A 144,179-nucleotide genomic window follows, 5' to 3' on the forward strand; every position below is an offset into this window, starting at 1 on the left:
AAGGACAAACTCACCAGATCCTGACAGTACAGCCAAAACGGGTGCTGAGATAAGAGCTTGCTTCAAAGTATCGAAGCTCTTCTGACACTCCTCGCTCCACACAAATTTCATATTTTTCTTGGTCAGTGCTGTGAGTGGAACGGCAATGGATGAGAATCCCTGAATGAACTTCCTATAATATCCTGCCAACCCAAGAAAATTGCGGATCTCGGATGCATTCTGAGGCACAACCAAATCTCTGACTGCTGCAACTTTTGCTGGGTCTACCACAATACCACTGCTGGATACAATGTGGCCTAAGAACGCCACCTTCTCTAACCAGAATTCGCATTTACTGAACTTCGCGAATAATTTGTGCTTCTGCAATGTCTTCAACACTGTGGTCAGATGTCTGCTGTGCTCCTCCCGACTCTTGGAGTAGACGAGAATGTCATCTATGAACACTATCACAAGCTGGTCGAGGTATGGCTGAAAAACGCGATTCATGAGATCCATGAAGATCGCTGGCGCATTCGTCAGTCCGAACGGCATCACAAGGAACTCGTAGTGGTCATAACGAGTCCTAAAAGCAGTCTTCGAGACATCAGCATCTCTCACCCTCAACTGGTGATAACCGGAACGCAGATCTATCTTGGAGAAAATCGAAGCTCCCTGCAACTGGTCAAACAGATCCTCAATCCTCGGAAGTGGGTATTTATTCTTCACTGTAACCATGTTCAACTCCCGGTAGTCAATGCAAAGCCTCATCGTGCCATCCTTCTTTTTCACAAATAAGACTGGCGCGCCCCATGGAGAAAAGCTCGGGCGAATGAACTCCTTGTCGAGAAGTTCCTGAATCTGCTTCTTAAGCTCTGCCATCTCTGTCGGTGCTAATCGGTACGGCGCTTTGGATATCGGAGCCGTACCTGGCATAAGCTCAATGGAAAACTCCACCTCTCTCTCGGGTGGCATACCAGAGACGTCTTCGGGAAAAACGTCTAAGAAATCTCTGACAATCGGAACATCTGAGGCTAACTGACTGGGTTCCTCGGGGACAGATAAAAAGGTCGCTAGAAATGCCCGACACCCTCTATGCATGAGTTTCCTAGCCCGAACATAAGGAATAATGCGCGGTAAAGGAAAGTACATGTCCGGCTCAAATAAGAACTGCTCCATTCCAGGCGGTCGGACAAGAACGGTTCTCCGCTGGAAGTCTATCAACACTCTGTTCCTCAATAGCCAGTCCATCCCTAGGATGATGTCAAATTCCGGCATCGGTAGCACAATCAGATCCGCATAAACAAGATTACCGTGCAGCTCAAGGTCTATATCTCGGATAACATTGGTGGCTGCCATCTCCTCTCCTTACGGCAACACTACTGAAAAGGCTGTATCTAGCCCAATGGTTTGGATCTTGAGAAAGTTTGCAAAGACCTCCGAAATAAACGAGTGAGTGGCCCCTGAATCTATCAAGGCCTTGGTAGCGGAACCAGATATAAAAATTCTCCCTGAAAGAGCGGAGCTCTAAGTTGAATCCAGTAGTTACAAGAACTAAACTTATAGACATGCAAAGGTCAAGGTTCTTCTAGCTTAATTTCCCCCAAAATAAATCTGAGTAGAGCATGCAATCCTATAACAGTTCTAAGTTCAAATCTAAATCCCGATTCCCAAAACACGGAAATTCAAATAATAACTTAAAGTTTAAAGGTACCTGTCAACAACATAGTCTCCGGGTTGGTTTCCGCGGCATGGAGAGCAAAAACTCTGCCTTGGTTAGGCAGATTCCTCTGAGGACATTGCAGCAACATGTGGTCTGGACTGCCACACTTAAAACACTTTCCTGAGCCAGCCATGCATGCTCCAGGATGGCGACGTGAGCACCTAGGACAGACGGGGTGCTCCTGAGTCCTCAGGGCTGGGCGTCCCCGCTGCTGCTGCTGGCCTCGGTTCCTGGGCGGTCCATGAAAAGGCCTCTTATTCTGCTGCTGATGCTGATGAGGAGGAGGGCGGTGCGGTGCCTGGACTGGGCGCTTGCCCTGGCGATCCCTCTCGATATCCCGTAGATCCTGCTCTGCGGCTAAGGCCTTGGAGACGGCAATCTCATAAGTAGCAGGGTCAGATACCCTAACATCCCGGCGCAAGATCGGCCGTAAACCCACCAGGAAGTGCATCAGCTTGGCTCTGGCATCATTCGCGATCAGGGGCACAAAGTGACAGCCCCCCTCGAACTTACGGATGAACTCCGTAACCGTCATATCCCCCTGCCTCAGACTCATGAACTCGGTGGTCAGCCTGGTGCGAACCTCCTCAGCAAAATACTTGGAGTAGAAAACTTCCGTAAAGCGGGTCAATGAAAGTGTAGCCAAAGTCAAGGCTACCGAAGCTCCTTCCCACCATAAGCGGGCGTCTCCAGTGAACAGGTAGGTGGCACATCGGACTCGGTCTGCGTCTCCCAGCTCCATAAACTCGAAGATAACCTCGAGGGATTTGATCCATCCCTCGGCAACCATGGGGTCAGATGTCCCAGAGAATTCCTTCGGGCGCATCTTCATGAATCGCTCATAAACAGCCTCGGGCCCTGTCGACCTGGCTGCGGCTGCGGCTGCGGCTGCGGCATTGTTCCCCGCAAACTGTGCGAAGAACTGTGCCATCCTTGCTAACATCTGGGCACTTATGTCCGGTGGGGGCGGTGGAGGAGGTGGTAAGTCTCCCTCCGGTCTACGCTCCTCCCTGTCTTCTCGGCGAGGCTCCTCCTCTCTGTTGCGCTCTAAAATGCGTCTAGGGGCCATACTGTTACAACATAACCCATACGTAACTAACATGCATAATTCCATAATTTATTTTAAATGAACACTGAAATACTGAAAATCTGGAAGCATGCTGACAAAATAATTCATGCTTTAACTAAAATGCTGAACAAAATGCTGAACTGAAAAACTTACAGACCGAAGACGTGGCTTCGTGAGCTTCTCGCGGTCAGTAGTAGTGAAATCCTATACAGAACCACCGCTCTGATACCAATTGCAAAAGGCCCTAGAACTTCTTGCTTGAAAATTTGCGGAAAATTAAAAATTTTCTTTTTAAAAGAATTTAAATGGCCTCATTCATAAAATCACTGGTGAATCAAGTTCAATATTTCAAATATTGCAGCGGAAGAAAATAAAGTTTGCCAAAAATCACAATTTAAAAATATCCAACGACTGATAAAATGTTTGCGGAATAAAATAACAACTGCTGCTCTGAGGTCCTCGGGTGCCACTACTGCCGACCCAAGCTGGCTCACTGGTCCCCGCCCTCGGCCCTGGCCTCATCAGTACCTACAACAATCAAGTCTAGTGAGCCTAAAGACTCAGCATGCATATATCGCAGGTAACGAGTAAAAATCTGAATTAAAATATGCATGAGTTAACATATCCTGTCCTGAGGCATGCTGAAAATAATCTGTACTGAGCAATTATAATACGTGCATAACTGAACTGATAATCATAGTAAAAAAAAATGTTTGCTCCTCGGAGCCTGTACTGAAATAACTGGTAAAATTTTCTGTTGAGATTATGTTTTACGTCTGTGGCCCCTGCACTAAGCTGAACTGATCGGTAACTGGCTACCGGGGAGGCTGAAACTGAACTGAGCTGGCCGGTCACTGGCGACCGGGTGGTACCATACTGAACTGATCGGTCACTGACGACCGTATAAAATAACACTCCCACATAGTGAATGAACCACAAGCCATATCGCATAAATCTCAAAAATAATCATTTTCTATTTAATGCACGTAAAATAATTAACTGGCATAATGAAAATGTCCCGTAATTTTACCAACTGGATTAGATTGAATCGTTCCCAGGCTCGCTGCAACCTAACTGTGCCATGAAAAATATGCAATAGCTTAAACTTGACCAACTATGCAATTTAGTTCAAAAGATGAGACTATGACGCCTAATGACTTCGCATTTAATCATGACTCCGAGCCAACCTGAACCGACACCAAACCGACGTATAGTCATGATTAAAATACGCTGAAAAATCATAAAATAATGCTCCTAAAATGATAGGGTCGAAATCTAGGTGGAATGGAGGCCAAAACACGAAACGCTCTTTCGAGAGTCAATTTGGCACATCGCAACGTAAATTCTCGTGCGACCTCAAAAATGATCCGAATCACGAACGGTCAAAAACATGACCTTCCCAACTCAAAGGGGCACTGTCCAGTCCAAGGCCATAGGCTAAAAGCCAACCGAGAACTCGAACGAGCCACCGAATCAACACAGAAACTTGCTGTAAAATTCCAGCAACTGTACAATCGTGTAACTTGTGATGTTTTCGAGACTACCGGCCATTGGGGCGTGAACCACCAACCAGAGACTCTTACCAACATCCCAAGGAGTGATTTGAACCATGGCTAAGGGCCCTAGGCCAGCCACAATCCGCATCACACCATAACTTAACCGAAACTCCAACCGAGAACCAACGTGCATGCGTGTGTAGTGTTTTGCTTAGATCGATGTCTTGCGTCGTTCCAGTGGCCATTTGATTGACCATGACACGATCTAGACATATAGGGGCATGGTATGAACTGTGGCTAAGGGCCATAGGCCAACCAAGATCCACACTAACCCAACCAACTCGAAATACATGTGCTGAAAAATGGAAGGGGCCGAAGGGTATAGGGGGCTGTTTTGATGTTTTGATTAAAAACCGATGAGCCATGGACCAGGCCACCAAAAGGGCGACTTAGTCACGTCTTAGACATGCTAGGGGAGTGATCCAACCATGGCTAAGAGCCCTTAGGGCAGCCAAGATCAGATCCAACCCTTTGACATAAAAACTGAAATTTCGAACATCAATCTGCGCCTATGGGAAACTTGCTGTCATTTCGGTTTTCCAGCAAGCATGGGGGCTGAATGAATGGGCCAACATGGTCCTAATGCCTCCTATTACGTGTCTAGGAGTAGCCTTGGGAGCCTGGGGTCGAATCACAACCTGAAACCATCAAAACTAAAAGAAAACGTGAAGCTGCCATGAAGGGCCGAAATTTCTGCATGCATTTTCTTTTGAAAAATCTGATATGTGTTCGGTTTTTGCACCAAAAAAATAATCATGTAATGTTAAATAAATGATAATAGGACTTGATTGAGGTTTTTGAAAGGATCTAGACATGCCTGGTTATCGTTTGAAATGAAAACGAAAAGAAGAGACGAGACGGCGCGGAGGAGACGGAGTTGCTTGCTTTTCTTCCTTCCTAAGCTCTCGATTTTTCTCTCTATTATTTCTAGCTATGCCTCACGTATTTTACACTGAAAAGAGGTCTGATTTTCGGTGGTGATGGAGAGGGAGTGATGGTTATGAAGGTGAGGAGAAGGGTGCACAATAATAGGATCATATCAAGACTAAGTCTTCTCATTTTGAATTTTGAATTATGGTTTGATATCAAATGAGTTGGTGGATGCTTCTAGGAGGTAGTGGCCGATTTTCTCCCTTGATATCTAGACTAGGATGTGCCCATTAATTAATTAAATTGTGCTCCCAAAAATCCTAGAATTATCCTACTAATTACATGCAAAGAATTGGTCAAAGTTGATGAGTTGGAAATGTGTGGTCTAGGCAAGGGGTGGCCGAAACATGCATGATAAATGGTAGGGAAAAATTGATTATCTAGTAATTTAATAACCCTTAAAAGCCTTACTAATCCTTTAATTAATTTAGTGAGCTAACCCCTTAATTAAGTAACTTAAATGAGCTCATTTCTTAATCACCTCAAATAATTAAATTAAATCCTCAAACCTCCCTTTCTAACTTAAATGAACTTACTTGCTAGCTAAATTAACTTCTGGAAATATTTTCTGGATCTTAAATTCTATCTCAAAACTCTAACTCCAGTCCGGCCTCACTGAAATAATTGAAATGCTAAAAATCAAACTACTGAACTGAAATAATAAATAATTAACTTCAAATAAATGCATTTAAAATAATCATGCAATGAAGTCAATTAAATTTAAAAATCTAGAATTATGCATGGCTTAAACGTAGACTGATTTACGGGTTCTACATGAGATTTGGGATTTGATGGCTCTTTGCCGATGCTATCATACGAGTATCTCATATTGGTCGGTGTGCCAGCTCGAGCATTGATTTGATAGCGATTCGATTGATTCTGACATGTGCTCAGTGGATGGGCATTTGACCTGATACCTCCACGACATACATGCATTGCATACCATATATCATTGTTTACATATCTGTTGTATATATGATTGGTTGTTCCATACGGAGCTTTGCTCACCCCCAAGGGGGGCTGTTGTTGTCTTTGTGTGTGGACAATGGCAGGTACTCCAGGATATCAGGAGACCGGAGAGGGTACTTCTGGAGGGATCCACAGTTTGGGCTGAGGTTTTATGTTTATGTCTTGTTCCCAGTATATATGTATATGTATTTATATACCGGGGCATGTCCCGAGGATATGAGTTGTTTGTATATGATTGGTTATGATTTCGTGTGGGCATGTTTATGATGTGAGATTAAATACTATTTTTAGTATTCAAATAAAATGATTTGGACTCATTGTAAAGAAATTTTAAACTCGTTTTCCGCTGTAATTAGTTAACCCTAATCAGATTGCATTGTAATAACGATTAGAAGCTAAGAGCCCCACACAGTGTGGTATCAGAGCATAGCTGGGAATGCTCGATTGAGTTTTGTGTACACTTGAATAGGCACAAATGAATTGTGCGCTTGTGTTTGATTTATTTGTATTACTTGCTCCTACTTGATTTGATTCGAGTAAGTATTTGATGAGATTGATGATATGAGATGATGAGATTATGAAATTGATATTGATTTGTGATATTCATCCTTTGATTTGTAGATGGATCCCACAAATGAAACTGGGAGTAGCAGTACTGAGAGGATTGTTGGAAAATTTGAAGGATTGTCCATGGATGTAGTGATGGCTCGATTCCAGGATCTAAAACCACCGAGGTTCTTTGGCACTGAGAGTGCTGAAAGAGCTGAGGCCTGGCTGAAGGATATCGAGCACTTGTTTAACATTGTTGAATATTCCAAGGCTCGGAGACTGAAACTTGCTTTGTATCAGCTGAAAGACCGAGCTAAATCTTGGTGGGAAGCCGCTGAGATTGGACTGAAAGAGGCCGGGATTGAACTCACTTGGGATGTCTTCAAGGCCCAGTTTTTGGAGCAGTACTCTCCTCCTTCTTATTATACTGCTCAGGAGAATGAATTCAATAATCTGCAGCAGGGAACGATGTCTGTTGCAGAGTATGCTTCGAAGTTTTCTACTTTACTGAAGTATGCACCTCACGTAGCTGGGAATGCGAGGGCAAAATATAACAGGTTTGTAAATGGTTTACATCCTACTTTGTATACATATGTTGTTTTTGGATTGCCTACCAGCTACGCAGAGGCAGTGGAACGAGCCAAGGCAGCCGAGGCTGGACTTAGGAGAGGAGGTCCACAGTATACCCCTCCACCTCCGGTGTCAGCTCAGCAGCCTACTTTGAGGCCGAGAGGTAAGAAGTTCAAGAAGACTGGATCTGTTTCTTCGTCTTCTTCGAGTTCGAGTGGATCACAGAGAGGGAGTCCTGTGATTGCTCCCTACTGTAGTCATTGTGGAGGTAAACATACTATCGAGCAGTGTCGAGGTATGTTTGGTACTTGTTATCAATGTGGGCAGGAAGGCCATTTCTCTCGAGTTTGTCCAAACAGAGGTACAACTTCTGCTCAACCCCAGCCAGGATTTAGAGGTGGCCCTGGTATGACGAGACCTGCTGTTCCTGTTCCATCTTTTCAGCAGTCGAGTGTCCCACGATATCGAGGACCGGGTGGTCAGAGTGCCCAAGTTCCTCCTCAAGTGAGAGTGTATGCCATGACTGAGGATCAGGCGAGAGAAGCTCCTGGAGGCGTGATTGCAGGTATTTGCACGCTTTGCGATTATCCTGCACGTGTTTTATTTGATACAGGAGCATCTCATTCATTCATATCTCATGCATTTGTTGCATCTCACGATATTGAGTGTACCCCGTTGTATGATATTTTGTCGATAGCCACGCCAGCAGGGAAGATTATTTTGTCAGAGAAAGTTGTGCATAATTGTGTATTGATATATGAGGATAATTTGGTATTTCTGAATTTGATTGTCCTCCGAATGCACGACTTTGATTGTATCGTTGGCATGGATATCTTGACAACAAATCGAGCTACTGTTGATTGTTGTCATGGAGTGGTTCGATTTCGACCGATTGATGGACCCAAGTGGAATTTTTATGGCAAGGGTTCCCAAGCCAAAATTCCATTGGTATCTTCCTTGGAAATGTCCCGATTGTTGACTAGCAGAGATGAGGGTTATCTTATCTACGCTATTGATATTTCGAAGAAAGAGTCTTCTTTATCTGAGATTCCAGTTGCGAAAGAATTCCCGGATGTATTTCCCGATGAGATTCCCGATTTTCCTCCTCATCGAGAAGTTGAGTTTAGTATTGATCTTGTGCCGGGGACTGCGTCTATTTCTAAAGCTCCCTATCGCATGGCACCTCTGGAATTGAAAGAATTGAAAGAACAATTATAGGATCTTCTCGATAAGGGATATATTCGACCGAGTGTATCGCCTTGGGGAGCTCCAGTTTTATTTGTTCGGAAGAAAGATGGTACTGTGCGAATGTGTATCGATTATAGACAATTGAATCGGGCTACTATGAAGAACAAGTACCCACTTCCTCGTATTGATGATTTATTTGATCAGCTTCAGGGTACTTTTGTATACTCGAAGATTGATCTTCGTTCTGGGTATCATCAAGTACGATTTCGAGACGAAGATATGCCCAAAACTGTTTTTCGTACGAGGTATGGCCACTATGAATTCTTGGTTATGCCTTTCGGTCTCACGAATGCTCCTGCTATCTTTATGGATTTAATGAATCGGGTCTTCCGAGATTATCTTGACCGATTCGTTATCGTCTTTATTGATGATATTCTGGTATATTCGAAATCGAAAAAGGAGCATGCCGAACATTTGAGATTGGTACTTCAAACTCTTCGTACTAGTCATTTATATGCTAAGTGGTATTTCTGGGCCACGTTATTTCGAGACATGGCATATCTGTTGATCCTGCGAAGGTCGAAGCTGTATTGAATTGGCCAAGACCTATGAATGTTCCTGAGATCCGTAGCTTCATGGGTTTAGCGGGATATTATCGACGTTTTATCGAAGGATTTTCGAAAATAGCTAAACCTATTACTCAACTGACACAGAAGAATCAGCGATTCATTTGGTCAGATGAATGTGAAGCTAGTTTTCTTGAATTGAAGACGAGATTGACCACAGCACCTGTGCTAACTATTCCCTCGGGTACCGGAGGATTTGTGGTGTGTACAGATGCGTCTGGTAAAGGTTTGGGCTGTATTCTGATGCAACATGGCAAAGTGGTTGCTTACGCGTCTCGTCAATTGAAATCTCATGAAACACGTTATCATGTTCATGATCTTGAATTGGCTGTCATTGTGTTTGCTTTGAAGATTTGGCTCCATTATTTGTACGGAGAAAATTTTGTTATATATTCGGACCATAAGAGTCTGAAATATCTCTTTTCTCAATCTGATTTGAATATGAGACAACGCAGGTGGATGGATCTCTTGAAGGAATTTGATTGTGAGATTCAATATCACCCTGGATCGGTGAATGTTACTGCGGATGCCCTTAGTCGGAAAGTTCATGATTCTGTTTTAACATCTGTTTGTGTCGCCAAGGTACATGAAGATAAATGTACTTCTGGTTGGACTTTTCACTCGAATTGGAATTCTGTCACTGTCTCAGCATTGCAAATTGAGCTGAACTTGATATCGAAAATACGAAAGGCCCAACGAAGCGATGCTCAGATCCAAAAGTCGAAAGAACTTGTATCTGCCGGACATCAGTCTAGATTTCAAATTTCTTCTGATGGTTCTTTACGACTTAATGGTCGGCTGGTAGTTCCTGATGATTCTGATTTGAAATCTGCCCTTCTTCGAGAAGCACATTGTAGCAAATACAGTATTCACCCTGGAGGCCGAAATATGTATTTGACACTGAGACCTCAATTTTGGTGGAAACGTATGAAGAAGGACATTGCTGGTTTATTTCGAAATGTCTTGTCTGCCAGCAAGTAAAAGCCGAGAGAATGAAACCTGGAGGATTACTCCATAGTCTTGAAATCCCGAAATGGAATTGGGAACATATTGCTATGGATTTTGTAACTCATTTACCTCGCTCGCCCAAAGGCTGTGATGCTATTTGGGTGATTATTGATCGGCTTTCCAAATCTGCGCATTTTATTCCGTATGAACGGACTTATCCTTATAAGAGAATGGCCAGTTTATACATTGAGAATGTTGTGAGACTGCATGGTGTGCCAGTCTCGATTGTATCTGATCGTGATCCCATATTTGCTTCTAAATTCTGGGGTAGTTTTCAGGAGGCGATGGGTACGCGTTTGGCTATGAGTACTGCTTATCATCCTCAAACTGATGGCCAAACTGAGCGTACGATCCAGACTCTAGAGGATATGCTGCTTGCGATTGTGATGGACTTCAGAATGGGATGGCAGGATGCCTTACCATTGGTTAAATTTTCTTATAATAATATCTTTCAGACGAGTATCGGTATGGCACCGTTTGAAGCTCTATATGGGAGACGATGTAGATCACCGTTATTCTGGGATGAGATTGGTGAGAGACAATTGACTGGACCTGAAATGATACAGGAAATGAACGATAAGGTTCAGTTGATTCGGCAGCGGATGAAAGCTGCTCAGGATCGTCAAACAAGTTATGCGAGTAAACGAAGACGACCCTTGGAATTCCAGAAAGGTGACAGAGTATTTTTGAAAATATCTCCCTTTAGAGGCACTGTTCGATTTGACATGCGAGGGAAATTATCTCCTCGTTATGTTGGTCCATACGAGATTCTGGATCGAGTTGGTGATCTTGCGTATCGATTGGCATTACCACCAGCTTTATCTGCCATTCATGATGTATTTCATGTTTCTATGTTGAGGAAATATGAATCAGATCCATCACATGTGCTTGCACCTGGCGAGGTTGAACTTGATCCTTCTCTTTCCTATGTCGAACAACCTGTTCGAATTATGGATCGAAAGGAAAAGATATTGAGAAATAAGTCGATTCCTCTAGTACGAGTGCAATGGACACGACATGGTGTTGAAGAATCAACGTGGGAATTGGAGAGCAAGATGCGAGATTCGTATCTGCATTTGTTTGATTATATGACATATGTTCCATTGTATTCGATGTATTCTGATCCTTTTACTGATTTTAGTTTTGATATGTACTATAATTGGTGACATATGTATGTTTGCCAATGTTATGTATATAGATATGTTTGAGATTTCGAGGACGAAATCTTTTAAGAGGGGAAGAAATATAAGGACCGTGTATCGTATTATCGTAAATCCTATATGATTATCGATAATTCATGAATTTGATGTGTGATTATACATTTGATGTATATCCTGACAATGGAATTGAGAAATGAATATTGAATATGAATTGACGTTGTAAGAGCTCGATTGGAGAAGCCGGACGCCAATAAGTACAAAAATCAAATAATTGTACAGAACGTGTGGCGCCCGGGCGGTAGAAAATGACCGCCCGAGCGCCAGGGTTGAAATTTGCGTATAGTTGGACAGAACACTCCGCGCCCGAGCGGTAATGTTTGACCGCCCGAGCGCGGCATAAAGATTTCTCGGGGACAGAATGTCTCGCGCTCGAGCTTGAGAATTCTACCGCCCGAGCACGAGAACGGTGGTGATAAGAACGAGACTTCTGCTTTACACTTTCTTCATTTCCTTACCGTGGCTTCGAGAGAAAAGAAGGGAAACTCGAGTTCTTTCGTCTGAATCGACTTCGAAACGCTGTCCAAACGCGAAACAAATTATATATTTGTAATCGTCGCATCGAGAGCTTCTGACTGAGGTAAATTTCTTCTAGTTCCAGCAGCTCGAAATATCAAAGTGCTGGAATAGCATGTATTTGAAGTTGAATTTCTGATATGTAGTAGAATAACCGACAAGAAACTTGTATTCGAAGTCGGAATTGAATTATGATATGAATTTGATTTGATATGAATTTTTGAAGTTTCAAATGATATTTGAAACTCATATTAATGATTTTGGAGTATGTTATTGATTGGAATGAGTATGTTATTGATGTAGATAAAGTGTAATATCAATATCTTCAGGCTACATCAACTGAAAACGAAGAATTGAGGTATGTTGCGACCGAGTAACATACGACAGGTATCTGTATTATATGATATATGTCGGATTGATTTGATTGATTGGAATGAGATTATGTGTCTATATGCCTTATTTGTTGATTGATATGGCATACATGACATTGAGATTGAGATATCGATGTATAAAATAAATGTTTTGTTAACACACATTATTTTATGCATACATCGATACATGACATGCACGTTGAGCTATGATCCTTGGATACCTTGATATGATTGGATTGGATTCCGGGGTTTGTGAACACAATCGTTATGCCGGTATTATATGACCCGTAAAGCATAGACAATTGTGGCCCCATATGATTGGATATGAGATTTGGGATTTGATGGCTCTTTGCCGACGCTATCATACGAGTATCCCATATTGGCCGGTGTGCCAGCTCGAGCATTGATTTGATAGCGATTCGTTTGATTCTGACATGTGCTCAGTGGATGGGCATTTGACCTGATACCTCCACGACATACATGCATTGCATACCATATATCATTGTTTACATATCTGTTGTATATATGATTGGTTGTTCCATACGGAGCTTTGCTCACCCCCAAGGGGGCTGTTGTTGTCTTTGTGTATGGACAATGGCAGGTACTCCAGGATATCAGGAGACCGGAGAGGGTACTTCTGGAGGGATTCACAGTTTGGGATGAGGTTTTATGTTTATGTCTTGTTCCCAGTATATATGTATATGTATTTATATACCGGGGCATGTCCCGAGGATATGAGTTATTTGTATATGATTGGTTATGATTTCGTGTGGGCATGTTTATGATGTGAGATTAAATACTATTTTTAGTATTCAAATAAAATGATTTGGGCTCATTGTAAAGAAATTTTAAACTCGTTTTCCGCTGTAATTAGTTAACCCTAATCAGATTGCATTGTAATAACGATTAGGAGCTAAGGGCCCCACAGAAAGACTATTTTTTGGCCAAATTTCAAACACGATAAATGATTTTAAAGTGCATCTAGAACTATACGGAAAATAATCGACCCAAAAGAAGATTATTTTCTGACCAGATTTTGTGTACAATATATCTTACACCATTGCATTTATATCTATGCAAAAAATAGTCGGCTCAAAGGAAGGCTATTTTTTGTCAGATTGCAGAATTATAAAAAAATGTGTTTATATATCTGCAAAAAATAATCAGCCCAAAGGAAGATTATATTTTGGCCAGATTATAAGCACATAATTATGTGGTCTTAAAGGGTGTCAAAACAATGTAGAAATTAATCTTTCTAAAAGAATATTATTTTCTTGCCAGATTGTAGACACATTATACGATATTAAATCGTGTTAAATTTATGCGGAAAATGATCGGCCCAAAGGAAGATCATTTTCTGGCCAAATTTTAGCACAATATGTGGTACTAAATATGAGATAATTTTTGGATTTATTCATGCATGCAATTATCGGTCAAAAAAAAGGCATATTGTTGGCTTTTTATTATCAATATTTAATAACCATGATATTTGAGTGTACCACTTACAAATTGTTATTTTTGTTCAAAGACTAAATATCAATGTTGTGTTAGGTTTTTTTACGTGCCCACCACCTGCATGCATATATTTTTGTGATTTATTTAATTTAAATATATGCATGGACTATAATTTATTGCGAGTCCTTGTTCTATTTTGCTATAGCATCTTATATATCTGCCAATCTGAACAACATTTTTGTACTTAATGGCTCAAACTTCAAGAAATGAAAAGAGCATGTTATGATAATGCTCGGCTGCATGGATTTGAACTATGCGTTAAGAGAATATCGCTCCGTACCTTTGACCAGTTCAAGAACTGCTGATTAAAAGAGTTCTTTGGAAAAGTGTGAGCGATCAAATCACATGAGTCTGATGATTATAAAACATTTCAATCCAGATATTATAAGAGTTGCAATTCCTGAAAAAAAAAATGATTTCAAAAAGTTTCTTACTCAAATAGCATATCGTTTCGCTACAAACAAAAAGGTCGAGACAATTATTGTTCTGACTAAACTTGTCTCAATGCGGTACAAAGAAAAAGGGAATATAAGAGAGTATATAGTGGAAATGTCAAATCTTGTGACTCGACTGAAAGCATTCAAGTTGGAATTGTCGGAAGACATACTCGTGCATTTAGTCTTGATCTCTCTACATGTGCAATTTAATCAATTCAAAATAAATTATAATACCCAGAAGAAAAAGTGGACTTTGAATGAGCTTATTTCGCAGTGCGTTCAGGAAGAGGAGAGATTGAAACAAGATGTGATTGAAAATGCTCACTTGGCATTTAACTATCAAGGTAATTGCATCAATCAGAAAAGGAAATGGATCAATAAGGAAGGAAACTCTGAGACTTCACAGCATATGGAGCAACAGAAACAAGATAAAGTGATCACTTGTTTCTTTTGCAAAAAGAACTGATGGGCATGTGAAGAAAGATTGTCCAAAATATGCAAATTGACGTACAAATAAAGGGTTGCCTAAGGAGCCGATTACCAACTGATGGTAAAAGATACATCTTATGGAAAATGACAATTTGATTGTTGGCGTTTTTTAAAAACATCATTAAGGAACTTGTTTTTTTATTTTCTGGTATTTGAATTTGGAAAGCACTTTTGTTGCAGTGTTTTTTAAGACAAAATTTTAGTTTCATATTTGGACAAATTAAGTTTTTCTTTATCCATGTGGTAATGAAACTTTTCAATTTTTCGAAATTCAAATATGTTTGGTATGAGTTCCTTGATTGATAAGGTTGATAAATTGAACATCAATAATTTAAATGACATTGATATTATGCATGCATGAAATTAAATGCAAATTAATTATGTATGTTGACTTTAGTGGGAGTGAGTAGATTGAAAAATCAACATTGAGAAGAATATATTGATGTCTACGTCCACATATGTGGTAATATAAATTTTATCATGTGATAACCTCATTCGGATTTATAGAGAACACTGTTTGGATATTGTGTATATCATTGGAATGTTTGGCAGATATTTAAGAAACTCGACATTGGATCATTAGTCGGCTTATGTGGTACATAAAGTGAACTAAAGTTTTTATGCTCACATATCGGATATATGACAATTGGAAATACTTGGATATTTGGACTCCGAATAAAGTTGCGGAGTTTTATCATTGGTAATGATAATTGGTCAAAAAACCATTGAGGAGCAATTGTGTTAATAAAACCACTATATTATCTTTAGAGAACAACTGAAACTTGTGAAAGTCAAAATATATTGACATGAAGTTTCTATGATAGGTCGAATACTGAAAAAGTTATTTAAGGTTATGGTCCCCGAGGCACAGAGAATAATATAGAATATATACGACACACATATTCTAGATATCTCTCCTTCTCTCATCTAAGGCAAGAATAAGGTGGTCGATTCTCTGTTGCTTTGGAAGATCCGTAACACCGACGCTATCAATCAATGGATTCTGGTACGTGTTTACTGATATTTATATTTTATGATAATTTGACATGAATTTCTAGCGTGTTGTGATATATGGATTTAATCACATGATTTATATATTTATTTTATTAAATCTCCAATATTTTCTACTAAATCGTTTTTCATAAAACGAATACAAATATAGAGCGAATGTTAATTGAGCATGTCACATACAACCACATTTTTTCCAACTTAGTGTTGGAGTACGATGATTGTTTATAAAAATATTAAGGCTCCGTTTGGTACGTGTGATAGGATAAGTAAATGATTAATAATTAGAGTGATTAAAAAATGAGATATATAGATTAATAGTATGGTGAGATAAATAACATGGTGTTTGGTATGATTTTAAAATGATGCATTAATTTTGTAAATTTTATTGTAATGACCAAAATGCCCCAAATACTAATTAAGTATATATTCTTAAAATAATTGAATAGATAATTAAATATTTATAATTTACATTTATTAAAATTAATTTAAATATATTTATTAGAAATAAATTTGTAAATATGCATTTACTTTAATAATTAAAATAGCAATAATATTTTGAATGTTAATGTTAAATAAAGTTTTATTAATAATTACAATATTATTGTTTTTTCTTAAAATATTATAAATATTTTAAAAATAATTTGATAGATAATTAAATATTTATAATTAATAATTAAAATAATAATAATATTTTGAATATTAATTTTAATGTTAAATAAAGTTTAATGATCTTATAATATTATTGTTTTTTTAAATAATTATAAATATTCTTAAAATAATTAAATAGATAATTAAATATTTATAATTATAATTTATGTTTATTAAAATTAATTTAAATATATTTATTAGAAATATATTTGAAAGTATTACAGTAATCATTAAACACAATAAATTAGAATTTAATAAATATTTATTTTCATAAGAAATAAGAGGATAAAAATGTAATTTGTGGTGTATTGATAACGCATCCCACTTAATTTGTTAGATTAATAATCAAATAATTAATCATAAAATTAGTTCTTAAACCAGGTCAAAATGATTATTAATATATCTTAAAATTTTAACCAAACATCATATAAATATGTGATTATTCATCTATCTTTATTTAATCACATCAACCAAACATACCCCAAGAGTTACGTGTTACGTTCAAAAATGCAATGTGCAACCGATAATTATGTACGAGAGCGACCTCTTGAATCGTCAAAGTTGTCGTTAAAGTTTAGTACTGGTGAATCGATGACTTAGATCACGATTAGAACGTCGTGTTCTGAAAAAGAAGTACACGTCGCTCAGCCTCTTTGACAAATCACGTGTAGAAACTAAATAATGATACACAAATATTTCGAGAAGGAAGAGGAAAAATCATTAAATATGAACCGAACATGCCGGCTGACCCCACATGTGACCAATAATATTTAGGCACATTTAACTAAATAAAAGTTTATATCATATTTAAATCTTCTGCAAGATTCTTAGATTCATCTATATTATTTAATTAATCATTTATTTGTAACATCAACTTTTCAACCAACACCTACCCAACCGATCTTCTATGATAAATATTATTTTATTGGTCGGAAATGGTATATTTACTATTTTACCATATTTATTAGAATCTTGCAAAAAAATGAAAAAAATGTGATGATTCCACAAAAATATAATTTTATTATACTTCCACACTCTCTTGGCTACGCCATTATAGACAAGTTTTTATTAAATTTTAAGAAACTTTTCATAATGATTTGAAACTCAATTAAATATGATGGTTGAAATATTTTGTTTTCAATCAATTTATGATTTTATTCAATTAATTTATATTTTTTTCGATTTTTTTCATCACCCAGTGGAGATTTATACATTGGGGTTAAAAAAAAAAAGAATATGTCTTTTGTGATACGGTCTCACGGATCTTTATTTGTGTCAATATTCACAATAAAAAGTGATACTCTTGGCATAAAAAGTAATACTTTTTCATAGATGATCCAAATAGATATCTGTCTCACAAAATACGATCCGTGAGATCGTCTCACACAAATTTTTTTCAAAAAACAAACCACTGTGATGGGGACAAAAATGAACCTGTCTTTTGGGTTCAATATCGGATATGTTTTTAGAGTAAAACGTGGCATGAGAAATTAACGATGTGTCATTAAAAATTGTTGATATGGAGACAGACGAACCACTCCCGATGAGAAAAAAATCAAATTTAGAGGAAAATAAAGAAACTAATGGATTAGAATAATCAAACAAAAAAAACATGTAAACTACATATAATCAAAAATATAATAGTTCTTCCTCTTTTCATTAATTAAGTATGAAGGTTTTTGGAATAAAAAAACACAAGAAAAATAAAGGAAATGAACTATTGGACTAAGATATACATGAAAAATCTGGTAAAAGGACACGCGTCGGAAGGCCAGATGGCTGTTAGTCGTCTCCATGGAAAGAGCGTCACTCACCGGGAAGCACGGCCAAACTTGCCAACTATTCTGCACACCTCACCCCCCAACATTCAATTCACACGTATCACACCCACAAACGCAATCCCCATCCTTCCACCTATAAATAACAGCAAAGCCAGTTTAGTCTTCCACGTTCTCCATGAATTATTACAGCATCGATCAGAAGAGCTGCAGGTTGTTCTCTTGCCCGGAGTATTCCGGTTTCGATTCCAGGACAGCGGCGTTGGATATGGATCAGGAGAGTTGTGGTTCTTCTGCGGAGGAGGTCGAGTCGCCGAGATCGGTGGTGGGAGCGGCGGCGGAGGGAAGAAATCGGAAAAGCGCCGTGCGATCCCATATCCAGATTCTGCGGATCAGAGCCGAGGATTTTCATCTGGGAGACGATATTGGGGAGGGGAAATTGAATCTGAGAGATAAACCAGGGTTTCGGGATTTTGTGATATACTCAAGGCCTATATTGCCAGCTTCCCCTCTCGGCGGCAAGACTGAAGGCCACTGAATCTCTTGGCCTGGTTTGTAAATTATAATTGAAATAATATAAAATATATTTAGTTTTGTATTTTCTTTAATGTAATTCTGTGTCTATATTATTAATATGAATGTTAATTAATTAATTAACATTCATATTAAAAGTATGATTTCTTCGGCGGAAACACTTTGATCTTTAACTAGAAACACTTGATAAAACTTAAAAATGGTAGGGATGAGACGAGAAAAGAGGAAAGATGTAACGTTACTAATAACTTTTATAAAAAAAAATTGATTGGAGTAGAAATACAAAGATCATACGTATATTTTTATGAAGTCGGGATAGATAGATATATTTGGAAGAGGTCAATTGGCCTCGTGTTCTTAGATCGACGGTTTTGTTAGGTCGAATTTATGAAGTTCAAGGACTACTTTTGTAGTTTAAGGACGTGTTTGGATAATTATCTTTTAATTTAATAACCCAAACGGAATATCAAAGTAAAAATATCATTAGTCTAATGTTCCATTTTAAAGCCAAAAAGAAATATAATTTCGATGAAAAGGTGAGAAGGTGAAAAAAAAAACTGATTATATTAATTGGAGTACATTGATAATAAAAAAAAAGATTAAATAATATTAAATATCAATTTATTAATATCTATGAACATAAATAGATACTCACAAATTTGGGTTATGTTAACAAACCAGGCAATTTAAATAGCATACATGATCGATCATAAAGCTTACATTTGTGAATTTAAATTACAAAATCTAATGAATCACCATATTAAAAATAATTATAAATGTTTTAGCATAAAATTCATTATATATATATATATATATTAAAAATTGTGAACCCCGACGCAAATCTGTTCGACAACGATGAACAAATTATAGCAGCACAATTTTTGCTGGCTACAAAGACACGAGCGCACACACAAGGATTACAAACACACAGAACAGAGAAAACAGAGACACAAACCCAAGATGTCCTTACAAACTTCATCTACCTTCGCCCCGAACGAAACTAATCTATTCATACTCATCTTCATCATCTCCTTCAGGGCCTTCGGCTCCAACTTCCTCGTAGTCCTTCTCGAGAGCAGCCAGGTCTTCCCTTGCTTCGGAGAACTCTCCTTCTTCCATACCCTCACCGACATACCAATGCACGAACGCACGTTTGCAGTACATCAGATCGAACTTGTGATCAATTCTTGAGAAGACCTCAGCGACACTGGTTGAGTTGGAAATCATGCAAACAGCCCTCTGCACCTTGGCCAAATCTCCACCAGGAACTACAGTAGGGGGCTGATAGTTGATACCGCACTTGAACCCAGTTGGGCACCAGTCCACGAATTGAATTGTCCTCTTGGTTTTGATGGTGGCAACAGCAGCATTCACATCCTTGGGGACAACATCACCCCTATACATCAAACAGCAGGCCATGTATTTCCCATGGCGAGGGTCGCACTTCACCATCATAGACGACGGCTCGAAAGCAGTGTTGGTGATTTCAGCAACAGAGAGTTGCTCGTGGTAAGCCTTCTCAGCCGATATAACAGGTGCATATGATGATAGCATGAAGTGGATTCTTGGGTATGGGACCAAGTTAGTTTGGAACTCGTTCACATCCACGTTCAATGCCCCATCAAATCGTAAAGATGCAGTCAGAGAAGATATCACCTGGAAAAATTTCCAAACGAATCAATTCCACATCAGGACCATAGAAAAACCATTGATACAGTACTGGATGCTTTATTTTATACCCTTGACAGATAAATTACCTGAGAAATGAGCCTGTTGAGGTTGGTATATGTAGGTCTCTCAATATCAAGTGATTTACGGCAGATGTCATATATAGCCTCGTTATCAAGAAGCACAGCAACATCGGTGTGCTCCAGAAGAGAATGGGTCGAAAGCACAGAATTGTATGGCTCAACCACGGCAGTTGAAACCTGAGGGGAAGGGTAAATAGTGAATCCAAGCTTAGACTTTTTACCGTAGTCAACAGAGAGTCTCTCGAGCAACAAAGACCCAAGCCCAGATCCGGTGCCTCCACCAACAGCATGGAACACCAGAAAACCTTGCAAACCGGTACAGTTGTCTGCAAGCTTCCGGATCCTATCAAGGCAGAGATCGACGATCTCTTTGCCAATAGTGTAATGACCTCTAGCAAAGTTGTTGGCAGCATCCTCTTTGCCGCTGATCAGCTGCTCCGGATGGAAGAGCTGGCGGTAACCACCTGTGCGCACCTCGTCGATCACTGTGGGCTCAAGATCAACGAAAACAGCACGTGGGACGTGTTTCCCAGCACCTGTTTCACTGAAAAACGTGTTGAAGGCATCATCTCCTCCGCCAACAGTGGTATCTCCGGGCATTTGCCCATCAGCCTACACAAGGTAGAACATGAAAATTTTTGGATCTGAGATCATCATTATTCAATTTCCCGATAATAATCATACGATACCACACCAACGATAAGAACAATGAATCAGACAGAAGTCCGTTACAATCTATACAACACATTTAGATCTACGGTTTCTAATGCATTTTCTTCGTATATCACAAAAAAATGAATTAAATATATATGATTGCAAAGATCTATGAAATCATATAACCCCACAAACTATAATAAATACGATCCAAACAAAAAAAAAAAACTTCCCTCCGGACCTACAACTACACACACAAAATCGACGACAAAAATGACAAAACAAAGAAATCCAAATCGGACCAACGACTTATGATACATTTTCTTCCGGCCACAATCTACTCCAATCATTTTCAAAAATTTCAAATGTCGATGCAATCATGAAAACCAAAAGAACCATGCAATGTCCGCCCACCCAGATCTGAGAAATTCACATCAGCATGGGGAAAAAAACGAAATTTAGGATCCCTAAAACCACAGATCTAACGCAGATTCATCAAAAACGAAAAAAGGAAACATTAATATCCAAACCTGGATGCCATGTTCGAGGCAGTAAAGCTCCCAGCAGGCATTTCCGACCTGAATACCAGCCTGACCAATGTGGATCGAAATGCACTCTCTCATTTTGGATTAGATCTGACGGAAGAAGGAATTGAATTGGCCCGAGGCGTATACAAAGACGTCTCCGGACAAAGTGCGACGCAGAGTCGGAATAGGAATGCCCTAGGGTTGAGTGTATAGGCAATTTATAAGAGTGGTGCGCAGAAAAAATCAGGGGCAGTTTTCTCTTCTTTTTTTTCTCCTGTTAATTTTTGTGTGTGTCTCAATTATATATATATTTATAATAAAAAATTATAATATTAGTATAAAAAATAATGATTTTTCACAAATAATCAAAATAAAATATTTATCTTATAAAATTGACCGATCAGATTGTTCATCTAAATTTTTTTAAATATAAATATAAGATAACTTTTTGAGTTGGATAGTTCTAAATTATCGTTGGATACTTAGATAATTAATTAGATTTGGTTTTTGAAAATTTAGGAACCGAGAAGCTACCCGGTTTCTATATGAGTTAGGCGAGCAGGTCTTTCTATTTTTGAGTTTTTTTAAAAAATTTTGGTTATGATTTGCCCCCTTTTCATAAAATCACAATCGACATTAGTAAAATAACGTAGAGAATGATCATGGTCCACGAGCTTCCAATTCCGACCTGGTTCCTAGGTCGTATTCGGCCATTTGACCTCGAGTTCTCCCGACACTTAACCATAACAAACCTAGATAATCATAAGTCGATTATGATTCAACTGACTATCGATCTGTTCTTGTTCTAGTTTGACTATTAATATTTATATTTTTGGTTGAAGATAACCATATAGGTTTTAAAAATGGAAAAACAAGTTCAGTAATTATTTAAAAAATTAATTTAACTATAAAAGATATAAAAATATTGATTTTAAAAAATAAATGATTGTCAATTACATTTTAACGGGAAAAGTTCACTTTAGTCCTCATATTTTCATACAAAAGCATTTTTGGTCGCTAAACATTTCAACGCAGCACTTTTAGTCCTTAAACTTTGAAAATTGTAACATAATTAGTGATTGCCATTTATTTTTTTGGATAAATATATTAATATTGAAACTTTCATTTTGTATTTTAGTTTTAATTTTTTTTTCCAATTTTAATATTGAAATAAAACATACAAATATCTTTAATATTTTATTATAAAAATAATTTTGATTACTTAATTTAAAAATAATCAAATGTTAACACAGTAAATTTTTTTAAAACATTGAAAGTTCCAATAATCTTATCTTCAAAAAAAAATTTCTTACATTAATATTTAAGCAAAATAAAAAATATATTTATAAAAAAATCTAAAATTTAGTATGTTAACTAACAAAGTTTATAATCATGAAATTTTTTCGCTAAAAAATAATCCATCGTTTATAATTTTTTATTTGAAAATGATTTATCGTGTCATTGTTAACGACAAATTTTAATTAATTTTGATATGTTTATCTAATTTTTATTTGTGCTGCTAATTTATGTACACAATTAATATAAATTTTTTTTCATATATATAATAAATATATTTTTATATTGTAGATGTTCTATTATTTAGTAGCTTCTTTGTCTTTGCCAAAATTTTATTTTCTAAATTTTTTTGTTAAATTTTGGGCCATAAATTATTATAAATATGGTAATTTAGTTCTTATGAGTATATTGAAATATAAATCTAAAAGTGATGAGTGATTTTGTTATATTTTTTAAAATTCAGGGACTAAATATGTCGAATTGAAATGTTTATGGACCAAAAAAATTTAATAAGAAAATACGATGACTACAAATGCAATTCTATCGCATAAATTTAACCTACCATCCCTACATGGGCCTGTACTCGGCCCATATTACATATATAATATTAATCAATTACATACTTAAAAAAAACTTATAAGTAATTATATTTAAATCAAGTAGATAATTTTTTTAAATGAGTCAAAATTTATATATAATTAATTAATTGATAATGATTTGAAAAAATTTATGATTATAATATAAATAACTGAAATATTTTCATTTTTAAACAAATAGATAATACGCGATTTATACTTTATTATCCCATGGTATTTAATTTTAACTATTAGACTTTGATATTATTCGTCTTAAGAATTATATTCAGTAAATTCGAAAACTAATTTTAAAAACCATAAAAAAATAGTCAGCTATAATAATAATTATTATTTTATTAATATTATTATGATGTAGGAATTATTAAAAAACAATTACAATGGTTTAAACATAATTTTTTAAAAAAGAAGGGGCCCAAATGGGCTTTTTGTTTAATTTACAATTATTTGAATCGAATTTTCAATAAAATTAGGCGCTTATGTTGCCCAGCCCATTTAATAAAAGCAGTTGTTCTGCAACAAAAGCCATCTTAAGTCAAGTCATGAAGAGAAACAAAGTTTCACCTTTGATACTTACTGAAAATTTATTGTCCAATTCCAGCAAGTGACACTAGTCCAAACGCAGACTTCAAATTTGTCACGAGCCTGCAATCACGAAGAAAACCGCTAGAATGGGGCCGGGAGGGTGTCCCGTCGTAGCCCCTCCGATGCTCAAGTCAGAGACTGATGATATAAGTCGAGAGCAGCTAAAGGTGCTGCTGAAAAATAAGATAACGAATTCATGAATTGGACGCTCAAACATGGTATTTATAGAAAAATACTTGGGCCTTCTATCTGGGCTAGGAATGGGCCGGGGTTTGATCCTGATATAGAGAGGCTCATTTATGAGGTATCAATCTTTTTTTATGGGGAAATATAATTTCTTAGATAAATATATGCTAGCTAAATACAAAAAATAGAACTGTCAAAAAATGTTAGGCTCGTCAAACCAGCATGTCCCACCAAAACACTGTTCTCCTTTGAGATGCTTTTATTCTAAAATCACTAATTGCAAATACTATGCCACATTTTATCTTTTAATTTGGCAAAAAACAAATTAGATAACAAATCGATTTCAGGTGGTTTCTGTTGAAAATAATATATTTGAATGTTGAAAAAATAATAATTGAATATTTGAATGTTGAAAATAAGAGTTGTAAAAATTAGAAATTTGTGTGTGATGATGTAGGTAATGATGTATTTTATTTTTGGATTATTTGTAAATAAATTTTATAAATAGGCTCACCATTTGTGAAGAAATTCACAATTGAGTAGAGAGAAAAATATTATAAAGTGTGTAGTTTGGTAAATTTTGAAAGTTTGAGATTTTTACTTTTTACCATAAATTTTTACTTTTTCACAACATGTTATCAGCACGAAGTTCTAAAAGTCCTCAATACTTTTCCAAGCTCCAAACAGAAGAAAAAGGTAACAAAAGTAATAATATTTATTTTAATGTTATTTATTTATTGTGTATATATTTAATATGTAATATAATGTTATTATTAGAAATAATAAAAATAAATTTTTCAAAAACTTGTTATAAATCCAGGGAGGATGTTAAGACGACATCCCACACTCCCGGTAAGGGATACGACAAGTATAAAAGTCTATAAGATTTTTAAACAAAATAACTTATGACACCCCATTATAATCATATGATATGATATACATAATTATTTAAACATGACTAATATTATATACACCATATTATTACCATAAAATTATACAAATACATACATTTATTTTTTTGTACACCAACGGTCGTAAACGGTAACAAAACGGCTAGTTTTTGCCCTATAAATATGATCTCACAAACATATTCAATCACTCCAACTTTCTCTTCTTCTCTAAAAATTATTCTTCATCAAATTTTTCGAAGAAAAAAGAAGATGGCTTTCTCAAGGTTATTTTTAATTATTTTGGTTATCATACTCACGAGTCTTTTATTTATCGGAGAATATACTCCTCGTGTGTTTTCTTTATTTTTACAAATGCTTGTACTTGTTGTTTATCCATTACTTTGTATTGCAATATTCATTAACTAATAAAATGCATCGTAATTTTTTTTAGTACCACCATGTCAAATTTGACAAAACTCGAATTTGTTGCGCTCGACATCACGGGCAAAAATTATATGCCATGAACTCTCGATGTAGAAATACATCTTGAGTCATTGGGTCTAAGCGAGACCATTAAAGAAAATGGGATATCTTCATCACAAGAAAAAGCAAAAGCTATAATATTTTTGCGTCGACATCTCGATGAAGGTTTAAAATGTGAATATCTCATCGAAAAAGATCTCATGGCTCTGTGGAAATGATTGAAAGAAAGATTTGAACATATAAGGGAAGTTATACTTCCGACCGCCCGTGATGAATGTAATATGTTAAGATTCCAAGATTTTAAGAAAGTCAGTGATTATAATTCAGCGATGTATCGAATAATCTCGCAGCTAAAATTTTGTGGACATGAGGTTACAGAATCGGAAATGCTTGAAAAAACATTTTCCACGTTTCACGCATCAAATATAACTTTACAGCAACAATATAGAGTGCGTGGATTTACGAGATATTCTGAACTCATCTCCTATCTTCTTGTGGCGGAAAAGAACAACGAGCTGCTAATGAGAAATCATCAGTCCCGACCCACTGGATCAACAACATTTCCAGAAGTAAATGCTGTAAGTAAAAATGAATTTAAACCTAGAAACCAAAATCAAATTCAAAGACAAGGTTTTGGTCGAGGTCGAGGTCGTGGTCGTGGACGTGGACGTGGAATTGGTCGTGGTCGTGGTCGAGGCCGTGGTTTTGAAAACAATAGAGATAGTTATTTTTATAACTCATCTCAAAAGGGCGTCACGAACCACCCACAGAAAAGGCATCATGAGAACATGAGTGTTAATGAAAATCACTCGAAAAGATTTGAAAGTTCTTGTTTCAGATGCGGCACTCCAGGACATTGGTCTCGTATTTGTCGAGCCCCTGAGCACCTTTGCAAGCTCTATAAAGAATCAATAAAGGAGAAAGAAAAAGAGACCAACTTCACTGAACGCAGTGACCGTTTGAGTGATTCAACTCATTTTGATGCTGCTGATTTTATGAATGATTTCTCTGGAAATGATCAATATATTGGTGGGATAGAAATGAACAATATTGATTCTACAGATTTTCTCAATGATTTCTCTGAAAATGAACAATATAATAGTAGAATATAAATGTACAATAATTTATTTTTCATGTATTCATATAATAATATTTTATTGTACAATTATGATATGTGTTATATTTACATATGTATTGTCAGTAATTTTATTTCATTGCATATTTTTTTTTAAGTTCAAATATGGAAAATGCTATGAGCAAAGCCGAAGTTTGCATACCCGATAGTGGTACAACGCACACTATCCTCCGAGATAAAAGATATTTCTTGGAACTAAAACCAACAAAACAACGCTGAATACAATATCAGGTCCTGTAGACTTGATTAAAGGATGTGGTAAAGCACAATTTTTGTTACCTAATGGTACAAAATTTTTGATCAATGATGCTTTATTCACCACAATCGAAAAGAAATCTGTTGAATTTTAATTATATATATTCCCATGGGTATGATACTCAAACAATGAATGAAGGGAATGAGAAATATATGTGTCTTATCACATATAAATCAGGAAAGAAATATGTGATTGAAAAACTATCAATGCTCCCTACTGGATTGCATTATACACATATATGTCCCATTGAATCAAACATGGTAGTTGATAATTCTTCAATATTAACCAATTGGCATGATCGATTAGGACATCCTGGTTCAACAATGATGCGAAGAATTATAGAAAATACACATGGTCATCCGCTGAAAGACCAGAAGATCTTTCAGAATAATAAGTTTCAATGTAAAGCATGTTCTCTTGGAAAACTTATTATAAGACCATCACCAGTTAAAGTCCAAACTGAATCATGAATGTTTCTTGAACGTATTCAGTGTGATATTTGTGGACCAATCCATCCACCATGTGGACCATGCAGATACTTTATGGTATTGATTGATGCCTCCAGCAGATGGTCACATGTATGTTTATTGTCAACTCGAAATGTTGCATTTGCAAGATTACTTGCTCAAATAATAAAATTGAGGAATCAATTTCCCGATTATACAATCAAGAAAATTAGACTTGATAATGCTGGTGAATTTACTTCCCAGACTTTCAATGATTATTGTATGTCTATGGGAATCATTGTTGAGCATCCTGTTGCTCATGTACATACACAGAATGGATTGGCTGAACCATTGATTAAACGTCCAATGATTATGAAAACAAAGCTCCCTATTTCTATATGAGGACATGCAATTTTACACGCTGCTTCATTAATTCGCATCAGACCAAGTGCATATCATAAATACTCCCCATTGCAGCTTGCATTTGGTAAAGAACCATACATTTCTCATCTGAGAATTTTTGGATGTATGGTGTATGTGCCTATTGCACCACCGCAACGAAAGAAAATGGGACCTCAAAGAAAGGTTGGAATTTATATCGGTTATGATAGTCCATCAATCATTCGATATCTTGAACCTCAGACAGGCGACGTGTTCACAACACGTTTTGCTGATTGTCATTTTAATGAGGAAATCTTCCCAATGTTAGGGGGAGAACAGAAACATACCGAAAAGAAAATTACATGGTATGTGTCATCATTGTTACATCTGGATCCAAGAACAAAACAATGTGAAAAAAAGAATAGCAAATCAAATACCAGATGCATTTGCAGACACAAAAGGGGTAACTAAATCATATATACATGCTGCAAATGCCCCTGCTCGAATTGAAATTCCGAAGAAACAAATTGAAGATACTCATGATGTCATTAAACGCCTGAAGCGTGGAAGGCCAGTTGGTTCCAAGGATAAAAATCCTCGAAAAAAAAAATTCATAGAGAAACACGATGATCACAAAAGAGAAAATGATGTTCCTGAAGAAACACATGATAATCACAAAATAGAGAATAATGTTTCTGAAGAAACACATGATAATCACAAAATAGAGAATGATGTTTCTGAAGAAACACATGATAATGAAAATGTTCTGTCGGAAACACAAACTGAAGAGAATCGTGAAATATCTATCAATTACATTAATACTGGAAAAATATGGAACCGAAAAGATATAGAAGAAATTGATGATATATTTTCTTATAATGTGACAATCGACATCATAAATGATAATGAAGATTATGAACCAAAATCTTTTGGTGAATGTAAAAATCGGCAGAATTGGATAAAATGGAAAGAAGCCATATATGTTGAATTGGATTCGCTAAATAAACGTAATGTTTTTGGACCTATAGTCCTTACACATGAAGGTGTAAAACCTGTTGGATACAAATGAGTTTATATTCGAAAGCGAAATGAGAAAAATGAAATAGTAAGATATAAAGCTCGACTTGTTGCACAAGGTTTTTCTCAAAGGCCTGGAATTGATTATGAAGAAACGTATTCTCCCGTGATGGATGCAATTACGTTTCGGTATTTGATTAGCTTGGCGGTATCTGAAAATTTAGAAATGCGTCTTATGGATGTTGTTACAGCTTACTTATATGGATCACTTGATAGTAATATATATATATATGAAAATCCCTGAAGGATTTAAGATGCCTGAAGCACAAAGTTCAAAACCCAGAGAATGTTATTCTGTGAAATTACAAAGATCATTATATGGGTTAAAGCAATCCGGTCGAATGTGGTATAATCGACTAAGTGATCACTTGATGAAAAATAGATATGTAAATAATTCAATATGTCATTGTGTTTTCATTAAGAAAACAACATCCGGATGCGTAATTATTGCTGTATATGTTGATGATTTAAACATCATTGGAACGAATAAGGAAATTCAAGAAGTTGTATCATACTTGAAGGAAGAATTTGAAATGAAGGATCTTGGAAAAACCAAGTATTGTCTGGGTTTACAAATTGAACAAAAAGAATGTGGAATGTTTGTTCACCAGACAAATTATACAGAAAAGATCCTTAAACGTTTTAATATGGATAAATCAAATCCTTTAAGTACTCCAATGGTTGTTAGATCAATAAACATAGAAAAGGATCCATTCCGTCCATGTGAAGATGATGAAGATATTCTTGGTCCAGAAGTACCATATCTAAGTGCTATCGGTGCCCTTATGTATCTTACAAATTGTACAAGGCCTGATATATCTTTTGCCGTAAATTTGTTGGCAAGATTTAGCATATATCCAACAAAGAGACACTGGAACGGAATTAAACATATATCCCGTTATCTACGAGGAACGACAGACTTGGGACTTTTGTATTCAAAAGATGCTAATCCAATTATAATTGGTTATGCCGATGCTGGATACTTATCTGATCCACACAAGGCTCGTTCCCAAACTGGATATGTATTTACTCGTGGAGGCACTGCAATTTCTTGGCGTTCACAGAAACAAACGCTCGTAACAACTTCATCAAATCATGCCGAGATTATTGCACTACATGAAGCAATTCGTGAATGTGTGTGGTTAAAATCAATGATCCAACATATCTAAATCTCATGCGGATTATCATTCGACGAGAAGCCTGTGATACTATATGAAGATAATGTTGCATGTGTTGCTCAAATGAAAGAGGGATACATAAAAAGCGACAGAACTAAACATATTCTTCCTAAGTTCTTCGCATTCACTAAGGAGCTAGAGAAGAATAAATGTATTGATGTTCGTCACATTCAATCAAGTGAAAACTCATCAGATCTCTTCACAAAGGCACTTCCTACGTCAATATTCAGAAAGCACATATATAATATTGGGATGCGCAATCTACGAAATTTGTGAAGAATTGTTCGTGTCAACATGAGGGGGAGTTTACGTGACTGCACTCTTTTTATCTTACTATGGTTTTTATCCCAATGGGTTTTTCCTAGTAAGGTTTTTAACGAGGCAGTACAAAAACACGTAATGAAGACATCATCGTATCATGATCATCATCACAAGGGGGAGTATTGAAAATAATATATTTGAATGTTGAAAAAATAATAGTTGAATATTTGAATGTTGAAAATAAGAGTTGTAAAAATTAGAAATTTGTGTGTGATGATGTAGGTAATGATGTATTTTATTTTTGGATTATTTGTAAAGAAATTCTATAAATAGGCTCACCATTTGTGAAGAAATTCACAATTGAGTAGAGAGAAAAATATTATAAAGTGTGTAGTTTGGTAAATTTTGAGAGTTTGAGATTTTTACTTTTTACTATAAATTTTTACTTTTTCACAACAGTTTCAAATTTTATTCATTATCCAAGATTGCTCATTTGGTTAAATTTCAAATTAATTTTTTTTTTTGAGAAGTTGTATTCAAACTGTGTTAAAGCACGTTTACCAACAATTTATGGAATTGATTTTTAAAATGTTGTATTACAATCAGTGTTTTCATAACTGGACCGACAATAGAACTGATTTATCTTAAAAAAATTGCTCAACCACATATATTTATCTAAGTTCAAAATATAAACAATATACTCATAATAAAAAATAACAATATTTTTTTATAAAAATAAATAAATCAAACTAAGGTAGATTATTACTAAAATAATATTTTTAATAAAATTCAAAATCAAAATAACACACACACACATACACATAGATGTGCACGGTAGGTGTGCAGCATATCAAAACTGATATATATATATATATATAGAAATGAAAATAATGTGATTCAATCGATGCAACTTTCAAATTTTCCCCGTATTATCCAACAAATACTTCCTCTCTCGATATAGAATTGACAAAGTAGGCTAAAGATTCTTAACCAATATTTTAAGGAGCAAAGCTAAAAATCCCATAAAAATTTATTTATTTTTTAATCTAAGAAATACATTGTTTTGTGTAATAAAATACACTTGATTTACCATTATGGACGCAATTTTAGTCTACAAGCACCATAATTTTACCTCCGTGGGGCAATTTAATGTGTACTTTTTCCGCTTTTTTTCTTTTTTTTTTTATTATGGTCACATGGGCCATGGTATATGTAAACATTCCAAATGTGGCCCATAATACCGACCACGTAAAATTGGGTTTCGAACAACAGGCCCGGATCTTTGGACGGGCCTAAATGGGTTACTTTTAACACCTTATCCAATGCAACTAAAATGGAATTAAAATAGGAAACATGGCCCAATCTAATTAGGCCATGGCGCCTAAATTTTATTTGCATATAATATAATATAATATATTATTAACATTAATGTTCTAAAAATATAATACCCATTTGTGTAATTAAGAGATTTGCTCCTTTCTTAAGGAAAAATGAGTTGCAATTCTCGTAAAGGTAAAAACTTGTGTGAGATGGTTTCACGGGTCGTATTTTATGAGACGGATCTCTTATTTGGGTCATCCATAAAAAAATATTGTTTTTTATGCTAAGGCATAGTTTGGTACACATGATAGGATAAACATGTGATATATAATATAATGATAAGTTAATGATAAATAAGATGTATGATATTATATTTAATGTTTGGTATGATTTTAATAAGCATGATTAAATTTATATATTAGATTGTACGACAAAATTAACCTTATCATAATAAATTTTATAATTTCAAAGTTATTGCTTGAGTTCATATTTCTTATATGTTCATGCGCCGACAGTGCTTGTATGATTTATTTTTTTACTTAATTTTATATATTATATAATATGATAATTGAGCACTTAATTTTGTGAGTCAAGTCAAATATAAAATTTTAAGGTTAATCGCGTGATACTAATAATTTTATTGAGATTTATACAAATCATTTATATAATTATCTCGAGTTCATTTATATAATTATCATATTATATAATATATAAAAATAAATAAAAATATTTATTTGATTTTAATTTCTACCTACAAGTGAAATGAGAGAACAATAGGGTTTATGATTTTTATATATTGAGGGCAATTAAGTCATTCGTGGTGTTTTTATCATAAGATTAAAATTATCGCATCTCATAAAAGAGATATTTTATCCCTATATAAAATTATTTATCACGGGCCCATTATATTTTCATGAACTTTCTAAAAAGGTACCAAACGTGAGATAAGGAGGATTATTTATCAATCTCTCTCTTATCTCATATACCAAACTATACCTAAAAGTATTATTTTTTATTGTGAATATCGGTAGGGTTGACCCATCTTACAGATAAAGATTCGTGAAACCGTCTCACAAGAGACTTATTCTCTCGTAAAATATTAGAAATATTGAATATGGGCATTCTAAATTTCTAACATTTATATTTTGAAAACTATTGATTGAATAAGATATGAGTGTCTCTGCCTGATTTCGATTATTTGTATTTAATTACATTGCAATCAAAAATAGACTTTTAGGATAGAAATTGAAACGTGGCAGTTATGAAAAATTAGCATCAATTATACTTTAAGGTAAAACAACAAGTTCTTAATCTTAAGATTGGTATCAAAAATTTGACGTGACTGGTTCTAAAAAGTGGAAATTTAGTAAAATTATAGCCATGTAGGAGACATGATAAGAGAGAAATAAAAAATATGATGTGTGAGTTGATGTACGATTCAGAAGATTTAAGCTGCACATCTAGCATCCATTATAACTCTCGATAAAGCAGTAGACAACACATGATCCAACAATTTATGTATAATGAATTTGCAAATTAAATTAAAAGTCACTGGAAATTGGGAGAAATTTAATGTGAGTAGGAAGTAGGAAATTATGTTGGTTGGGGTCATAAAATTTATAAATGACATGTGAGTAGGGGTCGACATGGGATCAAACAACCTCGTGGTCATGTCTCCACTATTCGTTCCTAATATATATATATATCGCAAACCCGAGTGAAAATATTTATATTATTTTTATACTTGAATTTTTGTACAAGTGAATTTGATGTATAATTACGCTCATAAAATTACAGAACAGATGCTAACTTTCTGTTATACTAGTCTAAAAGTTAGCTAGTAGTAATCATATCACTTCATTCTTTTAAACTGTGCATCAGTCTATGCGTCACGTACAGATCGCTCTCACATCATAAACAATTAATACAAATTACATCCCACATAAATAAAGAGAAAATATTATAAGATATTCTTTTTTAGATAGGTGAATCGAGACATCATCTCAAATTTAAATCAATCATTGACAGAATGCTCATTTTAGAGCACAAAGTTTGAATTAGTTAAATCGGACCTGAATATTATATTTGGTACAAAAACAAATTCTTATTGATGAATGACTGATTTATACAGAGAACTTCCCCTATTTATCAGCAATTCTGTAAATATTTAATGGACGAGGACTTCTGTCGTCTTTATTACCTCTCTTTACCTTAACGTTAAGTTATTTGTTAATTCATTTATTGTTTACATGACTTCCGGCAGATAAAGTAGCTATCAAAGCTATGGTTGTCAATCGAGCAGGTGATTTTTTAGACTCTTGCCTAGGTGAGAAGGTGAAGCTGCTCCTACGGTCCGCTTAACGAGGAATAAAAAAAGGACTAGAGCAAGTTGGGTTGGGGTAAAGAGCCATAAGCGCAGTGGGAGGGGATGACAGAGAACGTGCTCATACGATTCATAGAAGGATATGCTAAACTACTTGATTGTTGGGAACTTTGACTCCTTTCTATTCGAAATATACTTTTATAGGAGCATTACAATCTGCTGCTCAAAGGATCTCTTATGAAGTCTCTATTGGTTTTATTCTTATTGTGCGCCTTGTTAGTGCGTTTGGATCCGCAAAGACAATTGCTAGCCTGTTCTCCTAACCCAACCTGGGAATGATAAATTAAAATACGCAAAATCTCGTCGAAAGGCTCATTTTGAGTTGTGAGTCATATGGCAGGCATCTTTTTCTGCTCAAGGGCTGGGGCCCAAGGGTCCTGGTACTATCCAGGTGCGAAGAAACCCAGAGGAACTGCAATGAGCATAAATCTCTTTTACAGGCCTAAACGATATCTAGAATTCTTGTAGATAAAATGAAACAATAAATGTAATATTAGGTCTATTGTGGAACAGTTATCCGTGAGACGAGTCAACATTGTTCATATTTACGATGATAAATACTATTTTGGCTACATCGGTTGATCTTCACCCGACGCAACTGTTTCCACAAGATGGATGAGCCCTCGTTTGAAATCTAGGGGCCTACCTCGTTCTTCTTTCGAGAAGAGTAGTTGATTATCTATCGGGTGATCTATATTCGATGAAGTATAGAATGAGTCATGGTTTGTATAGAATGAGTCATGGTTTATATATGGTCGAAGAAAAATCTCAATCATACAAAAAAATTGTTCCAATATGATTACATCTTATACCAAAAAAAAATACATAAGTTATTATTTATATCAGTTTTAATATACACGTACGTATCGAGTATCATGACATTCTGAAATACGTAACGAACTTTATACGTGCGTACAACACATGGATAGGTAGATATTTTCTAAAATAAACACACACAGTATTGTTGTTAATTTGATAAAATAACTAGTTGAGCATATGTTTTTTTTTATGTATTTTATTTACTGTAAAATTGAGTTATTTATTTCTCTAGTTTTCCATTTTTCACTGTTTAATTAATTAATTAACATGCTCGTGATATTAGTTGCCGGGCATAGACATATATATCGTGCTTGCTATGGTACTTACATTGTGGGCCTTCGTGTGCCTCTCTCGATATACATCACCATGTGATAATCCATTCCACACTTATTTCACAAAGTATCACTGAAATTTCCGTGACAATTATTATTAGACAAAATTGATTCTGTAAGTCGGATTTTATACGTTTTTTGTCGTTCAATACGTCAAAATTTGGTTTTAGTACAATAAATCATTATTATTATTATTTGTATATTCAATACAATTTTCGCTGACATGATATAAGAAATGTCTGACATAATGTTACATATTACGGACATGCTAATAAGATTAAGTTTTGATAACTTAAAATACGCAAAGTTTATGTTTTTCTCTCTATTTATCAAATTAAGGCACTTAGAGGTTTTACCATTTTTTGTTTACAAAAGTACCTTAATCAAATTTCAAGAGTCTATGGCGTCTGAAACAACAAAAAACAAATACTAAAAACGTAAAACAAAACAAACTTTATTAAAAATATTTTTAAAAATAAAATTATTCGATAAAATAACATAAAATTATATATATATATATATATATATATATATTTATTTGGTATCTCATGAGACGGTCTCACGGATTTTTATCTGTGAGACGAATCAATCCTACCGATATTCACAATAAAAAGTAATACTTTTATCATAAAAAGTAATATTTTTTTATAGATGACCCAAAGATCCATCTCACAGATACGACCCGTGAGACCGTCTCACATAAGTTTTTGTCATATATATAAAATGTGGTCAAGATACATGAATATGTTAATGATAATAAAATCCCATTAGATCATGCATGCTTTCCGCGGACCTTTGATTTCCCCGAATTTCACTCACCTGGTTACAAGACAGTAAGCATTAACATATTATCTTAACTTTGACTTTCCCATCAGAATCACCATGCAGGATTCCATCTTCCGAAACCTCTGCAGAAGTAAAATATTTGTCCGACGATTAAGAGTTTTGTTAGATTATCGTCGATTTTATGAGACATATATTTTATTTGAGTCATTCATAAATATTTTCTTCAACAACTATCATTTAATAATCTCTTAATCCTCCAACGACTTTAATTACATCACTAACAAGCAATTTCTACCCACACGCACGCACCTATGTAACTCATTAATTATTCTATGAAATTTATGCCGAACTCCTAGAGCTTAGAGTCGATTAATTAATCAATTTTTGGAGTTATTTTTCTCTTAATCTTGAAAATTAGAAAATAAAAAATGTTTTATTTTAAAAAAAATAAGTTATTCCTCCCGATGCACTTGTCTTGTTCACACCCAACATCACCATCTTATTTTATTGCACTAATTAATCCCCCTTTTTCTTGTTATCTCTTTCATTTGTGGTCCTTCCTACTTCACAAACTCTTCCAATTTATACTTTTCTAACCTCAAAATTTTTAATTATAAATACACTTGTCTTCTTCTTCCCATGCTACACTAAAATCCCCTTCTCCTAGATATTTCTTCTTTCTTGCATATATTGTACCAACTTTTATTTAAATATTCATTCAATTTCCGGCATAATTAAAGATTTAACTTTGTAAAATTATTACAGTACTTTAAGGATGTCTAGTAGGAGGTCAAGAGCACAGTCAGCAGCAGGGAGTTCAAGAATATCAGATAATCAGATCATTGAACTTGTCTCCAAATTGCATCAACTCCTTCCTGAGATTAATCGAAGCAACGGTCGTCGATCCAACAAGGTACGTACATAGAACATTAATATATATATATATATATATATATATATATGAATGTATGTATACATTTATATTTCATGTTATTATACATTTATTTAGTCTGAAACTTAGGTTATACGCACAAAAATAATGAGAGCTCGATGAAAATTTTACAGGAGTGGCGTATAAATTTTGGGTTTTTTCCCCTTCTTTTTAATAAAAGAGGGGCAAAACCATTTTAATTTTGGATACACGTAATGCAAAGTCCATGCAACAGTGTTAAATTTTTTTAAAAAAAGTTGCATTTATAAATGTATTCCACTTATTTTGACGTCAATGAGATTTGTTTATATATATATATATATATATGTAAAATCATAAAATTTGAGGAAACTTTTAGGGAAATCTTTATAAATTATGCCTGTGGAAGTATTTACCCAAGTAAGGTTTGGTCTGTGGAAGTCAAAGTTCATTAAATTATCTTCCTTGTAGGGAAAATATGTTAGCATCAATTCTTTAGGGTTAGAGACATATATATCAGCATATCACATGTCTGGATTAAGACTATCCCACTAGATCAAATTTTACATTGTCTCAATTCTTGACTCATTAATGTCATAGTCGACATTTCGACTACGATAGTCGAATTTGCCACACCCGAGGAAAATCAAAAGAACACGAAACTTCAACTTTCCTATTTAAAATCAGTACTGTTTCAAAAATCTATTTTCCTAAAATTATAAACACAAATAATCAGAAAGTGAGATATGAATAGAGTACGTGTGCTCACGATTTGAAAACATATTGTCGCTTTAAAAAAATATTATTGATTTTTATAGTAGATTTAATACAATTTTCGGTTATCCGATCACGAATTATGTAACGAATAAAGGGATTTAAATTATATTTATTTATTTATTTATGAAACAGGCATCGGCAAACAAAGTTCTTCAAGAAACTTGCAACTACATTAAGAACTTGCACAAAGAGGTGGATAATTTGAGTGATAGGCTATCCCAGTTGCTGTCCACCGTAGATGCCGATAGCCCCGAGGCCGCGATTATTAGGACTTTGATTTAATCATGAAATATTATAGGTGATTAATTAATTAATCTTAGATGAAAATTTGATTGATTAATTAATTAATTATTAATATGAATAGCTACCTAGATCTTATATATTGTACGAGGGGCCTCTTAATAAATATGCCAATCACTAATCAGATCTGAGATTTTTATTTATCAGGGGTGATTTTCATAATCACATATATATGGTGTAATTATAAATTATTAAGTTATTTATAATAATGGGATCGTACTTTGCTAAGATAGTTTAAGATCACATTAGTTTCAATCAACTATGAATTATATTAATATATTTGTGTATGTATGTAATTAACAATTTAGATTAAAAGATAAGAGTACAAATATTTATAATTATTTCACTAAAAACAAATTTACTCGAGAAACTTAAATCTATAATGATATATACAATAATTACGATCTATACAAATATTTACAATTCTTTTTGTAATTCATTAAAACTAATTAACTATTATAAATAAAAATAAAAATAATTATTTGAAAGGAAAAAATCATATTAAATTTCACTACAATATATTTTTGAATAAAAAAAAATACTAACATTAATAATAATGTCACTATACTTAAAAAATGTTAGAAAGTATTATACTTAAACTATTTGTCAACATATTCATGAAAAATTACTCAAGATATAGTAAATAAATACATTTATCTAAATTAGTTTGAATAAGTCTCATGTGAGATAATCTCACAAATATATATGAATAAGATGGGTCGACTTGGTCCATATATTGAGTGAAAAATAATGATGTTTACATAAGATAATATTTTTCATGATTCGGGTCAGGTATAAGATCCGTATCACAAATTGGCTAATGAGACAATTTTATAAGAGTTTTAATATTTCTTATATTTAATAAAGATATTGTATGTTTTTGTCAATATTTTAAAAATATATTTGTGGACATATTAGACAATTTAGAGTAAAAAAAAGAAATATGGATTGTATTTCGGTAACAGTTTAGAGTTTTGTGTTATTTTATATATTTAGTTACCAATACTCTCTAAAATATTAAATAAAATATAATTTTTATATAATATTACACTTTTCAACTTTTTAGTGAAGAACGTCATTGTGAATTCTTGGTATATTGGTTGTTCATACATCGATATTATTATTATTATTATTATTATTGGTTGGCCATACCAAAAATCTCTAAAATGTGTTGGATGTGCAATTTTGATATGTTTCATTATATCAAAGATGTGAGTTTTACATCATCGGTTCTCACATAAGTGTGCACTGTGGGCGTACAACATATCAAATTATATATATATATAATATATATATATATATATATATATATATATATTACATTCCCGCCAATTAATTAATTAATTAATTTTTTCATAAATAATAATGTTCAATATCATTAATTAATTTATTTTTTCATAAATAATAATATTCCTAATTATTTCTCATATATTTATATAAATGTATTGATTTTGAAATAGTATTAAACAAAAAAATATTAATATATTATATATGCAATTAAATAATAATTTAAATTAAAAGATAAGAGTGCAATCTTATTTCACTAAAAACAAATTTGTTCGAGAAACTTAAATATACAATGGCACACAAAATAATTAGGAACTTATAAATATTTACAATTCTTTTTGTAAGTCATTAAAATTATTAAATAAACATAATAAATAAAAATAAAAATAATTATTTGAAAAGAAAACAATTATCTTAAAATTCGTTACAATATAATTTTGTAGAAAAAATAACTAACAACATTAGTAATAACATGTCGCGATACTCAAAATATGTTAGAAAATAACGTAATTAAACTATTTGTCAACATATTTATGGAAAAATTACTAAAGATAAAAAATAAATAAATTTACTTAAATTAGTTTGAATAAGTCTCATTCGAGACATTATCATCAATCTATATCCATAAGATGAGTTGATTTGGTCCATTTCTTGGGTGAAAATAATAATTTTTATATAAGATAATATTTTTTAATGAGTCGGGTCAGATGTAAGATCCGTTTCACAAATTTAATAATAAATCTTATCAGAGTTTTTGCTAATTGTTTTAATATTTTCTTATATTTAATAAAGACATTGTATGTTTATATCAACATTTTAAAAATCCATTAGTGGACATATTAGACAATTTAGAGTAAAGAAAGAAATATGAAGTGTATCGTTTTTAAAAGATGGAGTGTAAATAATGCCCTTTTAAATGTTTGCACTGGTCATATCATTTTATTTAATTTCGGTAATGATTTTGGGTTTTATGTTACTTTTATATATTCAGTTATCAATACTCTATAAAATATTAAATAAAATATAATTTTTTTATATATAATATTACACTTTCGATTTTTCAGTGAATAACGTCATCGTGAATTTTTTGTATATTGGTTGTTCATATATCGAAATTATTGTTATGTAAATAGAACTTTAGTATAAATATTTTTTGAAATATTTTAAAAATTTAATCAAAATTCTAATCAAATAAAAGAATTTTATTTTATTTTTTTGAAAAATATATTTATTATTTAAAATTTTGATAGACAAATAATATATGATTTTTATTATATATTTTTATTTTTTTAGTAGAAAAAATAACTCAATAAATATGTCGAATGCAATGATAAATAATTCAATTTGATGACATGATTGTTATTTATTTGATTATGATCTCAAATGACTTTAAAAAATTATATAATAATTAAATATATTCATTATCAATGATTTTAAGTAATTATTTAAACGCTCATAGCTTACTAATTTTAATATTATGTGTATCGCACCAGTGAGATACTGGTAAAAAAAACTAGTTGCATTATAGATTTGTGAAATGAAAGGCAAATTATTTTAATAATTAAATAATTAAAACCAATTAATGGTAAAACAAATGTGCTGAACAATAAAACATATGGATTGATCTCTACTCTGGCACTACGCATTTCTAATGAATGATATTATGGTTAATAATTGGTACTAATATGTTTGGTTGACAAAATGATTGCACACAGTTGGACAATAAATTGGGCTCTGTAATTTGAGTGCAATGGACAAGATAATTTTGGTATATAAAAAAAGTGAGTTCAATGAATAAAAACTAGCCGATAATTATATATTTTTTTATATGATTTATTATTGATTAGCTAACCATATTCACTTTTACAATCATTATTGTACGTCTTCTAAAGTTTTTACCACCATCTGAAACTATTGCAACAGATAGTATCATACCAACTCGCTTGGTTGTACCGATTGGTTAATCATATCTTAGATATTTATGTTGTGTTTAGCTGAGGGATAAGGCGGGTTTATGAATTTTTAACCCATCTTATCTCATGTTTGATACGATTTTTATTTAATCGAGTTAATCGTTTCTATGAATGATTAAGTTATATTAACTGAGATACCTTCCTCACTCCTTAGGATTATTTATCATATTCTTAATACATCCTATTTTTTCAATTTTAACCTTCTCCTAAATCCAAACTCACAACTACTTCCTTCCACCGACCGCCGACCGACCACCGCTAGCCGTCCTCCGCCGCCGCTGTCCGCTCTCGGCCACCCCCTCCGACCGCCGGCCGTCGGCCGACAGCCGCTGCCGACCACCCACCCCTCCGGCCGACCACCCACCCCTCTGGCCGACCGCCGACCGCCGCTGCGGCATCCGACCGCCCCTCCTCCGGCCGGCAATCACACAGCCGGCCGACGACCACTGCCGCAAAAGTGGAAGGACAATTTTGTCAATTCATTAAAATATTATTATTTATCTCATTCTTAACAATCATACCAAACATAATATTATTTTATCATTATCTAATTCAATCATTCTTTTTATCATTTATCTCTTAATTATTTCATAATTTTATCCTCCAACCAAACCTAGCCTAATAAAATTGAATAACCGATGTCGATATATTGATATTTTTTGTCAATGACTTGTAGCTCATATGATTTTAAAATCTCATTGTTGAAATGAGGTATCAGGTTCGAGATTCAATTATAATATTCATATTTTCTTGATGTTTTTTTTATCTATTATAATTATAATTTTCGAGGACATACAACTTAAATAAAAGTAATTTTCATTTGAAATTAAAAATACTAATTGAAATAAAAGGGGGTAAAATTCATGAAGTGATTAATTAACAAGTTTAATGCAAAAAGAAAATGTGTTTAATTACCAAATTAATAAGATTATTAAAAGTGATAATTACATATACAAATGGAAGAAAGGAACATTGCCTTTATTGGTTTTAATTCGCATTATTCATAATTAATAATGGAAGGATTCAACTATTTTCAACTGTTCCAAGCAAAATGGGTTTGTCAGAACCTGCTGGTTAAATATATTCTTTAGTTATTTTTTATATTAATTTCGTACAATAATTTTTTTATGTTACTTTATATTTTAAATTCAAGTTATATTTATATTTATTTATTTTATTTGTGGTAAGGTTTTGGATTTTGGGGGAGTTGATTCGAAAAAAAACAGTGTTCTAAAAAGCCTACTTAAGTTCTATTTAAGCGCGTTTAAGCTTGAAGCTCGACAAAAACGCCTTGCTTTGGAGAAAAGCGGAAAAAAAAAAAGGTCAAACTGTAGTTTGATCGAATTAAACGTAATTAAGGCGTTTAATTAAGTGTGCTTAAGCACAATTAATCGCATATATTTATTTTTAAATTTTTTATTTTGAACGTATGTCTTTTAATTTTATTTTAAAATAATAAGTTAAGTTTATAATTTATATGTTTATTTTTAAATTTTAATTATGATTAAGCATGTCTGATAATGATTTGACAAATATTTAGCATTTTTTAATGTGGTCTAGTTGTAAAAACAAATAAAGATTGTAATTTTGAGATTTTTATGCTTTTATAAATATGATTATTAATGCATAAGACTTCAATTATCATATTTGTTAAGAAAATATTATTCCCAAAGATTTTGGTGTACAACAAAAACAAGTATTCAGCTGCGGTTCGTATATCAGATATGCAGTAGTTCAACCGCTCAGCTAACTGATCAAAGCTCAAATCAGTTTCAACCGCTCACTTCAGACCGTTATCAGAACCGGTCATTAAAGAGAACTAGTTATTACTCAAAGACATTCTCTGACCGGCTTAAATACATTCAAGTATTTAAACCGCTTTACAGACAACAAATTCTTACATCAGTTCCAAGATTGATCTACATTTAATTATCTTTACCAGAAAAAGAAAGACCAAGCATAGACCTAAAGTTCTGTTGCCCAAAACAGTTTCCTTAAAAGGAACGCCTCAAGAAAAGCGATTCAGAACAATGATGTGCAAAAGGAACATTAAATGCGTCTATCAAAGATCAATGCTCAACATATCGATAGCAACACGTCTGTAACGGAGGATCAGGTTAACTTTGTTATGTCCTTTCCGACCGTTAAAGAAATCATGTATATTAACGGAAGAATATGCAAGCAGAAGGGCAAGAGATTCTCGGCTGCAATATTACAACTAGCTTGCTATTCAAAAAGATCTCAGAGCGCTCTTAAAAGTTCAGATATTCTATCGCTCAATCAGCACGCACTCAAGATAAATTTATCTGATCATCTAAAGGATCATTTTCGTGCTACCAAATCAAAACCATTTATTCATATAATTAACCCTTTGGTTATTTGATTCAGCTTTGTTATCTGGTGAACTAAGTGTTCTTAAATATCCAGAAGTGTAAAGTGATCACTAAGAGTTCCAATACAGGCAGTGTGATAAGTCCTGATTGGATCGGGCTGTTGCAAGAAGTTTGTAAAGCCAAAGTCTTTTAGTGGAATCCTTCCTAAGGAGGAAGAAGGGGTGACGTAGGAGTATTCATTCTCCGAACATCCATAACAAACCTGTGTCACTTTACTTTCAGCAATCATTTATCTGTCTAGTCTCTACTCATTGTTTTTAGCCTGATATTGTGTTTTAAGTTGCATCAAAGATTGTGAACCGTTTTCCGCACTTAACAGTGGTTCACATTCTCAACCATTTGAGAAGACGTTTTCAACCGCCTAAAAACGGTTGAAATCACTGTTACACGAGAAAATTTTGAAAGAGTTCATTCACCCCTCCCTCTAAACTCTTTTCCGATCCTAACAATTGGTATCAAAGCAGGGTTTCTCTCAAACACTAATATCTTTTGAACATTTATGGCATCTTTTAATAAAATTCCTATGTTCTCTAAAGAAGATTATGATGATTGGAAGATTCGTATGCAGGCACATCTAGCAGCCCAAGATGATGATATGTGGTACATTATCACTGATGGGCCGATGAAAATCCTGAAAGTAAACACAGCTGCTGCTACAATCGAAGGTGCTCCTCAGATGGTAGAAAAGCACAGGTCCGAATGGACTGCTGAGGATAAGAAGAAAGCAAATCTGGATAACGTTGCAAAAGATATCCTCTACAAAACCTTGGACAAAAATATGTTTGCCAAAATCAAGACGCGCACTACTGCCAAGGAAATATGGGAGAAGCTTACTCAACTATGTGAAGGCAATGATCAAACGAAAGAAAACAAGTTGACGGTAGCTATTCAAAAGTTTGATAATGCAAAAATGAAGCCACGAGAAACTCTAGCAGAATTCGACGAACGGTTCAGTGGCATCATTATCGAACTCATCTCATTAGGTAAAGACTATTCTAACCGAGAAATTGCTCTAAAGGTTATGCGAGCTCTTCCCAGAGAATAGGACGTGAAGACTATTGCAATGCGAGAATCCAAAGATTTGAACAAACTGGAACTTCACGATCTCTTTGCTGACCTTAAGGCATATGAGTTCGAGCTTGGTATACAAACTGAAGAAGATCCACTCACCTCTCAGCAGACGAAGGCACTGCCAGCTACTACAGTGACTCTTCCGGTCGAAGAGTCCTCAAGTATGAAATCGGCCGAGCAATTAAGCAAGTGAAGCCATGTCTTTATTCGTTAAAAAATTCAGTAAATTCATGCGTAAAAATCAATCACAGATGAATAAACCTCACTTCAACAAGGACCATACTGATGATGGTCAAGCTTGTTTTAACTGTGGAAAAAAAGAACACTTTATTGCAGAATGCAATATGCCAAAGAGAGATGAAAAGAAGTCAAGTGATAGAAGACGGTTTAAAGACAACAAAAGATTCATCAAAAAGAAGAATCAGCGAGTCCTAGTTGCAGAAGAAGATAAAGGCAAATGGGCTGATTCAGAATCAGAAAAATCTATTTCTGAAGAATCTTCAAGTGAAAGCGAAGATGAGAAAGTAGAGTGTCTCATGGCCAAAGAAGATCAAGAATCTACTGATGAAGTGATATTTGATTTTAACTCTGATGAATTCACAAGAGAAGATCTTGTCACAACACTTCACGACATGGTAACTGAGTTTAAGAGGCTATCACAGCAGTTCAATGAAGCCACAACAGAAAAACAAAACTTGGAAAATAAGTTAACTTTCTCTAGCTGTTCGCAGCAAAAAGAGGTTAACGGTTTGAAAGTGAAGTTAAGTCTGTTAACAGCTGAGAACGATGATCTGCGAAGATTGTTCCATGCTACTTTGAAAGAAAACAAACGGTTGATTAATACAATCAACACTTGGAACAAGTCCTCTATTTCTCTTAACAAGATGCATGAAATGCAGAAACCAGCCGGAGACAAAACCGGAATAGGTTATAGCATTAATGAATGCAGTACTTCCGGAGTATCAACTCAACCGTTACTAGAGAAAGACAGTTTAAAACCAATTAAATTTGTCAGATCTAGCACGATATATGAACATGATAAGACTGAAGATCAAGGCTCTCAAAATGCAAATCTTGAAAATAACAGAAGGCGATGTGGCTTAGGATACGTCAAAATTGAGAATGCTAAAACCAACAGATCATGGCTCAGACGCGGGCCTATTACAACCGCTCACAACGATTCAAATTGGGCCAGCAGAAAGCCAGGGTCAACTGGAAATCATTCAAAAACTAGACCTAACCATTACCACAACAGCCGACCTGTTCAAAAGAGGTATCGATTGAGTGACAATGACAAACGGTTGAAACAGCATACTGCACAAGCACTGCATACATCACTTGATTACGCACACAACAGCAACTGTTTTAGGACACATTATGAAAAATTCTTCAGGATAATTCAAGTGTGGATCCCTAAAGGATTGATAAATTCAGGACCCAAATAGAAAAGGGTACCAATTTCTATCTTCAATAATGTCAGGTGTCAAAGAAAAGGAACCTGGAAGAATCCATCTGGTTCTTGGATAGTGGATGCTCTAGACACATGGCTGGAAACAAAGATCTCTTATCAGAAGTAGTTAACTACAAATGTCCAACAATCACCTTCGGTGACAATTCTAAAGGTAAAGATGTGGGTAAGGGTAAGATTATCCACGACAAAATTACCATTAGAGATGTATTTCTAGTAGAAAATCTTTGTTATAACCTGATAAGTATAAGCCAACTATGTGACAGTGGTTACAACGTAGAATTTCAAAAACTCTTATGCACTGTGAGAACCACAGCTGGTAATATCATGATAACTGGACATAGAGAGCAAAATACATACAAAGTCAAATAGAATGATGATTGTCTTAGCGTACCTACTTGTTTTGTTGCTTTAAATGGAAATAAAAACTGACTTTGGCATAAGCGTCTTAATCATCTCAATTTTAAATCCATTGCTACTATCAGTAAACTTAATCTTGTATCTGGCTTGCCTAACATTGATTTTGCCAAAGATAGAGTTTGCAATGCATGTCAATTAGGTAAACTAGGTCCGTTCAACATTCAAAAATAGAGGAAGAAACTCATCAACTAGATGCCTGGAACTCCTTCATATGGACTTATTCGGACCAATACCGGTGATAAGCTTAGGGGGAAAGAAATATACTCTTGTTGTAATTGATGACTTCTCCAGATTTACATGGGTGATATTCTTGAGCTCCAAAGATCAAACCGCTGATCAACTAATCAAGCTGCTCAAAAGGCTTCAGAATGAGAAAAGCAAGACAATTGACAGAATCAGGAGTGACAGAGGAACTGAATTTCTAAACCAATTCCTATCATCCTATCTTGAAGATCATGGTATAAAACATGAACTGTCAGCAGCAAGATCTCCACAACAGAATGGAGTAGCTGAAAGGAGAAACCACACTTTGAAGGAGGCAGCTAGAACCATGCTGGCTGAATCTCGTATCTCACAAAGGTTCTGGGCCGAAGCCATCAACACAGCCTGTTACACTCAAAACCGGTCCATGATTAATAAAAATCATGAGAAGAATCCATATGAAATATGGACCGGTAAACATCCTGATGTTAGGTATTTTCGCATATTCGGTTGTAAGTGTTTCATTCATATTAATGATAAACACATCTTACTGCCTTTGATATAAAAGCTGATAATGGTATATTCTTAGGCTATTCAGCAGTAAGCAAAGCATATAGAGCTTACAACCAAAGAACTCTCACTGTTGAAGAATCCATACATATTGTATTTGATGAATCATCTATATGTCATGACAATAGCAATAGCAGCATACATGATTTGATAAATAATTTTGATGCTACTAACCTTGAAGCAAGCAGTGAGGATGAGGTAGATCTGAGAAAAACAGGTGGAAGCATATCAAAAGAAAATTCCAACCGCTCAAGAACAAACTCAACAAGTGAACGAACCGGAAGACAACCAGCAACCGAAAAATGTACAAAATGAAGAAGGAGCTTTGGAACAAGAAGAAGAAATCATTCAACCAACCGAGCTAAATCCATATGGACCATGTCTCTAGTGGAGAAAGGATCATTCACTTGAGCTGGTCATCGGTAACCCTACTGCTCCTCTTAGAACAAGAAATCAAATGATAAATGAATTTATGCATGCTGCATTTGTCTCTCAGATAGAACCTAAGAAAATCGATGATGTACTGCTTGACACATATTGGATAGAAGCCATGCAAGAGGAACTTAATCAGTTTGAAAGGAGTAAGGTCTGGCATCTAGTTCCTCGGCCAAATAACACTCGTGTAATTGGAACTAGATGGGTATTCAGAAACAAGATGGATGAAAGTGGTTTAATTATTAGAAACAAGGCTAGACTAGTAGCTCAGGGTTATAGACAAGAATAAGGTATAGACTTTGACAAATCTTTTGCCCCTGTGGCCAGGTTAGAGGCCATTAGAATATTTTTAGCATTTGCAGCATTTAAAGATTTCAAAGTATATCAAATGGATGTTAAATCTGCTTTCTTGAATGGTTTGTTGAAAGAGGAAGTTCATGTAGAACAACCACCTGGCTTTATCAATCACACCTTCCCGGAGTATGTTTATAAACTTGACAAAGCTCTATATGGACTAAAACAGGCCCCGAGAGCATGGTATGACACATTAACTAATTTCTTGCTTAATCATGATTTCACAATCGGAACGGTTGATAAAACGTTGTTTAAATTCTCAAAAAATGATCATTCACTGTTTGTACAAATATATGTGGATGACATTATTTTTGGATCAACTAACCCTAAGCTGTGTGAAAGATTCTCCAAGATAATGCAGGAGCAATTTGAGATGAGCATGATGGGCGAACTAAATTACTTTTTAGGACTGCAAGTCAAGCAGTCCAAAGATGGTATATTTATCAATCAAGCCAAATATACTCGAGATATGCTAAAGAAATTTGGTATGGAAAATTGCTCTCCAGCTTCAACCCCAATGAGTTCATCAATTAAGCTGGATAAAGACGAAGGGGGAATCTATGTTGACACAAAAATGTACAGAGGATTGATTGGTTCATTGCTATACCTAACTGCCAGTCGACCGGACATTATGTTTGCGGTTTGTTTATGTGCACGATTTCAAGCTAACCTTATGCAATCTCATTTTATAGCCGCTAAACGCATTCTTAAATATCTTAAAGGAACTGCTAATGTGGGTCTTTGGTATCCCAAAGATTCAAGTCTTAATCTTGTAGGGTACTCGGATGCAGATTATGCGGGGTGCAAAGTTGACAGAAAAAGTACAAGCGGTTCATGTCAATTTTTAGGTGAACGGTTGATATCATGGGCCAGCAAGAAACAAACGTCGATTGCTACATCAACTGCTGAAGCTGAATACTTAGCGGCTGGAAATTGTGTGCTCAGATGCTATGGATACACCAGCAATTAAAAGATTATGGAATTCAAGCTACTGAATCTCCTATATTCTGCGACAACACTAGCGCAATAGCTATCACATACAACCCTGTCATGCACTCTCGGACCAAACACATTGATATCAGACATCATTTCATCCGAGAACATGTCTTGAAAAAGGAAATACGGCTGGAATATGTTCATACGGATCAACAGACGGCCAATATTTTCACAAAACCACTACCCGAGGCTAAGTTCTCTCATTTTCGTAATACGCTTGGTTTGATTGACTTATCGTGATAAGGATATTTCTTGTGTATGTTCAGTTTTACTTTGCAGGAAATAAAAGAAAAGAGTAAGAGACGGTTGGTAATACAAAATAAGTAACTTCATTAATATTTTTAAACAAGGCGGGGGAGTACATTCTTAATTTCCTTTTCAACGTACCCACTCCAGAGTGCCAACCAGCTGGTCAGCCCTCTGGTGGAGGTACGTAAAAACTCCTCTGAGATAGCAATCCTCCTCAGAGTGCTCTGCTCTTTATAGAGCATGAGGAGATAAATGCCGTCATCAGAAAAGATATCAGCATTATCGGCCACGTGAAGACGTCGCCGATATCTCCTCATAGCTGCCATCTCGCGGGAGGTAGCCCCTAGTCCGCCCTCAAGTACGGACTGGAGTTTTTGGACCTTCGTCCACACGGCCAGCGTCTTCTTCAACACTGTGTCCTCCATCTCAGATTTGCGGGAAGCCACCGCTGCCTTCATGAATTCCTCCGCTAAGTCTGGACTGTTATCTCTCTTCATTCTTCTTATCTGATTTGATTATGTGTTTCAAAGTGACTATATCACTAACCTCTCTGCCTGTATTTATAGATAAAGAACCAAGTGTCGAAGTACATGTAATCATGACTGCAGCGGGGAATGTGAAGCGTTCTGTGTTAAGCAACCGATGTTTCATTTTCCAAAATTGTTAATTATGCACTTATTTAGGGGGAACAGTGGTTAAGAATGATTAATATATTCTTTAACCGGCTCCTTCCTAATCATATTACTTATCCGGTTAAAAAATCTGTGGACACAATACCTCCACGTCATTTTCGTAAACATTACTTCAATTTTTCGACTACTTCAATCTGACGTGATGGATATCTTTTTGAAATTCAAAAATACTCATTTTACCGCCGTCCATATTTTTTTCAAAAATTTTAGAAAAACCCTCCACTAACAGTCCTCCACGTGGACTGACTTGTGAGAAATTGAACCGCACATACATACTCTGCATTTGCAACCACGCTAAGCTTACTTCGTTGTTGCAACTCAATCACACTCTCATCTAACTTGCAGGTGCTGAATTCAAACTCTCTCAGTAAAATCAATACAATGGCTGCCTCTATCACTCAGAACACTGTCGCGGTTAACTTTGCATCCATCTTTGCAATGCCCAACAAATCAATGAAAGCTATGTTTCGAGATATAGAACACTTTGGGCTTCGCTCATTTCTGAGATGCAACTATCGATATTCCGACACATTGCTGAAGGAGTTCTTCGAGTCAGCACACATGTAGAACGGCGAAATTATCTGTGTCGTCCAAAACAAAAAACTTTTGTTCACACAGAAGATGTTTGCTGAATTGTTCAGCCTACCTACTGAAGGAGTGACTGATTTCTCCACACTGCCAAGTGGGAATATTGACATCTGTCGCAGTACTTTCTCAGATACAGACTCTCCCATCTCTCATCCAACTTGCCAAAAACGGGACTTAAAGATTGAATTCAGACTTCTGGCAGATATCGTTGCCAAAGGATTGCTCGCCAAAGCAAGAGCTTTTGATAAAATCACTCTGGAAAAATTTCTTGTTATGGCTACTATCTCCTCCAAATTACGAGTAAACTGGTCTGACATTCTTTTTAAGATATTAGTGGCCATGATCAACAAGGAAAATCAATCGCAAGGTTTTGCGGTTCAAATATGTCATATGCTGACTGATGCCGGGGTCCAACCGGTTGACATGATAGATGTTAGCAAAATTAAACTCTTCACTTGGGTGTCGGTTGAAAAGTTTATTAAAAAGAATCGGCCGACAGATGAAGTGTAACGTCCCAAAAATCTGAAATTCCACGTGAACCACGTGCATGCAAATTATTAAATTTCTTTGGTATTTTATTAAATTTTTTAAAAACATAAAATGCATGTTTATTTTATTAATTTTTGTTTAATTATTTTCATGCATTTTATGCATAATTATTGCATGATAGGGATTTATTTCACGAATTTTATCAGTTCATGTATTAGGATTTCTAGGTGCATTTCACGCTCGAACGAGGAACGGAAACCGGAGAATTTTCAGGAAAATTATTTTTTATCACACGATTTATTTTATAAATTAATGCAAGGTGTTTTTAAGTCGATTTTTCAAAAATAAGATTTTATTGGGTATTTTTACCCACATGGTTTTATTTTTTTTACGGTACGCAAATTTAATCGAATCGGTGGGCGTTTTGAGGTTTCGGCTTATAATTTCAAAATCCTTCCAACACGAAATATTTTTCGGGAGTGCGTTTGCATTTATTGAGCCTACTTTTAAACTTGTTGGGCTTAAAACCCTTTTCAAATCTTTAATTATCATATTAAAGCCCATAATTATTTGATTAACTAGGTAATTATTATATAGGAAACCTTTACCCTCCCTTAACCTCCCCCACAACCGATCAATATACATCCCTTTCCCCTTCAGAGCTTCCCTCGGTTTCAACACTCCAGCAGCTTAAAGCATCTGAGGTTCACTTGTTCTTGCATCAAACAATTCTCCGGCGCGTTCGATCTTCGTTATTCTTGCGTGAAACATCATCAGGCATGCTTTGTATCACCTTTGCTGCATCATTCACGTAATATATATATCTGATGTGTGTATGATACATGAAATGATTCGATCGGTCCATGAACAAGAAGGATTTCTTCGGTTTTCATCCATGTCATGCATTTCTTTTAAATGTTATTCACGTTCTTCTTTGATTTGGTGCAAGGAGCTGCTGGGTTGTGTTGTCCAAGGGCTGTAGGCGTCGAGCTGTGTGAGGGAAGTAAGCTACTGAACCAATCGGAGAGCAGGTGAGCGTAGGAGGGACTGACCTCGTCGTGTGTGTGCGTGGGTGAGCAGATCGAGAGCAACTGGTTCAGTAATAGATCGAAGGGAGTAAGACAATGAGAGGCTCGGTTAGTTGTTGAGCGGTTTCGGTGGTTCAACGCTGGGGTTGATTGGTTGGGCAGTAGGATTAGTTAAGATGGATCCAGGAGAGTCTTTTGGGTTCGAGGAGGGTGCTAGCTTAGCCGGTTAGGTGCTAGTCTTCCTGGTCGTGTGCTAGGATCGAAACTTGCAAGCCAAGGGAATAGGGTCTTCGGTTGCCATGGTGTAAGCGATCATTTCTACGTTTGGTTTGCAAGGCAGCTTTATGCTTCGGCTAAGCTTGGTTTAGGAGGTTCATGAAGGTCATTAATGAGTCATAAAGACTGACATATGGTGGTAGGGGAATGGACCGAATGAATGAAGGGGTGGAGCCATGTGTTGAAATGTGATTTTGGAAAGGGGTTGACCGAGTGTTTTGTTCCTTTTGGGTCTTTGAGCCGAAGGTTTTGGGGCTGTTATTATAATATTAGGGGCCTTTTAGTGTTTTTAAGATATAGTAATAGTAAAAAGTAGGGAATAATTTGATTAAGTTTCGAGTCGATTCGGGTTAAAATCGGGACCCGGTTTAAGTTTTAAAACGAATCAGTTAAGTATGAGTTTGGACTCGAGTTTACGTCTTGGAGTGTTTATAAAATATTTTGGGACATTTTAAGCAGTTTGGTAAGCTTCAGGTCAGTTTTAGAGATCCAGGGTTGAAACGATAATTCTTGGGTTTCCCGGACCATTTTGCACCCGGGGTGAGATTTTGGTCTTGGCAGCACCCTGAGCACAAATTTATGACATTTTAAATGTTTATGCATCACGTTCATGAATTTTACGTAATTATGATAAATACGTTGCATGCTTGGTTTAAAGGAAAAATTACGGATATGCATATTTTTATTAAGTGATGAAAGTGATGATATTTTTGAAGGATGAGAATTGGTTGTGACTGACGATGTATATGTATACGATGACATGAGATATGTTGAGCTGAGGCCCGGGCTCAGTGGGCGGGTAATGCTGTCACTGATGTCCCCTGCCGCCGGGTACTACGGTTTTATAGATGGATCCATCGATAGAGCTGATACGATAGAGCTGATACGAAAGTCACAACTAATGAACTGAATTCAATTAAAAGAAAATATTTAAGTTTATGATGACACGATGAGTTGTCTTGACACGTATATGATGATATGAGATGACATGATTTGACACGACATGATTTTACACGACACGTTTACGAATATGATGATATGAGATGACATGCTTTGACACGATATGATTTTACACAACACGTTTACGTTATGATTTTTTGTTAATGAAATATATGTTGAGTATGATATTTTTCACTGCTATGTGCTATGTATATGTACTTGTTATTCCTGGTACAGGTGTGTTGAGTCTTTAAACTCACTAGGCGTGTGTGATGCAGGTGAGCTTCAAGATGAGGAGACTGGAGGTACCGAACTCTGAGTAGGCAGGCCTGTTGCGGCGACACGACCCGAGGACCGCATGTTTTCCGCATTATAATTTATGAAATTGAAAGGAGATGAATGTTTTTATACGTGATGATTTTAAGATTTTTATTCGTTTATGTTTACTTATGATTTTGGATGAGTTTAAGTTTTTTTTTTTCAAAAAAAAACTTTATTCCGCACTTGTTAAAACGAGTAGACGTTTCAGTTGGTATCAGAGCAAGGGTCCTGTATAGGGTTGTGCCACCTCCAGCTTCTGCCGCTCGGTCTTCAATCCTCAAGTCTGTAAGTTTAAAGGTTTTAAATGTTTTTAATACTATCACCTGCATGTTTATACGATATACGTTTTATGGGACATGTTTATATGTCATTATGTTTTGAGATTAGATGCTTTAAAATTTTTTATGCATGTTACGACATGAAATGAGAAATTATATGATTTTCATGCATGCTGGTTTTGTGGTGGAATTGGACAAGATTAAGATTATGGCTAATTGGGCGTAGGGAAAGGTTGGGAATGAATTGACTATATTAATTTTTGGGTTAGTAGTACTGATGTTCTATTTATGGGTCATAAGTTAATCTTGAAATTATGAATGCTTTTGGCACTTGTAGAATTTCTAAGAAATTACTGATGGTTCGTGGTTGCTAGTTGAATCAATTTTTTGAGGATTCCATATAAGGATTAATGATTTGAAGACTACGACGATCTTTGGAAGTATAAAAACGTAGAATTTGTTTAGGATGCATGCTTTAACTAGTTGGATTTAAGGATTGAATTGCATTAATTTCGAATTTTAAGGATCTAATTGTAATAACCAATAAATTGAGGACCTAAGCGCAAAATAAAATCCTAAGAGAATATTCGAATTTACCGAATTTTGGATTATATTCTGAGTTTCAAGAATTTTAAGGTTTAATGATGCTAAGTTGAAAATTTTATGGAGACAAAAATGCAAATTTCAAAGAGTTGTAGAGCCAGAATTGTAATTTTTGAGAACTGTAAAGACCAAATTGAAAGTTTCAAAATTTTTGAGGATTAAATTATAAATTTTGAGGGACACTTGGGTTAAATTAGTAATTTTTCGAAGTTATGAAAATTGATTTTTGGGTTTAATAAATTTAAAATTATTGAACTTTATGTTACGGTAAACCTATAAAATAGAATTAGGAACGCCGAGAACTTTTGGGTAATTGTGGAATTTTAGGAATTTAGCATAAATTGGATAATTTTTGAGAAATTAAGAATTAATGATGCAATTTTAAGAAATTTGGGAACCTATTTGGTAGTAAGTGAGAAGCGAATGGTTTAAATTACTGGAATTTTTGATGATTTAGATTTGAAAGGATATTTGGAACCTTGAGATATCTGGGTTATAATGTTATAAGAAATAGTAATCAAGGACATTGTAGGATAAATCAATCTTGGGATTGAAAAAATGTAAGCGTTAGTGAAATAATGTTGTGTCAAATTAAGAATTTAAAGTGATGGCTATCTAAGGTAAAGTTGATCGGTTAGTTAAGTTATAAGAATAGACATTGAGTTAGCAAATTTTTGGGAACTTAAGTTTGATGTATCATAAGTTTTAATCATGATCTTAACAGTTAAGATTATATCTTTGTTGGAATTAAATTTTTCTAGAAAGTTGGGTATGATTGATGGTTAGATCATTTGATAGACGCATGTAAGAGGTGAGGTAGACACCTTGTCTTGAGGGATTTTGAAAGTCATTAAAAAACTTGGGGCTAAGCGGATATGTGTTGGAATTATTTTATCCAAAGCTATTTGGATTGGGTAAGTTTGAATTTCAAATTTATGGGATATTTGTTCATACGGAAATTTTGGGTGAAATAAAAACAGAAGGGAATTAGTGGTGTTCAACATAGATTATCAATGAACGAATGTTAAGATTTTTATCGAGTAAAAAATCTAAAATCGTGATATGGGGATTCTAGAACTCTATGGGTTATAAGTGAAGTTGATTTATTAAAATTATTCTAAGGCTACTATGGGATGACTTAATAAGTTTTATACGCTAGTTAACATTGAGGATATGTAAGAATGCAATATTCGTTTCAATGAGGAAAGTCCAAGGGCCTTAGGCCTCAACTATATTGTAATTTGGAAGGAAATAGTTTAAGCATGTAATTGAGTCTAGAAGGGATTTATTATTTAGGTAAGAGATCGATATGGTATATTTTGGGTTTATGGATTATCATTACTCGAGGTTTAAGATTTGTAAAGATTTAATATTTGGGATGTACTTGTAAATAGTAAAGTTACATAAGATTGGTGTCGTAAGATAAAGATTCGATTCAAGGATCTTAAGCTAATATTATTATGGGGTGAGAAAAAATTTAAATTTTGAGTGTATTATCGGGGATAGGAATCGATCATTAGATTTTGGTGCTAAGGTTTCTTAGGATGAACTGCATAAATACAAATGTAATAGATCAATGAACATTACAGGTACATTGTAAGAAAATTTTAAGACGCAATAAAAATTCGGACCGCCATTTCTAATATTCAGAAGTTTGAGAAAAGTCAGAATTCGAGGCCTGAGTAGAATAGAACTAAGTCACCATAAGTCGTTCTAAATTACGATTCACAAATTAGGATTTTGGTAGGCAATTTTATTATGATTGAAGAGACGTAAGGACAACCTACATTTATTTTATCAGAGTAGTGCAGCGGAAGCGTGGATTATTGGGATACTAGAATTAAGAATCTAACTTTTTATTATCGAGGATAAGCGAATTTCGGGGACGAAATTCAATTTAAGAGGGGTAGATTGTAACGTCCCAAAAATCTGAAAGTCCACGTGAACCACGTGCATGTAAATTATTAAATTTCTTTGGTATTTTATTAAATTTTTTTAAAGCATAAAATGCATGTTTATTTTATTAATTTATGTTTAATTATTTTCATGTATTTTATGCATAATTATTGCATGATAGGGATTTATTTCACGAATTTTATCAGTTCATGTATTAGGATTTCTAGGTGCATTTCACGCTCGAACGAGGAACGGAGACCGGAGAATTTTCAGGAAAATTATTTTTTATAACACAATTTATTTTATAAATTAATGCAAGGTGTTTTTAAGTCGATTTTTCAAAAATAAGATTTTATTGGGTATTTTTACCCGCATGGTTTTATTTTTTTTACCGTACGCAAAATTTAATCGAATCGGTGGACGTTTTGAGGTTTCGGTTTATAGTTTCAAAATCCTTCCGACACGAAATATTTTTCGGGAGTGCGTTTGCATTTATTGAGCATACTATTAAACTTGTTGGGCTTAAAACCCTTTTCAAATCTTTAATTATCATATTAAAGCCCATAATTATTTGATTAACTAGGTAATTATTATATAGGAAACCTTTACCCTCCCTTAACCTCCCCCACAACCGATCAATATACATCTCTTTCCCCTTCAGAGCTTCCCTCGGTTTCAACACTCCAGCAGCTTAAAGCATCTGAGGTTCACTTGTTCTTGCATCAAACAATTCTCCGGCGCGTTCGATCTTCGTTATTCTTGCGTGAAACATCATCAGGCATGCTTTGTATCACCTTTGCTGCATCATTCACGTAATATATATATCTGATGTGTGTATGATACATGAAATGATTCGATCGGTCCATGAACAGGAAGGATTTCTTCGGTTTTCATCCATGTCATGCATTTCTTTTAAATGTTATTCACGTTCTTCTCTGATTTGGTGCAAAGGGCTGCTGGGTTGTGTTGTCCAAGGGCTGTAGGCGTCGAGCTGTGTGAGGGAAGTAAGCTACTGAACCAATCGGAGAGCAGGTGAGCGTAGGAGGGACTGACCTCGTCGTGTGTGTGCGTGGGTGAGCAGATCGAGAGATTGGTAGCAGCAGCGATGCATGGTTCGATCTTGGCCAAGGAGCTGACCCACATGGGTCCGTGACAGGTCCTGGAGAGAGCTGTGAGCAACTGGTTCAGTAATAGATCGAAGGGAGTAAGACAAGGAGAGGCTCGGTTAGTTGTTGAGCGGTTTCGGTGGTTCAACGCGGGGGTTGATTGGTTAGGCAGTAGGATTAGTTAGGATGGATCCAGGAGAGTCTTTTAGGTTCGAGGAGGGTGCCAGCTTAGCCGGTTAGGTGCTAGTCTTCCTGGTCGTGTGCTAGGATTGAAACTTGCAAGCCAAGGGAATAGGGTCTTCGGTTGCCATGGTGTAAGCGATCATTTCTACGTTTGATTTGCAAGGCAGCTTTATGCTTCGGCTAAGCTTGGTTTAGGAGGTTCATGAAGGTCATTAATGAGTCATAAAGACTGACATATGGTGGTAGGAGAATGGACCGAATGAATGAAGGGGTGGAGCCATGTGTTGAAATGTGATTTTGGAAAGGGGTTGGCCGACAGTTTTGTTCCTTTTGGGTCTTTCAGCCGAAGGTTTTGGGGCTGTTATTATAGTATTAGGGGCCTTTCAGTGTTTTTAAGATATAGTAAAAAGCAGGGAATAATTTGATTAAGTTTCGAGTCGATTCGGGTTAAAATCGGGACCTCGGTTCAAGTTTTAAAACGAATCAGTTAAGTTTGAGTTTGGACTCTAGTTTACGTCTAGGAGAGTTTATAAAATGTTTTGGGACATTTTAAGGAGTTTGGTAAGCTTCGGGTCAGTTTTAGAGGTCCAGGGTTGAAACGATAATTCTTGGGTTTCCAGGGGCAAAATGGTCATTTTGCACCCGGGGTGAGATTTTGGTCTTGGCAGCACCCTGAGCACAAATTTATGACATTTTAAATGTTTATGCATCACGTTCATGAATTTTACGTAATTATGATAAATACGTTGCATGCTTGGTTTAAAGGAAAAGTTACGCATATGCATATTTTTATTAAGTGATGAAAATGATGATATTTTTGAAGGATGAGAATTGGTTGTGACTGACGATGTATATGTATACGATGACATGAGATATGATGAGCTGAGGATCGGGCTCAGTGGGCGGGTAATGCTGTCGCTGATGTCCCCTGCCGCTGGGTACCACGGTTTTATAGATGGATCCATCGATAGAGCTGATACGATAGAGCTGATACGAAAGTCACAACTAATGAACTGAATTCAATTAAAAGAAAATATTTAAGTTTATGATGACACGATGAGTTGTCTTGACACGTATATGATGATATGAGATGACATGATTTGACACGACATGATTTTACACAACACGTTTACGTTATGATTTTTTGTTCATGAAATATATGTTGAGTATGATATTTTTCACTGCTGTGTGCTATGTATATGTACTTGTTATTCCTGGTACAGGTGTGTTGAGTCTTTAGACTCACTAGGCGTGTGTGATGCAGGTGAGTTTCATGATGAGGAGACTGGAGGTACCGAACTCTGAGTAGGCAGGCCTGGTGCGGCGACACGACCCGAGGACCGCATGTTTTCTGCATTATAATTTATGAAATTGAAAGGAGATGAATGTTTTTATACGTGATGATTTTAAGATTTTTATTCGTTAATGTTTACGTATGATTTTGGATGAGTTTAAGTCTTTTTTTTTAAAAAAAAAAAAAATTATTCCGCACTTGTTAAAACGAGTAGACGTTTCATGAAGTGTTGGTCTCAATCAAGACAGAAGACGGAGAAGAATTTGTGGAACAAAAGAAATCATCAAAACTCGGTTCGACCGCTAAGGCAACTAAAAGAGAGCTGGTTCTAAAGACCAGCTCTGATGAAGAGTCGACAGATAACGTCCCAGTTGCTCAGCTCTTTAAGAAAAAGAGAACTAAACAGCCAGCTAAGATCAAGCTGGTCAAGCATCTTTCGGCACCATTGGTTCCTGCCCCAATTCCTGCAATTGTAATCACTAAGCTGAAGGGAATTCAAATTGCAGAACCTCAAATTCAGTCATCTTATTCTGGAATTCCAATCATTCTATCCTCAGATAAGAGCAAGCAGGTCTTGATTGAAAATCCTCCCCAAAACAATACAGTTCATACAGACATTGTACTCGCAAGCGAGCTTGTAAATGAGGCTGTTCAGAAAAAGTTCAAGATGTTTGATACATGGGTTCAGTACCGGACGGCTGTAACTTTTGATTCGCTACTCAAATCTGGAAAAATAAAAGCAGCCGCTAAACTTGAGCGGTCCATCTTGGAATGGGCAGAAACGGCTGATATTCAAACCGCCCTTCATCGACGAGACTTTCTGGAACTTCAAATGAAGGAAAGCACTCTCCGAATCATTATTCAGCTGAAAAGACAAAATTTTGATCCTGTTAGCCCCACTGCCATGGATGATTATGCAGTAATATCTCAACTTGAGATGGCGCCAGGACCTCAAACTTCCAACTACTGCAGAACAGGGCAAGTTTGATTCTATAATGCAAATTAATGAAGAATTGAGTTCAGAACAGTTTCAAACCATCCCTTTCAAAAAGGGTTCTTCATCTAAGTCTTCTGGTTCAAAACCCTCTTCACCAGTACTTACAAAGTCAGCTCAACCGGGTGATGAAGAAACCATTGTACCTCCTTCTGAAAAACCCATGTCTGCAGACTTATTAAGCACTGAATTTCAGAGCCATCTGAGTGACACTGATATTCCATCTAAGTCTCCAATTGTCTCTGTCATGGAGATGTCTACGCAACTGTCTTAGCCTGATTTTTCAGCCGCTCAAATTGTCTCTACTGATGAGGCAGAAAGTTTTTATTCGATTTTGATCAAGTTGTCAATTTTCAGGATCAAACAGTTTTTCCACCAAGCTCTCCCACCAAAGATGATTCAACAATTCTTCAAGAACAATTGTTGACTTCTCCAAAAGAAGTACAGAACACCGAGCTGATCACATCTCCACTACCTGCTCAATCTCCTCCATATAGTCCCTCATCAACAAAACCTGATCAACCAATTGTAACCAGCACTAAAACCTCGAATTTCACTACTGATCTTGATAAAATCATTGAGGATATCACTGCTGAACTTCATGAGCCTGAACAATCCACCATTGAAGAGAAGCGCTCTTCTTCTGAACTGATTCTTCTCAAAGACAGATCACTATCAGAAGAAGAACAACTTGAAAAAGCAGAAGATCTAGAAACAAGTCGTCAACAACAAATTTTGACTAAGTTGAGTACTATGGATCAATCAATTGTGGCCCTCACTCAAAAACAACTTGATCTCCAAGAAGACCTTCGATCAGTCAAGTTGGCTCTCCGCAATGATATCTCCACCATGGAAACCGGTTTCTCGATCAAGCAAGCTCAACACAACGCTAAACATATTAACATGTGCCTTGGCCTCTCGGAGCAAATGACCAGTCTTCAGACAAATTTAGAACAACGCCTCGATGCCCAAGGTGCTCAGCTTGCAGAAATCATGACTTTCCTCGTACATGGTGATGTCAAAAAGGGGGAAAGAGAGCGACAAACATCTATTCAAGCTGCTGAATTATCGGTCATGAAGGAATTGCACAAGTTAAAAGAAAAGGGAGATGAGGCGAAAAGCAGTGGAACGAAGTAAAAGGTCCATAGTAACTTTTCTTGCATATTTACGAATTACAGTCGGTTACTCTGTTAATTGTAATTTCATTCACTTAATGAAATACAATTTTTCTCGCTCTTATATATCGTGGTCTATATCTTAATGTTTCCTGAGCCATACAGCTAAGTTTTTTCATCACCAAAAAGGGGGAAATTGTTAAGAAAATATTATTCCCAAGGATTTTGGTGTATGACAAAAACAGGTATTCAGCTGCGGTTCGTATATCAGATATGCAGTAGTTCAACCGCTCAGCTAACTGATCAAAGCTCAAAGCAGTTTCAACCGCTCACTTCAGACCGTTATCAGAACCGGTCATTAAAGAGAACTAGTTATTACTCAAAGACATTCTCTGACCGGCTTAAATACATTCAAGTATTTACACCGCTTTACAGACAACAAATTCTTACATCAGTTCCAAGATTGATCTACATTTAATTATCTTTACCAGAAAAAGGAAGACCAAGCATAGACCTAAAGTTCTGTTGCCCAAAACAGTTTCCTAAAAAGAACGCCTCAAGAAAAGCGATTCAGAACAATGCTGTGCAAAAGGAACATTAAATGCGTCTATCAAAGATCATTTAATGCTCAACATATCGATAGCAACACGTCTGTACAGAGGATCATGTTAACGTTGTTATGTCCTTTCCGACCGTTAAATAAATCGCGTATATTAACGGAAGAATATGCAAGCAGAAGGGCAAGAGATTCTCTGCTGCAATATTACAACTAGCTTGCTATTTAAAAAGATCTCAGAGCGCTCTTAAAAGTTCAGATATTCCATCGATCAATCAGCACGCACTCAAGATAAATTTATCTGATCATCTAAAAGATCATTTTCGTGCTACCAAATCAAAACCATTTATTCATATCATTAACCCTTTGGTTATTTGATTCAGCTTTGTTATCTGGTGAACTAAGTGTTCTTAAATATCCAGAAGTGTAAAGTGATCACTAAGAGTTCCAATACAGGCAGTGTGATAAGTCCTGATTGGACCGGGCTGTTGCAAGAAGTTTGTAAAGCCAAAGACTTTTAGTGGAATCTTTCCTAAGGAGGAAGAAGGGTTGACTGTAGGAGTATCCATTCTCCGAACATCCATAACAAACCTGTGTCACTTTACTTTCAGCAATCATTTATCTGTCTAGTTTCTACTCATTGTCTTTAGCCTGATATTGTGTTTTAAGTTGCATCAAAGATTGTGAACCGTTTTCCGTACTTAATAGTGGTTCACATTCTCAACCGTTTGAGAAGACGTTTTCAACCGCCTAAAAACGGTTGAAATCACTGTTACACGAGAAAATTTTGAAAGAGTTCATTCACCCCCCTCTAAACTCTTTCCCGATCCTAACAATATTTATGTATTATTTTATCTATTTATTGGTTTGAGATAATTACAATTATACTAAAAATAAAAAACGCTTTTTTACGCTTAAGCATGTGCTAATCTCACTTAAGCTTGAAAAACTTGGAGCTCGACATCCGCGCTTCGGGGCGCTTCACACTTTTTAGAACCGTGAAAAAAAGTGAGGCTGCGGGAGATAAAACGTGGGTTTCCTTTACATATTTCCTATTATAATATAGTAAAAATAATTAGTGTATATATCAAAATATTTTAATAAATTAAATTATTTGTTTAAAAATAATTTATAAATGAAAATTTTCATCTATGTTGTATTTGTATCGATGGATTTGATTATTTTTTTTTTTAGCCAGAAAGATGTGTGTTATAATCGATGGATTCAATCTGGACAAAGATATCTGATAAATAAATTTCAAATATCACACGTCTAGGGTTATTTGAAATACACGACCGTTACTATTGAAATTTTTAAATCTATATATAGAAAATTTTAAATTAATTTGAATTTTGTTTATCCGAATAAGTTAAATAATTTGAAATCATAAACTTTGATTATTGAAAGACATTAATCTAAGCACAACCGTAAAAGATGATATATTTTGCATATAATATACATTGTCTAAATTATTAATATAAAGTGAAAATTTTATATATTTAATTTAACTGTGGAATTTCGTATAACAATTGAATTGTAGTGTGTGTGTTTAAATGAGTTTCAAATTTAGAGATGCAACAACGTAATTGGGCCGAACTTGGGCTCCTGACATCAAGTGATATTTGGACCCATTAGTCCTTTGTACGAGCCCACTTATTTGTTCTCGCAACGTTTTAGTCGAGCAGATCTCTCAGCTGAAATCGGAAGTCTTGCTGCGAAGGCGAAGCGGAAAATTGTCTGGTAATTATCTTTTTTTTTTCCAATGATCCGTTGTTAAATTTTTGCAATTTTATCTAGATTTTTCGTTCTGGGTTATCTGTTTTTCTTTAATCTAGAGAGAATTTTTTTTTGGGATTTAATTATAGGTTATTCTGTTATGGATCGATGAATCTGCTCGTTTTATGATGCTTAAATTAGGGATTGTGGATGTAAATGTACGTAATATAAAAAAGTGGGTCGTTCTCTGCCCAGTTTACATTAATTCAAAGAAAACCTTAGCCGAGGGGCGTAGAATCAACGCTAACAAAGCATGTGAAAATCCAACCTGTTCGGAGATTTACGATTCCTGCGCCCACCTCAAAATCCCTTGTGCAATCGAGGTGATTTTATTGTGGTGTCTCTCTTTATTTTCTGTTGATTTGAATTGATTTTATATTTTAATTAATTTAAGCCGACAAGGCCTATCCACGAAATTTTATGCAAAGAGGGAGAGTGAGGGTTTTGTTGAAAATGGAAGATGGGAGTGTCTGCAATCCTGCCATTTCTTCGAGTGATTGTTTGATAATTTTTTTTTTCTCAGTTTGCATAAATTGTTTTCCAGATTATGTGTTTCTCAGTTCGAATAATGATTAAGTGATGTTTAGGTTTTTGTGATCTCGAGTTAGTATGGTAAGATAAATGTTGGTTTTATGCAGTCGATTGTTGACTACACATGTTGTTTAGGAAACTGTACACTATGTTTTTTGTGTTGCAGTTCATCTTTTACAAGTTCTTTGAATGAAGTTATGTTGCATTTTAAGTAGGTTAACTTTTTGCTTAATGAAGAACCAAACTAAATCTGTAGTTTCTATAGAAACTTATGTTTGTATTTTTTTATCCAAACATGTTCATGTCAATTGAAAATTTTCACTTTTTCATGTCTCACTTACCATGCTTAACATATAGTGTCACGCCCTTACTCTATACTTGACATGATTAATGATACTTATACTTGTAATCAAAATAGGGTTTGAATGATATACCTATATTATGAAGTAATTTCAAATGAGGGGCGTCAATTTGACGGTTTATAAAATTTTTGGCATGATGTCCCTATATTTTGTAAAAGCCAAAAACTCAACTCAAGCAACAACATCAAGCATATTTTCATACACAACCATACACTATATTGTTATACATATACATATTCTCATATACAAGCATACTTTGTGTCATCATAAACATCGTAAAACTTGTTCAAACCCTGACATATTTTAGAATTTTAGTACAATACATATGCGGAAGCTATACAATAATAAGTCCCGGTTCATGTCGAGGTGAGGCACGTCACAAGCATCCATTGACGAACCGGCATCCTACGTCTCTTCACTACCTGATCCTGTAATACACGAGCTACGTGAGTTTATAAAACTCAATAAGTTGGCACTTGTACGTATCAATATGCGTCGAAGGAACATACATATCAAGTCGTGACAACAATGAATCTTTAAACCATGTCATATCATAGCATATATTCATGTTCATTTTTGTACTTGAGCCTCATTAGTTGACCTGTATTGTCGTGCTTGCTTTATTATACAGCTAGTACTGTGTTGGACGTCAGGGAGCAACCTTTGGCAACCCCACACCCCATGAACATATATTGACCAATAGCTTTGGTGGACTTAAAACCACCCATGATGTCCAACAAGCTCTATATCATGTAAAATCAGTCCTTTTCTTTTCATGTTCATGTTCGTGTTCATGACATAGCACTCCTCTTCAATATTCACGAGTTCCTTTCATATTTAATACATAACAATGGAATATGGTGCTATGTTTCATCAATAAACATACTAACAATGTACATATAACAATAATCAATGGGAAGCATTTGAAATCATAATATTACTCATGTATTACTTCAAGAACATGCCAACTTACCGTTCAAGCGTACGAATACTGGTTTGAGACCGTGTTTCTCGCTCCTATACTGTCCAATATATCAAAAATACAATCACTATATCTATATGGTCTTCTACATGTATAACAACCATTAAAAAGATAAAAACTTACAACTCTAGGATGCTCTTGTGATGGAGAACTAATTCCTAACTTCAAATTGATGAAGAAATGAAGAAGGAAGCTTTGGAGGAAGATTTCTATGAGTTTCTTTCGAGTTCTTGCTGAAAAAGTGCTGTAGAAATGGTTGGAATGGACTTGAAAAATCGATACTTATCTTTTTATACATGAGGCGGAGCCCGGGCGGACGTCTTTTACCGCCCGGGCGAGGAACTCTCGGCCCTAAACATTTTAATTTTTGTGCAGGTCCGCCGGCCCGCGCGAAACTTTCGGCTCTGCACACTGTTTCATCAAAAATCGCTCCAAAAACGTTTCTTCCTTTCATAATATGAAAACGTGGTAAACATGAAAGTTGTAGCCCTATGTCTTGGCTTGAATCTCCAACTAGTTTCATGTCATTTGGAGGTCTGAGTAAAAAGTTATGCTTATTGTCCCAACATGTGTCAGTGAAGGAATGACGATATACACGACACACTTCGGGGCGCTTTTGGCTTGTCTTCCACAATGATTTTGGACAAAACCCAAAACATGAAAGTTGTAGCATTACATCTTAGCTTTCTAATGGTTATGGCCTCACATAATTTGGATGCATATTCTAATCATTATGCTAAAACCCTTAAAAACTGCCATATTTTCATCTCATTTCCTACCAATTTCATTACACTACTTCTACCTACACATCTTACTATCATTATTTAGACACATATTCATTTTCAATACACCATGGAAAATCTAAAAATCATATTCAATCTCAATATCGATACCTTAATCAACATGTAAAACATAATGAACTAAATAACTACATATTAGATGACATAAACACATTATTATCATTTGTACGAGTGACCGGGCATTACATATAGATTTGAAGAACCAATGTTGTAAACACATGTCGATTCTGGTAAATTTTGTTTGATAAACAGAAATTGGGCACTCAGACATTCTTAAAAATATTATTTTATCTTGAAAGATGATTTGTCTGTTACGAACTAAACTAGGCTGAATTCAATTGAGTCCATTACAATACCACATTCTAAACTAATTCAGGCCCTGTGTACTTAGGTTTCTAACAGTGGCTTTTAAGGAATTCCGACAGGAATATGTTCTTTAAAGGGTTATTCTACTCTCATTTTCTGTTTTTTGGCTGTACCTGGTTTTTGTACATGAGATGCGTTGTGCTGCTCCTTGTTGTGAATGCAAGAGAATAAATTTTTGAGATGAGAAACTGTTGTTAGTCTCCAACTGTACCACATGATGCATTTAGAGAACGTAGTTACCCCTTTGACCTTGTACATAGGAATCATACCACTGTAGGTGACCAATAGCCACCCATCTGTGCATGTCATGAGATACTTCATTTGTAAATTTCTTTTAGCCGCAAACTCAACCCATGCCTGGCTTTATGATTATTCATCTACATCTCATTAATTTTGAGATATTGCAGGGAAAAAGAGCTTATGCTTCACGTCGCAGAACTAGTACCTAGACATCCTGGTCGAACTAAAAAACTAGAGCCTGCCTCTGCCTCTACAGGCGGTACTTCCAAATCTGGGAAGGGTGGAAAGAAGAAACGGTAGTTTCAAGTATGTGAAATGACCATCTGTTGTCTCCTATAATACACAATTCTCAATTTTGTGTATGAACTTTAGAAGAGCACAAAATTGTGTTCAAATTTGCGAAATGACCATAAGTTGTCTCCTAGAGTATGCACTTTCTCAGTTTTTATATGAAGTAGAGAAAGCATAAAATTGTGTTCAAGAACTTCCTCACAGTTACTGTTTGGGCTTAACATAACTAGGCTGATTCGTATGGATACAAAAAAAGTTTATATGTTTTGCTAAGCTTCTAGGAACAGACATCTTCTCTTCCATTTTTATGTCCTATCTTCTATGTTTTGAGGTAAAATTGTATCGAAAATAGACAACTTTGAAATCAAATTTGCTGAATGGACAAGGGTGAGGGCTTGAACAGATTTTTAATTAGTTTAGGTAAAATGTAAGTAATGGTGTTAGTAACTCTGTACATACCAAGCTTCAATGAGACAAGATTTATCTGTTGCCGATGAGAAATTTTTTTAATTAGTTTAGATAACTTTAAATTAATATGAAGGAATATTTTTTTAGCATTTGTCGAATGTATAAATATTATTAGAACTATTACTTTGTGAGAAAGTGTAAGAGCACTATATTCATATTTTATTTTTTTTTAATGGTTAATTTTTTTAAGAACAATTATTGTATACGACATTTGACTCTGATGCCAATGAAAAAAACCCGTATGGACGAACATGTTATTAGTGTGAATCTATCATTCATTACAATTAAATTAAGTTACATTAAATTGTCTAAATAGTAATAATATAATTATGCTACAGCATCAACCCAAAATTCCATAACAATCCCAAGGTAAAAACTTGTGTAAGACGGTTTCACGGGTCGTATTTTAAGAGATTGATCTTCTATTTAGTCATCCAAGAAAAAATATTACTTTTTATGTTAAGGTTACGTTTGGTTGGAGGATAAAATTATGAAATGATTAAGAGATAAATGATAAAAAGAATGATTAAAATAGAAATATAATATATAATGATAAAATAATATTATGTTTGGTATGATGGTTAAGAATGAGATAATTAAGAATCTTTTGATGAATTGACAAAATTGCCCTTCCACTTCGACGACGGCGGCGGTGGTCGTTCTGCTAGCGTTCTGCCGGCGTTCGGCTGAAAGTCAGCGGCGGCGGTAGCGGCGGCGATCGGCGACGGTCGGCCGGCAGTCGGCGGCGGTCGGTGGAGGGAAGTGGTGGTGAGTTTGGATATAGGAGAAAGATAAAATTGAAAAAATATGATGAATTAAGAGTTGGATAAATAATCCTAGAGGTGAATAATGATTATTTTATCACAATTAATATAATCTAATCATTTATACGAGAGATTAACTTAGTTAAATAAAAATCCTACCAAACATGGGATTAGGTGGGTTAAAAAATCATAAACTCACCTAATCTCTCATACCAAACGACCCCTAATAGTATTACTTTTTATTGTCAATATCGGTAGGATTGACCCGTCTCACAGATAAAGATTCGTGAGATCGTCTCACAAGACACCTAGTTTAATATATCTCCAGCCATTTGTCATTGTAATAATGTCGGCCAAATGCCAAAAATAAATAAATAAATCCTATGCGCAAAACACGAATTTTATTATTGGAGATATTTTCAGAAGTTATGGCTAATGCAGCATTTGATGAGGTGGTGGAACCCAAAACGGGACAGTGTACATTTCCATTCGATGTCTGGTGGTTGGCCAGCCATGCCCATGCCAGGTTACTAGAACAATCTTTGTGTAAAATATTAAGCATAATAAATTTTCTGAGTGAAAAAGATATATACATGTTATTCTAAATAAAAAATTTCTATTGTGGAAGTAAAAAAATAAAATATAAATTAGTAAATTGAGTAATGAAGGGTGGTATGCCAGCCCTAACTGGTCGGTGGATTTCAAATCTATCTCGGACGACAACATTGATCGATCGGTAATCGTATTTTTCGTATTTAGTCAAATTTGGATAGAACATTGACATAGTAAAGTATATAGATATTATGTTCGATTTAAATTGAGGAGAAAACGAACAAAATGTAGAAAAATAATCGATCTATTAATCAATATATGAGTCAACTTACATAAATTTTCTGGAATAAGTTTATGTTTTCTCAATATATAATTATTTTTTCCTAAAACGACATAATTTATTTATTTGTTTTAATGTCAATAATCGAGTGATGATGAATGAAATACGAAGATCCCATAAATTTGGCACACGAAGTTTCTCTTGATTTCATATATTCATTCAAAAATCGGAGGCCCCTCTAATACATAGTTTCCTTATCGTGAAAGTTTGCATCATAAAGATCGTCAATCAATTCCTGGAACCTACCATTTGTCACATCCCTTTCGATTATTTCGCCTGAATACGACGATAAAGGTAGTAAATGAAAACGTAGATAAAAATGAATATGATTTTGTTACGTTGAAAACTCCTAAAAAATTTATAATTATAAGTTATTAATCTTTCTTGAAAATAATTATACGGCTCTCTTGATAAGTGAAGAAAATCCCTTCCAAGATATAAAACTATTTTAGTAGGTCTTTGTGAGATGGCGAGTCAACCCTGTTTATATTTACAATAATAAGCAATATGTTTGATAAAAAAAATAATATTTTTTCATGGACGATCTAAATAAAGATCTGTCTCACAAATGTTTTTGTGAAACTATTATGGGATGATCAAAATGAGTGAAGGGGCTTTAATTGTTCATTTATTGGAATCCCTTGAATTACTTGGGTGCATCGTTGGACTTTAATATATCTTACGAGGAAAATGTACCAGATTTTGAGTTAGAGTTGCATATGAACAAGTTCAATTGCGTGTAAAATGACTCAGTGCTGCGGATTCCAATTAATGATGTTTAATAAGACTACAAACAAACTTTTGGGTGGCTATATTGAAATAAAAATTTAAGTATTGTTAGAGAAATATCACGCAATTATTGCAATAATCATATCACAATTTAAAATGAAGTAGAAAGAGATTTATTTCTAAACACCCCTATGTGATTAAACTAATACCTAAATCGTTCTTAACCTTACACTTGTATATTTTGCCTACATAATTTGTAACGTCTCAATTTGAAGAGTGTCCTTGTTTTACCAACATGAGTCTTTTACATCTTCTGTCACGTGCACCTTGAAAAACTTCTCACGAGTGATCTTTCTCTGAATTATCCAAGTAAAACATGCACCTTGTTGGTATATGTAGTACATATCAAGATTTTAAAATGACCTTAACTGTACAGTTTCGATCGGTTCTCTTTCGCCTAAAAGCTTGTCAGTAGTGTTGGTCTCAGACGTGACATCTTGAGATAATAATATGAAAATAAAGTATAAAACTGATATCGAGATTTACGTGAAAAACCCCTAAAAATTATTAGGATAAAAAAAACCATTAACCATATGAAAAAAATTCAACAATAATACTTTATAATATACAACTACTCACTATGTTTACAAAGAGAACGCGCGCTTTCTTAAAACATGATAACAAACACCTCACAGATATCATAGAAATAAGCACTCAAATATATGAAATAAGATAAATGAGTTTAGAATGAGGTGCTCCGGATGCTTTGAATAATGAGAGGAAACACCTATTTATAGGCGATTCATGTCCGAATACAAAAATTTCTCATGTCTTTCGGTCAAATTTAACAAATATCTTACTAATCCAAACATCACATAAATGTCAATGATATATAGTCTCTAACTTGAGCATCACAGATGTTTCATCAGAAACCTCCCACCCTTTCGACGACCATCTTGTTCGTGTTTTTCAGGTAACTGGTTATAAGAAGAGGTGGTCGGAACACTCGGAAATCTGCATCATTTACAGGCTGCCTCCGACTGTCCACAAACACATGCACTAATGATTAAAGCCGACATATAACCCTTTAATGCCCCCCTCTATCTGTCTTCAACTTTGACGTGCTACCCAGTACGGGTTTCTTGGGTATATTCTTAAACTGTAATGATCAACCGAATAGGATTAATTCAGAAATTTGATTCGATTAATTAAAAAAAATACGGTTTTCACTTTTAAAAGACAGGTTATTACGATTAATTCGATTCAATTCGATTTGAATTATTATTTTTAAATAAAATTAATCAAAATAACCATTTTTTAAAAGTGGACTTCAATTGTTATTTTCGTAGGTTTATCATGTAGAATTGGTTTCGAGAAAATATTGGTAAAAAAATTTATCAATGGAGTGACGAGTTGCAAAATATTTTTTTTATATCCTAAATAGAGGGTGGGGAAAACTCAAACTTGAGTCAATATATGGAGAATTCCGTTGAGACCGTTGGGCCAATCCCTCGGTCTCTGCTAAATGCTTTTAAATCTCTCTAAGTTTTAAGTAATTTTGTTTATTTAAATTGATTCAGTTGTCAACCAAAATAACCGGAATTTAGTCCGTTTTCTTTCGTTCGGTTTTGATGTAAAATTCGATTATTTCGATTTGCTCATAAGAAAATTGTTATATAAAAAAAACAAAAAACAAAACTTGAGCATCAAATTCAAGTGTCTTGGCACAAACATGTCAAACAGTATAGCAGATCTTTTAACAATGTTTCGCTAAGAAGAAAACAAAAGTGTACAAGACAACAACTTTTTCTTACACGCATTCCTCAGCAAACGACCAATTTCTGTACAAGAAATCACGGCAAAAAGGGACACCGTGCAGCTTTCAAACCATTTGAAATTCAATCACAACAGATCGGACATCGTATAAGCCCATTTTCATTGCAATCAGGACATTTATGAAAACCACATTCGTGCTCGACTCCGTCTTCGTCGTAATCGGCCTCGTAGTATATTTTACAGCTCCCCGAACATGTCTCACATGGCACGAATCTTACATCTCCACAAGCTGCACAAATGTTACCACTCCCATTACCTACTCCCCCACTATCATCTACAATTTCACAACTTTCGAGTATTTTTTCGAGCTTCCCCTCCTCGTGCAACTGCCGTATTTCCTCAGCCCCACCGATATAATTCGTGCCGATGAAAATTCTCGGCAAGCCACAGCCACCATATCTGTCCCCTAACAATTCTTTCAACTCCTCCTTGAACCCTGAATCCATGGATACGTCTCTCTCATCAATCTTGATGCCTAATCCCTTCAAAATCATTCGAACATGACAGCAATCCTCGTATGTCTTTCTCACGCCTCTTAGGCTCGTAAAATACACAATCACCTTGTCTGTACCACGTTGCACGAACTTGTTACCCGAGCCAACGCTATTCGCATCCTTCTCATCTGATGCTTCCAATGCACAACCTAATGGGTGGAGGTAAAATGGATTGTCTGGTGGGAGCTGCTCTTCTAGTGCCTTTCTAAATGAAGCAATCACTTCAGGATCAAATTCAGATACTATTGAAGTATCGTTCGAGTTGGAGTTCGAGTTGGAGTTGGAATCACTATCGGCCAAATCTAACCACATTGGCTCAGGCGAAGCATCACCTTTCTCCTTCACTTTTTCGTGAGTTGGTTGATCATTAAACGGAAGGTGAAACGAAAAGCTACGAAACTTATTACCCGACCTAAGAGGACTGTTGTCCTCAAGGCCCTCCATCATTTCCCAAGCATTGATCGTCTCCGGCTCACCAGGAGGGGTTCTAATGGGAGTTCTAGGGACGATCTTCGGGATTTTCCCGTCGATCATTTTAGACCAAGTCTTGGCCTCAATCATCCCCATTTCAAATTGCTCTCTGGTTGCCTTTTCTTGATCAATTCCCCTACTTTCAGACACTGCCTTAACATCATCAACACTGTGATCTTGATCCAAATAAACATTGTCGTCGCCATTGTCATCGATAATATGATCCCGAATCAACGGATCAAGCCTCAAAGAACCCAATGTGGATGAAGTAAGAGCCACCACATGGTAGCTATCCCCCGTCCCTCGAGAATGGCGGCGCGAGTGAATCGAGTAGCTCCGCCTTTCGGGCGAATACGGCGCCTTGCAATTATGGCATACTTTTTCTTTGGACGAAGCACAACCCATTTTCCAGATTGAACAATCAATACCAAAGCCAGGTAAAAAACACAAACTTTTACGAAATATACACACACAAACACACACGATAGTACATGTAAAGCACCTCGAGCGTCGGGGCAGAGAAGGAATTGGAGTGGACTAGCGGAACACTCTCAAATGACAGAGTTGTAATCAAAATGGATTTGCTTGGGGATTCCAAGATTTAAAAAAATCCAGAAATCTAGCAATAAATAAATGGGAACAATTGTTGCCTGCTTCTCTAAGATATTACAATAGCTAATAACGTAGTTCGACAAAAACTGAAAATTGGGTGTAAAACTCTCTGCAAAACAGGGCACTGGATGACGGATTCTTCAAAGAACACCAACTCGAAGCCCGTAAAATCATCTGCCAAATAAAGACACCAAAATCCAAACGGTTGGTGGAAGATTAACAAAACGACAACCTTTGGATAACAACGATCCCTGATTTCAAGAACAGAAAGCTGACACCCGCAACTCTTTCACAGAAAATTTGAATATGTGGAGAAAGAATAAAACAAGAGCACGATTACAGAGGGAAAAAATGACCCTTTTCACTAGCTTTTGCTTCACCAAAAACTCTCTTTCTTCCCTTTTCATTTAAGTTTTAATAAAACTTGGAAATGGATCAAACTTTACAAGAAAACATTCAAGAAAGGATTTCAAATCGGAATGAGCGGCACACAGCAGCAAATTCGAAAACAGAAAACTCTTGTTTAGGAATGGAAATATGTTACGCTAGCTTTTAATGGGAGTGTGAATTAATGTATTATTATTGTATGCGCAAAAAAGTTATGGAGGGGAAGAAAGAAGTCGGCGACTGCGGGAATTATTGCTTGAGTGGCTCAAACTCCGCACATATGTACGCAGGAGTGCGCACGCACGAACATTATGGCATATTCAAACTTGAAAAATTAATTTTTTAGCTTTTTTATAATATATAACAATAAATATGTGTTGTTGCTTTCCTTTCAAAGTAACATCTTCTAAAGTTTTAAATCATAGCTAAATCCTATATTTTTTTAATGTATTACATTTTTTCTTCCATGTGTGTCATACCTAATCATCTTTAAATAAAAGTAATAAATATTGAAAAATCTTGAATTTGGATTATACGATGAACGATAACGGAAAATGTTTCGATCATATGCGACAACGGTCATTTATTATATCTTGGATGGAGTAAGTATCATGAGTAGGTCTTTTGTGAGACGGTCTCACGAATCTTTATCTGTAAGACGGATCAACCCTACCGATATTCACAATAAAAAGTAATACTCTTAGCATAAAAAGTAATATTTTTTTATAGATGACCCAAATAAGAGATTCGTCTCATAAAATACGACCCGTGAAACCGTCTAACATAAGTTTTTGCCAAGTATCATATGAGACATTCTCACATGTTTATATTTGTGAAAATAGTTAATATGACCTATATTTACAAAAAAAAAAAGTTTCTTTTCCAGATCGTGTGGGAGATATGTCTTATAAAATTGATTTGTGAAATAGTCTCATAAGAGTTTTTGTGTATGCCTTGATATCACCGAATACGATGATGCTAGGAAAATATTTTTTAATTCATATGTAAAGATGAGATAACTGGTGAACAGAATTTTGCTAGCTTTGCTGACTATCGCATGCAGATTTTTCCGCGCTATATTAATTCATAAGATATAGGGATTTTATTTCAAATAAAACTTAGGACTTTATTAGTATAAACATAATGTCTAAATTCAAATAATGTTTTAGTGTCGATCTCCAATGATTCACAATGTATAAATTATTTGTTTCAGGGGAGGAGAGGACAAGAATTTCATAATGTATAAATTATTCATCCAGGGAGAATTAGCACATACTTACGGCGGTCAAAAAAGGTGATTTTCTTGTAATAATAAATTGAATTTTTAATATGGTGTTTTGATACTTTGAGACAAATATTAAATGATTAGGTAGCAATATTAATTGACTAATTATATTTATGCCGTTGGAGCTTTCTCAAGTGTATTAGGTTAGTTGTGATGTAAAGGGGCGAGAAAACATGGTTCACGTAATTCTTTTTCGCGCTTTGAGTTTGGGTTTGAACTCTATTTCTTAATTTCTTTTCTTAATTTTCATTCATTAAATTAAAGATATAGATTTTTACCTATTCTAATGTTAGAATAGATGTTTTGTAAACCAACTGTTGGCTAGAAAATTTATTGACTCGATTGTAATAAACAATCTTAATTTTAATATAATGCATTAATTCATGGTTTGTCATTTCTTTATCTGTATACTCATTTGATCAACATAGATAAATACCTTGATTATACTTTAATACAAATGAATTGTACTTCGATGTTGAAACTCATTTGTAAACACTGTATAATCTAAATTTGTTCCTAGTCGATTCAGTCGCCTAAAACATGGATAAAGGTCGCTTGAGCTCGAGACTAGCATCTGTGATGTTGTGTACCGCGTTTCTTGGTAAGGAAGGGTATAGAAATGTTCAAACACGCAGATGAGTAGTCATATGATGACTGTACCGAACTATCCTCCCTAGGACTTTCCATGTGGTTATCATTTATCGAGAGGATAAGTCCGTGGTTATGATTGTACATCATTAGTCCTTATGACCCGTGACAACACCGAGGCTCTATATGTTAGGGCTGTGCTTTGACTCGTTTATTGACTCCAGGAGGGTCATTAGGTGGCGAGATTGGGTACAGTTGCGACACATGTAGGAGACTGTGCATTGTAGTCGGGAATTCACCGCTCACTTACGGGTGTGGATATCCTGTGTGATCTGATGAAATTATAATGCATGAAATCTTTGGCCAGAGTATGAAATGTACGTTAGGGAACGAGTTCTCCAATTGTACATGTGATGCCACTATTTATTCTCAAAGATGTGTCACATAGTTATTGAATTCTTATTCAACCCTAAATGAACCAATAGTTGCAGATTCGATCGAGATATATGAGATGAAGTGACTGTACTGTACGTTAATCATAACCGACTGGTTTTTGCAAGCACTATTAGTGAAACCTAGGGAATAATGAGGCGATGCTACTAGACGCTCTAACCATGATTTGATGTGTTTAATCAGAAATATGATTTTTGACATTCTCGTGATCAATTGTTGATACATAGAATTGTGCAAATTAGGGTAAGCCAGAATAAAGGATTATCTCCTGAATCACAAAGAGTTGTGAACCCACGGCCACAAGTACTGGATTGTTTTGTCCCCATTGAGATAATAAATTCAAGGAGTTGAATTTATAGAAAACATCGAGATAAAACATCGAGAAAATAAATTCAAGTAGTTGAATTTATAACTATTAAATTTTGGAGGTCTCCTTGAATTTATAATTTAAATATTAAATTCAAATGTTGGATTTATAAAGGATTTAATTAAATGTAATGAGTGTATGTATAATGAGCTTGTAGGAGTACAAGACCAACATACAAATTATTAAGGTTCTTAATTAGACTTTAAAAGATTAATTAGTTAATTAAACTAGTTAGACTAGAATAATTAATTGATTAAGTCCATTAAATATTTAATTTAATTAATGAGCCCTAAGCTTTTATATATATATATATATATATATATATATATATATATATATATATATATATATATATATATATATATATATATATATATTAGTTTTAGGGTTAAGGAGAATTATTCCACTCATAATTTCGAAACCTAGTCTCCAAGCCAAGCGATTTTCGAAAACACCTCCTCCCACTCTCCTTGTTTTCTGCCACTTCATATCAATTGAAGATATGAGCCGTCAACCCGTCTTCCATCTCAACGTAAAATCTTTCTAAATTTCTAGTGTAATTTGGAAGATGAACAATTGATCTAGTCGTGGACTTAATAGAATGATTAAAGAAAGGAGCCTCAAAGAAAGTTTATAGGGAATACATGAAGAGCTATCTCCGCAAATCTCGTAATAGTTGGAGCCAAGTGAATATTTCATTAAGGTGAAAATTTCAAATGCCCTATGAATGTTTATTAAAACCATACGAGTGCTCAAACAATTATTTTGAATGTCAAATTTAAAACTTCCATTGCATTTGTACACAAGAAAACCCGATTCACAACACCTAACTCGTCTGGTCCGACCCACACTCGAACCGACCGCCCAAGGGGGTCTATATTTGCTTGTTCAATTATGGTTTTGTTCGTAATTTTTTTCATCAATTTTTGTATTAGATTGTAGAATAAAGATAATTTTATAATTTAAATAAATAATAGAGACAATTTGGTACTTATAAAACAATATGAGAACGTCATATCGAAGACCAATAGATTAGATGTCTATAATTTAATATAATAATAAAAAATATTATTTTTATCATAATTTTTAAATTATATATAATTAATTTAAGGAGATCACCCTTAGGCCTAAAAATTATCGTCACTCGAGATCTTTTAATATTTTATAAAAAAGATTAACCTTTTAAAAATAATAATAATAATTGCATCTGTTACGAAATATCACTGAACTTGTACGCGACATTTGTGAGCTCAGGGACGATTCAGCGGGTCTGGATCGAAATAGGCCAAACATCTGCTAGGCAAAAAATAATAATTTATTGAAGAGTAATAATTATTTTTAGGATGAGACTGTTTAAAATATAATTTTTTATTCATTTTCTGATTTAAAATATTTAAATGGTATATTTAACAATAAAGATAAGTAGATAACCATAAAATAGTCAAATAACATCTTCAATAATTAAATTTCAAACAAGAATTTAGCTAAAAAATATAGGATCAAGCGCTTGTTTTTTACCCAAATCTTTAACTAATAGTAATTGTACAACTTAATCTACGCAACCCAAGAACCATGATTCGATCGTTCTACATAGCATGAGTAATTATTGTACATCAACAATTTCCCTTCCAATAATTGCATTTATTGACATTAATGAATTGAATCGAAAACTTTGTCTCTAATACCAGTGGTAGGACTGAACGCTTATCGTTTTACCAAAAGTTATAGCTATTAGTAATGATGCAACTTAATATTTTAAACTGTATAGCGGCCAAACGTCATAATTCGATCCTTCTACTCAATAGGGATAATTATTGTATCTCAACAAAAATAATGTTCCTTTTTATATTCTAACTAGACTAAAAATTTTATTTTTATTTTTAAAAAAATAAGGGTCAAATGCCCCTTTCTCGGGGACATATGATGTGTTGTATATCTTTTATATTTTCATATTTCGACTATATTGCTGTATTTAAGATACAAGAAATCATAAGGCAATAGGTGTGCTAATAAATATCAAATAATTGAACGGACTATAATATATATTACTGTACCTAAAAAAGTTAATTATATAACAATGATTTTATATATGATTTTATGATCATTACCAAAAATAAATATTTAAGATAGTTTTTTTTTTCCTTTCTATTTTCTAAAATTTATGGTGGTCAGTAATATTCTTTTGTAATTTTTAGATTAGAGATGATATGATATTTTGTTCATACATCGTGACACCAAAAATAATTACTTGAAGTCCGACAAGTATTATAATGTAATGTACCGTACTTTTTACTACTTAAAATTTGCGGAAAAATAAAAATTTTCTTAAAAGAGTAATCAAACTTCAATTTCGATAATGTCCACTGTACGTCCCAAAAGTAGTTGCAACAAAAGATCTAAAAATAAAGTTTGACAAAGGTATTTGTTTGAAATCTCATAACCAGTAGCGTGAAATCAGAGTATTTGACATTTCATAAAAACTTAAAACATGGACGGTCCTCGGGTCTAAGCCTTTTGCTCAGTCCAAGCCAGGCCCTTGGTCCCCACCCCTAGTCTCCTCGAATTCATCTTCACCTGCCATCGATCAAGTCTAGTGAGTCTAAAGACTCAACACGTATAAACTGGAAGTAACGAGTAATACATAATAAAACCACACGCAACTTTAAAATAGAGCGTACATACATGAACTTGAACTTGCACTTAAACTTGAACTTACATACGTACATACATAGACGTGCCATCAACATAAACTTTTCTTAAACATGCTTGCATACTTGAACATACGTAACTTCATCATTTTTGCGTAGAGGCATGTTTCAAAGCAAGTAACCCATACATAATACGCCTGATCAGACTAAACCACAGTACTGGGCTGACAGGGACGAATCTACTGCCACATACATGAGATCCTCGTTCATGCTTTAACGGGTGGATTGGTCCCCGTTCATGCTTTTAACGCTTTCCAATCCTGATTTAAACCCGTTCATGTTTTAACGGGGCGGAGAGGTCCTCGGCCACGTTCACCGACTTCCAAACCCATTCATAATTTGGTCACAAGACATTTAGCATACCTCAAAAACTTGAAATATTTTCTTTGCACGTTGCACATACTTACTTGGCGTTGAGGGACTCGTTGGATCTCGCTTGAGGGCCGCTGCTGCAACATACTAACATGAGTTCAAACACTTATATTTCATAGCATAGACGTAGGTACTCGTGCTCACCACCGAAGTAAATAAATAGCTTATGATATTCTACATCCCTCGTGACTTGACATCGTTCAATAATCGTACTAAGCCATGGTACAGAACCCCAAAACAATCTCAAAAGGAACCCTAAACTATTCCCAAACAGGAGGTACACGGACCCCGTGCCCAAGTCCGGCTCCGGGTCCGTGTAGGTACTGTAAAATGCATGTGAAGAAAAGGGAAGGCACGGACCCCGTGCCTAGGTCCGTGTAAGGGTCCGTGTAGACTCGGCAAAATGGCCCTTTCGGAAGGAACAAAGGCACGGACCCCGCGCCTAAGTCCGGGTCTGGGTACCGTGTACCCTCGGTGAAAACAAACCCACGAAAATTCAATACATGTGATGCTCAACATTCTAAACATGATTATACGGACTATGACCCGACGCCTCGAGACCCATCCTAGGATGCTACTACTTTGATACAACCCGTACACACACCACGAATTCACGACATCCAGCCTACGACACGATGCAACTCAAAACACGGAACTTGACACCAAAATCGCTTCTTATGACTTCTAATGAATTCAAGTGCCTATCGACACTAACCGGTGCACCAATTACCAACCCAACATCATACTAAACATATCTAGATGTAGCAACGATCACCCATCGATCCCCAACGAAGCCTGGAACATATAAAACTTCAAGAACACATCAATAACTTAATTTTCCAGAAAACGCAGTTTGAGTAGTCCCACGAAAATGATAATAATTCTCTCAATATTTATCCAAATATTTTGAATTTTATATCAAATCGAAGTTATCAAAAAGTTCTACAATTTTGTGTTGAAAGTTTTCTCAGAATCACGACTGAAAAATCGCAGTTTTTGAAAAGACAGTAAAAACGTGATTTGTGATCCAAAAACCGTTTCAAACTTGATCCAAACATCATTGCTCAAATTTCTACACGTCACACATGTATTTTTAAGCATAAATAACAACACAACGCATAATATGACGAGATCGATGCAGAAATAACAGAATATATGTGCCTTATGATGTTAAAGTTTACCGAACCGGCGATACCGAAGCGGAGATGGCGCGAGGATTGATCCGGGACGATTGTGGCGCTAAAATCCTTGAAGAAAACACACGAAAATTGGCTGGAAGATGGAGAGGGAAGGGGCGGCTGCAAGGGCTCCTAGAACCCTAGGTTTTCCTCTCTCAAAATAATAAAATCTGAATAATGAAGTGTGTGTGTGTGTTTAGCCATTATTTAGTGTGTGTAAAAGTGTGTGTGCGTGTGATTAGTGTTAATTGGGAGAAAAGTTTGCTTAATTAATAATTAACAAGCTAATTTAAAATACTAACTCTCCCCTAATTAATAAAATCTCTAAATTTAAAATAACTTGCACAAGTGTCATAGCTTTTAAAAGTTTATAAATCATGAAATAGCTAAAACTAAATAAATTATTTAAAATGCCTCATTACTAACTTAAAATAAAATACCACGTTTTAAAATTACCAAAAATCGATCCCGTCTCGAATGATCGCCTGAAACATGAAACTCGAGAAATATATTAACGTGCGTCACATAAACATGAATAATTTAGAATAATGCAATTTGAATAAATAATGCATCACTAAAATTATTTTAAATTTAAATAAATGATTTAACAATTAAATAAATACATGGGTTTTACGTGAACTGAAATTGGGCCCTACAATTCCTCCCCCATTTACATAAATTTCGTCCTCGAAATTAAATCTTACCGAACAACTCCGGGTAGCGATTCCTCATCTCAGTCTCGATTTCCCAGGTGGCTTCCTCCACTGATTGATTCAGCCACCGGACTTTGACCAACTTGGTCACCTTGTTCCGAAGTCTGCGCTCCTGTCTGTCTAGGATTTGGACGGGTCTTTCCTCATATGACAGGTCTGAAGCCAACTGCAACGGCTCGTAACTCAAAACATGCGATGGATTAGTTAGATACTTCCTCAGCATTGAGACATGAAACACATTGTGTACCCCGGCCAGATTCGGCGGAAGGGCAACACGATAAGCTAGTATCCCAACTCTGTCAAGAATCTCAAACGGTCCAATAAACCTCGGACTCAACTTGCCTCTTTTCCCAAATCTCATAACACCCTTCATAGGTGCTATCTTAACAAAAACGTGATCTCCCACGGCAAACTCTAGATCTCTTCTCATCTTATCGGCATAGCTCTTTTGGCGACTCTGGGCAGTCTTCATTCTGTCTCGAATCTTGACCACCACATCTGCAGTCTGCTGAACTATTTCTGGACCAAGTTCTGCTCTTTCATCGACTTCATCCCAATGAATCGGCGATCTGCACTTCCTCCCATACAATGCCTCGTAGGGAGCCATAGCAATGGATGATTGAAAACTGTTGTTGTAGGTAAACTCCACTAGAGGTAGTTTCAATTCCCAAGTCCCCTGGAAATCGATCATACAGGCTCGCAATAGATCCTCCAAAATTTGAATCACTCGCTCAGACTGGCCATCTGTATGCGGGTGAAAAGCTGTACTGAATAACAACTTCGTCCCCATGGCTGCATGCAAACTCTTTCAAAAGGACGATGTAAACCTCGGGTCCCTGTCGGACACAATAGAATTGGGATCCCGTGCAATCGGACTATCTCCTTGATATAGAGCTCCGCATACTGCGTCATGGAGAAAGTCGTCTTCACTGGCAAGAAATGTGCTGACTTAGTGAGTCGATCCACTATGAACCAAATGGCATTAAAACCTCTGACTGACTTTGGCAAACTAATAACGAAGTCCATGGCGATATTCTCCCATTTCCATTCGGGGATAAGGAGTGGCTTAAGCATTCCTGTCGGCCTTTGATGCTCTGCCTTTACTTGTTGACAAGTGAGGCATTCAGGCATAAATCGATGGATGTCTCGCTTCATCCTTGGCCATCAATATAAAATCTGCAGATCCTTGTACATTTTGATACCTCCCGGATGAATAGAATACGGATATGTGTGTGTCTCTGTCAGAATATCCTCTCTGATCGAATCAACACTAGGCACTCACATTCTACCTCTGTACCTCACAATACCATCTGACACTGCGTAGAGTACACTGCCCTTGGCCTCATCTTTTAGCCTCCATTTCTGCAACTGCTCATCTGAAGGCTGTCCTCTACGGATTCGGTCTAGCAAATCAGACTTGACTGTCAGATTAGATAGGCTGGGAGCTCTGCCCTTACGGTAAACCTCTAGACCAAAACTTTGAATCTCAGACTGAAGTGGTCTCTGTACTGACAACTGTGCTATGACTGCAACCTTTCTGCTCAAGGCGTCTGCGACAACATTAGCCTTTCTCGGATGGTAGCTAATCTCGCAATCATAGTCTTTTACCAATTATAACCACCGTCTCTGTCTCATGTTCAACTCTTTCTGCGTGAAGAAATACTTGAGACTCTTGTGATCAGTAAATATCTGGCATTTCTCGTCGTACAAATAGTGTCTCCAAATCTTCAAAGCAAAGACAACGGCGGCTAACTCAAGATCATGAGTCGGGTAGTTCTTCTCATGCACATTCAACTGCCTGGAAGCATAAGCTATACCCGACCATGTTGCATCAACACTGCGCCTAACCCGAGCTTAGATGCATCGGTGTATAACACAAAATCTCCTTGCCCTGATGGCATGGCTAGCACTGGCGCTGAAATGAGGGCTTGCTTCAAGGTATCAAAGCTCTTCTGACACTCACCACTCCGCACGAACTTTGCATTTTTCTTTGTCAATGAGGTGAGTGGCACTGCTATTGACGAGAATCCTTGAATAAACTTACGGTAGTAACCGGCTAAACCCAGAAAACTGCGGATCTCTGAAACATTCTTCGGCTCAACCCATTCCTTAACGGCTGCCACTTTCGCTGGATCCACCTCAATACCACTGCTAGACACTATGTGACCCAAAAACGCTACCTTCTCCAACCAGAATTCACACTTACTGAACTTCGCAAATAACTTACGACTCTGCAGGGTCTGCAAAACTGTCCTCAAATGGTGGTTGTGCTCCTTATGGCTCTTCGAGTAGATAAGAATATCGTCAATGAATACTATGATGAATTGATCTAGGTAGGGCTGAAATACTCAATTCATCAAGTCCATAAAAATCGCTGGAGCGTTTCGTCAGTCCAAACGGCATCACTAAGAACTCGTAATGCCCATATCTGGTTCTGAAGGCTGTCTTGTGCACATATGCATCTTTCACCTTCAGCTGGTGATACCCTGATCGAAGATCTATCTTAGAGAACATTGTAGCTCCCTGCAACTGATCAAACAAGTCTTCGATTCTAGGAAGTGGGTATTTATTCTTGATCGTTACCTTGTTCAGCTCTCGGTAATCGATGCACAGTCTCATGCTCCCATCTTTCTTTTTCACAAAGAGCACTGGTGCACCCCATGGTGAGAAACTAGGGCGAATGAATTCCTTGTCCAGAAGCTCTTGAATCTGCTGTTTGAGTTCTAGCATCTCAGCTAGAGCTAATCGGCATGGTGCCTTGGAGATTGGCACTGTGCCTGGCATAAGATCGATTGCAAACTCCACCTCTCTCTCTGGTGGAAGACCTGTGACGTCGTCAGGAAATACGTCTGGAAAGTCTCTGACTACATGCACATATGATAATGATGGAGTGGGTATGTCAGGTGTTGAAATGATGCTGGCCAAGAAAGCCTGACACCCCTTGAAAATAAGTTTCCGTGCCTGCATGCAAAAGATCATGCGAGGGAAACTTCTCCATCTGGCTGGTTCAAAAAGAAATTGCTCCATACCCAACGGTCTAACCAATACTGACCTTTTCTGAAAATCTATCAGGACTCGGTTCTTCGTCAGTCAGTCCATACCCAAAATAATATCGAATTCTGGCATTGGCAACACTATCAAATCGGCATATACCAGGTGGCCCTGCAGTTCTAGATCAATATCTCTGACCACGCTGGTAGCTAACAGTTCTTCCCCTGATGGAACTGTCACCGATTAGTTCGCGTCAAGGCCGATGGACTTGATGTCCAAGTGATTAGCGAATGTCTCCGAGATAAAGGAGTGAGTGACTCCTGAATCTATCAGGGCCTTCGTGGCTAATCTCTTTATGAAAATGTTTCCTGAGGGACGTTAGCACAACACACTAACTTATATACCAAAAATTCTAACATAAACCTTATGCAATGAAAGACACCAAAATGCCAACTAGCATCCTAATAATCCCAAATCAAGAACAAACATGCAAGGCAAAAATTGAATACTGTACTGAATTACATAAATTACCAGTTAACAGTGTCGTGTCTGGGTTCGCCTCCTGAGCGTGCATGGCGTATACCCTCCCTTGTGTCGGCTGCGCCCACTGAAGGCAGTCCTTTAACATGTGGTCGCTGGCTCCACATTTAAACATTTTCCTGATCCCCATAGGCACTGTCCCGAGTGCTGGCGGTTGCATTTAGGACACACTGGGAAATTACCTGGCCTCTGAGGCGCCTTCTGCTGTTGAATAGGACCCTTGCCCTTTGGCGGTCCTGATATGGTTTCTTCCCTGGCTGCGCCTGGAATGACCTCTTAAATTGAGGTCGTTGTTGCTACTGCTGCTGTGGAACCTGATAGGGCCTCTTGCCCTGCCTATCAGCCTCAATATCTCTCTGATCATGCTCTGCCGCCAAGGCTCTTGACACGGTAACTGCATAAGTTGTAGGACCAGCAACTCAAACATTACGGCGCAAGATCGGCCGCAACCCATCCATAAAATACCTCAACTTTTCTTGGGCATCATTAGCTATCAGGGGCACAAAATGGCACCCCCTCTCAAACTTCCTCACAAACTCCGCAACGCTGCTATCCCCCTGACGCAACGTCATGAACTCCCTAGTCAGTCTGGATCGTACTTCTTCAGTGAAGTACTTGGAGTAGAATATCTCTTTAAAGCCATCCCAAGAAAGGGTCTACAAGTTTGCTGCCACTGACGCGCTCTCCCACCATAGTCTGGCGTCCCCGGTCAGTAGAAATGTGGCACACCTGACCCTATCTGCATCTTGTAACTCCATAAAGGCAAAAATCACCTCGATGGATCTAATCCATCCCTCAGCTAACATCGGGTCAGTGGTCCTCGAGAACTCCTTCGGGCTCATCCGTCTGAACCTCTCGTATACTGCTTCTGGTCTGGCCCTCGCTTCTGTGTCTGCCACTGCCTGGTTTCCCGCAAACTGCACGAAGAACTACGTCATACCTGCAAGCATCTGTGCCTATATATCTGGCGGTGGAGGAGGAGGATCGTCTCTCCCCTCCTCTCGAGCCTCTCTGTCCTCATCTCTAGCTTCCTGGTCAATAATGCGTCTAGGAGGCATACTGTTCCAACAATTTACCCAACACGTAAACCCAATATAAATGCATGAATATGATATCAATAGTATAAGATGCACATAATTTGAACTTGAAACATGACATGCTGAAATCATGACTTAATGCTTAATGCATAACATAATTCAAAACTTTAAAACTTACATACTTGAGGTGTGGTTTCGTGAGCTTCTCGCGACTGGCAGTAGGCGTAACCCTTTACAAGAACACCGCTCTGATACCAACTGTAACGTACCGTACTTTTTACAACTTAAAATTTGCGAAAAAATTAAAAATTTTCTTAAAAGAGTAATCAAACTTCAATTTAGATAATGTCCACCGTACGTCCCAAAAGTAGTTGCAACAAAAAATCTAAAAATAAATTTTGACAAAAGTATTTGTTTGAAATCTCATAACATTTCATAAAAACTTAAAACATGGGCGGTCCTCGGGTCTAGCCTTTTGCTCAGTCTAAGCCAGCTCCTTGGTCCCCACCCCTAGTCTCCTCGAATTCATTTTCACCTGCATCGATCAAGTCTAGTGAGTCTAAAGACTCAACACGTATAAACTGGAAGTAACGAGTAATACTTAATAAAACCACACGCAACTTTAAAATAGAGCGTACATACATGAACTTGAACTTGTGCTTAAACTTGAACTTACATACGTACATACATAGACGTGCCATCAACATAAACTTTTCTTAAACATGCTTGCATACTTGAACATACGTAACTTCATCATTTTTGCGTAGAGGCATGTTTCATAGCAAGTGACCCATACATAATACGCCTAATCAGACTAAACCACAGTACTGGGCTGACAGGGACGAATCCACTGCCACATACATGAGATCCTCGTTCATGCTTTAACGGGTGGATTGGTCCCCGTTCATGCTTTAACGCTTTCCAATCTTGATCTAAACCCGTTCATGCTTTAACGGGGCGGAGAGGTCCTCGGCCACGTTCACCAACTTCCAAACCCATTCATAATTTGGTCACAAGACATTTAGAATACCTCAAAAACTTGAAATAATTTCTTTGCACGTTGCACATACTTGTCGTTGAGGGACTCGTTGGATCTCGCTTGGGAGCCGCTGCTGCAACATACTAACATGATTTCAAACACTTATCTTTCATAGCATAGACGTAGGTACTCGTGCTCACCACCGAAGTAAATTAATAGCTTATGACATTCTATATCCCTCGTGACTTGACCTCGTTCTATAATCGTACTAAGCCATGGTATATAGAACCCCAAAACAATCTCAAAGGGAACCCTAAACTATTCCCAAACAGGAGGTACACGGACCACGTGCCCAGGTCCGGCTCCGGGTCCGTGTAGGTACTGTAAAATGCATGTGAAGAAAAGGAAAGGCACGGACCCCGTGCCTAGGTCCGGGTCTGGGTCCGTGTACCCTCGGTGAAAAAAAACCCACGAAAATTCAATACATGTGATGCTCAACATTCTAAACATGATTATACGGACTATGACTCGACGCCTCGAGACCCATCCTAGGATGCTACTACTTTGATACAACCCATACACACACCACGAATTCACGACATCCAGCCTATGACACGATGCAACTCAAAACACGGAACTTGACACCAAAATCGCTTCTTACGACTTCTAATGAATTCAAGTGCCTATCGACACTAACCGGTGCACCAATTACCAACCCAACATCATACTAAACATACCTATATGCAGCAACGATCACCCATCGATCCCCAACTGAAGCCTTCAACAATAAAACTTCAAGAACACATCAATAACATAATTTTCCAGAAAACGCAGTTTGAGCAGTTTCATGAAAATGATCATAACTCTCTCAATTTTTATCCAAATATTTCGAATTTTATATCAAATCGAAGGTATCAAAAAGTTCTACAATTTTCGTGAGGAAAGTTTTCTCAGAATCACGACCGAAAAATCGCAGTTTTTGAAAAGACAGTAAAAACGTGATTTGTGATCCAAAAACCGTTTCAAACTTGATCCAAATTTCATTGCTCAAACTTCTACACATCACACATGTATTTTTAAGCATAAATAACAACACAACGCATAATATGACGAGATCGATGCAGAAATAACAGAATAGACGTGCCCTTATGATGTTAAAGTTTACCGAACCGACGATACCGAAGCGGAGATGGCGCGAGGATTGATCCGGGACGATTGTGGCGCTAAAATCCTTGAAGAAAACACACGAAAATCGGCTGGAAGATGGAGAGGGAAGGGGCGGCTGCAAGGGCTCCTAGAACCCGAGGTTTTCCTCTCTCAAAATAATAAAATCTGAATAATGAAATGTGTGTGTTTTTAGCCGTTATTTAGTGTGTGTATAAATGTGTGTGCGTGTGATTAGTGTTAATTAGGAGAAAAGTTTGCTTAATTAATAATTAACAAGCTAATTTAAAATACTATTTCTCCCCTAATTAATAAAATCTCTAAATTTAAATTAACTTGCACAAGTGTCATAGCTTTTAAAAGTTTATAAATTATGAAATAGCTAAAACTAAATAAATCATTTAAAATGTCTCATTCCTAACTTAAAATAAAATACCACGTTTTAAAATTATCAAAAATCGTCACCGGTCTCTTTTCCTCGATCCCGCCTCGATTGATCGTCTGAAACATGAAACTCGAGAAATATATTAATGTGCGTCACATAAACATGAATAATTTAGAATAATGCAATTTGAATAAATAATGCATCACTAAAATCATTTTAAATTTAAATAAATGATTTAACAATTAAATAAGTGCATGAGTTTTACGTGTACTGAAATTAGGCCCTACATATAATCACTATAAATTTTTTTTCCATATATATTTGATATTTTTGTGTTAATTTTTTGTGTTATTTTTAAATTAGTACGTTTGTTTGGATCGGCTTAGAATTTAGAAGTGGGTGGATAAAATCGTTGAAATTTTCTTGATTTCAAACCGTTTTTAACAATTTTCAGACTATCCAGAAATATTCTTGACTGGTTAGTTTTATTGAACCACTTCAAAACAGAGAATGTGCAGAAACGGTCCCGCTTGATTAGCGATAAAAAAATCGTTGGCAGTTTAACAAGAAACGGTCGGAAAAATTGAATATGTGAAAATGTAAAGTAGGTATCCACGCTAAAAAAAAATAAAAAAAAATAAAATGAATGGCACAAAGCTTTTATGGATATTTGGAGATAAAACTCCTTTGTCGTCCCTACTTTCATTTATAAAGGTTTCTATTAAAAACTGTGGCTTTAAAACGTCTTCTAATAGATCGCTTTAGTGATGACTTATTACACTACCTAAACTGAAATTTTTAGTGATCTTTTTAGAAAGTCTGGATATTTAAGTATCCTTTGTTCACAAGACAACACAACAAATAACAAAGACCCAACGATCACTTTTGAAACAACTTGGATTGGTTGATGTAACATATATTGATCCTTGAAGATTTGATATGATCTGATAAGCATGTGGTTTGGTTGAACAATCCAAAATGTATATAATCAAGTGTGCTCAATCAATATGAAAATATCCACATTGTAAGAATTTCAATTCAGCGATTATAACTACTTTAATTGTTTTGAGGTCCTCTTTACTTTGAAAGTTTTCATATATAGTTGAAAACATCCAACAGTCAGATTTTCTTTTCAACGATAATATGTACTATTTTTCGACAATATGAGCATATTCCATACTTATCATTAAATGCTAATAAATGCTTTTTTTTGGCTTTAGAGACTTTAAGTTCAAGCTTTTGATGAAGATGACACGCTATGTTTGAATTAGATAGTTTTTTGTCGTTAGAGAGTTAGTAAGATACTATGTAATATTTCCATATGACTCATTCATCTAAACGACTTGACTTGCAATATCCTCTTTGAAATGCTCAAAACTGTCCGTCTGTAGTGCAGTTGGATGTAATGGTTTGAACCTTTGCGTTACATTGAATTTTCGGACATGTCAGTTTTGTCGGACGATCTCTTACAATTAGAGTTCAATAAATACAACAATTGAACTTCTTGATATAACGGCTAGAACTCCTGGACGATTTGATCCATCGGTCTGAAAAACATGTTATACGCAAAAAGAAAAACGACTGGATCCTGAAACAACTCGATACTGTTTATTTTGTCAATCATCAAAACCTAAAGATAATATAAATATTCTAACAAATTTTTTGTAATAAATTTTTATATTAAGAATGATATGATCATTTAAAAACTCAAAAGTTTGGATAAAGATGAAAAAATATATTTTAATAGTTATTAAAATATTGGATAGTGGACGTTGTACTATTAAGAGAATGCATATACTTACTAAAACAAATTTTTATAATTTTTTTTTATTAAATGAAAGTAGAGTATTTTTTTAAAATTTAAAAGAGCATGACACCAATGTTAGTTGTTTTAGGTTACTCGAACTTAATAATATAATAATATAAACTTGAACTTAATAATATAATAATATAAATAGTATAGAATTATACATGATACAATATAAATAAAAGTAAGCGAAAAAACATAAGATTAAATTTAGTTGAAATAAAAAGCAAGCGATCCGATGCGAACTATAAATTTAATTTACTAAAAAAAATTTCTATTAAAATTATATAAATAAAAAACAAATAAGAGGAGAAATCGAAGGACTGCGTAGTTTGCAGTAAATGCAACAAGGATCAATCGATCAAATCACCCCATAGTTGTAATGATATTATGTTGTTTTAAAGCATTGAAATGTTTAACTCGAAAATAAAATTTTCTTAAAAAAACATTGATATGTAACACATTTTTCTAAATCTGGAACTTAAAAATAATATACGATTTAAAATATTTAAGCACGATCAGAACTTAAAAACTTAAAAATTGTCTCCATTTAAGCACGATCAAAACTTAGAACTTAAAAATAATATACGATTTAAAATATTTATCACTCATTAGTTAATGAATTACTCCATTAATTAAAGTAATTAGTGGTTTTGATTTATAGTCCTTGAATTTGAATCACATGCCTATAACCCTTGCATGCATCTACAAAAGGTTTGGGATTAATTCACTCCCTCGAATTGTTCCCTTCATTCATATGATTTTTTATACTGTAGGTATGTTATTTCTTCCTTCCCTCCGATTATGTATATACATTGTTGTGATGCAATAAATAAATATTAGGAGAGTGATTGATACGGTACAATTGACGTAAAACTATGTGAGTTGTACAATTACCGTTAATTACAAAGTGTCAAACATTTAGTTATACAATTAGTATCAGAGTTAATGTCATGTGTTCGATTGACATGAATTGCGAGAAATGCACTTATTGAGAGAATGATTGATGAGGAACAATAAGTGTTTCTGCTAGGAAATCGATCGACATATAATGCTTCACGTATGATTTAAAAGATTGGATTTGTTTTGTTAACCAATGTTCTAAAAGGCACCACCTAATTTAATATATAGAAATTTTTTATTTTTTTTTAAAAAAATATTGTTTGACATATTTTTCAATCAATTTTTATTGTATAAATATGAACAACATGTCATTAAGTTTGAGTTTGAGTTAGGTATTTAGGTTTAAAAAAACCGTCAAGTGCACTTAGGTAGTAAGTAGGCTATGGGTGGTCGTCCGCCTGATATCGCTTTTTAAGAAACAGAAGATTTAAATTTAAAATCCTTGATTTGAATACTCTTAATGAAGAGTTTGATAATGATAATGATCATTCTGAAGAAGAAATTAATAAAATTAAATGGGCAGATAGACCTACCCAAACCAAATATTATTATAATAGACCTACTCCCATGGACGTTCTTATTGAAGAACAAGAATATATATTTGCTAATAGTTATAATGGGAAAAGTATTTATGAATGGAATATTGATGGTTTTAGTGATAAACAAATTTATAATATTGCTCACAGAATGCTTATGTATAGTACTGTGTGTAAAACTTCAGGCAATACTGATAAAAATATTGCTAAGATGATTATATCAGGTTTTACTGGCCAACTTAAAGGTTGGTGGGATAACTATTTAAATCAATTCCAAAAGGAAGATATTATTAATTCTATTAAGATAGAGAAACAACGCCACGTATCATATTACTCATCTTGATCCCAAGCCCCAGATGGTATCAGAGCCATGGAAATAGTCTGGATAATAATTTAGCACTTTTTATTCAAATGAATATTTTCGGTTTTAAAGAAACTGTTCAAAACAGTTTGAATGAAGAATATGATTTACCTGATAATTTAGATTTATTGAATAAATGGACTATTCCTAAGATAGAATCTAAAATGATCTATAAGTTAGGAACCTTTGAAAAAATTGATTTTAAACAAGTAGTTAAAACTACAGAATCATCGGTACCACTTCATAATAATGAAATGGTTATTAGATTGTTAAACAATAAAGATATTTTGCCTTATAGGAAAAATTACAGATTCATGCATATAGGTTTAATTCAAATAGCTTTTAGACCTTTAACATTAGAAGGACTATCAGAAAGCTTCATAGCAGCTTTAAGAGATGGTAGAAATTTGAATTGGAAACAATCTCTTATGGGAATAATTCAATCTAGTCTGGCTCATGGTCCAGTATATTTTGATGTTTATCCGAATTTATCTTTATCTTTGTCTGATATTAATATATTAGATTCTTTAACATTAAATGTTAAAACTCATGATTATAATTATACTCCTGGCACAGAAGTCATATGTATCTGTTATCGTATTTATTATAAGCCATTATTTACATTGAATCCTATGTGTAAAAGAATAGATAAAAAATTAAATGAAACTATTCTTATAGAAACTAATTTTAATAGATCTAATATTACAATCCGTAGATCTATAAAATGGGAAGAAATTGAATTTCCAGAAAACTGGATAATTGAACAAGTTGTTCCTAGAAATCCTATAATAAATAGGGATTTACAACAAGTTATTCAAAATAATGAAGGATATGTTCAAATACAGTTTAATAATGAACAAAGAAGATTATTGCCATCTTCTATCTATACTAGATCAAGATCTAGTCATTCTTTTATTTCGCCTTTAGATTATTTGGTGGATATTCCTCAAACTTCTAGAGCTTCTACTTCTCAGATAAGAGAAGATGTTGAGTCTCCTGTACAAGATACAGTAGATGAATTAATTATTAATCAGAATAATATTGTGCATAAAAGTAACTTTAAAAAAGTTAGAGAAACTGATACAGTTTCAGAAATGAATTTTAGTATTTAATGGATAGTAAAACTAAAATTGATTTTACTAAAGGATCTCTTGCTAGGGCAAGGATCAATGCAGAATTTTATTTACCCAAATGGGAATCTTTCAAAAATTGGTACTTTAAAAGTTTTTCTGAAGATGAGTTTAATTATATTGTTGCGGAATTTTATAAATATTGTGAAAACCAGAATAAATTGATTCATTTTGTTCCTTGGTTTTTTAAAACATTTATTATAGATTATATTTCTATTCTTGAAAGAAATTATAAACTTTCTACAGGACAGATTCAAAAATCTGTCTATCCTCCTCAATAATCTTTTATTATAGAAAAGAATAATAAAATTTTAAATTTTACTGCTTTTTCAATATTATTTGAAAATGATATGTTACAGATAACTGTTAAACATATTAATCAGATAATTGAAAAACAGAATTATACAAATTTGTATCTTACGATAATAGGAGAAGAGATAGTTTCTCTTAAGGACCGTATTGATAAAATAATTCTGGCTATTAATCAAATTAAACCAGATGTTCATATTCAAACTAAAGAAGAAGAAACTAATATTGTTTCTATTGCTACTTCTTCTATTCAATCTCCTCCAGATATCAAGGATTTTAAATTTAAATCTTCTGTTTCTGATATAGAAAAATTATTAGAAGAAAAATTTAAAAATCTGAATTTGAATACTCTTAATGAAGAGTTTGATAATGATAATGATCATTCTGAAGAAGAAATTAATAAAATTAAATGGGCAGATAGACCTACCCAAACCAAATATTATTATAATAGACCTACTCCCATGGACGTTCTTATTGAAGAACAAGAATATATATTTGCTAATAGTTATAATGGGAAAAGTATTTATGAATGGAATATTGATGGTTTTAGTGATAAACAAATTTATAATATTGCTCACAGAATGCTTATGTATAGTACTGTGTGTAAAACTTCAGGCAATACTGATAAAAATATTGCTAAGATGATTATATCAGGTTTTACTGGCCAACTTAAAGGTTGGTGGGATAACTATTTAAATCAATTCCAAAAGGAAGATATTATTAATTCTATTAAGATAGAGAATAATATTCAATCAGAAAATGTTGTTTATTCATTAATAATGTCTATGATTGAACATTTTACTGGAAAATTCACTGATGATAGTGAAAAGATTCGTACTTTATTAAGTAATCTAAAATGTAAAACACTTACTGATTTTAGATGGTATAAAGATACCTTTTTATCTTGTATATATGAGATACCAGATTGTAATAATAGTTTCTGGAAAGCTAAATTTATAGATGGTTTACCTTTTCTATTTGCTGAAAGAATTAGAAAAGTATTAAGAAAAGATGAGATTAATATTCCATATGATAATTATACTTATGGAAATTTAATTAATACTTGCATTAAAGAGGGTTTAGCTCTCTGTAATGAATTAAAATTAAATAATCAAATTAAAAGACAGAATTTACTTGAGAAAAAACAATTAGGTAAATTTTGTGATCAATTTGGTATGAACTTACCTAATACATGTAAGAAGAAAATTAAAGAAAAAGATGAAAAACTTTATAGAAAGAAAAGATATTTGTCTGATAGACAAAGAGATAAAAAGAAGAAAAGAAAAGAAAGCCGTGATTTACGGAAAGAAGAAAAATACAAAAACAAATTAATAATTTGTAGAAAATGTAAAAAGCCAGGTCATTATGCCAATCAATGTTGGGCTAAAAAAACAAAATTAATAATTTAGGTATAGATGATAATCTAAAAGAAACATTATTTAAAATAATAATGGATTCGAATAATAATTCTGACAGTGAAACTGAGAATTCTTCAGAATATTATATTTCAAAAGAAATAATAGATAGTGAATCAGATATTTCTAATGATTTAAATGAATGTAATAATTGTATACAAGGAAAATCTTGTTTAAATCATATAGAAGATAAAAATGATGAATTTTATAAACTCATGTTTCAATTTCAGGATTTAAATATTAATGTGTTAACTAACAATAATATTTTAGAATTCCTTAAAATGATTAAGGATACAGTTTTAAAATCCACAATTATTGATCAAATGGAGAATACTGCTTCAACTAGCAATAATAATAATAATATTCTTGTTAAACAAGAACAAGCTTACTCTATGAAAGAAGTTAAAAATCTTCTTCAACAGAAATATAGTAAACAGAATCCAGTTACTATACAGGATTTAGTTAAAGAAATAGAAAATCTTAAAGAACAAGTAAAAATTTTACAACACAATAATAATAGTTTAAATTATCGTGTTTCAATCATTGAAACTAATAATAATAATTCAGTTAATAATTCTGATAGTTTTGATAATCTACAAGATATTTCTTTTCCTGATCCAGATAAAAAACATTGATCTGTTTTGAGCATGATCATATCTCAAAAATGGTACATTAATATAACATTATTAATTGAAAATTCTTATAAAAAGAATTTCATTGCTATGATTGATAGTGGTGCAGACTTAAATGTTATACAGGAATGATTAATTCCTACGAAATATTTTCATAAAACCACTCATTCTCTCTCTCATGCAGGAGAAGAACCATTAGAAATAAATTATAAATTACCAAAGGTTTATATTTGCAAAGATAAAAACTATATTCAAACCAGTTTTTTATTAGCAAAAGATATTTCTAGCCAACTTATACTTGGTCTTCCTTTTATTTATCAAATTTATCCTTTAACTTATGTTGATGAAACATGTATTATAGGTACTTTTCAAGGTAATCCTATTTTCTTTAAGTTCATAACTAAACCTGTTCATAGAATTCTTAATGAATTACAAGAAAAGATTGATAGGAAAACTTTTCAGATTAATTCTTTAAAAGAAGAAGTTAATATATTAACTATAGATGATAAATTACATAATCCTAAATTACAGGAGAAAATCAAACTTATTTATAATAAGTTCTCATTAGAAATATGTAATGATCTTCCAAATGCTTTTTGGAATAGAAAGAAGCATATTATCTCTCTCCCATATGAAGAGAATTTTGATGAAAAGAATATTCCTACCAAGGCTCGTCCTTGTCAAATGAATTCTGAATATTTAGAATTATGTAAGAATGAAATTCATTCTTTATTAGAAAAAAGTTTGATAAAGCCTTCTCAATCTCCTTGGTCATGTACTGCTTTTTATGTTAATAAACATTCTGAACAGGAAAAAGGTGTTCCAAGATTAGTCATAAATTATAAACCTCTTAATAAGGTTCTAAAATGGATTAGGCATCATATTCCTAATAAAAAAGATTTATTAGATAGACTTGTTAATGCTATCATATTTTCAAAATTTGATTTAAAATCAGGATTTTGGCAGATTCAGGTAAAAGAATCAGATAGATATAAAACTGCTTTTAATATTCTAATAGGACATTGTGAATGGAAAGTAATGCCATTTGGCCTTAAAAATGCCCCTTCTGAATTTCAACAAATTATGAATGATATTTTTTATAATTACAGCAATTTTATAATTGTTTATATTGATGATATCTTAGTATTTTCTAATGATATTGAAATACATTTTAAACATTTAGATATATTTAAAAATATTGTTATTCAAAATGGACTTGTTATCTCAAAATCTAAAATGATTTTATTTCAAACTAATATTAGATTTCTTGGTCATATGATTGAGAAAGGAAAAATAATTCCTATACAGAGAAGTATAGAATTTGGTTCAAAATTTCCCGATATTATAACTGATAAAACTCAGTTACAAAGATTTTTAGGAAGTTTAAATTATATTTCTCCTTATATTAAAGATCTTACTAAAGATTCTGCTATCTTATATGATAGATTAAAGAAAAATCATTTACCTTGGTCTGAAAGACATACAATAGCTGTTAGAAATATTAAGGAAAAGGTTAAAAACCTTCCTTGTCTTATGCTTGCTAATCCCCAATGGGATAAAATTGTGGAAACAGATGCTTCAGATATAGGTTTTGGAGGAATTTTAAAACAAAAAGATCCCCAAAATAAACAAGAATATCTTATTAGATTTTATTATGGTAAATGGAATAATGCCCAGAAAAATTACTCCACAGTAGCAAAAGAAATCTTAGCTATTGTCAGATGTATTTTAAAATTTCAAGATGATTTATATAATCAAAAGTTTATTATAAAAACTGATTGCAAATCTGCAAAATTTATGTTTAATAAAGATTTTAAACATGATGTTTCTAAACAAATGTTTGCAAGATGGCAAGCTCATTTAGCTCTTTTTGATTTTGAAATCATTTATAAGAAAGGTAAAGATAATCACTTGCCAGATTTCTTAACTCGAGAATATTTATCCTAATGTTTTCATCTACAGATATGTATTTCCGAGGAAGAGGAGAGTCCTCTTATAGAGGGCGAGGAGGTAGGGGAAAACCCCCTAATATCATTGCACACCATGGAAAACAGAGGCTTATAGCCCAAAACTTATCCAGTTCATCAGCCAGTAATACTGAGCAAAATAATGAGTTATACAATGAATTTCAAGAATTCTTGAAACAAAAGAGAAGTAATACAGATTCTCAATCTTCAGCATCATATGCTAATATCATAAAAGATGATGATAATGATTCAGCTCTATATACAGAGACAAAATATCGAGAATTGATTCTTCTTATAGAAGAAAAAGATACCCAATGGGAAAAAACTTCATGGACTATCATGGAAAGATATCTAACCAATACATCATATGTATATGGTTCCTACAAGCAAAGAGAATTTTATGAAAATCTTCTGATATCTACAAAAAGTGTTGACATAACTCACTTTTTCAGTAATACTCAGCAGAAAGGAAGTTATAACTTCTCAAAGTTTATAATTAAGAAGATTATATTTATTGAAGAATGGGGTATATCTCCATTAGTTGAAAAAGAATTTTATTCTGAAAATCATAAAATGAGTTTTAAATTCAATTTTTGGGATTATATTGAAAGTTTTAATAAAACCTTGTTTTATGAAAATGAGAAAAGAAAACATACTTGGTTTTTAAAGATTTGGAAAATGTTTTTCACTACCCAGTTCCAAATTGGTTTTTAATATGGTGGAAGATATTTGGTCCATCCGCAAAGATTTTGCCAGAGGTTTTTATAAAACCCATGAATACTTGGTTAAATGTTTCTCCAAGTATTAAAAAATCATTTTCTGAACATTGGATCGATGGTAAGACTCTATGTCTATTTTTCATGGAATTTGGTATCTCATGGATCTGGAAATGGCAGCCAGAATTCGGTTACACTGATGAAGGTATCCCTTGCATATGGAGGGTCAGTTCCACAAAATTCTGGGACAAATTATTGAGAGATGATCCAGAAACTAGAAAACCATATGGTTATGAAACTCTTCATCAAATGGAAGAAAAAATTTCTTTATATCAACAAGAAATTAATAATCAACAAGAAAAGGAGAAAGCCTCTATGAGTCCTTTCAAGATTCTTACTCAGAAATATTCTGAAATATATTCAAAAGACAAAATGATTGAGATCTATATTGAAGAAACGAAAAAAAATCTTTTCCAGAATATTGGAGGTTCTGATTCCAAATCAGATAAATCTATGGCGTCCGAATCTAGTGAAAATCAATTTATTCATCTAATGAAGATGCAAGATGCTCAAGACCCTGAGGATGATATTCCTCAATTTTCTCAAATAGATGACATTTTTGAGAAATTGAAAAAATCTTTAAAAGAAGATATTAAAGATGATTAAGATCATCAGGAGAAGAATCTGCAGTTGGTGGAATATCACATCTTATCATGACATATCGTGACAAAAAGTGGGTGGCATATCACTTTTACTTTTTGAATTTTGTAACCATGTTACTATTTGCTTTAATAAAGCATTTACTGTTTTTATTTTAAGATGGAATCCGGGGTTTGATGTCCGGCTCTTCTATCTATAAATAGGTTCATTCTGTGTCTTAAGGACGACACAGTTGAGTTTGCTCCCCTCTATTCTCTCTCTTGTAAAAACCCTTCTGAAGCTTATCAATAAAATTTAAAGTTCTGGTAACAACTTTGTAAGTTCTTACTGTTTTTATTTTCTGTTTTTATTTACTGTTTTTTTTTTAATTTTTATTTTCATAAGTTTAGCCTGAATGACAGGCTAAAGTATTTGTGCTAAATTATTACCTTACTATGACATGATCTATATTTATTTGTTCTTGAGATCAGATTGAGATAATAAAAGATCTATTTAAATTTTTGGAATTTAATGTAATATAAGAATCTTTGGTTAGAACATAAGGTAAAGAGATGAACCAGGAAATGGTAAACACAAGGTTCGAGTTTAACCAGGAAAAATAAATTCATGTTGTAGCCCTTTAGCCTGCTTAGCCGAGAGATGGCGTTTAAGGCGTTCATGGGTGATTTTTTATGAATTTATGATTCTGAGGTGGACCTCGGTAAAATCCTCTGTTGTTTAATTTCTTTGGTATATCTTTTAACTAATTCTTGTTCATTGATAAAATTATAAATTATTTATTAGTCGAATTAATAGCACATTATTATTAAAAAAGAAATGATGTATAACAACATAAAATTATTTAATTATTTGGAATCTGTTTTTTGTGAATATATATAATTATAAAAAGTTAGGAATCTACATATGCTAGAATATGGTGATCTAAAATTAGAGACTGAAAAAATTATTCCATCATATACACTTTGTAATATTGACCTTGTAGGGAGAAAGTTTTTCCCAAATGCCATTGATTTTCCCTGATTTGGATTCTCTAAGGAAATTAAACAACGTGATTTATTTAAATTTTTATTTATTATTCCTATATTTTAAATAATAGACACATTAAAATTATTAAATTCGAAATCCCTTTATGAAAACATGTTTGAAGTAAATTTTAGAAAGTCGAAGTCTACACAGTCCAAGCCCATTCTTATTGGACTTCATTATATGACCCAAAAATCGACACATATATATCAGCCCAGTTTAAAATATCCAACTTTTTAAATACAATTTTCAGCTCGATAAAAATTTGTGGTTTGCGTCTCTGAGCTGGGTTTTTAAAAAATTTCGAGTTAAACGAGGTTATCAGGTGTTAGCCACAATGTTAAAATTCGAAATATGGAAACAAAAATATGAAAACAACAATTATAGAGCATTAAACGAAAATAGGATCATATAGATACATACAGAAAACTAAAAAGAAGCAGTATGTTATTGGAAATATAAATATCGAGTATGTAAAATAATAGGAAACCAATAAATCAAACCGAGGTACGAAGTACGATTTTCTTAAAAAGATTTGTCTCCTCCGAAGGTGCTTCGAAGATCAGGATGGACAACAGTTTCCACGGATAAAAGGACAAAGCCATGCAACAACTTAGCACAAAGTAACTACACTAGCGAACTGGAAACTTACATCCAATTTATCACCAACAGATGTCAAATGAAAAGCTCACAATATGAAATGCAAGAGAATGCTTGAGTGAGATTTTGAGTGTATTTGTGAAAAATATATTTATATATACATGGATTGAGGAAATGAACACAGTATTTATAAACTCCAAAATGCACATCATGCAAGATTAGTTAACTTTTAAATCCAGAATATGAAAAGTCAAAATTTTTCAATTAACTCAAGAATGTGGAAAATCAAAAGGCACATCTATAATTATGAGCCACAACTAACTCAATAACGTGGAAATCCAAAAGACAATCCCACATTTATGAGCCATTATTTTTATTCAAACTTTAAATTTAATTCAAATTTTAAGCAATTCCCCACATGAATGAAAATTGATACAAATATTGGTGGTAAAGTTCTACGACTGAATCCTGCATAAGATAGGTAGGAGTTACTATTTGAACCTTATGTTGTGAAATATATTTTTTTCTACCAGCTAACTAATAGACATGATGTCTTTGAACTGTTATGTCGTTAATGTAAATTAAGATAAACTTCACTTAGAAATCTCCATGATACAATTTTTTTCTCATTTTTGTGTTCGTTTTTTTGCCATAAACACATATCTGATTCTGCAAGAGGGTCTAGAATTGAGTGTAACAATTCTTTCGAAGTAGTCCCACTTCTCTCTCATATAGGTGATTCTTTATTACTTTCCATCAGAAACATTAAAGTCGTATGCTTATCCTCAACATTCGTTGTTCCATAATAAGAATGAATGTTTATAATAAAAAATGGACTGGGGATAACTCCCACAATGATCCACCAAATCAGTACGATTAGGTCGTCTCATTAAACCTACTTCTAGGGATCTCCAATCAGCATAGGTTGGATTTTCCTTCGCACCAATTTATTTTATAGGTTTATGCTCTATTCCCTTTGACGATTTCACTGCTAACTCTCTGTTTAACCCTTTGGTTAGCAGATCCATTATATTATTATTTGACTTTATATAGTCAATAGAGATAACTCCAGTTGAGAGTAGTTGTCTAATGGTATTGTGTCTATGACGTATTTGTCTAGCCATACTATTATACATATTGTTTTGTGCTCATACATTCGCTTATTGACTATCGCAATGTATACATGTATCCAGCACATGTTTTTCCCATCATGGAACACCTTCCAAGAATTGACGCAGTCATTCATCCTCTTCATCACATTTCTCAAGAGCTATAAACTCAGATTATATCATAGATCTGACAATTATAGTTTGTTAGAATATTTTCAAGCAATTGTTGCACTTCCTAAATTGAATACAAATATACTTGTAAATTTGAGTTTTGCATGTCAGATATCCAGTTTGCGTCATTGTAGCCTTCAATAACAGTGAGATATCTGGTATAGTGCAGTCCATGGTGTACCTTAGCAAAATGATAATTGTTTTCTAGCGTTCAACGCCTGAATTACTCTTGAATCTACTCAATTTGCTTACTGAATAATCTATGTTTAGTCTTGTACAACTCATTAAGTACATCAGACTTCCAATGACATGAGAGTATTCTAATTGAGATATACTCTTACCTCGATTCTTTGATAGATGTTGACTTGAATCTATTGAGGTTCTAGCCAAAACATAGTCATCCTTATTGAATTTCTCAAGGATTTTGTCCACATAATATCACTGACTTAGAACTAGTCTTCTATGTTCTATGAATTTTAATTCCAAAGATCACATCGACTAAGCCAAAATCTTTCACGTCGAATCTTGAGTTTAACATATATTTGATGTATTTAATCATTTTATCATTTCTACTAATGATAAGCATGTCATTTACATGTCATCTATGTAAAGACATAAATGAAAACCATTTTTAGTGTCCATTACATATACATATTTGTCGCATTAAGTGAATTTAAATCCATTTGGTATTATGACTTTATCAAAATTTTCATGTAATTGCTTTTGTACTTGCTTCAAGCCATACCGAGACCTTACCAATTTACAAACCTTGTTTTCTTGCTCGGGTGCAAAAAATTATCAGGTTGTTCCATGTAAATTTCATTTTCTAAATCTGAATTTAGAAAAGTTGTCTTTACATTCATTTTGTGTAATTCAAGATTCCGCAAGGTGACACTCACAAGTGTCACACGAATAGAAGTTATTCTCGTTACAGGAGAATAAATGTCAAAGTCATCGAGCCCTTCATGTTGATGGTAACCTTTGATTACCAATCTGATTTTTTACTTTATCTATGGTTCCATCTGATTTCATTTTTCATTTGAAAATCTATTTGCTGCCTAGTAGTTTGCTTCCTATAGGAAGATCCATTAATTAATTACCATGTATGATTTTGTAAAATGGATTCTATTTCGGAATTGATAGCTTATTTCCATTGAGGCCCCTAAGATGAATTCACTGTTTTTTTGAAAATTCGAGGTTCACTTTCCATCATGAAAGTGATGAAATCTAGGGGTGAAAAAAATACCGAATTTTTGGTATACCGTACCGAAAAATACTGAATTTATCTAAATTTTTGGTATACCGAAATATTCGATACGGTAACGGTATGTAATTTGAAATTATTGGTATATACCGAAATACCAAAATAATATATATAAATTAAAAATATATAATATTTTTAAATAATAAAGTTAAAATTTTAAAAAATATAAGATATTTTTTTTGTATAAAACGATATATATCGATACCGTACCAAAATAAAGAATTTAACTTCTGTTTAGATTCATCATGTTGGAATAGTCCAAATCAAAGTTCAGTTAAGCAACTCGACTCAAAGTTGAGAAAAATTGTTGAGAAGTTTTATTTCTGTCGTCTAACCTTAGAGCTAGCTAGAGGACTGGATGTTGGGGCCTCGACTTATTAAAAAGCTGACAGGCTTCAGAAATTACAGAACATCAGACATTGTTGCAAAAATAGCGGATGAAGAAGTCGCATATGTTGCGGTTGAAGTTTATTGATGTTCATTGATGTCTTGGATCTCCAGACACATGTTGCGGTTGGTATTTATTGCCTTGATGGATTTTTTTTGTATATCTTTCCTGGTCTCTTTGACTGTATTGAGGGATTTGTTTAGTATTGGTGATCACTGGCCTTGAAATTACAAGAGAATGAATTTTTTATACATACTTTCGCTATGACGATATTTTACCGATAGTGTATTGAAAATTCAGCATACCGAAAAGTCGGTACGATAATAGTATCATTCTTCTCTCAAATCGGTATTTTCGGTACGACATACGATATCCGAAATTTCGGTACGGTATACTGTACCGACCACCTCTAATAAAATCCGGACCAAAAGATTCTATGTTCTATCTCTCTTAGTACATCTAGGTTCTACCTCATGGTTAAATTTTTGTTCTTTTCCATTGAAAATAAAATCATAATTTTTTATCATATCTTTACCTTCTTCGGAGTGGGTATTGCTATCTTGGCAAGACACTCACACACTCAAAAATATTGGCAGCAAGGATTTCTTCATTTCGTTTGTTCTTCAGATAATTCTTTAAATAATCCGAAGTCGGAGGCAAATTTTCAATGATAGCCTCAACTTGGAAGGTTTCACTCATCACCATGCCCTCCACGTGAATATCATGCAGGATCACGTGGAACTCCTGAACTTGATTGTCGTCATTTTGGAGTCAACCATCTTGTAGTAAAAGAATCAACCAACAATAAATTTTTTGGCCTACACATTTTAGTTTTTGTATTTCGAATCCACAATCTCCCAAAATTCTCGAGTCGTCTTCTTTTCAGTATACACATTGTATAGAGAATTAGTCAAACCATTCATTATGTAATTTCTACACAAGAAATCTGAATTGTGTCATGCATCAATAGCACTAGCAGTGTGCACATCTCCGTCAACCTCAGCTAATTTGGGAGTATCCTCGGTGAGGAACCTTGATAGATTCAAGATGATGAGATAGAAGAACATCTTATATTGCCACCTTTTGAAATTGGAGCCGTAGAATTTCTTTGGCTTATCAGCATGGATCACAGGCACATCAACATTGACTTTCATAACTGTGGGAGTAATCTTCGGAATACTCGAGTCATTTGAATAACTAGCCATGCCTTCAACAAATAACGTAATGAGTATGACAAAATCTGTTTTAAGATTGTTGGACAAAATGCTAAAATTTGAAGGATGTAAACAACAATTATAGATCAATAAAGGAAATCAAGATCATATAGATACAAAAAGAGTACTAAACAAAAGCAATATGCTATTTGAAATAAAAATATTGAGTATGTAAAACAATAGGAAACACGTAAATCAAACTGAGATCTGTACGAAGTACAGTTTCTTTAAAACAAATTTTTTCCCTCCGAAAGTGCTTTGAGGATCAGAACGAACAACTATTTCCGATTATACAAAGACAAAACTATACAACAACTTAGCACAAAATAAAATAACGGCGAACTGAAAACGTACCTTCACTTTATCACCAAACTTAACGTAGATCAAATGAAAAACTAACAATTTGAAATGCAAGAAAATGCTTGAGTATGATCCTGAGTATTTTGGTAAAAAAACATATTTATTTGTATATGAATTGAGAAAATTGACACACTATTTTTAACCTCCAAAATGCACACTAAAAATCAGCAAGATTAATTAACTCAAATAATCTTTCAATTAACTCAATATGAATAGCCAAAAGTCTTCAATTAACTCAAGAATGTGGAAAACAAAAAATATTCTCACATTCATGAGCCATAATTTTTATTTAAAATTTAAATTTAATTCAAATTTCCAGCAACAAGTTGCGCTTGAATTAATAAATTTTTGTCTTTTAAATAAGAAATATCGTAAAGTTCAAATCTACCTTTTACATATTTATATTGTATTTAATGTTAACATGGATGAATTTCAAGTTAATCAATAATTATCTCATTACAAATTCATTTTAATTTGTATTATTAATGTATATGAATTTATGATTTAATCTATTGTTTTATTGTAAATAATAAAACTAATAGGAACTCGTAAATTTCAAATTCATCTTTTCAAGTGCACCATAAATTATTGCATCTATTTACTATCGCAACTTCAAACATACACCTATAATATATTTAATTTCAGTTCTTTCTGCTATGCATCTTGCTTAATTTTTGCAGAAATTAAAATAACCATATTTTTTATTTTGGTCATTTAAATAGTTAAAACTAGTTTTATCTTGCAACTTAATCTTTTAAAAAATTTTAATACTATTTACTCAAAAAGTTGACATGACGTCAGAAAATTCTAATGTGGCTAACAACACGCTAAAAGTCAAATGTAATAGGACCTAAAGCTCAAAAATATAAATTTACAAAGAAAAACTCAATTTTAATTATGCAGACGACCAAAACCTAAAATATGTCAATTTATATGATCGTTTTGAAAATTTTCATTAAAATTTTAAATTAAGTTACTATAGTGGAAGCAAAGAATTTTTTATATCTTGATTTAAATGGAAAAAAAGCAACACTCAAGATAGTTGTTTTATCAGAACTTAAATATTTTATTAATCAAAATTGCGTACATATTTATAACACGAAAAGATAGAAAACCAAATCCAGAAAGCTTTATTAACAATGAAAATTCTATAATTAACAAAATAGAGATCCTATTAGAGCTAAGGAACAAGGAAATGAAATTCGAATCGAGATTATGAATCCATGTGTCGATTTTTTTAAATTATTATTATTCAGAAGTCAAAAAAGGCTAATTTACTCACGCCCCGCGCTCGCGCACACACACACACACACATATATATATATATATATATATATATATATATTGGAAAATTAAGATTCTAGTTAGGCAAATCGACATGTTTTGGATTTTTAGTCATATAATTTATCAAAATTTTGTTTTCATCTAACACTACAAAAAAACTCTAATTTAGTGAAGGGCTTTTAAACACTTAATGACGGTGTTTAAAAAATTATAGTGACGGAATTGTTAACCGTCGTTAATGGTCAACGACGATCGATATAGTGACGGCGGTCAAAACCGTCGTTAACTAAATTAGTGGCGAATTTGACCGTCGCAAGCTTGTTTTTTTAGAGTAGTAATTTGGTTATTTTTTGTCAATAATTGGATCTAACAAATATTGTTGAATTGTCATCGATGATCTCCTACGTGGCTCATGTAGTGATAATAAAACATATATTAAAATCTACTTAAGCAAAATGAAAAATTTTGTCCCCTCATTCTGATATATCAAATGTTGTTTTAATTTAATTTTCTTTTATTTTTGCTTAAATGAAGTTTAATGTGTCTAATATGAGCTTCATTTGCATCATGTTAGCCGTGTAAGTGAGAATCTATAACAATAATCAATATTCGACGAGTTTAGCAAAAAATGATCAAAACCAAAAATAAAATAAAATTACTAGATGAAAACCAAATTTTTACAAATTACATAATTAAAATTCAAAACATATCAACACCGTACTTGTGACAAAGTGTGAGTTTTGTTCATATCTCACACAAAAGTAGTACTTTTTCGTCCAAAGTGAACATGGTTAAAAAAATCATTCAAAATTGACAATTTACATTAAGTGGATTCAATTTTATATATTCCAGATGCCTTCGGTTAGAAAATTTGTATTTTAGTCCTATAAATTTTCCTTTTGTGATTTTAATAATCTTTTGAGTCAAATTTTAGTTTTAGCTCCTATAGTTGTTTTGATTACAATTTTAGTCCAATTTTCGATGTGTCACTGATGCAGAAATAATGTGACACCGAAATATCGCTGATGTATATAGTGTTAAATAAGCAAAATGATTAAAAAATATTAAATACCAAAAATTGAAAGATACCTGAACAAAACTGAAATTTGACAACGTGTACGAACAAAATAGCAAAAAAACAAATATAAATAACCATAAATATCATCTCCCACTCTGGTCTATATCGCACATGTTTGGTACACTTATTTGACAAAGGCACATGTTTGGTACACGTATTCGACAAATTTATACCAATATAGAAGATATTCTATCTAAAAGAAATTCAAATTAGCCTTAAAAAAATTTCTCTAGCTAATATAAATCCAACAGAATTTTGGTTTATATGAACTATGAAGTCAATTTATGATCCAAAATCTAAAAAATTTGACGAGATTATTATTTATTCACAAATGCATGGCACATGGGAATGTGGAGTAGACACCCTGACTCCACACGGAACTAAGAATTCCATGTGAATATGCTTATTTTTAGGCCAAAAATCAAATCCAAGTGGAGAGATTATGGCTACATATGCGCGCGCGCGCACACACGCACACATATATGCATATATGTGTGCGTGTGCGCTCGTATTATATATACATGTGTGTGTATACATAGGTGTATCACTCAATCTAAGTTATAATTTTAAAAATGGGGAATGGTTAATGCTCCATATTCTAGAGACATATTTACAATCTAGTTGTCTCATATTTTCCCTTAAATTTTTTAGAGGTTTCTTTAGCAATTTTTTTTTTTTTTAGAATCAAAATGATTAGCTTCGGATTTTATCGTTTCAAATTTTAAAATCAAAAAACCCCTTCATAAAAATAATAAGCTTTTATACATATGTGTTTTCAAACATTACTTCACATTTAACCTTTGTGTCCGTAAAAACCAAACAGGTTTACCTAATTACCTCATGTGCGAAGGATTTTATGTCCGATTTTTAAAAACACAAAGTTTTAAATGAAATTAGTTTTATTCATTGGTTTTTCAATCTTTTATTTTTCATTTTCACAGGAGACGTTGACACAATTTTCCCGATTACAAGCATCAAGGCACACATTTCCTCTTGTATATGGGAATAATCACCCCCAAAGTCCAAACCCTAGTTTGCAAGAATTAACAAAATAATTTTATTATGTCTCTTGTGAGACGGTTATCCGTGATATGTGTTAACTCTACACATGTTTACAATAATAAGTAACACTTTGAACATATCAAGTAATATATATTTTTATTGATTACCAGAATAAAAGATCTGTCTCACAAAACTGAGACATGTTTTTGTGAAATAATTTATGATATGAGAGAGACATTGGTGGTTAATATTGTGCCACTCTAATTCAATTCCAAGTTTAGCTACATTAGGTCTCACCAAACTTTCATAGGTTTGCTTTCTTAGAGAACACCATTGAAATTAACCACGCACACCCTTATAATTTACGCATAATTTCAATATTCTTTATATATTATACATCCTTTAATTTCAGTCTAAAATTGATATTGTATGCATTTTTTTCAAAAAAAAAAAATCATATTTTAGGTATCTGCATTAAGAAAATTAATATGTCGTACGTGCTGTTTAATTTGAGTTTTAATTTATTAAATTAAAATTTTAATATAATTTTGCTTTTTCATTTGAGTTTCAATTTCTCCATTTAAGCAACATCATTGCTCACAAAATGGCCATTAATGGAGACATTATTATCTTTGCATTTGACCTATGTTTTTGCGTAGAGATGCAATTATTTATATTTATTTCGATTTAAAATCAATTTTAGTGTTTCTATTTTTGGAAATAACTTGAATGTCAACTAAAGCTAGGTTACTTTGAGATCAGACTTGTGAACATTCCTTTGCTCTATTAATTTTTTAAATAATAACTATGTAGCTACGCTTTTGAAGATTAACCATTTTACCAATAAAAATAAATTAAAAATACCAATATTTTTTGGGAGAACGAACCCACCATAAAAGAAATGTTTTTCCAATAAATTATTATTTTATTAAATAATCAAAATATTAATTTATAAAATTAACTCAAGTCGGAACTGGAAAAAATATTATTTTAAAGAGGTTATTAATTTATCGAGTATTAATTTATTGAAGTTTTAATGTATATGATTTGTATTTTGTGTTTCTTGTATTTAGTTTTTTATTATTTGAGGATCATGGACTTTTATAGATTAACCGAAATTATCAATCAAGTCGAAGTAATTCAGAAATTTGATTAGGATAACTCGATTACTTTGGTTTATTTTGTTTGTTTTTGGTTACTTTCATAGAAAAGTCGAATAAATCACAATGGACTTTAAATTTTTTTTATTTGCCTATCATATTGAATTGATTTCGCACTTTGATATTTGTCTAATCTTTGTTTATACGAAGTTTGTTAGTGAATGACTCTAGGTTATATATATATTTTTTTAAAAAAAATTATCTTCGGTTTTGGTAAAAAAATTCGATCGGTTCAGTTCACTCAGAAAAGAAATTTTGTTTTGCCCATCCACTTCGATCTTTCCATCCCATGTTCCATCCTCAAAGTCTATCCAGTTCCTCAAAATTCAAGAAATTTGCACTAATATTTCGTGGCCTGTGTTCCAATAGTCGTTGTATAATCCATGTTTTGAAACTCTGAGAAAGTTCCCTTCATATCTTCCATTTTCAGCATTAATAAAATTTTACAATGATCACGAATGTAATTTACTCCTTTTTTTTATACAAAATTTTCTTCCGTTAGATCAATACAATTTACGGGGAAAATATGAAACAAACACTAGTAGAATTTTTGGTTTTTACTTCGCCACTGATTACTTCGGCGATTATTAATGATGAAGTAGTATATATCGTTCAACTTCGGTAATAATATCGGCGAAATAAAACATTATATTTTACTTCAAAATTTAAAAAACACGAGCTTCACTTCTAATTTTTTGTAATATTTTACTTCGACAGAGTAGTTTTGATGAAGTAAAAAGTTAAAAAAAATTTTAAAATTTATATTAATTGAAGTAAAAAAATAATCATACTTAATTTTTAATTTTTCTTAATTAGTTTGTAAAAAATGAATCGATAATTAACTTTTAATCCCCAAAACTTTTAAATTATAGCGCCTATATACACACAATACATACACATACATCCCAAATCCCAAACCTGTCGCCCCTTCTCCCTTTCTCTTCAAGCCGCGTTGCCGCCTGCATAGAGCTCTGTTTTGGCTTTGACTCCTCCGAAATTGACCAGTGCTTCTCCGATACAATTCCCGATTACGGCCTCTACTACGCCATCAACAAGAATTGCAATATCACTGTTGCGAAGCAGCAGAAGCTGGCCGAGTCGCCCTTGATGTCTCCGATGAGCATCTCGGTCAACGATATGATGTCTTCCATGCGCCAGCTGTAGTTGAGAAAAGTGAAGTCCATGCCTCATTCATGGATGGGTGGAAATTCTTCTTCGAGGACGCACTTGACACGATCCGAGAACTTCAGCCTCCCAACGACTCCAACCTAGATCTTGTTGGTCCCACGTGCGGAATTTGAGATAATAAAACCCGAAAATAAAGAATAAATTGGACACCGAGATTTACGTGGAAAACCCCTAAAAATTATTAGGGTAAAAACCACGGGCAAGATGAAAAGAATTCCACTATAATATTTTGTGGTGTACAACTCACTCACTGTGTTTCCAAAGAGAACACACACTCTCTTAATACAGGAGAACAAAACACCTCACAAATATTATAGAACTAAGCACTCAAATGCTTATAAGATGAGAGAAAACTCGAAGAAGGGATAATTTCAGAATGAAAGGGGGAGCTCTATTTATAGAGCCTCTTGACCGTGTGAATACGCGTTAAAAATGCGTATTCAAATTCCGTCTGAATTATTGAATTCCAACCACGCGTCTTCTCATTTATTCCCACGTGACTGATGCCAATTCAATTCAAATATGCCAACCCCTCATTTAATATTCTTGTCGACATTTCTCCCACTTGGAGATTTGATTGAGAATCAAACACATCTCCACACATCCTTTCAATCTTGTCATTCCTTGCTGCTTACGTTTCCGCTAGGCCACTTGAGGATCTACACCACTCAAACTTATCAGTGTTCACTGGCTTGGTCAGAAAATTAGCCATATTGTCCTTCGTATGGATCTTCTGCATATCCACGCTTCCTTCTTCTATTACTTCTCGTACAAAGTGAAATTGGACTCCAATGTGTTTCGTCATGGAATGAAAAGCTGGATTCCTTGCGATATGCAAGGCACTCTGACTGTCACAAAACAAATATACTTTCTCTTGTTTGTGCCCGATCTCCTCCAATAACCTTTAAATCCATATTGCCTCCTTGCAAGCTTGAGTGGCTGCCATATATTCTGCCTCCGTTGTAGATAACGCCACAACTGTTTGCAGTTTTGAAACCCAGCTTACTGCTCCCCCTGCAAGTGTAAACACATAACCAGTAGTAGATTTTCTCTTATCAGGATCACCTGCATAATCTGAATCGACATAGCCCCTGAGTGTAAAATCCGATCCTCCATAACATAATGCAGCATTCGAGGTACCCTTAATGTATATCAGGATCCTCTTAACAGTGCTCCAATGCTCTCGTCCAGGATTCGCCATATACCGACTAACTGCTCCCACTGCTTGAGCAATGTCCGGTCTTGTACATATCATGGCGAACATCAAACTTCCCACTGCTGATGCATATGGTACTCAAGACATCTCCATCCTCTCTGCTTCACTGCTAGGACACATCTAGGAGGATAACTCTAAGTTAACAGGAAGAGGGGTCGAAATTGGCTTATTATCTTGCATGTTGAAGCGTTGCAAGATTTTCTTCAAATAATTTTTCTGGGAAAGTCAAATCTTTTTGTTACTTCTATCTCGGTGAACTTGCATTCCTAGAATCTTGTTTGCTGGTCCCAAGTCCTTCATATCAAATTCCCTAGCCAACTGTGCCTTCAATCCTTGGACATGATCTTTGTTGGGGCCTGCTACCAACATGTCGTCCACATACAACAGCAAAATGATATAATCATCACCAGACCTCTTGAAATACGTACAAGGATCTGCACTCAGTCTGTTGTATCCAAGGCTCATGATATAGGAATCAAATATCTTGTACCAATACCTCGGCGCCTGTTTGAAACCATACAGAGATTTCTTCAACCTGCAAACCAAGTTCTCTTTGCCTTTTTTCGCAAAACCTTCTGGCTGGAGCATATAGATTTCTTCTTCAGGATCTCCATGAAGAAACGCCATTTTCATATCTAGCTGTTCTAGATGTAGGTCAAACACCACACACAATGCCAACACCACTCTGACTGTTGTAAGCCGAACCACGGGAGAAAATATCTCATTGAAGTCAATGCCTTCTTTCTGAGCATACCCTTTTACCACCAATCTAGCACGATACCGCTCCACTTGGTTATTGCCATGATGCTTGATCTTATAGACTCATCTGTTTCCAATGGCTTTCCTACCTCGTGGTAGTGTAACAAGATCCCAAGTTTTATTCCTGTCTAATGCCTCCAACTCTTCTTGCATTGCTATCATCCACAAGGATACATCCGAGCTTTGAGTAGCCTCGTGGAAACTCGATGGCTCACCATCCTCTGATAATAGACAATATGCAATGTTGCTTTCAGTGACATAATCTGAAAGCCAACCTGGTGGTCTTCTGTCTCGAGTTGACTGCCTCACATTGGAAACCTCAGACTCAACATGCTCTTGTTCTTCGTGCTCTGGTACTGCTTCACAAGAAACTTGACCTTCGTCCGTCTTATTTTCCACCTGAAATATAGTAGTTTCTGAATTCAGTGTGCCTTTGTCTCCCTTTACTTTATCTTCCTCGAAGATAACATCCCTGCTGATGACAAGCTTGTGAACAGTAGGATCCCACAAGCGAAACCCCTTTACTCCATCAGCATAACCCAAGAAGATACATTTTCTGGATTTCGAATCCAACTTTGATCTTTCTTGTTCATTGTACAGAACGTACACCGGACTTCCAAATGTATGCAAATGAGAATAATCTGTCGGCTTCCCGGTCCACATCTCCATCGGAGTCTTCAGATCAATCGCCACTGAAGGAGAACGATTTATAACAAGCGGTTTTGACTGCTTCCGCCCAAAATGACTTTTCTAGACCTGCAGTCCTCAACATAGCTCTTGTTCTGTCCAACAAGGTTCTGTTCATCCGCTCCGCCACTCCATTCTGTTGAGGTGTGTAAGCCATTGTGAATTGTCTCTTGATGCCCTCATGTTGACAATATGCATCAAACTCATCACTGGTATATTCTCCTCCATTGTCAGTCCTCAAACACTTGATTTTCTTTTCAGAATCAAGTTCAACCCGCGCTTTGAATTCTTTGAAGACTTGGAAAATATCTGATTTATTCTTGATTGAATACACCCAACATCTCCTAGAGAAATCATCAATAAACGAGACAAAGTATTTCGCTCCTCCTAGGGATACAACTGGTGCTTGCCAAACATCCGAATGAATCAGCTCCAATATGCTTTTGCTCCTGGCACTAGAAATGCAAAACTTTAATATGTGTTGTTTACTGGTAACACAGTGCTCACAAAAGGGTAGTGACACTTTTGTAAGTCCCGGCAGCAGCTTCCGTTCTGAGAGAATTTTCAACCCCCGTTCTGACATGTGCCCGAGCTTTCTATGCCATAACACTGTTAATTCTTCTCCTGAACCAATTGATGCAACAGCTAGTTCTGCCTCTTTGTGTGTATCTCCCAAAAGTACATACAGATTTGCAGCAACCTTTTCCGTCTTCATAACCACAAGCGCGCCCTTCACAATTTTCATGATCCCGTTCTCGATACGAGTTTTGCACCCGATGTCATCCAATTGCCCCAAGGACCAAAGATTCTTCGTCAGTCCTTTCACATGTCGTACCTCCTGTATGGTGCGAATGGTGCCATCAAACATTTTAATTTTGATAGTACCGATCCCAGCGATTTCCAAGGCATGATCATTTCTCATGAATACAGATCCTCCTGAGACTGGTTCATAATGATCAAACCATTCTCTCCGAGACATCATATGTCACGTCGTTCCTGAATCCATAATCCATGTGTCACAAAATTTGTGTCTGCCTTCTGCAACAGTTGCTGCTTCGCTGAATAATATTTCACCACTGCCTGAAGTACTGGCCACATTTCCTTGAGAACTTTTATCGATATTCGTACACTCTCTCTTGAAGTGCCCTTTACCGCCACATTTAAAGTAGTAAATATTTTTCTTCTTACTTCTTGACTTTGATCTACCTCGCCTTTGGCTCCCATTGGAATCACGGTCCATAAATCTTCCTCTTATCATCGGTAACGCCTCTGCCTGCTTCGAGGTTACCAACCTATTTTCCTTATTCTTGCGCCAGCTTTCTTCTCCGAGAATCACAGTTAAGACATCGTCGAATCTTAGAAAGCCCATAAGAATATTGTTGGTTATGTTGATGATAAGTTGATCATATAAATCTGGTAGACTTTGAACTAGAAGCTCCGCACGTTCATTTTCCCCTATTTTATGCCCCATGGAAGTGAGTTGGGCAAATAGAGTATTGAGTGTGTTGATATGGTCGGTCATCGATGAAAATTCCGCCATCCGAAGAGTATAAAGCCTTCTCTTTAGGAAAATCATGTTGTGTAGCGACTTGACCTCGTACATCTTTGTCAGAGTATCCCAGATAACTTTGGCTGTTTTTATCTCAGAGATACTTGACAAAACTTCGTCAGCTATAGCTAAGTGTAAATTAGCAACAGCATTATCATTCATCTCATTCCACTTTCCATCATCCGCAATCTCCACCGGTCTATCTCCAATAGCCGCCAAGCAATTTTCTTTCTTAAAACTGCTTGTATCTTTATTTTCCACAGCATAAAATTGCTCCCGTTGAACTTTGTTATCTCATACCTTCCCGCCATTATGTCTACAACAATTTAGTAGACTGGACAAAATTAATCTCGCCTTAAATAAAAAATCTCAAAAAATCTTTTCTGATGTGGAAGATCAGTCTAGGCTGCAACCACAGAGCATACTTAGAATTTTAAGAAATTTTAAACCAAGGCTCTGATACCACTTGTTGGTCCCACGTGCGAAATTTGAGATAATAAAATCCGAAAATAAAGAATAAATTGTACACCGAGATTTACGTGGAAAACCCCTAAAAATTATTAGGGTAAAAACCACGGGCAAGATGAAAAGAATTCCACTATAATATTTTGTGGTGTACAACTCACTCACTGTGTTTCCAAAGAGAACACACACTCTCTTAATACAGGAGAACAAAACACCTCACAAATATTATAGAACTAAGCATTCAAATGCTTATAAGATGATAGAAAACTCGAAGAAGGGATAATTTCAGAATGAAGGGGGGAGCTCTATTTATAGAGCCTCTTGACCGTGTGAATACGCGTTAAAAGCGCGTATTCAAATTCCGTCTGAATTATTGAATTCCAACCACGCGTCTTCTCATTTATTCCCACGTGACTGATGCCAATTCAATTCAAATATGCCAACCCCTCATTTAATATTCTTGTCAACAGATCTTGACCCGAACTGAGATTAGCTATTTTGACGCATGGGAGGGGGCACTTCCGGTGATGCAGAGAGTCGAATCTGTTAGGGATTTGAGGGCCAAGATGTTCGAGAAACTATGCAAGGAGAATCTCCTGGATCTAAATCCGAATCCGGATGTTGGGTGGGTGACGAATCTACTTGAATAGGTTCGATTCGAATATTGCTGGATAAGGAATCGCCATTTTGGAATCCACCTCTGTAAGTACGAAAATGTCGTAATTATTGTATCAATAAATATTTGATTTAAACATGGTTAGAATATGGATGGTGATGGAGGGTTTGATCAAAGACTATTAAGTTTTTGGGCCCTAGTAAATCGAAGAAGATAACAAATCTACTCACATTTTCCCTCGGTTGCTGATCCTAAGTCAAAGCCTTCAGGAATTTCGGGTTAGAGGTATTTAGCAGTATTTTGATGTTCTTATTGAATATTTATATTATGCTGGGAATACAGTGGGTTGTTGGCTATACTGATTTTGTGAAGGTAGCTTTTGTGGTTGATCATGTCATGGTGTCTACAAGTGGTGATGTATTGGCTGGTTCCTCGATTATAGCGAGCTTCAGGTATTTTTTAAAACTAGATGGCAAAAACCCTTCTACTGTTGGCACCTGAATCCTCTATGCCTCCACTTGTTCAAGATAAGTTACTACTTTATTATCCAGAGTTGGATGCTACATGCATGTTTCCTATTTGGTTCATATCCAATTTTAATAATCAGGGATCCGACATATGATATTTTCATGTCATCGGTTTATGCGAGTGCTAAAATTTTTAAATCCTGAAAATGGCCATAGTTAATCTTCATTTACCTTGTGCTAGTCTAGAACTTATCAGAATTTAAATGGATACGTTAAAATAGCCAAGTTATGATGAGGCTTAAAGAATATTTTTGATTTACAGCTTCTTTTTTCTGTCTAGTCTTTGTCATGCAATTTACCTGTAAGTATGAATTTGTTTCATAAATATTAGATGCATTTATAGCCATTCAGTTCTTACAGCGAACCATGATAGTAAGAGATCTAGGAACTCAGATAATTTTAACTGGCCCCTTTTGGTATTGGGAGCATTATATTGGGAAGAGATCTGGTGAAAATCATGTGCATAGGATGTAAATCTAAAAATATTGATGTTGGCCGCCACAAATTGCTCCCAACCTTCTGTTTCACATATCAAAAGAAAAGATAGTAGGAAAATCTGTTGCTGATTCTGTGAGGTTTGAATGATTTTTGCTTGTAGAACATAAATACGTTAGTAATATATTAGTGCATATCTAATATCGGGGACGTGTTTCGATACCCCGTTAGTATAATGAGATTGTTTCCAATTAACAGTTGTATATTATACATATCACTTATCAAACCTATCTGAGAGTTGAGATGTGTGAAGGCAGCATCTGATAGGGCTTTGAAGGTATAATAAATTTTGAATTTTGTACCCACTCATCTTATGATGTTGAATTTGGCTCTGAATTCCGTGTGTCTATTTTGTGCAGGCGATTGGATCCAACTGTAATAATTTGCAATCATCGACTCTTGGATGGTGTGATCGTGTTGGTGACGACGGGGTAAAGAGTTTAGCACGTGGTTGCCCTGGCCTCAGAGCTCTTGACTTGTGTGGATGTGTTCTAATAACAGGTACACTGTTCTTATTCGTTCTTTAGGTTGTTGTTATGTTAATAACTCGAGCACAATTAGTTAAAAGTTAAGCAGATTTTTGCCAATTTATGGTGCAGCTTAAACTTAGCTGATGATACTAGTTTGAAGTATGAAAATAACTTCATTGGCTTTTGTCTACACAAAGACAAACCTACCGAGGGATGAGTAGATATAGTCGTCATCTTAAACCAAAAAACTTCAGATTTAATGAGTAATCATTTTGAGAATACCAATTTTGCTTAGGCATCACAAGGAATGAAAATTGAATCATTATCGTAATTTGGATGTTGCACTATAGCTCAAGTAATTTAGGCCTACTCCAATCTCAGCTAGAAGTTAAAAAATGAATCATTTTGAGATTGAAGTTGACCCAATCTAAAGATCAAAATTGAGTTTGTTAATTTGGTGCAAGCATGATTATCTCGATAAATTTGCTCTGGAAGTTAATTTCGAGTTTCACCTCGACGACTTGATCTGCATATCTAGTTTTACCCCAAATTGTAACAAGTATCCCCCCTCAGTCACTCAATTTAATCTAATGCATCTTGTATTTTTTACATTTCAGTTTGCATGATCAATCAAGAACCATTATTACAATCAATATCAATATGATGAAGTCAGAAGTGAATGAAGCAAATTTGTCTACTCTTATGTAGGTGCTTAAATGGATCATGTGTGTCATTGTGCATTTTAAGATATACTTTTGGATGTACATTTTTCGTTTTGTGGATATATTTGTAGATATATTTTTGGTTATATACTTTTGGTTTTGTGTATATACTTGTGGATATACACTTTTGCAATAAAATATGATTATTTACTTTAACACTAAACTAAATGATGAAGTAATAAAATACAAAATAATTCATTATATTAAAATTGTGTCGAAATTAAAGAAAGAAGGTACTTCATTACAACTCAATAATTGTGAAGTCGTTCTTTATTAATTACTTCACTATAATTATGGCGAAGTTATGAAATATATTTACTTCATCATAGTTCTATAACAACGAAGTCGTTCGCATCAGTTACTTCACCAAAATACAAAACATGTGAAGTTATACAAAACATTTACTTCTTCAATCAATATAAACTATGAAGTTATAAATAAGCTATTACTTCTGCACTTTACGAAATAGATGAAGTAAAAGACGTTGTTTTACTTCGGCATCGGTTTAATTATGGATCGGTTTTCCCTCATTGAACCGGCAAAGATTTCGCTAATTTCTTGGATACGACTTCGGTTATAATGCGAAGTAAAACGGTACCCTATTACTTCACGTGCGTCTACTTCGACAACTATCTACCTATGACTTCATTGAATATGCGAAGTAAATCAAGGAAATTCTACTAGTGAAAATATGTTTCGGGGTTGATTAGTATCTATGGTATGTTTGAATTTTAACATTTTTGTGTTAAATGATGTTAACCATGATATCTATCCAACATATTACCCCAAGAAGAATGATTATAACAGTGTTATAAAAAGCGAGATTAAGCAGGAATTAATCGAGGTGAGAGTATAAAGCAACGATTTGGTGAAAATGAAGAAACAAGCGGTAAAAAATTTTGATCGCCTGGGGTTATTGAGCAAACAAGCGTGAGCTTTTTATTTTCAGCATGAATATATATTGCACATTTTTTTCAAAATAAAATATAAAAATCTTAAGTTGTTTACATTATCTAAAATTCTTCTCGTGAAATATTTTTCAATATTATACGGCCACGATGACTCTTAACTATATTTCACATGTTTGGTTCACTTATCTGACAAATATTATATCAATAGAAGATCTTTTGTCTTAAAAAAAATGTTCTGAAGTCAACTTGTGATCCAAACTAACCTATACAACTCAAGATAATACTATTAACTTGATACACTTAATTGACATATTTATACCCCCAAAAAAGTACGATATATACAAAGATTTTTTGTCTAAAAGAAATTTTAATTAGCATCATTTTTATTTTTTTAATTGTCTTTGCTTTATCTATTTTTTTAGTATGCATTAGGTTGACGAGATTACCATTTATTTGCAATGGGCACATGGGAATGTGAAGGAAAAGATATATTTGAAGGAGACACCCTGATTCCGAAGGGGGTACACACGAACCTCCAACTAAGAAGGCCATGTGAATATGCTTATTTTAGGCCAAATCCAGGTGGAGAGGTTATGGAAAGCTACACACGTGCGCGAACACGCACACGTTAATAGTATACGTGTGTGCGCTCATGCATGTGTAGCTATATGCGTGTGCGTGTGTGCGTGCATTGACAGTCGAACATTCTGTATATGCATAGATCAATGTTAAAATAAAGTGTAAATATAATCACATATGTGATACGATTTATATTTGAACATATTGACAACATATATATTTATTTACTTAGTCTATTTGAGCGTTGTGTAGTTATATATATTAAGTCACATATGTAATTGTAAAAATTTGGGTTGGATAATGATTCATAATTTTTAGTTATATTGCCCTTATAATTTTGTTTTTATTAGCAACATATGTTCTTTCGGATGAATTTGTTCAAACTATAAAGTCAGCTTATATATTTCGTATAAAAGTAAATGTAAGTAATTAAAAAAGGTATGTTATTAGTAGTTTTTAAAATAGATAGCATGTACTCGAAATATGGGACATTAAAACTACATTTTCTTCTTATATTTGTCATCTATATTATCAAAATCAGGTCTTGATATTGTATATTATGATTCTTAGCGATTTAGTCATTTCTCATCAAACGAAAGTACTGATGCGACATTACACACGTGAGCGTCATGTCGGATTTAGTTAGACGTGACGCCGGAAATATGACCACAATTTTAAAAATAAAATAAAAATACATAGATCGTAAATTAAAACTGAAATTTGAAAAACATTGATCATGACAAAAATCACCAAAAAAAAAAAGAAGTAAATATATATGACCAAAATTGCAAATTTCCCCTCAAAATAATCTTTTCGTAAGATAGTACGAAGTCAACAATACTCATGACTCCAAGGAAACAACATATAAAAAAGATTCCAAGCATCAAGACACAAATTTCCTCCTATATATGGGATTAATCACCCCCAAAGTCCAAACCCTAGTTTTCAAGAATTAACAAAATAATTTAGGGTATGAGAGAGACATTGGTGGTTAATATTGAGCCACTCTAATTCAATTCCAAGTTTAGCTACGTTAGGTCTCACCAAACTTTCATAGGTTTGCTTTCTTAGGGAATTCCATTGAACCCATCAATTCATGACACTCCTTTAGCTACCCAAATTTTATACATTATCTCTCTAATTATCCTATCACTCTAAAATTGATATTATATAGAGAATCGAGTTGGCATATAGGTGAGGAGCATTTTGACCGAGTCTATTTTTATAATTAGAAAAGAAAATTAGGGACTTACAAGTTGAAGGCAAATAAGGTCCGAGTACTTTCACAAAATTGCAATTTTCGTTGTGTAAGTTGGCTTAAAAATTGGATTTATTCATCTAATTAGTCAAAAAATAGGTAACAGTGAAATAACTTGGCTTCTTCTCTTCTATTGATAGTTATTTTTTACCGGAATACTGACATAATGTACATTAACGTTCGACTCTATATATGTCGACGACATGTGGACGAAAAAAAAGATTAAAAAACAAAATAAGCCAAGCTATTGCATCACTAAGATCTAATATTGACTAATTAGATGGTAAAAATCCAATTTAAACCAACTGAAATAATCACTTTTACTTTATTTTTTTTATATAAAGATAATCAATTTTCTATTTTAACCACATGCATAACCACTAAATTTGTCTCTGCATGCATAATCGTACCATATGGTCCCAATTCCTCACCTTCTTTCTTATATAATGTGTGTGTACGTACATACAAGGGAGAAGAGAACTAAAGTTTTATCCTCGTCTTAGCACTCCAAAACAGCCATAAAAGACCACCGATTCAAGAAATGGAGGAAGGAAGAACAACTAGGGTTAATGCATTCTGCTCATCATTTTAATACGAATTTACGTAAATCCCTGATTTCGTCCTGATTCTTAATCCCTCACCGATCCGAATAGCCTAACATCGTCGCAAGATGTTATACACAAGTGCTACCGAATTCGCTTAGCTGCTGAGAGGAAAAATCTTGGCGACGTTCAACGGTTGTGGTGTGACTAGGAAATTGAAATAGCAAAGAGGTAAGGTCTTTAATTGGCGCTTTGATGTATCGTACTTTTTTGTGGCGTTGTAAGAAAGATCGAAACCACAGCACAAAAAGAAACAGTAGAGTTGGCTGTAAATTATTCAAGAGCTAAACATTATTTGTGGTAAGCATTGAGTTATTGGGGACGTTTTTCTTTATGGAAAATTTTAAAATATAAGCTCAGTCAAACTAAGTTTTTGAAAAATAATCGTACTTGATTATATTGAAGCGTTTTCAAATACACTTTTAGAGAGTTAGTTGTAACCAAGAAAAAGTTTCACCAAAGTTATCCTCGTTTTTTTACCCTTCTTTTTGAGCCGATTTTACATTCGTCAGTGATGTGTTAATTTGATTTAATTTTTTGGTTCGAAAATTCAGGTATAACAGTGAAGAAATCGAGCGAGCGATCGAGGCCTGCGTTGGGAATATTAATCAAATCTCAAGTGAGAAAATCGACTCCCCAAACTTTAAAAATTTGTCGTGTTTTTACTTTAGTGAGTCACAAGTCCGACGGCATATAGCCTACGACGCCTGTGAAATTTTGGTTCCTTCAAATTTGAGTTCCGAATTTGGGTTCCACTATTTCTTTTTCTTTTTTTTTTTTTGATTTAACTAATTTTCTTAGGTTGGAATGATGGATAAAAGACATTAGGACTTTATAATTAAGGTTCGGAAAGTTTATGTAAAAATTAGTGAATATATGATCAGAAACAAAGGCTTAAACTTGACGAAACAATAATAAACTCTAAGAATTAATTTCGAATATATTTTGAATTACTTCCTAATAAGCCCTGATGATGAAATACAAAGTGTTAGAATTTTAATTAATACAAGATTAGATACTTATAAACACCGTCATTTGGTACGCGGGATATTACCCGACGTCTTTGTCTCATCCATCATTTGGAGGTATAGGATGATTAGGGTCGAACTAGCAAGGTCGGATCGACTGATGCCAACTTCGCGTCTCATAACAAACTGTGCGACTGTATCCGAATTTGATGACTTTAATGAATATATTTTAGGTCATTTAAATGATTTAAGGAATCCATATGAAATATTGCATGATTTAAGGAAAATGGGTCAGAAATGCTAAGTTGGTAAAACTAATAAGAAAGCGTAGTGTAAGTAAGTGACTTGTTAATGGAGTAAATACTAAAGGAATATTATTTTGAATTGATGTGTTTCAAATGTATTTTTGTTGTTTTAGAGAAACAAGACTATGAATTTCAAATTCACTCTTACATGTTTATATAATGTTTGATGTTAATTATGATAGATTTCAAATTCATCAAATAATTGTGTTATTTAAAATTCATTCTATTTTGTATAACTAATATGTAAATAAGTAAAGTATACATAGATTTAAGATTCCGATCTATTGTTTAATTATTTGCAACAAAAACTACAATCGAAATCCATAGATTTCAAATCCAAGACGCAAGTGCATGCATTGATAATTAGGTGTCACAAATAATGATTACAAGGGGGCTCGAGGGAAAGTTTTTTATCACGCCACGTCACGATATGTGAGATCTTATAATGTCATTTGTTAGAAGATATTATTTAAATGCGAGGGAGCCTAGTAATTTCAAAATTATTTGTATACTGAGCATTATTGTGTTTTCTTGTGCGTGAAAAACACGAATTACATGAATTTCAACCAAAACATCATTATGTGTCACTTAATTTATATATATATATATATTTTGTGTGTATGTGTGTGTTGCGCATCTACTCTGCATATTTATGTTAGCACAAATAAAGTGACATTTTCATATTGAAAATGAAATTTTTTTATGTATCATCATATCTTATATGTGAGTCTCACATAATCGGTGCTTGCATACGTGTGCACAGTATGTGTAGTATATCAAAACTATATATACGTGAATATCTTCTTAAGATAATAAATTAATTTAGAAGATTAACCACCTAAGCCATGAAAATTGATTTTAGCCACACACATAATCCGCATGAGATATGGATACGTTGGGTTATTGATTTAGCCACACATATTCATAGATTGCTTTATGTAGTGCAATAATTTCGGCGTGATTTCATGAATTTGTTACGAGTGTTTGTTTCTGTGAACACCAAAAAATTGCAGTGCCTACACGAATAAATGCATATCCGGTTTGGAAACGTGCCTTGTGTGGATTAGATAAGTACTCAGCATCAGCATAACTAATTATACTTTGATTGGTATCTTTTGAATACAAAAGTCCCAAGTCTTTCGTTCCTCGTAGATAACGAAATCTATGTTTATGTAACGCCCCAGATTCGATGACTGTCCCCACTATACCAAGACGAGTCTTTCCAGTGTGTTTATGTCCTCACTCACACGCACCCTAGGAAACTTCTCAGGTGCTCACCCATCCCAGAATTGCTCCAAGCCAAGCACGCTTAACCTTGGAGTTCTTATGTGATTAGCTACCGAAAAAAGATGCACCTGCTTGATATGAGTAGTACAGTTAAATCTTTTAAGGCATCCTCAACTGCACACTCCCATACCTGAACAGTTTTGGAATCCCTCTCTTTCCGGTGTAAGATCGGTTCATCCATGTTCCCTCCGTCTAGAAGCGTGCCTTGGGCCGTTGCGTGCCTTGGGCCGTTCTTTGTCCGTGCAAACTCATGGCACCGACCATCACCCCCCACCTTCTTGGGCCCTGGCCTCCCTCACATGCCAACAGTTTCAGCTTGGTTCGTCCCCGAACCACACCGTACTCGGAGAGGTCAGTTCTGATACCAATTGTAACGTCTCATATTCGACAATTGTCTTGTCCCCTATGTACCAAGACGATTCTTTCCAGCGTGCTAATGTCCTCACTCACACGCACCCTAGGAAACTTCCAAGATGGTCACCCATCCCAGAATTGCTCCAAGCCAAGCATGCTTAACCTTGGAGTTCTTATGTGATGAGTTACCGAAAAGAAGATGCACCTTCTTGATATGAGTAGTACAAATCAAATCTTTTAAGTTTTCCTAAACTACACAGTCACATACCTGAACAGTTTTGAAATCCCTCTCCTTCCGGTGTAAGATCGGTTCATCCATGTTCCCTCCGCCTAGAAGCCTACCAGGAGCCGTACATTGTCCGTGTAACCTCATGACACCGGCCATCACCCCCCGCCCTCTTCAGCCCCGGGCCTCATATGCCCACCAGCTTCCGTTTGGTTCGTCCCCGAACCAAAGGGTACTCGGAGAGGTCGACTCTGATACTAATTGTAATGCCTTTAGATTTGACGAATGTCCTCAATTTACGAAGAAGAGTCTTTTCAATGGTGCTTATATCCTCATTCACATGCAAACTAGCATACTTCCAAGGTAGTCACCCATCCCAGCATTGCTCCAAGGAAAGCATGCTTAACCTTGGAGTTCTTATGTGATGAGCTACTGAAAAGAATATGCATATTCTTGATATTAGTAGTACAAATCAAATCTTTTAAGCTCTCCTCAACTGCAAAGTCACATGCCTAAAAAGTTTCTGAATCCCTCTCCTTCCGATGTAAGATCGATTCATCCATCTTCCCTCCGCCTAGAAGCCTGCCAGGAGCCGCTCATTATCCGTGCAACCTCATGGCATCGGCCATCACTCCCCTCCCTCTTCGGCCCCTGGACCTCACATGCCCATCAGTTTCCTCTTGGTTGGTCCCTGAACCACACCGTACTCAGAAAGGTCGGCTCTGATACCAATTGTAACGCTCCAGATTCGACGACTGTCCCCACTGTACCAAGATGAGTCTTTCCAGCGTGCTTATGTCCTCCCTCACGTGCACCATAGGAAACTTCCAAGGTGGTCACCCATCCCAGAATTGCCCTAAGCCAAGCAGGCTTAACCTTGGAGTTCTTATTTGATGAGTAACTGAAAAGAAGATAAACCTTTTGGATATGAGTAGTACAAATCAAATCTTTTAAGGCTCTCCTCAACTGCATAGTCCCATAACTGAACAGTTTTGGAATCCTCCTTCTTCCGATGTAAGATCGGTTCATCCATGTTCCCTCTACCTAGAAGCCTGTCAGGAGCCGCTCATTGTTCTTGCAACCTTATGGCACCGACCATCACCCCCACCCTCTTCGGCCTCAGGCCTCACATGCCTACCAGCTTCCACTTGGTTCGTCTTCGAACCACACCGTATTCAGAGAGGTCGGCTCTGATACCAATTGTAACGCCCCAGATTCGACGATTGTCCTCATTGTACCAAGACGAGTCTTTCCAGCGTGATTATGACCTCACTCACACGTACCCTAGGACAATTCCAAGGTGGTCACCCATTCTTGAATTGCTCCAAGCCAAGCACGCTTAACCTTGGAATTCTTATGTGATGAGCTACCGAAAGGAAGATGCACCTTCTTGATATGAGTAGTAGAAATCAAAGCTTTTAAGCCCTACTCAACTACACAGACCCTTACCTGAATAGAAATCACTCCCAGCCCTCTTCGGCCCCGGGCCTCACACTAGCTCAACTGTTACCAACACTTTAAGAATCTAGATACTTAAGCCTGGAGGTCCTGGTTCAAGTGCTGGAGGAGGCGAAAAAAACCACTTTTCAGGGATGTGATATTCTTTGAGTGGCGATGCATGGGCATGAGCTGCGGCTCATGCTGGACCATCCTAATGACCCATGATAGTAGTGGTACATGGATATGGGCCAAGGCCCATGTTGGTTCAGCCTAATGGCCCGTGATCGTTACAAAAAAAGCGCCTTAAATTCCGTTCCAGTGTGTCTTTGTTGGATATGAGCTAAATTTTATCAATAAATCTACAGCAAAAGATATATCAGATCTTGTACACTTTGCAAGATACATAACACTACAAGAAAAATGTCATACGTGATACGACAATGGTTTTTAACCGTTGTCGTAGCCCTTTTAAAACTGTTGTTAAAGCCATTGTTGTTAAAAGGTTCGCTCAAAGACACCGGGTTTTTCACCGTTGTCGTAGCTACAATTTGCGACGGTTGTTCAATACCGTCGCAAATGATATTTGCAACGGAATCCATATATAAACTGTCGCTATTTAGCGACTGTTTGTTACATCGTCGCTAAACTTAGCGACGATTTATTGATAACCGTCGCTAAATATAGCAACGGCATTCATGTGCAAAACCTGTCGCTACTTAACGACGGTTTATACATGAATTACATCGCTAATATTTTAGGTAAAATAAAAAAAATTAATAATTTAATAAATCTGTGTTGTGAAATGGTACAATCATGTAAGAGATAAAAAAATTTAAGTGTCGTGAAGTGATAAAATCCTGTAAGAGATAAAAATTTTAATTGTTTTGAAGTGGTAAAATCGTGTAACAGATAAAAATTTTAAGTGTTGTGAAGTGGTAAAATCGTGTAAGAGATAAAAAATTTAAGTGTTGTGAAGTTGTAAAATCGTGTAATGAGAAAAATTTTAAGTGTTGTGAAGTGAAGTGGAAGAAAATGGAGCGAATTTGCAGGTATTTATAGAGAGTGGTGGAAGAAAATGTAGGGAATTTTAGGCGGTATCGAATTTTTGAAATTAGCGACGGCTTTCCTACAACTGTCGCTAAAGTTAGCGACGGTTATATCTAAATCGTCGCTAATTTGACGGTTTTGCTTGATTCTGTTGCTAACGTTAGCGACGGTTGAAATTAAATCATCGCTCGCTAATTTGAAATTAGCGACGATTTAGCTATCACCGTTATAGGAAAATCGTCGCTAAATATCATTGTGTTTTATTCTAAACTCACGCTAATCGACAACGGTTTTTTTAAACTGTTGTCGATTGTCCAAAAAAACACGCTAATAGACAACGGTTCATGAAACCGTTGTCATAAACGTTGAAAGACAACGGTTTTACAGAACCGTTGTCATTGACCCTAAAAACCGTTGTCTTTGACCCCCAAAAGACAACAGTTTTATAAAAACCGTTGTCTTTTGCTTAAAAAATGATTAGTTAAAACCGTTGTCAAAAGTTTTTTAACAACGGTTTTAGTTAAAACCGTTGTCGTATGTGTGTTGTTGATTCTGAAATTTCTTGTAGTGTAAGGATACCAATAGCACTTAGATATGGTACTTCTGGACCAAGAATAACTTCACCATCTTCACATGGACGGAATGAATCATTTTCTATTTTTAATAATCTAGCAACTATTGGAGTCCTTAATTGATTTGATTTATGCATATTAAAACGTTTAAGGACCTTTATGTATAATTTGTCCGGTGAACAAATATTCCACATGGTTTTTGTTCAATTTCTAAACTCAAACAATACTTTGTTTTTAAAAGATCTTTCATTTTAAATTCTTCTTTCAAGTACAATACAACTTGTTGAATTCTCTTATTTGTTCCAATGATGTTTAAATCATCAACATATACAACAATAATTATGTATCCGGATTTTTTTTCTTAATGAAAAACGCAATGACATATTAAATTGTTTACATATCCCTTTTTCATTAAGTGTTCACTTAGCCGATTATACCACATTCGGCTGGATTGCTTTAACATATAATGATATTTGCAATTTCACATAATAACATTCTTTGGGTTTTGAACTTTGTGCTTTATGCATCTTAAATCCTTCTGGGATTTTCATATATATATTACTATCGAGTTTTAAAATACCACCAAATTAATCAAATACCAAAACATAATTACATCCATAACGGAAGAATACGTTCTTCATAATCAATTTCAGGCCTTTGACAAAACCCTTGTGCAACAAGTCGAGCTTCATATCTTACTATTTCATTTTTCTCATTTCGCTTTCGAATAAAAACTCATTTATACTCAACTGATTTTACATCTTCATGTGTAAGAACTATAGATCCAAAAAACGTTACATTTATTTAGCGAATCCAATTCAACTTGGATGACATATTTCTATTTTATCCAGTTCTGTCGATTTTTACATTCACCAAAAGATTTTGGTTCATGATCTTCATTGTCATTTATGATGTCAAATGCCACATTGCAACAAAATATCTCTTCAATTTTTTTATATATATTTTCGGTTCCATATTTTTCAAGTATTAATATAACTGATAGAGATTTCACGGTTCTTGTCAGTTTGTGATTCTAACATAACATTTTCATCATCATTTGTTTCTGCCAGAATATCATTCTCTATTTATGATCACCATGTTTCTCTATGCATTTTCTTTTTCGATGATTTTTATCCTTGGAATCGATTGGCTTTCCACGCTGCAATCGTTTATGACATCATAAGTATCTTCAATTTGTTTTTTTTTTAAATTTCAATTTGAGTATGGGCTTTTACAGCATGTATATATGATTTAGTTACATATTTTGTGTTTGCAAATGAATCTGATATTTGATTTATTATTCTTTGTAAATGAACAATTAGTTATACATCTTTTTCAGATTGTTTAGTTATTGAATCCAGATATAACAATGATGATACATACCATGTAATTTTATTTTCGATATATTTCTTTTCTCCCCCTAACATTGGAAATATTTCCTCATTAAAATGGCAATCAACAAAATTTGTTGTAAACACGTCGCCTGTCTGAGGCTCAAGATATTGAATGATTGATGGACTATCATAATTGTGGGGACCCGAACCTAATCCATCTTCTTAATCATTATTAGGATCATTTAATTAATCTGGGTCTAAATTTTTTTTTTAAAATACAAATGCGGAAACGTAAAGTAATCAATCTGATATAAATATCAACATAAAGTACAAATCATGTACAACATATGTTTATCGCAACTAGAGTTCAGCCACTACATCAAGTACTGAAAATCAATCTAGTCTTAGTCCAGATCTCCATGCTAATCTTGAATCTCTCATTCTCTTCGTGACCATGATCCTGTCCCACCTGTTGTCATGCACACATACAAACAAGACAACAGCCGGATAACTCCGGTGAGAAATGCATCCCAGTATAAACAATGTAAACATGCAGTCATATAAAAGCATATACAAAAGCATGAAACACATATCCATATCATATATCAAATCAGAAGACATGTATCGATATAAAGCTGTAAATAAAACTCTGGACTCGTCATCGCCGACTCGACTCATCTCTAATCTAGGGATCCCGGTTCTAGGCATTGTATCGTATATCGAATTTCAGCGATAAGAATGAATCAACTCCTAAGCGACATCGATATAAATCAAACATCCAGTGTCTTGACGAATCAGCCGAAGACTTGGCACATCACCCAATGACTAGGAACATCAGCCCACAACTCAATACTTGCTCTGCTATAAATCAATAGACTAAGCATACTAATCTTAAGAATTGCAAATATCAATGCAATAATCATTCGGTATGTGATTTTGGGAAACTCAAGTTAAATCTAACTCGAGTTGTGCAATCCCGAATCAACATTGATTTATACCTTTTTTTCTTTCAATCTGACTCTTTCGAAGTCTCGGATTCAAAGCCTGTCAATATCAATCTGGCAATGACAATAACGAGGAGTACAATATCAATACCCCACTCAAATCACTACTGGATATAATCAGGACTCGATCAAATTCTGTTTTCACGGCATAACAGCACAATCCCAATATATCCAGCAATACCCATCAACAGATATCAATTCTCACAACTCATGATCACTCACAGTACAAATCTGATATGAATCTCATTCAAATCGACTTTGAAAATCATAACAATTCTATACGGTATCCGTTCTTCAATCTGGTTTCGATTATACGATGTCTAACATGTCAGAAACACCATATATGAATCATATCCGATTCTTTCAATATCATATTTTCAAATCATATCAAAACATAGTAAAACTTACGTCCAGTTGAAGTCTTTGTCGATAGGAACACAGTACTAAAGTCGGATTGAAATTCTGACGGACGGATCTTGCACAACTTCAAATTCTGACGGGCGGATCTTTTCACAATTTCTCAGAAGCCTTTCTCTGAACCTTTCGTTCTTCTGAAATGGATGAAGAATTCATATATATATATATATATATATATATATCATGCATGGTTACAAAACGTGGCATGATTCTTTAAACAGCACGTATCACGCATATGCGCGACCCTCCTCGGCGCATATGCGCGAGACACTATGTCTCGGCACGTCATACTCACAGCATCTCGCGCATATGCGCGCCCTCGTTCGGCGCATATGCGCGAGGTCCTTCACAACTCTCTGCCACCCTCGCGCACATGCGCGGATCCACGTCGCGCATAGGCGCGAGGTTCTCTGCCTGCCTCGCGCATATGCGCCCTCTCCGGTCGCGCATATGCGCGAGGTGTTCTGCCTCGTACATAATTCGGTCTTCTTTTCGCCTATCCCGGTCTGATCTGTTCTGTCTATAACCACATCAATTTATCAACAAATCATATCAGATTACAGTAATCAAATCTCGGGCATTACAATAATCGATATAAATTCCGATCTTTTTTTGAGATCCAATTTTTGTTCGATGAGGTGATGCAATAAACACATATATCATACATTCAAAAATTCTCAGATGATAAATGTCTCGTTCTTTACCAAATGCAAACTGCAATTGAGAGTATTTATGATACGCACTTTGTCTGATGCGAATTAATGCAACAGGATGTAGAATTGCATGTCCCCATATAGACGTAGGGAGTTTTATTTTCATAATCATTGGTCTAACAATCAATTGTAGACGTAAATTCAATGATTCAACTAATTCATTTTGTGTATGTACATGAGCAACATGATGCTCAACAGTGATTTCCATTGACATACAATAATCATTGAAAGTCTGAGAAGTAAATTCACCAGCATTATCAAGTATAATTTTCTTGATTGTACACCGGAAATTGATTCTGCAATTTCATTATTTGAGCAAGTAATCTTGCAAATGTCACATTCCGTGTTGATAATAAACATACATGTGACCAGCCCCTGCAGGCATCGATCAATACCATAAAAGATCTAAATGGTTCATATGGTGGATGAATTGGTCCACAAATATCATCCTGAATACGTTCAAGAAATATGGATGATTTAGTTTAGATTTTAGCTAGTGATGGTCTTATAATAAGTTTTCCAAGAGAACATTTTTTATACTAAAACTTATTATTTTGAAAGATCTTCTGGTCTTTCAGAGGTTGACCATGTGTATTTTCTATAATTATTCGCATCATTATTGAACCAGGATGTCCTCGTCCATCAAGTCAATTAATTAATATTTAAAAATTATCAACTATCATGTTTGATTCAATTGGACCTATTTGTGTATAATGCAATCCAGTAAGGAGCATTGATAGTTTTCAACTACATATTTCTTTCCTGATTTATATGTGGTAAGACACACATATATATCTCATTTCCTTTATTTATTATCTGAGTATCATACCCATGTGAATATATGTCATTAAAAATCAACAAATTTCTTTTCGATTGTGGTGAATATAAAACATCATTTATCAGAAATTTTGTACCATTAGGTAACAAAAAATGTGTTTTACAACAACCTTTAATCAAGTCTACAGGACCTGATATTGTATTCACCATTGTTTTTGTTGGTTTTAATTCCAAGAAATATTCGGATAATAGTGTGCGTTGTATCACTATAACATATGCAAACTTCCATGAGATTAGTTCCTTGTTTAGCTTTGTTCATAGCATTTTCTATATTTGAACTTTAAAAAAATATGCAATGGAAAAAATTACTAACAATACATCTGTAATTTATTGAAAAATATAACACATATCATAATTATACAATAAAATATTATCTTATGAGTACATGAAAAATAAAATATCTTACATTTATATTCCACCATTATATTGATCATTTTCAGAGAAATCATTAAGAAAATCTGCAACTTCAAATGAGTTGAATCACTCAAACAGTCACTGTGTTTAGTGAAGTTGGTTTATTTCTATTTTCTCTTTATTGATTCTTTATTAAGCTTATAAAGGTGCTTGGGGGCTCGACAAATACGAGACCAATGTTCCGGAGTGCCACATCTAAAACAACAACTTTCAAATCGTTTTGAGTGATTTTCATTAGCACTCATGTTCTCACGATGCCTTTTTAGTGGATAGTTTGAGATGCCCTTTTGAGATGAGTTATAGAAGTAACTATCTCGATTGTTTTCAAAATCATAGTCGCGACCACGATCACAACCACAACCATGACTACGACCTCGATTTCGACCTCGACCAAAACCTTGTCTACGACTTTGATTTTGGTTTCCAGGTTTAAATTCATTTTTACTTGCGACATTTACTTCTGGAAATGTTGTTGATCTAGTGGGTCGAGACTGATGATTTCTCATTAGCAGCTCGTTGTTCTATTCTGGCACAAGAATATATGCGATAAATTCAGAATATCTCGCAAATCCACACACTCTATATTGTTATTATAGAGTTATATTTTATGCGTGAAAATGAAAAAATGTTTTTTCAAGCATTTTCGATTTCGTAACTTCATGTCCAAAAAATTTTAATTGCGAGATTATTCGATACATTACCTAGTTGTGATCACTGATTTTTAAAAGTTTTGAAATTTTAACGTATTTAATTCATCACGGGCGGTTGGAAGTTTAACTTCCCTTGTATGTTCAAATCTTTTCTTTAATCTTTTCCATAAAGCCATGAGATCTTTTTCAATGAAATATTCACATTTTAATTCTTCATCAAGATATCAAAGCTAAAATATCATAGCTTTTGCTTCTTCTTTTTTGTGATGATGAGATACCATTTTCTTTAATGGTCTCATTTAGACCCAATGACTCAAAATGCATTTCTACATCGAGATTCAATGACATATAACTTTTTTCCGTAATGTCAAGCGCAATGAGTTCGAGTTTTGCCAAATTTGACATAGTGGTACTAGAAAAAATAATAATAATTTATTTTATTAGGTAAGTTCTAAATCTATTAATATGAGAATTCAGAGTAACATTCATATAACACAATAAAAATATATAAACAATGAAATAATCACATCACGTTATTATAATGAGGTGTCATAGACTTCTTTTATATAATAACATGATATTATATATTAAATATATACACAATAAAAATAAATAAACACTAACATAATAAAAATATATAAACATTGTAATAATGTAATCAATTATTATAATGAGGTGTCATAGACTCTTTTCATATAATAATATAATAAATTAACAGTGTAATAATATAATCATATCACATTATTATAATGAGGTGTCATAGACTCTTTTATATAATAACATAATATTATATATTAAATACATATACAATAAAAATAAATAAATAGTAAAATAAATATTCTTACGTTTGAATATTGTTACATTTTTTTAGTATTTTGGAGTTTGAAAAAATGTGGAGAATCTTAGAGTTTCGTGGTGATAATATGTCAAAAATAAAAATTTACGGTAAAATAAAATTTCAAACTTACAAAATATATTAAAATACACTCTTTATAAATTTTCTCCATTCAACTATATATCTTCTTCACAAACTGAAAGACTTATTTATAAAATCTCTTTAAAAATAATCCAAAATAATTATATTGTTACAAATTAATTTTCAATATTTCTAAATCTTATTTTCAAAGTGTCATAATTTTGGTGAGAATGAGAACACGTAGGCACCACTGTAGAAGAAATTGGGGAGGATCGATGATGTTGAAAGGTGCTTGATAGTGAAACAAGTCTATATATTTTCTGTCCATTTCCAATTAAACAAAAATGGGCATCAATAATTAATTTCCAATCATATTATATATATATATAAATCTTTAAATTAATTACATAAAAAATTTGACTTCAATTTGGATTTTAACTCAAACTACCTCCCAGTAAATAAAAATAAAAACAAAAACTATTTTTTTAAATAATTATTTGGAGCTGTGATTTGAGTAGAAATTTCGAATCTCGAAACAATAAATATCACTTCCCCGTTCAGTTCTCGAACATAGATTATACATCTCTCCTTGGCAGATATCCCATATTCCATCTCCATAATTTCTTCTCAAATTCCGTGTATGAATGTTAAATTTAATCCAAAGCCTTCTCATTTTTTCCTTATATTTCAAGAAACTTTTACATCATATATTTGTTCCAGCAATCAGATAGATAGAATCCATGCTCAGAAATCCCGAAGATGGCGCTCATTTGCCCTCAGCTTCATCCTGTGCTCCACAAGACAGCTTCCATGGTAACTGACTACACATCTTATTTTGTTAATAAAGGAGAAAAGGAAAACATATTCATGTAAATTTCGTGCTTTTCGAATATTATTCTCGGGAAATTTCAGTTTCAGGCATACCCCAGTTCTTTATGAGGAGATCCATGTCGTTTTCCGGGCTCGATCGGGACGAGGATTCGCAGCCCGACGACGACGTTTCGGATGACGGGTCACAGATGCTGGGAGAAAAGAAGAGGAGGCTGAACCTGGAACAGGTGAGGGCCTTAGAGAAGAGCTTTGAATTGGGTAACAAACTTGAGCCCGAGAGGAAAATGAGGTTGGCTCGGGCTTTGGGTCTGCAACCCAGGCAGGTCGCGATTTGGTTCCAGAACAGGAGGGCCCGTTGGAAGACTAAACAGTTGGAGAAGGACTATGATGTCTTGAAGAGACAATTCGAAGCACTCAAATCGGATAACAATGCCCTCAAGTCTCAAAACAAGAAACTTCAATCACAGGTTCTTTTCCTACCTTAAGATCTTTAATTGTTGGTCAAGATAATTAAATCAAGTTGGTAATTAAAATTAGTTATTACTGTTTTATTGCAGTTATTTGCCTTGAAAGGCAAAGAACCCCATAATGTCTCAACTGCCATTAACTTGAACAAAGAAAATGAAGCCTGTTGGAGTAATGGAAGTGACAACAGTTATAATGAAGTTAACCTCAACGCAACATCAGCAGACAACACATTGTACACTCGTATCAACAACAACAAAAACAAAAACGTAGTCATTTTCCCGTCACCGATGGAGATTTCAGCACCGAATCTACCCGACTACTTCCAAAATCACAAGATAAACAATGATCATCACCCCCCTTCATCGAACCACCAAATCTTCAACATGTTTGGAAATATCGAGGAAAGCCAAGAGTTTTGGCCATGGCACGAACAACAACAGAACTATCAATAAATTTCTTGATCTGCTGCGCCATGTGAAAGTCAGAAGTCAAAATTGACAAAAGTTTTTTAATTTCATACTGTTTATTATTTTTTCTTTTCTTCTTCAGCTTCTTGTTACAATATACTTAAAATTATATATTCTGGTGGCTGTCATTCAAATATATAAATATGATCTGATCACTGTATCATATCATGATCCAATCATGCATCCATGTATATAATAATAAGATACATGTTACATGCAAAATATAAAACAAAATATGTCATACATCAGTAGGGTCGATACTGATCTGTCATGGGCCATAATCTGCATAGAGAAACAAGATCCCTTCCTGCTCCAAATTTAACTTTGAAATTATCGAAATCTTTCTAGTTGGCAATTTATACTGTACAAGAAAAGACTCACTGAAAAGAGACGTGTCTTGCTATCGAGGAATGAGTCAAAATTTATTGAATTTATTTGTCACTGTTTAGTCAATTTGTATAAGATTTAGTGGGTTTCATAATGGCATCATGATATTAGTGATTTAGTGCATCCGCAATGGTGAGTTGTTATAATACTCATCAACTCATCAAAAATCGTGAGGTTGATTGTCACATATTTATTATAACAACATATCTCTTTCACTCACATTCTTTTTAAAATTAATACTAATTATTTATGGGTCTCACAGTCCACTCAGTCATCTTAAATTTTTTTCATATTAAATACAAATGTTGTACAATATTTAAATCATTTTCTAGATGTTCCAACGGCTACTTTGTAACGACTGGTTTTCAACGGCTATTGTACAATGATAATTTTGCAAAGATGATAATAATTGAAAATCACATAAATCGAAATAAGAAATACAATAATTAATAATTACAATCACTCGAAAATACAATAATACTAGAAAATGAACTTTGGGTAAATACTTTAGATATTACATCTCGACCTAATATCCTGACATAGACATTCATGTATGATAAGCTGCTCCTCTGTCATCTGCGAGGTGTCTTGGTTCAAAATTTCGTACTCCTTCAATTTCAAGCGTCGATTCTTAGCTTCAGATTTGTACAAGGCAAGTTTTGCCTTAATCTCCTCTACTTCGAGTTGTTTTTGTTTCAGATCGACTTCGGACTTCTTCATGCTTACGTACTCAGTGAACTTTGCGAATATATTGTTGTAGTTTATTGTCAGATCTTCGATGGTCGATTTTACTATGTCTTTTTCCTTCCTTTTTGCTGCTTTCTGTCCCATTGGACGAGTATCTTCATCCAGGTCTATACTCACCACTTGGTTAGAGGATGTGTTGCTTGCTCCCGACTCTGAAGTCCTCGTCTTCTTTGCGGTCACAAAGTGATCAGCGGATTGTGGAGTAAACATTGGACAATCTTTGACAATTTTCCACATATGCTCGAGATTGAATGCAACACCATATTGTTTTCGGATCAATATTTTTCGTACGCAAACCTCAATATATCTTCATCACTGTGACCACTTCGATATGAACTATAAACACTATTATAATTTGCGTTGAATCGATATTCCTTCTTTTGGATTGTATTGTGTCAATGTGACCGTATAACATTTGCACTTCTGGTGTTTGAACCTGGAGGACGATTCTCATTATAGTAGCTTGCAACACGTCCTCAAAAAGCATTCATCTTTTGATCATTGTCGATTATTGGATCATCGCTGATAGTGACAAAACTTCTCACTAAGGCCCAATCTTTAATCTTTGTCCAACTTGAACGCTTTCATGAACCCTCTGCATTTGAATTCGTTTTTTTTTTTAATTGACCACCTCAATTGGACATTCACGATCGGAAAGTTGCGTCTCCGGGTCAAAAGTTGGAGTTGCAAGTTCATTTGATATCGGAGATGTGAAAAACATAACAGTTGTGTGCGGGGTACTACATCCATGAACAACCGGCGGCGTGAAATACAAATGACTTATGTTTTGCCAATATTCGGTTGGAAGCAGTTGATATGGACCTCGAGGGACATAATTCAGATGATTCATAGAATTTCCAAAACCTTGGAAATTTTGAAGATTTTGTGAAGGAAACGACATATTTGGAAATGGATGTGAGTATTGATAATTTGGTTGAATTTGTGGATTTTAGGAAGATAAATATTCTTGCGGGTTGTTTGTAGAATTTAAGAAATTTATAAAAATGTCTTATTATTTTCATCCATTTTGGATAGAAAATATGATTGTTGGAACTTAAAAAAATAGATGGGTAGAATGTTAGAGAGTAGAATTGAAGAGTGTAATGATTTTGAATTAAAATATGTGTACACATTGGTGGTTATTTATAGAAAGCATTTCAATTAGCCGTTAAAATTCTTTTAGATTTTTAATAATTTAATTCGAATTTAATTTAAAAAGTTAAAAATAATAATAAAAAAATAAAAAGAACCGTTAGAAAAAAAGTATAAAAAAACTAAAAAAAATTAAACAAAATAATAAAAAAAGTAAAATAAAAAAATATTAAAAAAAGTTTTAAAAAAATTTTAAAAAATAATTAAAAATAATAATAATAATAAAATGGGAAGAGGGGCGTTCATTCAAAAATGAATTCCCTTATCTCTCCTGATGCCCACTCACAATGGAGAAGGGATGTTAAATGAGCATTATAATGTCCATTTAACACCTCAATGTGGGTGCTCTTGGTTAAAATATTTGTTTTTATTTGCTTTATGTTTTTTTCTATAAATAACATATGCATATCAGATTGTAGAAAAATAACATATGTATATCAGATTGTCATTTGAGAAGTAAATGATTTTCACGTGAATTCCAGTGTGTAATTTCCTCATTTCCTTTCCTTCGTTTTCTGCCATCTATATACTTCTTCCTCAACATTTGTGACAACAGAGACAAGTTTGAGAGAAATCAGAGTTAAAACACGTGAGTTGAGAAATACACTTTGAGAAAAACTTTCATGGCCAATGGTGATTTGCAATGGGTGTTGCACAACCAATTATTCCAATTTTTAAATGAGAAGCCTATGACTCCGGAGTATCCGTATGAAGACTCTACTCAAATCACAAGATCTTTGAGACTTGGTAGAACATGGGTTTACCGATCTTGATGAAGAAAGCTTATTGAGGGATGACATGAAGAAAGATTGAAAGACATTGGTGATTATTTAGCAGGCAGTTCATGATTGTATCTTCTCAAAAATCGCATCTGCGACCCCATCAAAGCGAGCATGGTCAATTCTACAGAAGGAATTTCAAGGCGATTCAAAAGTCATCGTTGTCCGGCTACAATCACTTCGACATGACTTTGAAACTTTGATCATGAACAATGGAGAATCAATCGCTGATTTTTTGTCAAGAGCAACGACAATAGTCAGTCAAATGCGATCTTATGGTCAGAAGATCACTAAACATACCATCATTGAAAATGTATTGAGAAGTTTAACTCCAAAATTTGATCATATTGTCGTTGCAATAGAAGAATCTAAGGATTTGTCTATTTTTTTCATTTGATGAACTGGTCTTTGCAAGCTCATGAGTCAATAATTAATAGGTCACTTGAAAAAAAAAAACGAAGCAAAAACATTTCAAGTGAAGGAGATAGTCTCAAAATTTGGAGAAATTGAACTCTAAACAACTAGAGGTCGCGAGAGTGGAGGATTTCGTGGTTGTGGTCGTGGTCGTTGTCGAGGTCTTGGTAGAGGAAGAGGTAGAGGTAGACTTGATTGCAACAAAGGCATACCAGTTAGCAAAGAAACAACAAGAACGTCGACAAGAACGACGTTCAATGCTATTAGTGGAAGGGATATAGACATGTAAAAGCTTATTGTCCAAACAAAGACCAGCAAGTGAATTACGCAGCAGAGAATGAAGAGAAAAGTAAGCTTTTTATAGCTCATTCTAATGCTGACAATAATTCAAGTGGTGTGTGGTTTGTAGATAGCGGTTGCTCAAACCATATGACGGGCACAAAATCCATGCTTAAAGAACTCGATGAGACACAAATGTGAATGTTCAGCTTGGGAATGACAAAGATGTGCAAGTTAAAGGGAAATGTATAGTAAGCATTGAAACCATCCATGGTAAAGTAAAGTTACTGCACAATGTTCAGTTTGTACCTGACTTGAGATATAATTTGCTTAGTGTCAGACAATTAATGGCTTGTGGTTATTCTATTTCTTTTGAAATGGTGCATGTATCATTAGGGAAAAGAATTCCGGAAATACGTTGATCACCATTAACATGACGTCGAATAAAATGTTCCCATTGGAAGTCTCACGCATGGAGAATCTTGTGCTTGTTGCCAGTGAAAAAGATGACTCAATCCTATGGCATTTGCGATATGTGCATCTCAATATCAAAGACCTCAAATTATTGAGTGATAAATGTATGGTTCTTGGATTTCCTAATATTGGTTTTATCAATTTATGTGAAGGGTGCATATATGGAAAACAAACCAAAGGTCATTTCTTGTTGGAAAGGCTCGGAGAGCTTCAAAATGTCAATTAATTCACCACTACAACAAAAACGGCATAAGAAAATGGATTTTACCTGTTGTCGTAGGTAATTTACAACTGTTATAACTGATGGTGTTGTTGAAAGTGCGTTCAACCACAACGGATTTTATCTATTGTCGTTGCTATTATTTGCAATGGTTTATCAAAACAAACTGTCGCTAATTAGCGACGGTTTAACATAGCGTCGCTACAATTCGCGACGGTTTACTATAAATTTAGTCGCTAATTTTAGCGACGGTTTTTCATGATGTCCGTCGCTATGTTTTTCAGTAAAATAAAAAATTTTATTTTTATTAATTTAATAAATATAAAAAAAAACTTACAATCAGACTATACTAACAATATTTATGATCTTAACTAACACTTTAAAATTTACCAAAAATTGAAAAAATTTACCCTAAAACAAAACTAAAATATTCTAAGAGAGAAAAATTTTAAGTGTTGTGAAGTGGTGTGGAGCAAAATGGACTGAAAATGCGGATATTTATAGACAATTTACGACGGTTTTTTATTAAACCGTCGCTAATTTTTTTAAACCTTCGCTAAAGGGATTTTTTCTTGTAGTGCACGCTGATTTATGTGGGCCTATGCAGACCTAATATTTTTGTGGGAGTCGTTATTTCTTGATTTTTACTATTGATTATATTCGCATGAGTTGGGTTTATTTTTTGAAAAACAAGTCAAAAACATTTGAGAAATTCAAACACTTCAAAGCTAAAGTTGAGAAAAAAAGAGAGTATAGCATCAAAGTTTTTTGCACGGATAGAGGTGAAGAATTCGTGTCCAAAGAATTTGATTTTTTTGTGTGAAGTAAATGGCCTTCATAGGCAGTTGACAACTCCTTACACTCCATAGAAAAACGGTGCTGCCAAACAGAATAATTGAATTGTTGTAGAGATGAAAAGAAGTTTGTTGCAGACAAAATAGATTTCAAATGATTTTTGAGCTGAAGATGTGGCAATATGAATATATTTATTGAATATCTCTCCCACAAAGGCTGTCATGAATCGAACTCCATTTGAAGCTGGGTGTGGCACAATATCGTCTGCAAGTCATTTAAGAGTTTTCATTTGTATAGCTTATGTTTTGGTGAATTCTCAAGTTAATCAAAAACTTCATGAGAAATCTGAAAAATGCATTTTTATTGGTTGTTGTACTCAATAATCTAAACACATATTATATAATCCTTTTGATAGAAATTTTTTGGTGAGAAGAGATGTATTTGATGAAAATTCAAGTTGGGATTGTATTGAGAAAGTGCATGAACATGTTCCTTGGATCAATGAAATATCTTCGAATGAAATTCAAGAACCAACTTCAACAAATTCATCAACCAGTTCTTCTACGAATTCACCAATTTCATCAACTTCAATATCATCAAATTATCCCCGCACATCGCAATGTCAAAGCTCTTAGGATGAGATACCGCTAAGAAGATTCAAATCTTTAAATGATATATATGAATCATGTCATTTTTCTCTTACTGTTTCAGATCCTATTTTCTATGAAAAATCAGCTGAGAAAAAAATGTAGAGCACAATGATGGAAGAACTGCATCAATTAAAAAGAATGAGATATGGGAGATGGTGGATTTACCGGAATAAAAAATTGTAATTGGTCTAAAATGGGTATTCATAATAAAATTTGGTGCAGTTGGTAGCATACAAAAGCATAAACCCGGCTAGTGGTGAAAGGATATGCACAACAATATGGCATTGATTTCGAAGAAGAATTTTCTCGAGTAGCTAGCTTTGAAACGATGAGAATTATATTGGCATTGTCTGCTCAATTACGATGGCATATGTATCAATTTGATGTCAAGTTTGCAATTTTAAATGAAAATTTTCAAGATGAGGTTTATGTAACAAATCCAGAAGGCTTCATTGTTGAAGGCAAAGAAACCAAAGTGTATGGGTTGAAAATGCGTTTTATGGATTAATAAAGCAGGCTCTTAGGGCATCTTATAGCAAAATTGATGCACATTTCCAAAAAAAATGGTTTTATGAAAAACGAAAATTAGCTCACTTTGTATGTGAAGAAATAAGGTAAAATTGATTTTATCATTATTTGTCTTTACGTTGATGATATAATTTACACAAGCTCCTCTAACTCTCTTGTGGGTGAATTTAAAACACTTGTGATGAATAAGTTCAAAATGTCGGACATGAGTTTACTACATTATTTTCTTGGACTTGAATTCAGTTCAACAAGCAGAAGATGTGATTTTTATTTCTCAACAAAAATATGCAAATGATCTTCTTATGAAATTTGACATGATATATTGTAAACTTACTTCCATACTAATGAATATCAATGAAAAATTGCAGCATGAAGATGGGATAGAGATGGATGATGCAAAAAGGTTTAGGAACTTGGTTGGAGGTTTGATTTATCTAACACACACTTGACTCGATGTTGTATTTTCTGTTGGTATAATTTCCAGGTTTATGTAACATCCTTCAAAGATTCATTTTGAAGCAGCAAAACTGGCCTTACGTTACATCGCTGGAACCATGGATTATGGAATTTGGTATTCAAAAGTTCCCAAATTCAGATTATATTGATTCGCTGACAATGAACATGCAAGTTCGTTAGATTATAGAAAAAGTGTTTCAGCAAGTATTTTTACTCTTGGGTCTGGAGCAATCATTTGGAGCTCAAAGAAGCAGACCACAACATCATTATCTTCTTCAGAGGCTGAATATATTGCCGCCACTGTAGCAGCATGTCAAGTCATTTTGTTGAGAAAAATATTAGCTGAACTTCAACAAGAACAAGAAGGACCAACAAAGATTTTTTGTGACAACAAAGCAACAATCTTTATGACAAAAAGAACCGAAATTTCATTCTCGAAAAAAGCATATCGATATTCGTTTCTGTTTTATTCATAATTAGGTTGCATAAGTAGAGATAATATTGAAGTATTATAACACTCGTGAGCAGCCGGAAGATATATTGACAAAGTCCTTACCAAAAGAGAAGTTTGTCTACTTTAGAGCTCTCTTTGGTGTTTCCAACTTTGAATCAAGGGGGGTATTGAAGAATGAGTAAAGTTTATTGAATTTATATGTTATTGCTTAGTCAAGTTGTTTAAGATTTAGTGGACTTTAAGATTTAGTGGGCCTCGTAGTGGGATCATTGGATTGGTGGTTTAGTGGATAAATTATTTGTTTTTATTTGCTTTATGTTCTTTTTTTTATAAATGGCATATGTATATCAGATTTTCATCTGAGAAGTAATTGATATTCAAGTGAATTCCGGTGTGTAATTTTCCTCATTTCATTGCCTTCGTTTTTTGCCTCATATATACTTCTTCCCCAACACTTACTTTGCAAAACACAATTTATCTCATATATTCCTTAAAATTATTTTTTTCATTTTTTATTAGACTTTGCACAAGAGTTTTGTCTTTCTACAATAGTGAGTTTCTTAAACTCTAAATTTGATATTTAATAATTAAAAAAGTTTGTTTCCTAGTTATAAGATTAATTTCCTTTCATGTAGGAATCTATTCTAGAAATCCTATCAAGAACAACACAAGTCTATATATATTAAAGAATAATTTTTGCACTGTATAGAAGCGACACGATCGAGATACGAGAGAATATATATAGCTCGGGAGAATATTCTGAAGAACTCGAATAGACGAAGCATCGCTGTTTCATTGCGTTCTTGTGACATGTTGGAGACATTTGAAGCCAACACTGTACAAAATGTGGATTGAAGAATTTTTTTGTTGCTCCGAATTTCGGCCACACAAATTTGCGTTCTAGTGTTTTAGTCATTTT

At 34.5% G+C, this 144,179-nt stretch overlaps 5 protein-coding genes, 1 long non-coding RNA gene and 1 pseudogene across 7 annotated transcripts; 5 read left to right on the forward strand and 2 right to left on the reverse strand.

Annotated features, from left to right (window-relative positions):
* Positions 1-19,421: 19,421 nt before the first annotated feature.
* On the reverse strand, positions 19,422-21,841 carry LOC142530965 (tubulin alpha-2 chain). Its single transcript, XM_075636916.1, has 3 exons — positions 21,616-21,841; positions 20,438-21,043; positions 19,422-20,336 (listed from the first exon to the last, which is right to left on the reverse strand). The coding sequence occupies exons 1-3, from the start codon at positions 21,706-21,708 to the stop codon at positions 19,686-19,688; spliced, it is 1,350 nt and encodes a 449-aa protein (XP_075493031.1). The 5' UTR covers positions 21,709-21,841; the 3' UTR covers positions 19,422-19,685.
* A 14,810-nt stretch (positions 21,842-36,651) lies between these two features.
* On the forward strand, positions 36,652-38,149 carry LOC142531287 (transcription factor PRE1-like). Its single transcript, XM_075637383.1, has 2 exons — positions 36,652-36,932; positions 37,839-38,149. Exons 1-2 carry the CDS (start codon positions 36,795-36,797, stop codon positions 37,986-37,988), a joined length of 288 nt encoding a protein of 95 aa, XP_075493498.1. The 5' UTR covers positions 36,652-36,794; the 3' UTR covers positions 37,989-38,149.
* Positions 38,150-44,158: 6,009 nt separating this feature from the next.
* LOC142530637 (uncharacterized) lies at positions 44,159-44,704 on the forward strand. Its single transcript, XM_075636461.1, has one exon. It carries the CDS (start codon positions 44,159-44,161, stop codon positions 44,702-44,704), a length of 546 nt encoding a protein of 181 aa, XP_075492576.1.
* Positions 44,705-63,532: 18,828 nt separating this feature from the next.
* On the forward strand, positions 63,533-67,332 carry LOC142531694 (signal recognition particle 19 kDa protein-like; annotated as a pseudogene).
* Positions 67,333-71,681: 4,349 nt separating this feature from the next.
* On the reverse strand, positions 71,682-74,078 carry LOC142531178 (uncharacterized protein At5g39865-like). Its single transcript, XM_075637246.1, has one exon. The coding sequence runs from the start codon at positions 73,186-73,188 to the stop codon at positions 71,881-71,883; it is 1,308 nt and encodes a 435-aa protein (XP_075493361.1). The 5' UTR covers positions 73,189-74,078; the 3' UTR covers positions 71,682-71,880.
* Positions 74,079-117,164: 43,086 nt separating this feature from the next.
* Positions 117,165-118,401, forward strand: LOC142531316 (uncharacterized). Its single transcript, XR_012816258.1, has 3 exons — positions 117,165-117,410; positions 117,493-117,634; positions 118,221-118,401. It is a non-coding gene; the product is annotated as an uncharacterized LOC142531316 (long non-coding RNA).
* Positions 118,402-121,548: 3,147 nt separating this feature from the next.
* LOC142531952 (homeobox-leucine zipper protein HAT7-like) lies at positions 121,549-136,101 on the forward strand. Of its 2 annotated transcripts, XM_075638238.1 has the most exons (5): positions 121,549-121,846; positions 122,230-122,294; positions 134,880-134,972; positions 135,072-135,457; positions 135,548-136,101. In XM_075638238.1, exons 3-5 carry the CDS (start codon positions 134,900-134,902, stop codon positions 135,908-135,910), a joined length of 822 nt encoding a protein of 273 aa, XP_075494353.1. In that variant the 5' UTR covers positions 121,549-121,846; positions 122,230-122,294; positions 134,880-134,899; the 3' UTR covers positions 135,911-136,101. The 2 variants fall into 2 exon arrangements, with proteins under 2 accessions (XP_075494353.1, XP_075494354.1); XM_075638239.1 differs by lacking the exons at positions 121,549-121,846; positions 122,230-122,294 and adding an exon at positions 134,752-134,797.
* The last annotated feature ends 8,078 nt before the right edge of the window (positions 136,102-144,179 follow it).

Source organism: Primulina tabacum, chromosome 17 (genome assembly GCF_025594145.1).
Source record: "Primulina tabacum isolate GXHZ01 chromosome 17, ASM2559414v2, whole genome shotgun sequence".
NCBI classification, from domain to species: Eukaryota; Viridiplantae; Streptophyta; class Magnoliopsida; order Lamiales; family Gesneriaceae; genus Primulina; species Primulina tabacum.

What these genes read in the sequence shown, in the direction of transcription:
- LOC142531287 (XM_075637383.1), top strand. Translation starts at nt 36,795, where the DNA reads ATGTCTAGTAGGAGGTCAAGAGCACAGTCAGCAGCAGGGAGTTCAAGA. An exon ending in ACGGTCGTCGATCCAACAAG is followed by an intron (nt 36,933 to 37,838) that starts GTACGTACATAG and finishes TTTATGAAACAG; the next exon opens with GCATCGGCAAACAAAGTTCT.
- LOC142531178 (XM_075637246.1), bottom strand. Translation starts at nt 73,188, where the DNA reads ATGGGTTGTGCTTCGTCCAAAGAAAAAGTATGCCATAATTGCAAGGCG.
- LOC142531952 (XM_075638238.1), top strand. Translation starts at nt 134,900, where the DNA reads ATGCTCAGAAATCCCGAAGATGGCGCTCATTTGCCCTCAGCTTCATCC. An exon ending in TCCACAAGACAGCTTCCATG is followed by an intron (nt 134,973 to 135,071) that starts GTAACTGACTAC and finishes GGGAAATTTCAG; the next exon opens with TTTCAGGCATACCCCAGTTC. An exon ending in ACAAGAAACTTCAATCACAG is followed by an intron (nt 135,458 to 135,547) that starts GTTCTTTTCCTA and finishes GTTTTATTGCAG; the next exon opens with TTATTTGCCTTGAAAGGCAA.
- LOC142530637 (XM_075636461.1), top strand. Translation starts at nt 44,159, where the DNA reads ATGGCATCTTTTAATAAAATTCCTATGTTCTCTAAAGAAGATTATGAT.
- LOC142530965 (XM_075636916.1), bottom strand. Translation starts at nt 21,708, where the DNA reads ATGAGAGAGTGCATTTCGATCCACATTGGTCAGGCTGGTATTCAGGTC. An exon ending in GCCTCGAACATGGCATCCAG is followed by an intron (nt 21,044 to 21,615) that starts GTTTGGATATTA and finishes TACCTTGTGTAG; the next exon opens with GCTGATGGGCAAATGCCCGG. An exon ending in TCAACAGGCTCATTTCTCAG is followed by an intron (nt 20,337 to 20,437) that starts GTAATTTATCTG and finishes AAATTTTTCCAG; the next exon opens with GTGATATCTTCTCTGACTGC.